The 144,179-nt window shown below is 45.8% G+C and overlaps 1 protein-coding gene across 2 annotated transcripts; it reads left to right on the forward strand.

The window, feature by feature from the left end:
- The first annotated feature begins 17,920 nt into the window (after positions 1-17,920).
- Positions 17,921-111,967, forward strand: LOC309567801 (E3 SUMO-protein ligase ZBED1-like). 2 transcript variants are annotated; one of them, XM_082273251.1, is made up of 6 exons: positions 17,921-18,088; positions 56,106-56,176; positions 67,796-68,058; positions 86,690-86,754; positions 92,630-92,787; positions 109,732-111,967. In XM_082273251.1, exons 2-6 carry the CDS (start codon positions 56,128-56,130, stop codon positions 111,765-111,767), a joined length of 2,571 nt encoding a protein of 856 aa, XP_082129377.1. In that variant the 5' UTR covers positions 17,921-18,088; positions 56,106-56,127; the 3' UTR covers positions 111,768-111,967. The 2 variants fall into 2 exon arrangements, with proteins under 2 accessions (XP_082129377.1, XP_082129378.1); XM_082273252.1 differs by lacking the exon at positions 67,796-68,058.
- The last annotated feature ends 32,212 nt before the right edge of the window (positions 111,968-144,179 follow it).

A 144,179-nucleotide genomic window follows, 5' to 3' on the forward strand; every position in this document is an offset into this window, starting at 1 on the left:
CATATAAACGTACTGGAAAGCATGTAAGCACACATGAACACACCACAAACAGGAGCTGCTATTTTCTTATATATATATATATATATATATATATATATACAGAGATGTATAGTAACTAAATAGAACTACTGTACTTAAGTACCGAAAGGCGGTATCTGTACTTTCCTAGAGTAGAATATTTTTCTCCTACTTCCACTTTTACTTCACTACATTTTTTCAATGATTTCAATACTTCTACTCCGATATTTTTTTTTTGTGCTGCATAGCAGTGTTAATTTCGTCGACTAAAACTGACTAAAACGTTTTCGTCGACTAACACAATTCAGATGACTAAAATACGACTAAAACTAAAATGGCATTTTAGTCTTAAGACTAAAATACGACTAAAACTAAAATGGCATTTTAGTCAAAAGACTATAACTAAAACTAAATCGAAATTTGCTGCCAAAAATTAACACTGGTGCATGCTCAAAGCATAAATAATAACATATTAGATTTTTCACTCCAGGACCAGCAGTAGTATATAATGAGTGTGGAAATTGTAGAGAAATGCCTAAATAATGCATTACAAATTACAATTGAACTACACCCATTTGATTATAGATGACTAAAATGAGTTTTAGTCAACTAAAATGTAGAGCGTTTTAGTCGACTAAAATATACTGCAGTTTTAGTCGACTAAATACGACTAAAACTAAAACACTTGCAGAAGACTAAAATGGGACTAAAACTAAAATGCCATTTTAGTCCTAAGACTAAAACTTAATTGAAATTTGCTGCCAAAATTAACACTGCTGCATAGTTACTCGTTACTATTATAAAAATTACCACTGCCAGAACAGTAGATGGCAGGTTTCATGAAGCTCAAAACATGTGTATTATCAGCGCATACGAAAATAAATGCTACTGTATGTATAAATAAAAGCTGCATTTGAAATAATAGAAAACAATATGATGTTCAAACTTTTGACTTCTTTCTTTAATAACTACATAACACAGTACTTGTACTTTTACTTTCAGTACTTGAGTAGCATTTTTTTTTTTCAAAACTACTGGTACTTTTACTTTCAGTACTTGAGTAGCATTTTTTTTTTCAAAACTACTGGTACTTTTACTTTCAGTACTTGAGTAGCAAAATTTTAAAAAAAACTACTTGCAATACTTAAGTCCAAAAAATGTTGAATACTTTAGTACTTCTAATCAAGTCACTTTTTGATCGAGCACTTCCACTTCTACTCAAGTATGGGTTTTGAGTACTTTATACAACTCTGTATATATATATATATATATATATATATATATATATATATATATATATATATATATATATAAAGTATATATACACAGAATATATATATATATATATATATATATATATATATATATTTTTTTTTTTTACTTGGTTTTATTGCTATCGCTTAGAGGACCAATAGTCCTCAATGTGATAGCATACTATGACAGGTTCTCTTTAATGAGACATCAGAGGTCTATTAGACCCCCTGATGTCTACCTTGCACTGCACTGAAGTCGATGGAGTTCAGATCACGTTCCATTAGCTTGAAATGACAGTAGAAATCAGAAGTGTTTTTCTTAGCTGGGGAGAACAGATGCTGGACAGTCGCCATGTAACATTTACATGCAGTTGGGAATATGTGTGAAACCCCTGTGCTGCTGCTGTTGTATGCGATATGTTGGTGGCAGTGAAAGGGTTAAAGGATTAGTTCCCTCTTTGTCCACCTTATGAAGAAAGTAGCACATGCAGAGATATTGATCTTATGGTCAATGTGCATTTACATTGTGTTACAGATGCAATGCAAAGGCTCTTGCAACATTTTACCCCAGCCTCAGGTCAGTATGGAATTACAGACCTGCTGGAGAAGGTTTAGCTTGCATGCTCTGCATAGTCTATCTGCAGATTCAGGTATGGGGGGGATGGTTTGGCTTTTGGGGTATGGTGCACATAACTATGCTTTGTGTTCCGTCCTAGGGGGTTATGCACACAACCGCTGAAAATCTTCCACCAAAATCTGCGGCGAAACTACCATTTCCGGGTAATGTCATTCACCTGGTTCCTCTACAGCTCTCCAGGTGATCCTGCCATAAAGGACCATATTCAGATACCTCCTGCTATACGGGTGACAACACCCCATCTCTGCCACCCAATTGTGCACCTGTGTTGTCCCCCATGGGCTTTCTGATGGAGACTACAACACATTACACAGGTATGCAGGTAGGCATACAGCCACTGGTGGAATGCATGTGGCCAGGAAGCTGCTGCAAAAAGGCGCAGTGCCCATTCACACTACCGCGACTTGTCAGGTGACTGGTCAGCCTGACAAGTCGCGGTCCATGCAGTGCTACGGGAACCGTTTTAATAGGAGCGACTCAAGTCGCTCCGACTTAGAAAAAGGTTCCTGTACTACTTCGGGGCGACTTGCATTGACATTCATTATATGAAGTCCGTGCAAGTCGCGCCGAAGTCGCGGTGCACGCGACTTCACAGGTCGCCCCTGAAGTCGTGCCGCGGTAGTGTGAACCGACACTCAATGGAACCCGCAGTACTGAGATGCAACAAAGGGTAAAAAACAAACAAACAAGGTTGCATTTTTTTTAAGACAATTGTTTATAATAGACAGTACATTATCAAACAAAATGTTTTACCCCTACTATAAGGCTGGGTTCATATCTGTGGATTGTTACTACAACACACAGAACTGACTGCATGGTGTCCTTCATTTTGAATGGCAGTCCAATGCAGTTTGCCAGCGGAATACACTCCATGGATGTGAACCATCTATGTGTTGTGGTTGTTACTTTAAAACAAAAAATGTGTGGCCGTTAAAATGTTAGTTGTGGTGCATTGACAGCCAATTCAAATTGAACTACGCTAAATTGCTTTCTGAATACTTTTTTAAACATTTTATTTGCGGTCACGTGACCACAAGCTCCTCTCTCTGGCACATTTTTCTTTCTGCAGCTGGTGGGCAGGAAGACTTCTCCCCCCCAGGAGGTATGGACACCAGCAGGATGACGTCATGACACCGACAGGATGACGTCATGACACCGGCAGGATGATGTCGTGGCTACAGGAGATTCAGTACCATTGTCTGACTTTCCACAGTACAGAGAAGTGCCGGAGCTTTGCGGTCACATGACTACTTAGGCCCCGTTCATACTAGAGCTGAACTTTAGGCTTTTTTAGGCATTTTCTTTAAACATATGCATAGACGTTTTTTGGGCTTGAGCAATTCTTTTTTTTTTTAAACTAGCTTTTCATTGGCTATAAAAAAATATTTTCTAGGTAAGACAACGTGCAAAAAAGGCAAATTATGCTAATTTTTCAGGCACTCCCATTGAAGCATGAATGGGGCACCACGGAGTATAATGGAATCCTAGTTTTGAGCATTGAAGTGCTCCTGTTGAATCCACTGATGTATGTTTTGCAGAAGTGGCAGCAGGGTGGGGGAGGGGATTTACACAAATTCCCAGTGGCTGCAGTCAACGGGATTGTGTATATCTGACAAGCCAACTGCTAGGTGTCAGAAGGAAGCAATCAGGGGCTGTGCAGCCATCTGATTGCTTCCACACCCACTTGTTACTGTGTGCCCCCACTATGTATCATGGGCTCTGTGCGCTCATCAGCCTATAACCGGCATTGCGGGTGCTGCTGAGGGAGAGTCAGCCCAGTGAACATCCATTTGCTCACCTCCCTTCCTCTTACTGACTGCGAAGTGACATTTAAACTGTCATGTCCGGGTCTCCGTGTCACTTTCCCCAGCCAGTTTGGCTACGGAAGAAGCTGATGGAATGCTGTTTGGGTTCCATCAGGTTCATTGGGGGACAGGTTGGACATCAAGGGTCTTTTAGACCCCTGGTGTTCTATTAAAGTGAACCTGGCACCAAAAGATTATCACATAGGGGACATTTTGTTTCCTATGTAGCCAGGTGCTGGTCTACAGCAATATAGAGAAGGAGACAAAGCCTTTTATTCTCCCCCCCCCCCTTCCCAACTGAGATACTCATGTTATGCTTCACCATTCTCCTCTGGCCAGCAGGGGAAGGGCTAAAGCCAGGCAAGCCTAAAGGTTTCTATGCATAGCACTGAGAATCCTAAGGGTTGTAATTTGAGGCGGCAGCTATATAATAGGACAAATAGACTCTTTATACGACAGACTCCAATAGGCACTGTGCAGTAGGAGGACTGGAGAGAGGGCTTTTAGTAAACTGTCCGGGAAAGTTTACCAGTGGAGATCTGAGACTGGCGATGAAGACACCTGGGGGCAGTGCAGCACAGCCCACATCAAAGCACCTGCACCGCTGCTGCAGGGAGAATGGAGAGTCCACTCACCCTCTGCTTCCCACCACTGATCACCAGAGGCTTTCAGACAGAGACCGCGGGGGCCTCCTCTTCTACAGCGAGAGGTCACCGTAGCATCCCAAGACTGGTGAGAGGGCATCCATTGCTGATACTGCTAACAAAGACTGAGCCTCTGAGAGCAGGACACCAACTGTATCCAATCCATATCACAGCCATGCTACACACTATAACATACTTATTACAAACCAAGACGGAAGCTATATCAACCCATTATACCAAATTTTACCACATTGGAACTACAATCTACCTTGCACCTCTGCTGAGACTATACCTTACCTATATTATACCTATACTGCAGGTTAACTGGTACTGTCATTAAGTCCACTGATGCTTTTAAAGGGCTCCAACGATAGCCGGCAGAAGAACATCTAAAAGGACTGACCCTCCCAAAATAATTATTCTGCAACCCACCTTTTTTTACATGCCCCTCTACAAACTTGCTTTTCTCTTGGAAAGTGCATGCATATCCTGTCGGTCTAGGACTAGCATCGCCACCATAAATGCCCTCTGGCAGTATAGTTCAAGCAATCGGTATATTAAACTTTACTACTTGAGGTGGCCTTGCTACTCTTTATGATGATCTTGACGCCAAATGTCATCTTATGCCTAGTCCATGCTGTTAAACACTTTGCATGCTAAATTGTGTTATTAGCATTGTTAATCCATTCTATGCCTGCCTAATTACCAACCATTTTGGGCGCCAATATATTAAGTTTGCGTTTACTACCTGGTTTGGTGCCTGATTTCTTTAAAATAATACTACTATTGGGTAAAAGTAAAAAGTATTACTTTGAGTGAATTCCTGTGATATTGTATGTTTGTACACTCAACCTGGTGTGTCAGAGGGGCTGAGGTCTTTGAGAAGGCTGAGGCTAAGAACAGAGGATCCACTCTATCCAGCGGCTCCTAAGGGGGTAGCATTACACTCATAAGATGAAAAAAAAGGTTAAAGAAAAGTGTAAAAAATAAAGTTAGATCCAAGAATTTAAAACCACCCTCAAATACATTTTTGACTCCCCACCCAATTACACAAATTTACAAATGTAGATGCTGCAGCTGGGGGTTCCTACATGCATAAAAATCGATATATATATATATATATATATATATATATATATATACATATATATATATAAAATCTATCTATCTATATATATATATAAAAGCGATATATACTGTACGTTACTGCAAGCCCCAGAGAGAGCAATAATTCTAGGCCCATTGTTCACAGTTAAATCTAACCTTATGACCTGTTGGAGCATTTAATGTGTTGTCTATGGAAAATATTGGGTACCATTTAATGTGTTGTCTATGGAAAATATTGGGTACCAAAGTTTATCGTCCTTTCACAGGCACACGCACGAAAAGACGATTTTAAGGATCTACATGTTGATATTTCTTTACTCAGTGCAACCTCTTTTTTATATTTTGCCAACAATTGGGTAATTTATTGCATTTATGTGTCCTCAAATTACCTCTTTTAAAGGTGTTTATTTAATTTTGCATATAAGTATATAGATTCAAATACAGAGTATCAGAAGCATAGTAGAGCAAATAAGCTAAAGTATTGGCGTAACATAGCCATGAGTTACAAACAAAGCACAGAGAACAAGAAAAAGACAAACATGTACACAGACATACACACATGCCCCCCTCTCTTCCCCTGGCCCATACTGTAGGTCAGGGATGGCGAACCTTGGCACCCCAGGTGTTTTGGAACTACATTTCCCATGATGCTCATGCACTCTGCAGTGTGGTTGAGCATCATGGGAAATGTAGTTCCTAAACATCTGGGGTGCCAAGGTTCGCCATCACTGCTGTAGGTAATGGAAAAGTGAATTCCGCCATAGATTCCAAATTTTATTACATTTTTTAAGGCAAGCTCTGCCGTCATATATTGTTCCTTATTTGGTTAATTCTGTATTGATCATACAAAAAAACCTGTGTTAAAGATAGTGGAGTGGAATTTTTTCAGTTGAGAAATGAGCAATATGGATTTCCTTGCTTGAAAAAGAATCCAGTGATACATGAAGCGTTCATTAACCAGAGGGACAAAGTCATTCAGGATACCAAGTAAGCACACTTCTGATGTCCTGGGAGCAGAGAAACCAAGATTGGATTCCAATGTAGTGCAGAGAGCATCCCAAAAGACTGTAATCCGAAGGCAGGAGGGTCTCCACATCTAACACAATGTGCATGTGGATTAAGGCCCATGCACTGTAGCCAATCAGGCGTGTAAAGTGAATGGTGAATACATTTAAACTCTATAAGTTTGTCCTCTGTACCGATTATGTTGGCAAATCAGGTGTCTGTTGCTTCCTCCCAACTATTCTTTAGAGAGGCCTGGAATAAATCTTATCTATTTTTGTAAGAGATTACGAAGGGTTGTGGATTTACAGCCTGCAGGGTTTGGTAGAAGGTGGTGATCAGCTTAGTTTGATAGTCCACAAACATGATCTGTTCCATACCATCTCCTGTACCATGACCTGTGACATGCCTGTACCATCACCTGTGCCATGCCTATACCATCACCTGTGCCATGCCTATACCATCATCTGTGCCATGCCTGTACCATCACCTGTGCCATGCCTGTACCATGACCTCAAAGTCACGCAATTTTTTACCGCGTTTTTTGCCGTGAAGCAATACCTATTACATTTTTCTTTTTGCGCCCCCCCAAAAATTTTGAGCACCAGCCGCCACTGTTCCATAGGCCAGGGAGCCAATGTATGAGTTAGGGGAGCCAAACTGAGTGCAGACAGCATGTCATATCAGTAGATATTTAAAGAAATATTTTTTGGGAATATCCACACAGGCCCATAGATATTCAAAAGATAGGAAATATGTGTAAAACTCCTGGAAGTCCACCAGGCAGAGTCTGGATGGGCAGTGAGCTCTTTAAGTAGTGGGTTGTAAGAGGGACCAGATGTTTGGTACCCAAAGTGGAGTAAATGCACACGGAGGCAAAAGAATGCAACACATTAACTCAAAGTTCCAAAAACGTGGCAACAGGGCCTGAATATCTTGGCTGAACCCAGTACGGCAGTAGTTTACACAAGGAGTCATAGAACACAGTCTCTACACTGTACAGTATCTCACAGAAGTGAGTACACCCCTCGCATTTTTATAAATATTTTACTATATCTTTTTATCTGACAACACTGAAGAAATTATAGAGCTTGTGTAATAGTGTAAATTTTACTGTCCCCTCCAAATACCTCAACACAGCCATAAATGTCTAAACTGTTTTCAACAAAAGTGAGTACACCCCTAAATGAAAATATCCAAATTGGGCCCAATTAACCATTTTCCCTCCCTGGTGTCATGTGACTCGTTAGTGTTACAAGGTCTTAGGTGTGAATGGGGAGCAGGTGAGTTAAATTTGGTGTTATCGCTCTCCCTCTCTCATACTGGTCACTGGAAGTTCAACATGGCACCTCATGACAAAGAACTCTCTGAGGATCTGAAAAAAGAATTGTTGCTCTACATAAAGATGGCCTAGGCTATGAGAAAATTGCCAAGAGCCTGAAACTGAGCTGCAGCATGGTGGCCAAGACTATACAGCAGTTTAACAGGACAGGTTCCACTCAGAACAGGCCTCACCATGGTCGACCAAAGGAGTTGAGTGCACGGACTCAGTGTCATATCCAGAGGTTGTCTTTGGGAAATAGACGTATGAGTGCTGCCAGCATTGCTGCAGAGCTTGAAGGGGGGGGGGGGGGGGGTCAGCATGTCAGTGCTTAGACCAAACGCTGCACACTGAATCAAATTGGTCTGCATGGCTGTCGTCCCAGAAGGAAGCCTCTTCTAAAGATGATGCAAAGGAAAGCCAGCAAACAGTTTACTGAAGACAAGCAGACTAAGGATATGGATTACTGGAACCATGTCCTGTGGTCTGATGAGACCAAGATAAACCTATTTGGTTCAGATGATGTCAAGTGTGTGTGGCGGCAACTAGGTGAGGAGTACAAAGACAAGTGTGTCTTGCCTACAGTCAAGCATGGTGGTGGGAGTGTCATGGTCTGGGGTGGCATGAGTGCTGCCGTTTATTTAGGGAACCATGAATGCCAACATGTACTGTGACATACTGAAGCAGAGCATGATTCCCTCCCATAAAAGACTGGGACACAGGGCAGTATTCCAACATGATAATGACCCCAAACACACCTCCAAGACGACCACAACCTTGCTAAAGAAGCTGAGGGTAAAGGTGATGGACTGGTCAAGCATGTCTCCAGACCTAAACCCTATTGAGCATCTGTGGGGCATCGTCAAACGGAAGGTGGAAGAACGCAAGGTTTCTGACATCCACCAGCTCAGTGATGTCATCATGGAGGAGTGGAAGAGGACTCCAGTGGCAACCTGTGAAGCTCTGGTGAACTCCATGCCCACGAGGGTTAAGGCAGTGCTGGAAAATAATGGTGGCCACACAAAATATTGACACTTTGGGCCCAATTTGGACATTTTAACCGCTTGCCGACCGCCGCACGACTATTTACGACGGCGGTCAGCCCCTCCTGGGCAAAGTGACGTATATATACGTCACTCGCCCGCGAGCCAATTGGGGGCAAGCGCGCGCTGCAGGAGGCACGCTCCCACCCCCGCTCGTTCACAGGGATCCCCGCGCGAGTGACCGGCGGCTCGGATGTCCGCCAGCCACCCGCGATCGTCCGCCTGTCATTCTCCCTGATCTAACTGCAGAGATCATACGATCCTGCTATGTAGGATCGTATGTCTCTGTGGTTACATGAAAAGCCACGCCCCTTTACAGTAAGAAGCACGCCCCTAGGGACACATTTAACCCCTGCCTCTCCAAAAGTTAACCCCTTCCCTGCCAGTGTCATTTTTACAGTAACAGTGCATATGTATAGCACTGATTACTGTAGTAATGTCACTGGTACCCCCAAAAGTGTCAAAAATGACAGTCAAGGGGCGTGGCTTGGATGTAGAGCGGAAAGGACGTCTGCCCTGAGAGCTCCTGCCATCCTGATCTCAATCTATGCCATCCTGAGGATTTCGCTGGCTGTACCTACCCAGGTTTTGCTCCTGACTGCTGTAGAACGGACTCCTGTTCTTTTATGCCGTCCAAGGGGAGAAAATCGGCGACTCCGCGCGCCTGCCACGCGCCAGGCCCTGCCCGCGGCCTGTCCGGACGCCATCTTGAAAGAGCGGCTCCAGGCCTTGCTGGCGGAGATGGAGGATGTACGGGTTTCCAGCCCTGCTCCGGCTGCCCGGGACAAAGATGTGGGGGCTGACACGGCGGTCATCCTGCAAGCCATAGAGCACAGCAAAACCTCCCTTCTGGTCCGCATAGACCATCTTGCGGAAGAATGCAACTTAATCCGCAACGATCTCGACAAGATCCGCAGCCGCCTCACGGAGGTAGAGGATAGGGTGTCCACGACGGAGGACTCGACGGCCCGCCATTCTGGCCTACTGGACGCCCTGCAGCAGAAAGTGGATGCGCTAATGGCTAAGGCAGACGATGCGGAGAATCGCATGCGGCGCAACAACGTCCGAGTCCTCGGCCTACCTGAAGGATTGGAGGGCGAGTCCCCGGCGGAGTTTGCAGAGGGGTTCTTCAGGCAACTTCTGGACCTCCGGGAGGTGTCGCCCACGTATGTGGTGGAGCGGGCACACCGTGTCCCTTCCGGCAAAAAGATCCCCGGAGCCCGCCCGAGGCCCTTCCTGGTTCGCTTCCTAAATTACCGGGACCGAGATCGCATCCTGGGTGAGGCCCGGAAGCATCCCGAACTGCGATTCGAGAATGCCTCTATCCAGCTCTATGCGGACTTCTCGGCTGACCTCCAGAGGAAGAGAACATCCTTCACCGATGTGAGGCGCCGGCTGCGTGAGAAGGGGGTCCAATACGGCATGCTGTACCCGAGTCGGCTTCGGGTCACCCATGGTGGCACAGTGCGATTTTTCAATACCCCGGACGACGCGGATGCCTGGCTGCTGACCATTCGTTGAGAGGCGTGAGTAATGGCTCCTGTCTGTACTAATGTCCTTCCCTCATCCTGCCTGGATCCGAGCTGCTGCATCCCTGTTTCTCTCCTTCCTTCCCTGGATGGCTGTCTTTCATTATTTTTCTCCCTTCCGGACCCTTGGATTATCCTCCCCCTATTTTTGCTTTGTCCCCATTTTTGTTTCATGGCTGGACCTTGGTCTCCCCCTAGCTCAATGCTCCTTATGCGGATGGTTTCTCTTCTCCTGAGTTGGGGAGCTCTCGGGCTCTACTACCCTGATGTCCAATACAGAGATTTTTCCCAGTACTTGGAACTGACTGTTCTTGTTTTTCATTTTCCTCCTCCCTTGAAATTGACTGTGCGGTGGGGTACCCCCTCCTCCCCTACTTTTCTCGGGTGGAGTCCCCCCTCGCACTCCATGTTTGCGGCCTGAAGTAACTGTTTCCCTCTTGTGGCCGCAAGAGGTTGCACTTAGTTTCGGGATGAAGCCGTGCCAGGATGTTGTTGTTTTCCTGGTCGGCAGGGACTACTTTTTTTGGGACTGTTTTATTTTTTCTTATTTTTTATTATTTTGTCACTTGTGGGTTTTCTTTTTTCTCATGGCTGCTAGCTCACCGTGTTATATTTTGTGCTCAGGTTTTAGACTTGTCATCTACCTTTACCGAGTAATGTTTGTTCCTAGGTCCGGTGTGTGTATATCTGGTGGGGAGGAGTGTGTGGTGTGGGGACCTCCCCTTCCAGGGCCGCTGCGATGCTCCCTCCCTGGAATCCTGCGCTCACTTTGCTTTGGGTACCATGGCGGGGAGTATTAAGCTGCTCTCGTGGAAAGTGCGGGGCTTAAATAATAAAATTAAATGTTCATTGATGTTCAAATATCTCCAGTCCCATAAGCCGCATATTCTGTTTCTCCAGGAAACGCATTTAGTTGGCAGCTCTGTACTGGCTCTGCGCCGGCGCTGGGTGGGGCACTCCTTTCACGCCACGTACTCCTCCTACGCAAGGGGGGGTCTCTATCCTTATTAATAAGTCTTTCCCGTGCCACATAGAGCAGGTTGTTACTGACCCGCAGGGCCAATATATTATTCTTGCACTGCGTTTTGAGGCTAAACTATATGTTTTTGTTAATGTAACTGTTCCCCCGCCTTTCTCTAGTGCTGTGTTATATAAGATTTATGATCGCCTGGCTGCGTTCCCCACTCCGGGGATCTTCCTGGCTGGTGACTTCAATAACATCCTGGACGGGGCGCTTGACACATCCAACCCGAGCAGGCAGGAGTGCCCTGAGTTTGTTCACTGGGCCTCCGCATTGCAGCTCACCGAAATTTGGAGGTGGAAGAACCCAGGCCTTTGCCACTTCACGCATGTGTCGGCGCCTCATAGATCTGGGTCACGTATTGACCTTGCCTTTTTCCCTCCTTCGGCTCTCCAGTTTGTGGCGTCTGCCGTGTACCTACCCTCTGGTCTCTCAGACCACTCCCCACTGGAGCTTGCGTTGGAACTGGGGGGCCGGAGGGGGAGCGAGTGTTGGAGGCTGGGCACTAGATGGCTGCGGGATTCTGGAGTGGAGGAGGCGATGCAGGGCAAGATCTCTCAGTATTGGGAACATAATGATGCTACCTCCTCGCCTTTGATTTGCTGGGACGCTTTTAAGGCCACCATTCGTGGGGAGTACATTAGTGCTATCAAGGCGGCCAGGGTGGAGAGCGCTGCAGAGCTGCTGGCATTGGAGGAGGGGGTGTCGCTGGCTGAGTCCGAATTTGCCTTGGATCCGACTCCTGGGGCGCACTCCTCCCTGACCCAGGCCCAGAGGGCGTTACATCTGCATGTGTCCTCGGCCGCGCTGGCTGAGGTTGGCTCACTTAAAGCTAAAATATTTGAAAGTGGAGACAAGAACGGGAGACTCCTGGCTAACCTGGTGGCGGATTCTAAATCACAGACGGTTTTTCCCCTCATTCGAACAGAGGCGGGGGGCACCACTGCTGATCCTGAGGCTATCTTGGAAGAATTTCAGACATACTATCAGCGGTTGTACTCTGTGCCCTCCGATCTGCGGGACGTGGTGGACCTAGGGGCTCTTGGGGATCTCTCCTTGCCGCACCTGGATGCGGAGGAGGCCGCTTCCTTGGAGGAGGTGGAGACAGCCATTCGCTCTCTCCCCCCTGAGAAGTCCCCGGGTCCGGATGGCCTGCTTGGGGACTGTTACAAAATGTACATTGCGGATCTGGCCCCCAGGCTGTTTAGTCTATACCGAGCAAGCCTGGAGGCTGGGGCGCTGCCAGACTCGTTGTTACAGGCCCACATAGTGCTGATTTTGAAACCTGGCAAAGACCCCACACTCTGCTCGGCTTATCGGCCGATTTCTCTACTTAATTATGATTTAAAGATTCTTATAAAAATCCTCGCTACCAGGTTGATGAAGGTGCTTCCGCTCTTAGTCGACATTGACTAAACGGGCTTCATGCCGGGGAAATCCACTGACATCAATATCCGCCGGGTTTATATGCATTTGCAGGTACCTGCGGAGGAACAGAGTCAGCGAGTCTTGGTGTCATTGGATCTAGAGAAGGCCTTTGACTCTGTGGCCTGGCCCTATCTTAGTGAGGTACTCCGTTCGTTTGGTTTTGGTCCTACATTTCGTAAATGGAATGATATCCTTTATAGTCAGCCTCGAGCCCGGATCAAACTGGGGGGCAGAGTCTCGCCTGCACTTGATATTCGGCGCGGTACCCGCCAGGGATGTCCTCTGCCGCCGGCGTTGTTTTCGCTGGTGGTGGAGCCCCTGGCGAGGGCTGTTCGGGGTCCGGCGAGATCGGGGGGATTCGGGTGGGGTCCCTGGAGAAAAAATTGGCGTTTTACGTGGATGACATCATTCTGTTCCTCCGGGACCCAGGCCCCTCCCTCCGGGCTGTCCTGACCCTGCTGTCGCGCTTTACCGAGATATCGGGTCTCCGAGTAAACTGGGAGAAGTCTCTCTTGCTCCCGGTAGACGCGGATTCCCGGGCGCGGGCGGACCCCTCTCTTCCCTTGTGTTGGGCGGACAGTGTCAGATACCTGGGAGTTACGATCTCCCCGAGGGTGCAGGATTTCTGTGCCCTGAATCTCTACCCTCTCCTTCAGTCCTTCAAGGACAGGCTCCGGGCGTGGGCGAACCTCCCGCTGACTTTGATAGGGCGAATAAACCTCGTCAAAATGAAGCTATTGCCTCCCCTGTTGTATATTCTGCGACAGTCCCCAGTGTGGATCCCGAAGCGGATCTTTAGAGCATTTCACTCCCAGATGACCACCTTCATATGGGGGGCTCGCCCCCCGAGACTGCGGCTGTCTGTCTTGCAGCGGCCCTGGACTCATGGGGGTCTGGCTTGTCCAGACTTTTTCATGTACAGTACTTCATTGCTGGTCTACTGACCCAAGCACACTACTGGCTTATATCTGACGATAAAAACTCTGCGGTGGTGCTTGAGGCGGCGCTGCTGGGGTCGTACGTGGCACTACGCAATGTCCTCTTCCATGGTCCCCGAGCTCCCTATCCCCTTACATACTCTATGAAGGCGGTCATCAGGGCTTGGGCACTGGTCTCTCCCTATGCTAAATCTGACCCACGTAGGCTCTCTCCGAACACTCCCCTTTGGCGCAATCCGGAGCTGCCTGAGTTTTTATCCATTCCTGACCCGTCTCTGTGGGCCTCTAGGGGTATACGGTATCTTTCCCATATTTGTCAGGGGGATGGCCTACTGAGCTTCGATGTGCTGAAGGACAAATTTGCTCTGCCCAACTCCTACTTTTTCAGATTCCTGCAGCTCCGCCATGCCTTCCGGACTCAGTTTGGGGGTTCTCCCCCTGACGTGACTCCGGCGGATCTCGAGCTCCTCCTTCGGGATGGAGACCTTCAGAAACCGCTGTCCTCAATCTACGGAGCCTTGATGCCGAGTGTGCATGTGGGTCTGGAGAGATTGCAGGAGTTCTGGGCAGCTGAGGTGCGGGAACTGGATTTGGAGGACTGGGAAGACGTCTGGGACTATCCGTTCAAGTATTTGGTCTCCTCGAGGGACCGGCTAATCCAATTCAAAATTGTACATAAATTCCATCTTACGCCCTCCAGATTACACAGGGTGTCTGCTGACATCCCGGATGCCTGCTGGCGTTGTGGCCCTGGCGCCCCCCGTCATATACCCATTTGATCTGGCACTGTCCGTCCTTGCAGGGGTTTTGGTCTGAGGTCCTAGGCTTCATAACTAGATTAACCACTATCCCTATTCCGGCTGAGATTGAGACCTGTATCTTGGGGCTTGTGAATGCGTTGGCCCATACTGTAGCTACCCGTACCCTTCTGGGGCTTTTGCTCTTTTATGCCAGGAAGCTGGTGGTGATGCGCTGGAGGGCACCTGGGGTTCCGACGTTATCACAATGGAAGACGCTGGTGAATTCCATGATACCTTTATATAAAGCAGTGTACAAGTTCAGGGGATGCCCCAAAAAATTCCACAAAGTGTGGGACCTGTGGTTGGATGCTGCAGATACTGCAGATGATTCCTTGGCTCCGGCCGTTGATGGGTCCCAGCAAGATACGTAGGTTACTCATGTGTATACCATGTAATGTGTTCATTCTCTGTTTTACTGACCACACCGGGCCATGGTTCCAGGAGCACAAGTGCCTAGATGTTTTGGTACTTTAACCTGTGTTATTCTTGAATACTCTTGAGCTGCAGCCACCGTTAGGGGTTAGTGGGGGTTGTTTTTCTTTTTTGTTTTGTGTGTGTTGAGCCTGGGTATGCCCAAATGGCTCTGTTTTGTATGTTGTTTATAAAATTCAATAAATATAATTTTCAAAAAAAAAAAAATGTCAGTCAAGGGTCCGATCTGTCCACTGCAATGTCGCAGTCCCACAAAAAAAAAAAAAAAAAAATCGCCGCCATTACTCGTTAAAAAAAAAACCAATAAAAATGACAAAAATCTTTCCCTTAGTTAGTAAACGCAATAACTTTTGCGCAAACCAATTAAAATAAGCTTATTGCGATTTTTTTAACCAAACATATGTAGCAGAACACAACTTGGCATAAAATGTTAAAAAATTTAGATTTTTACATTTTTGGGGGAGGGGGGAATTTCATATTAAAAAATTTGAAAAATATTGTTATTTTTTCAAAATTGTCGCTATTTTTTTGTTTATAGTGCAAAAAAAGTAAAAATCGCACAGGTGATCAAATACCACCAAAAGAAAGCTCTATTTGTGGGGAAAAAAATGACATAAATTTAATTTGGGTACAGTGTCGCACGACCACGCAATTGTCCGTTAAAATAACGCAGTGCCGAATCGCAAAATATAGCCTGGTCAGGAATGGGGTAAAATCTTGCGGTCTTAAAGCGGTTAAAAATACGCTCATTGAGAATTTTTTTGTCAAAGACATGTAGCTAAATACATTTTGGCCTAAATATATGACAAAAATATATTGGATATTTTTTAACTGTCAAAGTAAAAAAATATTGTTATTTTTTCAAAATTGGCGCTCTTTTTTTATTAATATCGCAAAAAATGAAAAGAGCAGAGGTGATCAAATACCACCAAAAGAAAGCTCTGTTTGTGGGAAAAAAAGGACGTAAATTTCGTTTGGGTACAGCGTTGCATGACCGCGCAATTGTCAGTTAAAGTCGCACAGAAGTGGCCTGGACGTAAAGCAGGAAAATCCTCTGGTCCTAAAGTGGTTAAAGCAGTTGTATCCCCTGTGTAAAAAAAACCCAAAACAAAACAAAAAACTAACAAAATTGTCCCTCCGGGACAATTGCATAATGTGCTAGTATGCATCGCATACTAGCACATTATGAAATACTTATCTTAGAACGAACGAAGCCCCCACTTGGTTGTCCAGACACCGTTGAAGAAGCTGACATGTTCCCTCTGCGTATTTTCCTGGGTTCGGCGGCTCCGGCGCTGTGAGTGGCCGCAGCCGCGATGACGTCACTCCCGCGCATGCCTTATTATAGGCTTACCTGTAGGTAATAACTAAAAAGTGGAGTATACTACCACTTTAACCACTTGATGACCGCCCGCCGCAGATTTACTGCAGCAGGCAGCCGCTCCTGGGCAAAGCGACGTAGCTCTACGTCGCTCGCTCTCAGGAGGCTAGGGGGCGAGCGCACGCCGCCGGCGGTGCGCCTCCGCCCCCGCTTGTCAGCCGGGGAGCCAGTGCATGTGTCAGGCGGCTCCGATTACCACCTGACACCGGCGATCATTTCCCCACTGACAGAGAAGGACGGACAGCTGATGTAAACACAGCCGCCCGTCCTTCTTCCTCAGATGATCACAGAGCCTATGTGATCCTTCTATATAGGATTGCATGTCTCTGCGATCATCTTACAAGCCCAACCCCCCCCCCCCCCACAGTTAGAATCACTCCCCTAGGCTTACACTTAACACCTTGATCGTCCCTGAGTTTACCCCTTCCCTGCCAGTGTCATTATTGCAGTAACAGTGCATATTTGTAGCACTGATCACTGTAGTAATGTCACTGGTCCCCCCAAAAGTGTCAAAAATATCAGTCAGGGGTCCGATCTGTCCGCCGCAATGTCGCAGTCCCGCAAAAAATCGCAGATCACTTCCATTACTAGAAAAAAAAAACAATAAAAATGATATAAATATTTCCCCTAGTTAGTAAACGCGATACATTTTGTGCAAACCAATCAAAATACGCTTATTGCGGATTTTTTTTTTTTTTACCAAAAATATGTAGCAGAAAACAAATTGGCCTAAAATGTTGAAAAATTTTGATTTTTAAATTTTTTTTGGGAATGTTATATAACAGAATGTGAAAAATATTGTTTTTATTTTTTCAGAATTGTCGCTTTTTTTGTTTATAGCGCAAAAAATAAAAATCGCACAGGTGATCAAATACCACCATCCATTTTATTTGGGTACAGTGTCGCACGACCGCACAATTGTCCGTTAAAATAACGCAGTGCCGAATCGCAAAAGAGAGCCTTGTCATTAAGGGGGCAAATCCTTCCGGAGGTGAAGTAGTTAAGTATGTATTTGTATGTCCTAAGCTGTTCTGCAGCAGCTGCAGGCTCTGGTGGTGCATTTCCTAGGCTGGCCACACAGGATGAGTGGCGCTGTGTCAGTCTAACAATCACTGTCATCTCACTACTGATTGCCTGTATCCTGCTGGACCACATCATCCTCTATATACAGACAACAGTCCATGTACCATGTCCTCGGGTCACGCCTCCCCCCGATAGCCATTGGTCACATGGAACATCAATCAGCATTATAAGAACGGAGTAAGTTACCGAACTTCAACGCTGATTGGCTTAGGTCTAAGTATCACCTGACTTTGGCACTCCCTCCTGCCCATCTCTGTGTCCATTGCCTGGTGATTCTGTCCATCAATACCTGCTAGAGCGGGGCGTGGCCGCTTCCTGGTCCGGCTCCGCTCTAGGATTGGCCAGACCTCCGTCTCTCCGTGTGCCTGTGGGCGGTGCCTGCTCCGGAGCGGGGCAGCTATTGGCTGCCCCGCCCGTCTGTCAGGATACGATTACCAATCGATATGTCCAATCGGTAAAGGCCGCGGGGGCGGGGCTTGGACCCGCGATTATACTGCTTAGAAAATCGAGATATCAGAAAGACAATGTGATCGGAGGGTGCCGGCGGTCTTTTCTTCCCCTGTGCGGCGATTCTATCGGCCGATACCATACCGATATCTGGAAAGAAAGAGGCGGGGGGAGCGAGTACACCGACCCCGCCCAGCAGGTCAGTGCCTGCCCCGGAACCGGGGGGAGAATCGGGGCCGATTATCGCCGATACTGGAGGTAGGGTTGCCACCTTATCGCTTTAAACCAGGACACATATGAATGACACAGGTTCTGAGGCTGATAGAATGCACTGAGTGAGTTAAATTACCTCCCTAATCAGTCACAGAGCCTGTGCAATTATTGTGTGTCCTGGTGTAAAGGGATGAGGTGGTGACCCTAACCGGAGGTGAGGATCGGGCCCGGTGTAATAATCGGAGTATCGCCGGTGATGGGCGACCCAGGGGGCTGAGACTGAGCGATCCCATATCATTGTATATAGATAGATGTGTGCATGGGGTGTGTATGGGGGGACAGGTGCATGGGGGGACAGGTGCATGGGGTGTGTATGGGGGGAAAGATGGGGTGTGCATGGGGGTGACAGGTGCATGGGGTGACAGGTGCATGGGGTGTGTATGGGGGGACAGGTGCATGGGGTGTGTATGGGGGGACAGGTGCATGGACTGTAATCTTTCATCCATGCAGCATACATTCCATAATTTGGATGATCTGAGCTCCCCCTATAGATGGGATGTCCTCCATATATACTGTATATATCCTGTATGAGATCATCCCGTGTGTCCTGTAGGCGGTACGCTGTATGTAGGATGATGGCTCTGTGTGTAGAGTGATATTTCAGTCCGATCAGAAGATAGAAAAGATTGTTCAAAGCGCCGAACATCATCCAATCCTATCCATCCGTCTCCTGTCCTGTGATCGGGATGTTTTCATGAAAAATAGTATTTTTGCTGGAAAACAATGACATCGTGTGCTCCTCCCTCCTCTTCTGTGTTTTTTTTTTTTTTTTTCTCCTCTCTCCTCCTTCTTCCTCTATCATCCATCCTTTTCTTCCTTCTCTGTCCTTCCACTTTCATTTTTTTTTTTTTTCTATTTACTTCCCTCTTCCTTCTTTCTCCTCTCCTTTCTCTTATTCATCCTTTTCTTCTTCTTCTTCCTCTGTCCTCCATCTTCCATTTTTTTTTCTTTTCCCTCCTTCCTCCTCTCCTTCCTCCTCCCTCTTCTTCCTCCTCTCCTTCCTCCTATTCATCCTTTTCGTCATCCTCCTCTGTCTCCCTTCATCTTCTTCCTCTGTCCTTCATCTTCTTTTTCTTCCGCCTCCTGTCCTTCCTTTTACATTTTTTCCCTCCCTCTTCCCTTTTTCCATCTTACCTCCTTTATTTTTCCTCTTCCCTCCTCCCTCTTCCTTCTTCCCTCCTCTTTCCTTTTCCCTCCCCTTCCCTCCCCCTTCTTCCCTCCCCCTTCTTCCCTCCCCCTTCTTCCCTCCCCCTTCTTCCCTCCCCCTTCTTCCCTCCCCCTTCTTCCCTCTTCCCTCTTCCCTCTTCCCTCTTCCCTTCTTTCTTCCCTCTTCTTCTCTTCTTCTCTTCTCTCTTCCCTACTTCTCTCTTCCCTTCTCTCTTCCCTCTTCTTCTCTTCTCTCTTCCCTCTTCTTCCCTTCTCTCTTCCCTCTTCTTCCCTTCTCTCTTCCCTCTTCTCTCTTCCCTCTTCTTCCCTTCTCTCTTCCCTCTTCTTCCCTTCTCTCTTCCCTCTTCTTCCCTTCTCTCTTCCCTCTTCTTCCCTTCTCTCTTCCCTCTTCTTCCCTTCTCTCTTCCCTCTTCTTCCCTTCTCTCTTCCCTCTTCTTCCCTTCTCTCTTCCCTCTTCTTCCCTTCTCTCTTCTCTCTTCCCTCTTCTTCTCTTCTCTCTTCCCTCTTCTTCCCTTCTCTCTTCCCTCTTCTTCCCTTCTCTCTTCCCTCTTCTTCCCTTCTCTCTTCCCTCTTCCCTCTTCTCTCTTCTCTCTTCTCTCTTCTCTCTTCTCTCTTCCCTCTTCTTCCCTTCTTCTCTCTTCCCTCTTCTTCCCTTCTTCTCTCCTCTCTCTTCCCTCTTCCCTCCCCCTTCTTCCCCCTTCTTCCCTTTTTTCCCCTCCATTTTTTTCTTTCTCTTTCCTCTTCCCTCCTCCACCTTCCACTAATGAGGAAAGCTGCTGGGCCTGTATCCCTTTAGATGTGTTCCTAGTGGGAGTATCTCACCAAAAATTAAATTTTTGTTGCAGGGGAGGCCAGAAATCTGAATTGTATCTTAGGCAGACTTCTGGGAAAATTGGTGAGCCAATCACACAAGCAGGAAATGATGCTTCTGGGGTGTGGTCAGTATACATTCTGTGTACAGAACACCTCCAGGTAGCCATATTGCATTGCATTTTGATAAAATTACAGTGGCTGCAGATTGAAAAGGAAAGGTCATTTTTAAAAAACATTCAATTACAATATGATTTGTGTCACAATTGTATACGATATATTGTTTTTCTTTTTTTCCCCACGAAAGTGGAGTTACCCTTTAATTAACCCATTTTAGTTAACCCATTCTAACAACATTGCTGTACTCTCTATGGCAGGGATCCTCAAACTACGGCCCTCCAGCTGTTGTGGAACTACACATCCCATGAGGCATTGTAAAACTCTGACATTCACAGACATGACTAGGCATGATGGGAATTGTAGTTCCTGAACAACTGGAGGGTCATAGTTTGAAGACCCCTGCTTAAATGCATCCCCTGCATTAAAATAGTTGTAAACCTCAGACATGAAATCTGATCAAAGCACGTATGTCTATGGTTTTTATTTGCCTCTCCCCAAAGCATGAAGTGTCATTTTGCTTTGCTATCTAGTTCCTCTGTTATCTGCTTGAGTAATTTCTGACAAGTTTTCCCGCACACCAAGCAACAAAAAGGTGACAGGGGGAGGGATCAATGTCTGATTGACAGCCTCAGCTCTGCTCATATGTGAAGGGGGGTGTGTCCCTTCCCTCCAATCAGCTGTCAGAACACTTGCACAGTGTGTACCTGCAGCTCCCCGCCCCCCTGCTTTTTGTGAGTCTGTGAAAAATCCTTTTCATCTCTGCATTTTACAAGGATGTAGGGGACAAGTGCTGCACATAAACAGGTACAACTTATGTAGGAGGATTTGTTTCATCTCTGTGTATCACCTGAGGCAAGTCCCTTCGCTGGGTATAGGTAAGGGTTTACAAACACTTTAAGGTAAAAAGTTTTTTTTTTAGGTTGCGTTGCTCCCCCACCTTTCTAAATACTTACCTGTGTCTTCTGTCGATCCAGTGTTGTGCATGGCTGGATCTCTTCTCTATCCTCTCTTCCTCTTCACATAGGGAAGCCATTGGATGCTGCTGCTGTCAATCAAATGCTGTGAGTAGAAAGCGAGGGGCGGGGCCCCCTGTTGCGTGTGTCTATAGAGTGCGGCTCCATAGACACACACCGCTGAGGAGCCAGCACACACTGGGGTTGATTTACTAAGACCGGGTTCACATTTGTGCGAATTGGATGCGGTTTTCACATCCAATTCGCATGACATGCAAGTTTAATCGGCTTGCTATGGGGACACACAGAAGAGGAGGAGTCAAGATCGCTGGGGGGGGGACTAAGAGGAGGAGGATGGGGGCTGCACTTTGTATTACCACTGCACAGAGTAGGGGAGTATAGCATGTTTATTATTTAAAAAAAAAAAAATAATTTTAGTAAGCGTGTTTCCTCTATGGGTTGTGTGTGGAAGGAGTACTGCCCCCAAATGCAACATTTTTGCTGCCAAATGTGTACAATCCTAAGCGGCTGCATGTCTTTGTTTAGGTGGGAGGGCGGTAAAACCACTGCTCAATCAGCTGTTTCTTCCGCCGCTCTCACCCCCCCCCCCCAAGTGAATGAACACTTGGGCTAGGTCCATGTTTGTGATGGCACCCCCATGCACCTTGTTAACGTGTGTGCCCAAATGCATGGTAGCAAAATACCAAGCACTTTGGTGCAGAAGGTTCTTTAACCACTTAAGCCCCGGAAGATTTTACCCCCTTCCTGACCAGGGTTTTTTTTGCGATTTTTATTTATTAATTTATTTATTTATTTTACTGCGTGACTTTAACGGACAATTGCGCGGTCGTGCGACGCTGTACCTAAATGAATTTCATGCCTTTTTTTCCCACAAACAGAGCTTTCTTTTGGTGGTATTTGATCACCTGTGCGATTTTTTTTTTTTTGATCATGCGCTATAAACAAAAAAAGAGCGTCAATTTTGCAAAAATAACAATATTTTTCACTTTTTTTTATATGAAATTCCCCCCCCAAAAAAATGTAAAAATCAAAATTTTTTAACATTTTCAGGCAATTTGTTTTATGCTACATATGTTTGGTATAAAAAATTGCAAAAAGCGTATTTTGATTGGTTTGCACAAAAGTTAAAGCGTTTATTAACAAAGGGAAATATTTTTGTCATTTTTGGGGTTTTTTTTTTTAACGAGTAATGGCGGCGATCTGCGATTTTTTTTTTTTTTTTTTTTTTTTTTTTTTTTTTTTTTTTTTTGCTGGACTGCGACATTGCGGCGGACAGATCGGACCCTTGACTGACATTTTTGACACTTTTGGGGTTACCAGTGACATTACTACAGTAATCAGTGCTATACATATGCACTGTTACTGTAAAAATGACACTGGCAGGGAAGGGGTTAACTTTATTGGTCAGGGAGGGGGTTAAGTGTGTCCTAGGGGCGTGTTTCTAACTGTGAACCGTCTGATCTCCATTTTTACACAGGGGAGAATGACAGGCGGCTTGTTTACATAAGCCGCCCGCCTTTTCTCCCGCTCTACCGACGATCGTAGTGTGACCGGCGGACATCGGGTCCGCCGGTCACACGCGCGGACTCCTCTGTGAACGAGCCGGGGCGGGCGCGCGCTCGCCCGCTATTGGCTCAAAAGCCGGTCACAGGCTAGCGACGTAGATCTACGTCACTCTGCCTGGTTGGGGCTGACTGCCGCAGTAAATATACTGTGCGCAGTTGGCAAGCGGTTAAAAAGGGTCGTGCACTTGTATTGTGTGATGTTGGTGGATAGGACAGCCTTAAGCGTGACACTGATGTAGCACCCTCCTAGGTAGGTGCTAGGAAAACCATAAGGGGGGCCCTGTCTTCTTATCAGGGGGGCCTGATTGTTCAGCTGGGCTGTCATGTGTTTTCCAGGTGTGCCTGTTGAGCTTGGGGAGTGTCCAAGGAGGGCTCCTATTGGACAGTGGAGGAAACCTGACTAATAGCACACCAGGGCTTGTATCTATCCCAGAGGGCAATGCATCCTGGGATGGGGTATAAGTCTGAGAGCCGGTTCACACTACCGCTACCAGAAAGTCGCCCCGTGAAGTAGCTACTTTTTAGCCCGACTTTGAAGAGACTTAAATGATAGGCGACTTTGTCTGTGGGGAATGCCTGGGTAATCTTTTTCTTCTTCCTGGAAAGTCTGATCACAGTCGCTTGAAAATAGATAAGGATCCGACTTAGAGGCGACTCCCATTGAAGTCTATGTGCACAAGTTGGATACAGGTCGTCTTGAAGTAGTACAGGAACCTTTTCTGAAGTCGGAGCGACTTCAGCAGTGCATATTAAGACGGCTCTCATTCATTTACATTGAATTTGTAATGACAAGAGACTTGGGGCGACTTGAGGTTGCACAAGTCGCGTCCCAAGTCGGAGTAGTGTGAACCGGGTCTGAGGGGAGCACATGACAGGGGGTCTTTGGCGGGAAGCAGAGTCCCAGGAGGAGGGTGACGGCTGTCTCTCCTCCTGTCAGCGTGAGGAAAGTGTCTTGGGCAGTCAGCCTAGAGGACGGAAGGTTGAGCTGAGCTGCAGAGAGGGTTCCAGTGTGCTGAGGACCAAGTGGAGCTGCTGAGGCAGAGGTTTCCAGGAAAGCAGAGTCGTGAGTACTGTAAACTGCCCAGGGGTCTGCCTAGGATAGGGGACCACTCCAGAAGGTCAGAGGGATCCAGGAGCCAGCTAACCAGTAGAGAAGGCTTAGAAAAGGGGGTGCCAGTGTCTAAGCCCTGAAGATAAGTGTGTGAGAGAGGGTGCCGGTGCGGGCCCTGAAGATAAGTGTGTGAGAGAGGGTGCCGGTGCGGGCCCTGAAGATAAGTGTGTGAGAGAGGTTGCCGGTTCGGGCCCTGAAGATAAGTGTGTGAGACAGGGTGTCAGTGCGGGCCCTGAAGATAAGTGTGTGAGACAGGGTGCCGGTGCGGGCCCTGAAGAGAAGTGTGTGAGAGAAAGTGCCAGTGCGGGCCCTGCAGATAAGTGTGTGAGAGAGGGTGCCGGTGCGGGCAATGCAGATAAGTGTGTGAGACAGGGTGCCGGTGCGGGCCCTGCAGATAAGTGTGTGAGACAGGGTGTCAGTGCGGGCCCTGAAGATAAGTGTGTGAGAGAGGTTGCCGGTTCGGGCCCTGAAGATAAGTGTGTGAGACAGGGTGCCGGTGCGGGCCCTGAAGATAAGTGTGTGAGAGAAAGTGCCGGTGCGGGCCCTGCAGATAAGTGTGTGAGACAGGGTGCCGGTGCTGGCCCTGAAGATAAGTGTGTGAGACAGGGTGCGGGCCCTGAAGAGAAGTGTGTGAGAGAAAGTGCCGGTGCGGGCCCTGAAGATAAGTGTGTGAGACAGGGTGTCAGTGCGGGCCCTGAAGAGAAGTGTGTGAGAGAGGGTGCCGGTGCGGGCCCTGATAAGTGTGTGAGAGAGGGTTGCGGTGCGGGCCCTGAAGATAAGTGTGTGAGACAGGGTGCCGGTGCGGGCCCTGATGATAAGTGTGTGAGACAGGGTGCCGGTGCGGGCCCTGAAGATAAGTGTGTGAGACAGGGTGTCAGTGCGGGCCCTGAAGATAAGTGTGTGAGAGAGGGTTGCGGTGCGGGCCCTGAAGATAAGTGTGTGAGACAGGGTGCCGGTGCGGGCCCTGATGATAAGTGTGTGAGACAGGGTGCCGGTGCGGGCCCTGAAGATAAGTGTGTGAGAGAGGTTGCCGGTTCGGGCCCTGAAGATAAGTGTGTGAGACAGGGTGTCAGTGCGGGCCCTGAAGATAAGTGTGTGAGAGAGGGTGCCGGTGCGGGCCCTGCAGATAAGTGTGTGAGACAGGGTGCCGGTGCGGGCCCTGAAGATAAGTGTGTGAGACAGTGTGCCAGTGCGGGCCCTGCAGATAAGTGTGTGAGACAGGGTGTCAGTGCGGGCCCTGAAGATAAGTGTGTGAGAGAGGGTGCCGGTGCGGGCCCTGCAGATAAGTGTGTGAGACAGGGTGTCAGTGCGGGCCCTGAAGATAAGTGTGTGAGAGAGGGTGCCGGTGCGGGCCCTGCAGATAAGTGTGTGAGACAGGGTGCCGGTGCGGGCCCTGAAGATAAGTGTGTGAGACAGTGTGCCAGTGCGGGCCCTGCAGATAAGTGTGTGAGACAGGGTGTCAGTGCGGGCCCTGAAGATAAGTGTGTGAGACAGGGTGCCGGTGCGGGCCCTGCAGATAAGTGTGTGAGACAGGGTTTCAGTGCGGGCCCTGAAGATAAGTGTGTGAGAGAGGGTGCCGGTGCGGGCCCTGCAGATAAGTGTGTGAGACAGGGTGTCAGTGCGGGCCCTGAAGATAAGTGTGTGAGAGAGGGTGCCGGTGCGGGCCCTGCAGATAAGTGTGTGAGAGAGGGTGCCGGTGCGGGCCCTGAAGATAAGTGTGTGAGACAGGGTGCCGGTGCGGGCCCTGAAGATAAGTGTGTGAGACAGTGTGCCAGTGCGGGCCCTGCAGATAAGTGTGTGAGACAGGGTGTCAGTGCGGGCCCTGAAGATAAGTGTGTGAGAGAGGGTGCCGGTGCGGGCCCTGCAGATAAGTGTGTGAGACAGGGTGTCAGTGCGGGCCCTGAAGATAAGTGTGTGAGAGAGGGTGCCGGTGCGGGCCCTGCAGATAAGTGTGTGAGACAGGGTGTCAGTGCGGGCCCTGAAGATAAGTGTGTGAGAGAGGTTGCCGGTTCGGGCCCTGAAGATAAGTGTGTGAGACAGGGTGTCAGTGCGGGCCCTGAAGATAAGTGTGTGAGAGAGGGTTGCGGTGCGGGCCCTGAAGATAAGTGTGTGAGACAGGGTGCCGGTGCGGGCCCTGATGATAAGTGTGTGAGACAGGGTGCCGGTGCGGGCCTTGAAGATAAGTGTGTGAGAGAGGTTGCCGGTTCGGGCCCTGAAGATAAGTGTGTGAGACAGGGTGTCAGTGCGGGCCCTGAAGATAAGTGTGTGAGAGAGGGTGCCGGTGCGGGCCCTGCAGATAAGTGTGTGAGACAGGGTGCCGGTGCGGGCCCTGAAGATAAGTGTGTGAGACAGTGTGCCAGTGCGGGCCCTGCAGATAAGTGTGTGAGACAGGGTGTCAGTGCGGGCCCTGAAGATAAGTGTGTGAGAGAGGGTGCCGGTGCGGGCCCTGCAGATAAGTGTGTGAGACAGGGTGTCAGTGCGGGCCCTGAAGATAAGTGTGTGAGAGAGGGTGCCGGTGCGGGCCCTGCAGATAAGTGTGTGAGACAGGGTGCCGGTGCGGGCCCTGAAGATAAGTGTGTGAGACAGTGTGCCAGTGCGGGCCCTGCAGATAAGTGTGTGAGACAGGGTGTCAGTGCGGGCCCTGAAGATAAGTGTGTGAGACAGGGTGCCGGTGCGGGCCCTGCAGATAAGTGTGTGAGACAGGGTTTCAGTGCGGGCCCTGAAGATAAGTGTGTGAGAGAGGGTGCCGGTGCGGGCCCTGCAGATAAGTGTGTGAGACAGGGTGTCAGTGCGGGCCCTGAAGATAAGTGTGTGAGAGAGGGTGCCGGTGCGGGCCCTGCAGATAAGTGTGTGAGAGAGGGTGCCGGTGCGGGCCCTGAAGATAAGTGTGTGAGACAGGGTGCCGGTGCGGGCCCTGAAGATAAGTGTGTGAGACAGTGTGCCAGTGCGGGCCCTGCAGATAAGTGTGTGAGACAGGGTGTCAGTGCGGGCCCTGAAGATAAGTGTGTGAGAGAGGGTGCCGGTGCGGGCCCTGCAGATAAGTGTGTGAGACAGGGTGTCAGTGCGGGCCCTGAAGATAAGTGTGTGAGAGAGGGTGCCGGTGCGGGCCCTGCAGATAAGTGTGTGAGACAGGGTGTCAGTGCGGGCCCTGAAGATAAGTGTGTGAGAGAGGTTGCCGGTTCGGGCCCTGAAGATAAGTGTGTGAGACAGGGTGTCAGTGCGGGCCCTGAAGATAAGTGTGTGAGAGAGGGTGCCGGTGCGGGCCCTGCAGATAAGTGTGTGAGACAGGGTGTCAGTGCGGGCCCTGAAGATAAGTGTGTGAGAGAGGTTGCCGGTTCGGGCCCTGAAGATAAGTGTGTGAGACAGGGTGCGGGCCCTGAAGATAAGTGTGTGAGACAGGGTGTCAGTGCGGGCCCTGAAGATAAGTGTGTGAGAGAGGGTGCCGGTGCGGGCCCTGCAGATAAGTGTGTGAGACAGGGTGTCAGTGCGGGCCCTGAAGATAAGTGTGTGAGAGAGGGTGCCGGTGCGGGCCCTGCAGATAAGTGTGTGAGACAGGGTGTCAGTGCGGGCCCTGAAGATAAGTGTGTGAGAGAGGTTGCCGGTTCGGGCCCTGAAGATAAGTGTGTGAGACAGGGTGTCAGTGCGGGCCCTGAAGATAAGTGTGTGAGAGAGGGTGCCGGTGCGGGCCCTGCAGATAAGTGTGTGAGACAGGGTGTCAGTGCGGGCCCTGAAGATAAGTGTGTGAGAGAGGTTGCCGGTTCGGGCCCTGAAGATAAGTGTGTGAGACAGGGTGCGGGCCCTGAAGATAAGTGTGTGAGACAGGGTGTCAGTGCGGGCCCTGAAGATAAGTGTGTGAGAGAGGGTGCCGGTTCGGGCCCCACACTTGGAGAACATGCTTAAATGAGCTGTTGTTGCTAGCGGTAACCCAGGCGGACCCTCATCCAGCACAATGGCTGGGAATTCTGCTACACTAGAAATTTCAAAAAAAAAAAAAGCATGCGCTCTGTGGCACAGAATGAAGCTTTATTGTCTTCATAAATCATACATCTGTCACACTATCTAATTCTGTGAAGATTATTATGTGTATGGCCACCATGAGGCTTGTTATAATGTTGCAGTGTGTATTGTATTCACCACACATGAAAATTCTTGTAGGTCCCAGAATGCCCAATATTCAAATATTATGATCTACTGTTCAATGAGGGAGCTCGGATTTACACACATTTGTGCATAAAATACTGCTCTAAATGCAGGTCTAGTTTACAGATATTTATGTGGGCCTATTGAAAACAATATGCTGCATTCAGATCAATAATGAAAAAAAAAAAACACCCGGGACATTGAAACATGTCATTTTGACTCCCTCGTGCAAGAGCCCTTACATGTTACATTGTTACCGTGTGTGGTGTTGTATGGTATTAGTATTGCAATGTGTATTGTACAGGGTTAGTATTGCAGTGTGTGTTGTATGGTATTAGTATTGCAGTGTGTATTGTACTGAATTTGTATTGCAGTGTGTATTGTAAAGGAATATTTACAGTGTGTATTGCATGGCATTAGTATTGCAATGTGTATTGTACAGGATTAGTATTGCAGCTTGCGTATTGTATGGTATTATTATTGCAGTGTGTATTGTATGGTATTAGTATTACAGTGTTTATTGTATGGTATTGCAGTGTGTCTTGTACGGTAATAGTATTGTACTGTATTAGTATCGCAGTGTGTGTATTGTACGATCATAGTATTGCAGTGTGTATTGTATTAGTAATGCAGTGTGTGTATTGTATTAGTATAGTAGTGTGTGTATTGTATTGGTATTGCAGTGTGTGTGTGTGTGTGTGTGTGTGTGTATTGTATTAATATAGCAGTGTGTGTATTGTATTAGTATAGCAGTGTGTGTATTGTACAGTATTAGTATCGCAGTGTGTGTATTGTATGTGTATTGTACGGTATTAGTATCGCAATTTGTGTATTGTATTAGTATAGCAGTGTGTGTATTGTATTAGTATTGCAGTGTGTGTATTGTACGGTATTAGTATCGCAGTGTGTGTATTGTATTAGTATCGCAGTGTGTGTATTGTACGATCATAGTATTGCAGTGTGTATTGTATTAGTAATGCAGTGTGTGTATTGTATTAGTATAGTAGTGTGTGTATTGTATTGGTATTGCAGTGTGTGTGTGTGTGTGTGTGTGTGTGTGTGTGTGTGTGTGTGTGTATTGTATTAATATAGCAGTGTGTGTATTGTATTAGTATCGCAGTGTGTGTATTGTAGGTATTAGTATTGCAGTGTGTGTATTGTATTAGTATTGCAGTGTCTGTATTGTATTAGTATCGCAGTGTGTGTATTGTATTAGTATTGCAGTATGTGTATTGTAGGTATTAGTATTGCCGTGTGTGTATTGTATTAGTATTGCAGTGTGTGTATTGTATTAGTATTGCAGTATGTGTATTGTATTAGTATCGCAGTGTGTATTTGTATTAGTATCGCAGTATGTGTATTGTAGGTATTAGTATTGCAGTGTGTGTATTGTATTAGTATTGCAGTGTGTGTATTGTATTAGTATCGCAGTGTGTGTTGTATTAGTATCGCAGTGTGTGTATTGTAGGTATTAGTATTGCAGTGTGTGTATTGTATTAGTATCGCAGTATGTGTATTGTACAGTATTAGTATCGCAGTGTGTGTATTGTATTAGTATCGCAGTGTGTGTATTGTATTAGTATTGCAGTGTGTGTATTGTATTAGTATTGCAGTGTGTGTATTGTATTAGTATCGCAGTATGTGTATTGTACAGTATTAGTATCGCAGTGTGTGTATTGTATTAGTATCGCAGTGTGTGTATTGTACAGTATTAGTATCGCAGTGTGTGTATTGTATTAGTATTGCAGTGTGTGTATTGTATTAGTATCGCAGTGTGTGTATTGTACAGTATTAGTATTGCAGTGTGTGTATTGTATTAGTATCGCAGTGTGTGTATTGTACAGTATTAGTATTGCAGTGTGTGTATTGTATTAGTATCGCAGTGTGTGTATTGTATAGTATGAGTATCGCAGTGTGTGTATTGTATTAGTATCGCAGTGTGTGTATTGTATTAGTATTGCAGTGTGTGTATTGTATTAGTATCGCAGTATGTGTATTGTACAGTATTAGTATCGCAGTGTGTGTATTGTACAGTATTAGTATCGCAGTGTGTGTATAGTATTAGTATTGCAGTGTGTGTATTGTATTAGTATCGCAGTGTGTGTATTGTATAGTATGAGTATCGCAGTGTGTGTATTGTATTAGTATCGCAGTGTGTGTATTGTATTAGTATTGCAGTGTGTGTATTGTATTAGTATCGCAGTGTGTGTATTGTATAGTATGAGTATCGCAGTGTGTGTATTGTATTAGTATCGCAGTGTGTGTATTGTATTAGTATTGCAGTGTGTGTATTGTATTAGTATCGCAGTATGTGTATTGTACAGTATTAGTATCGCAGTGTGTGTATTGTACAGTATTAGTATCGCAGTGTGTGTATTGTATTAGTATCGCAGTGTGTGTATTGTACAGTATGAGTATCGCAGTGTGTGTATTGTATTAGTATTGCAGTGTGTGTATTGTAGGTATTAGTATTGCAGTATGTGTATTGTAGGTATTAGTATTGCAGTATGTGTATTGTAGGTATTAGTATCGCAGTGTGTGTATTGTATTAGTATCGCAGTGTGTGTATTGTAGGTATTAGTATTGCAGTATGTGTATTGTAGGTATTAGTATCGCAGTGTGTGTATTGTATTATATTAGTATCGCAGTGTGTATCCAGTGTTCCCTGTCTCTCTGGTGCGCGCAGCCTTATTATGATGGGATGTATATTCAGATAATCAGATTGTCGGTGGGCTCTCTGCCCCCGATATGGGAGGAGATACCCCCCCCCTCCCCCCCTGTACACTGTCACACTCCGCAGTAGATGAAGGGAGGAGCAGATGGGACGTGTACTGGATAAGCAGTGTGAATAGACCCCGGTGAAATCATTAGGAGATGGAGGGAGGGAGGGAGGGGGACCATGCAGAGGAGGCAGCACTCAGACATGTTATTGATTAAGCCGATCAATCCAAATTGTCAGTTTGGATTTACACTTCTCTGTTCCTGCGAGGTGCATTGTGTGTTGTGTCCTACATTAAAGTGCATTGCACTGAGGCAGTCTATTCATTATGGATGGGGTGCTAATGTACATAAACACACCAATAAACAGACATGCATTTTCTCCAGTGCAGCGCACCACATACAGGGCAGTGTGTTACTGTGCATTGTTGTGCACTGCATTGCTACATTGTCTTTGTCTTCATAGTGCAGTCCATGGACGTGATCTTTACATGCAAAGGTTGTCTATCCATCATCAAGAATAACTAACAGAACACTAATAAATATTATATTATAATATATACAGTTGTGATAAAAATAATAGCAGTGTGTTTAAAAAAAGTGAGTAAAGCTCAAATTCTTTATAATAGCTTTTATTTCCATACATGCAAATGCATTGGGAACACTGCACAGTCGATTCCAAATTAAAACCATGAAGAAAAATGTTTCAAATTTGTTATTACTTTACAGAAAGTGAAGAAAAACCAATTTTGGGCTTTTCGAAAAAAATAAATAAAAAATAGCCATGTCTGTATTTTTTTCTTTGCAAACTCAAACATTAAGAGCCGGTTCACATAGGAGCGACCCGACTTGCCGGGGCGACCTGAGAAGTCGCGGTGCACATCGCGCACTGCGACCTCAGAGCGGCATGCACAGACTTCATATCATTGAAGTCAATGCAGGTCGCTCCAGGTCGCCCCAAAGTAGTACAGGACCCTTTTTCTAAGTCGGAGCGACTTGCGTCGCTCCTATTAGAATGGGTCCTGTGCTAATCTATGGCAGGCGACCCACAGCGACTTGTCAGGCGACCAGGTCGCCTGACAAGTCGCCCCAGTGTGAACCGGCTCTTAAGGGTCCTTTCCCACATACGCGACTTGGGACTGCAAAGTCGCATGACAAGTCGTACCCCATGATTTCCAATGAGTACCGTTCATATCTGTGCGACTTCAAAGTAGTCCCTGCACTACTTCGGTCTGACTTTGATGGGAGTTGAGGTCTATAGACCACAAGATTACACAGGCATTGCTGCAAGTCGCGTCAAAGTCGCGTGACTTTCAGGCTATACAAGTGTGATAGGGGCCCTAACTGTACCGGGGGTCTCCAAACTTTCTAAGCAAAGGGCCGATTTACTGTCCTGCAGACTATAGGGGGGCCGAAGTGGTCAGTGGAAGTAGAAAATACCCCAGTGTTAGTGGGAGTAAACATAATTACATATGCCTCGTTTCCACTGAGTGGTACGGTACGGTACGGTTTGATTCGGTTCGGTTCGGTACGGTACACATTGCGTTTTCACTGCCAATAGTACCCTTTCATGATAGGCGTGGTGTAGCAGGAAAGCTGTGATAGACGATTCTCTGTCAAACAATCAAAGTTCTGCAGAGTGTAGCTCCACCCTGTTGGTACGGTACTAATGTGCTTGGTACCCCAACGAAAGGGTACCAAAAAGTGGTACGGTACGGTTCGGAATTAGGGTACCATTCATAATGGAAACGGCATAAATAGCGTACCGAACCGAACTGTACCAGAAAGCTCAGTGGAAACGAGCCATTCGTGACTGTAGTCAGTAAGAGGGAGGAATAGTGCCCCATCATTAGTATTAGGGGGAGGAATAGTGCCCCATCATTAGTATTAGAGGGAGGAATAGTGCCCCATCATTAGTATTAGAGGGAGGAATAGTGCCCCATCATTAGTATTAGAGGGAGGAATAGTGCCCCATCATTAGTATTAGAGGGAAGAATAGTGCCCCATTATTAGTATTAGGGGGAGGAATAGTGCCCCATTATTAGTATTAGGGGGAGGAATAGTGCCCCATTATTAGTATTAGAGGGAGGAATAGTGCCCCATCATTAGTATTAGGGAGGAATAGTGCCCCATCATTAGTATTAGAAGGAGAAATAGTGCCCCATCGTTAGTATTAGGGGGAGGAATAGTTCCCCATCATTAGTATTAGAGGGAGAAATAGTGCCCCATCATTAGTATTAGAGGGGGGAATAGTGCCCCATTATTAGTATTAGAGGGAGGAATAGTGCCCCATCATTAGTATTAGGGAGGAATAGTTCCCCATCATTAGTATTAGACGAAGGAATAGTGCCCCATTGGTGGTGTCAGTCAGAGGAATAGTGTCCCATCGGTGTCAGTGGAAGGGAAAAATGCCCCATTGTTCTTGCAAGTAAGAGTAAGAATGGTTCCCCACTGTTGGTGTCAGTGGAAGGAACGGTGCCTCCTTGTTGGTGTCAGTGGAAGGAATAGTGTTCTGAGGGTCAGATAGCAAGCAAAGGGCCACATTCGGCCCACGGGCCGTAGTTTGAAGACCACTGGTATAATTAAAAAAAAAAAAAAAAGATTGAAGTTTTAGCTTTCCTGTGAATCACTGAACTAATATTTAGTTGTAGAAGCATTGTTTCTGAGAACTGCTTCACATCTGTGTTGCATGGAGTCGACCAACAGGTATTCCAGCCCAAGACTACATTCCACACTTACTCCTTGCTGGCTTAAAATACCTCAAGGGTCCCTGGGAGTCCCGGGAGTCGGCGCCCGCCATGTGGTGCCGCCATTTTCCCATAGCCTAATGCATGGGAGCTCGGCGGCCATGTTTTTGGTGGCTTCACATTAGTCTATACGGCGGCCAATTTCTTGAAGCCGAATAGAGTGGTGCTCAGCGGGGGCCTCTAGTGCCAGTACAGCCGTTTCCTCTTCCTTTCTGATCGGCTTGCAGCAGGCAGCTGGGTGCTCTATCCCTCCTAAATCGGTAGTGGTGAGTTTCCTGTTTTTCTGCTATAGCAGCGCTGCTTGGTGCGCTGGGACCTGTGGTGCCATCGGTGCAGAGGTGGGGGGTTTTACAGTGTGTTTACAGATTTTTTTTTTGTAGCCCCAGTTTACCATGGAGCCCCTAGAGCACGTGTCGCCACCTGACCCACTCTCAGAAGCTGCGGGACTTGGCTGGGCTTATGAGCTGGGTCTCAGTCTGCCTTGGCGGCCATGACGGCAGTTCTGCAGTCATGGATGTCAAAAGTGTATATGGCTCTCCAGAAGAGACCTAGTAAAAGTGCCTTCTGCCCTCACCTGCATCCTCTGCATCCTCAGATTGATTTGGCCGCCGTGGATGCGAGTCACCCCACTGGGTCTGCGTCCCCGCACTTCGAGTGCTCTGATAGTGAGGATGATTCCTCTTCCACTACATCTGCGCTTATGGAGGCACTGATTGTATCAGTGCGGGAAACTTTAAAACTGAGGACAGGGCAAATGCCTTTTTTGCTGTGTTTTTCCCACCCCCTCATTCTGACACTGCTTTGGGAAATCCCATTGGTCAAGAAAGATATGGAGCGGTGTCCGTCAATGAACGAAAGAGTAAACTGGATTTTTGTCTTACCGTAAAATTATTTTCTCTGATGTTCATTGACGAAAACACCCACCCCTCTGTGGAGTTGGGTTATGCATTCTTCTGACACGGCTTGTTATAAAACTGAGATCCACCAGCAGGAAGTAGGAGTATACCACCTAGGACTGCCCTGTAGGCGTAGTCAATTTTTTTCTGCCTAGTGTCCTTCTCCTGTAGGGGGCAGCATAACCTGTCGGTCAAGGAAGATGTGGAGCTGTGTCCATCAATGGACATCAGAGAAAAGGATTTTACGGTAAGACAAAAGTCCAGTTTTTTTCATATATAAGAATCCTTATTTATTCTGGTGTGTTACATGCAATAGGTTTAAATCACATAGCTAACACAACAAATAGGGATCCTTATTTTGAAAAAATTAATTACTATTTTAGCCTTAACCACTTACCGCAAAGTGACGTAGGGGTACGTCGGGTAACTTTGCGGGGTTATACCGGGATGATGCCTCTAGCTAGAGGCATCATCCCAGTACTGTGGTTTAGTGCCAACAGTCGGCTTTCCGTCAGGAACGACCGATGCGGCTCGGGAGCCACTCAATCGTTACCCGGGTGAGCGGGAGGGGACGTACCCCCCCCATCGCCTTTCGTGACTTTTAACGGGCCCACCGGGAAACCCGAGCACCCAGCCGGCAAGTCCGCCGGCTGGATGGTCTCCGATGACGTAACCCGGAGGCGGCGTCCATGACGTCACTTCCGGGTTACTGTGCTGCAAAAGGCGGCAAATTTAAAAAACGGCTGTATGCAAAAACGCAGTTTTCGGCGTTTTGCATACATGGAAGTGTAGTGGAGGGGTCTAGGGTCTTTTAGACCCTCGATCCCTCCATAAAGAGTACCTGTCACTGCATATTGGTGTCACAAGGGATGTTTACATTGCTTGTGACAGCAATAAAAGTGATCAGATTTATTTTTTTTTAAAAACCTGTAATAAAGTTAAAAAAAATAAATAAATAAATAGGAAAAAAAAAATGTAGCCGTCACCATTAGCTCGCGCACAAAAAAAAACGTATATGGAAGTCGAGCAGCGAATGAAATCGCTGTTCAAACCACACATGTGAGGTATCGCCGCGATCGCCAGAGCATGAGCAATAATTAAAAAAAAAAAAGAGCTACCCTCTAACTCTAAACTGGTAACCGTTAAAAAGATTTAAAGCGACGCCTATTGAGATTTCTATTGACCGTAGTTTGTCGCCATTCCACGGGTGCGCGCAATTTTAAACCGTAACATGTTGGGTATCTATTTACTCGGCGTGACATCATCTTTCAGAATATACAAAAAAAATGGACTAACTTTACTGTTTAGTATTTTTTAAATGCAGTGAAATGTGATTTTTTTTAAAATTTTTTCAAAAAAATGGCGTTTTAAAGACCGCTGCGAAAATACCGCGTGACAAAAAAATATTGCAATGGCCGCCATTTTATTCTGCAGAGTCTTTGCTAAAAAAATATATATGTTTGGGGGTTCTAAGTAGTTTTCTAGGAAAAAATACTGATTTTAACTTGTAAACAAAAAGTGTCCGAAATAGGGCTGGAGCTTAAGTCCTGGTTCACACTGAAGCGACCTGTGAGGTGACCTGGTCGCCTCACAGGTCGCCGTAGGTCGCCTCCCATAGGGAAGCTGCGGACCCGTTCTAATAGGAGCGACACAAGTCGCTCCGACTTAGAAAAAGGGTCCGGAGCTTCTTTGGGGCGACCCGGAGCGACCTGCATAGACTTCAATGTTATGAAGTCCGTGGCGGCCGCTCCGAGGTCGCGGCGCGCTGCTCGCACCGCGACCTGTGGGGTCGCGGTGCGAAGTAGCGTCGCTCGTATGTGAACGGGCACTATGTGGTTAAAGAGATCAGCATCTTATTACTTATTATAATGTGCACTTACTGTGTTTAAAAACATGTTTTTTTTTTTTTCTAGTACACAGGTAAATATAATATAGAGTATAACATATGAATATTTACTATATTATTATATTGGAAAGTAATAGAAACATTTATAGCGCTCAATCCAGCTAACCAAGAATAGAAGATTTTGCAGTAATAATCAGGCTTGTGTTGCTTATGTTGGTGAATAGATGATGTGAAGCTGCCATGTGAAAGGAAAATCGGCAAAACACGCGCCTTCTATAGCTAAACTTAAGGCCCGTACACACGTACCGATTGTCGGCCGAAACTGTTCGGCCGCCGAACGATCGGCCGATTTTCGGCTTGTTAGTATGATGCTTCCGACAGCCGACAGGGCACTTTCGGCCGAACAGAATCTGTCGTGCAAGCATTAAAATTTTTGTATGCCGACACCAGAATGGCCGATTGTTCGCCAGTCAGTACAGATTTCGGCCGATAGACAGCAGATTAGCAAGACTGGGCATGCTCAGAGAAGAAAAAAGACAAGGAAAGTTAACCATCACATGACATCACTTCTGCAGTCGGCTGTTGTTGGCCGACAAAATTCGTGTGCAGTCTTTTGCACTTTTCAACAGACACTACAGCCCTCGGACAAAAGACGGCCGATCGTTTGGCCGACGATCGGTACGTGTGTACGGGGCTTTAGTTCCAAATCTGGGGAGGATTTATATATACTATAGTAAAAAAAATGTAAGCTTAATATTTACCTGTCGCCAGATGCAGAAGAATAGCGAAGATTAATGCTTGTAGCAGCATTCTCATTTTTGTCCCACTGATGGCTGACAAACGGAAATAAGTCAAAAAATTCATATGATATTTGTCTTGCTGATATATAACAGGTGAAAAACTCAAATCAATCAGAAAAATCACTTTTAAGAGCAATGACTTGGAAGAGCGTTGCACACAAATTCAATCAGTGCTTGGTTCAAGCTGCTGCAGTTTACTTTAAATATTTAGTAAACCACTTGTGATGTCACAGTGGAGAGACAATTAGGCTCTGCCCACCAGCAGAGTGGAGCCTATTAGGTTCCACCCACCAGCAGAGTGGGCCCAACTAGGCTCTGCCCACCAGCACTGCTGCTCAACTGATCTTGCTGCCAGCAGCACCTTGTAATGTCAAGATCAGAGACCATCAGCCAATCAGATCAAGCAATCAGGCACGCCAAACACACAGTGCCTACTCTGTGACTTTCACCACAATCCTCCCAGCTGCCAAAACTAAGCCTGGTCCCCTGCTCTGCCTCTAGTGGGAGCGGATTTAAAAATTCCTGACGCTTCCATTTCTTCCTGTGTGATATGTGAGTAGCTGTACTCACTGCTTTGCAAATCAGAGGACACTGTTGTTTAGAAACATTTTTTTGGGAAAAAATCCCCTTCTTCAACCTGGCAACAGTACAGTCTAAGTGGCTTATAAAGACCGAACAATAAGGCCTCATGCACACTGGATGTTTTTAAATATAGGTTTTGTAAATCTAAGAGATTGTACAGAGCTTGGACAATGAGATTGTATAGTGTATGGCCACCTAAAATGAACTAGTTGCTAACTACTTTTAATCCTTGTTTGCTTTGCAACGACCTTTTCAAAATACAAATCCAATTCAGTAACCTTTAGAAAGTTAGGGATAGCTCTTAATTTTGTCCAGGGAACTCTACTTGGCTTTGTGGAGGTGTGCTGCCTGCCACAAGTGAGTGTAACACAAATTGAATCTGAGAAAAAATCGTGGGATCCCCCAATCCAAACCAGGCTTTTGGGTCTCTATTATATGATAAATAATTGTTAATGTCTAAATAAAACTTTATTAGAATGTTGACTTCTAGTTATATACAGTGCCTTGCGAAAGTATTCGGCCCCCTTGAACTTTGCGACCTTTTGCCACATTTCAGGCTTCAAACATAAAGATATAAAACTGTAATTTTTTGTGAAGAATCAACAACAAGTGGGACACAATTATGAAGTGGAACAAAATTTATTGGATATTTCAAATTTTGTTAACAAATAAAAAACTGAAAAATTGGGCGTGCAAAATTATTCAGCCCCTTTACTTTCAGTGCAGCAAACTCTCTCCAGAAGTTCAGTGAGGATCTCTGAATGATCCAATGTTGACCTAAATGATTAATGATGATAAATAGAATCCACCTGTGTGTAATCAAGTCTCCGTATAAATGCACCTGCACTGTGATAGTCTCAGAGGTCCGTTTAAAGCGCAGAGAGCATCATGAAGAACAAAGAACACACCAGGCAGGTCAGAGATACTGTTGTGGAGAAGTTTAAAGCCAGATTTGGATACAAAAAGATTTCCCAAGCTTTAAACATCCCAAGGAGCACTGTGCAAGCAATAATTTCGAAATGGAAGGAGTATCAGACCACTGCAAATCTACGAAGACCTGGCCGTCCCTCTAAACTTTCAGCTCATACAAGGAGAAGACTGATCAGAGATGCAGCCAAGAGGCCCATGATCACTCTGGATGAACTGCAGAGATCTACAGCTGAGGTGGGAGACTCTGTCCATAGGACAACAATCAGTCATATACTGCACAAATCTGGCCTTTATGGAAGAGTGGCAAGAAGAAAGCCATTTCTTAAAGATATCCATAAAAAGTGTTGTTTAAAGTTTGCCACAAGCCACCTAGGAGACACACCAAACATGTGGAAGAAGGTGCTCTGGTCAGATGAAACCAAAATCGAACTTTTTGGCAACAATGCAAAACGTTATGTTTGGCGTAAAAGCAACACCGCTCATCACCCTGAACACACCATCCCCACTGTCAAACATGGTGGTGGCAGCATCATGGTTTGGGCCTGCTTTTCTTCAGCAGGGACAGGGAAGATGGTTAAAATTGATGGGAAGATGGATGGAGCCAAATACAGGACCATTCTGGAAGAAAACCTGATGAAGTCTGCAAAAGACCTGAGACTGGGACGGAGATTTGTCTTCCAACAAGACAATGATCCAAAACATAAAGCAAAATCTACAATGGAATGGTTCACAAATAAACATATCCAGGTGTTAGAATGGCCAAGTCAAAGTCCAGACCTGAATCTGTGGAAAGAACTGAAAACTGCAGTTCACAAATGCTCTCCATCCAACCTCACTGAGCTCGAGCTGTTTTGCAAGGAGGAATGGGCAAAAATTTCAGTCTCTTGATGTGCAAAACTGATAGAGACATACCCCAAGCGACTTATAGCTGTAATCGCAGAAAAAGGTGGCGCTACAAAGTATTAACTTAAGGGGGCTGAATAATTTTGCACCCCCAATTTTTCAGTTTTTTATTTGTTAAAGTTTGAAATGTCCAATAAATTTCGTTCCACTTCATGATTGTGTCCCACTTGTTGATTCTTCACAAAAAATTACAGTTTTATATCTTTATGTTTGAAACCTGAAATGTGGCAAAAGGTCTCAAAGTTCAAGGGGGCCAAATACTTTCGCAAGGCACTGTATGTTTTATGCTTTTATCATTGCAGTACTATATATTCTAGGGATGAATCTCATCAACACAGTGGCTTAGTGGTTAGCGCTCTGATCTAGCAACAGCCAGGTCAAGGGTTCAAATGCTACCTATCACCTCCCTAAAGTTTCAATGGCGAATGGATATGTGCATAGGTGAAAACATATTTGCCGTCAGTGTAATAAAATGTGTCTTTCACTGATGGCACTTACAGTATCTCACAAAAGTGGGATTGTGCTCATCTCTGTGGCTTAGTGGGTAGCACTCCCACCTAGAAAAACTCAGACCTTGGATTGAAATCCTAAGCATGGTATCACCTGCTTAAATTTTAAACGGCAGAGGATGCTGAAAATAGGTGAACACCTAATTGCCACTGCCACATCCGCATGGTTGTTTCCATAATTCTCATGCCCAATTACATGCAATGATATGTTATTTAGCAAAATTATTATTTTGTGGAAATAGTGAACACACAGGGTGTTCGCATGGTTGGGATTTGAACTCATGACCTAAAAAGCTTTTTGCTCATGAGCGCAGACCACTAAGCCAATGTGCCGAGTACCATTAAACTTGCATTAAAGTTTTTAGTATGAAAGAATGAACACAGATAATTCGAACTCTATAGTCTCCTAAAAAAATAAATGTAACCTGAAAAAAAAAATTAACATATGATAGATATGTATACTGTAAATGATAAATACATGTAACCTCATGGAATAGCAGAATTACTCTGTAATAATCCTTCAGAACAGCATTCATTAGCAAAAGAAGAAAACAAACTATGCACAATAATTGTAATAATAAAAAACCACACATAAGGTAGAGCACACCCTATATTTATTGGCATACATGTACACATATGATCATAGCTAAATACTGCAGTGCGGATTCATATAGGAAACTTGTTGGCAATTGCCAGTTATGGAATGGTGACTATGCCGATTTTGAATTCACTAATGCATATTCGTCTATTTGTACAGTAATTAAATGTAGAATGACCATTTCTTCTCCTTATTCTTAGTGAAGTAGGCCCTATGTGATCGTGTACACAGAGGCTTTTAGAGAAGTTTACAGGCAGAATAAAAAACTCCCTGCCAGTGCATCCAGGATCAGAGGTGATTTGTCAGAAAAAAACTTTGCACATTAAGGGTCTTTTCACACGAACGATCTGATCAGATCTGCCTGTCAGTTTTATAAGCGGATCTGATCGGATCCTCCATGCATCCCTATGGGGCAGCGAATGTCCGCGGAGACATGTCCGCTGACACCCGCTGCCATCCGCATCCAGTCCTGTCCGTGAAATCCGGGGTTTCCATCCGTCCAGGGAATCGGATGAGAGCGGACAGGCGGTCCGCTCTCATCCGATTCCCCATAGAGATCAGCGGGGCTCTGAAACCTCCCTCTCCATACACAATGGCCGGCTTAAAGTTGCATTCACACTTGAGTATTTTTGGTCATTTTGTTGACTTTTTTTTTAATTTTTATTTTTTACATTTTTGGAAAATGTGTGCAGACATTTTTGAGCTTTTTCTCCAGGTGTTTGAGGCATGAACATTTGTGTGTTTTTTTTTCGTATGTGTTCGCACATTTTCAGGCACTTCCATTGAGGTCTTTTGGGTCCAAAATGCTTGAAGCTTGTAGCTCGAGACGCTCATGTACTTAAACTTCAACCTTTTTAAACTGCAAGTTCGTTCTGCACTCCTGTGACCAATTTTCTCCTGAAGCCCGCTGTCGGGTGACGTCATAGAGCCTCTCCAGGCTCGGGAAAGATCGCGACCATATGGGATCCCACCACGTGCCTGAACTGGCACCCGGCTCAACCTCTCAGCGAGCCGCTAAGAGCCTGGCCCGGCCGCTTCCGCCGCCTCAACAGCCCAGCACTCCAGTGAGCATGGTGGGCAGAGCGAAGCCGGTGACTGACAATCAACAGCTCTCTGCTCAGGGAGCTCTGAGAACCGAGCAATCAGTGGTGTTCAATCGCTCAGTTCTCAGTCTTCGAGCCGGCGGAGGAATGGGGCTGCATCCACCTAGGTAAAAATATGATTCCCCCCCACCAAAAAAAAAATTCCATACTCCTCTTTAATACTATAGCATTTTTTATTAATCTCTGAAGATCCTTCCATCAATGTCCTAGCACAGGCAGTCATTTGTGATACACTGTGCTTCAGCAAACTAACCGTCGTGCAGGGTTTCCACGTACATACAGTATATCGATTTTAGTTACATTGTCTGCAAACCAAACCTAATGACATTGTAACTGTTAAAATCCCTGCCGGCACCAGAATTCCTCATAACTAAATCTGTCTGGAATAAAACTTAAGTATCTCATCGTAACCGATATACATAATCTTCCAAAATGATGTATTATGCAGAATTGATGCAGACTGCAGAGCTGCCATCTAAACGTTAATATAAATATTGCAAAGAAAGCCAGAAGCAATTCATGATTGCATAATGGTCTTTACACTGATTGTTATTCATGATCATATAAACCATCCAGTTAGATTAATTTTCCCAGTAATGCCAGTTTGTAGGACTTTTCACAGTCGCGCCGCCTTTACACATCTCCCTCGGGGATACCAGGGTATTTTTGTACTGGGACCCTATACTCCCTATTATCTGAATACTACTCACCCTCACAGAGATACACAGATGAAGATCCTTCTGATTACGTCTTTCATTGTTGGCTGATCTTTCGGGATCCTCGAGGGAGCCCTCGGGATAGGTGCAGCTTTTTTCTCGCTGCTATAGTTACTTTCACCCTGCCCCTCAATCACCATCCAACCTTTCGAATCTGATACGGAGGTATAATTTCCCTACAGCAGGACACATGGTCGGGAGAGTGGGTGATTAGCAGCTTTTTGAAACTACGAATTACAGGTTGTCTCCTGTTTCGTTTTTATCCTTTGTGGCCATCTCTTTTTCTCGTCTCATCTAGGATGTCTTTATAAGTCTGAGATTTTCCTTTTTGGACCACTGAGAAAGGTGATCGACCGAAACGCGTCTGGTCTCTTTCAGGACATCCCAGCCATTCCTAGTTTCTGTGACGTATATCTTTGGCCACATGTTTTTAATGTCTTTTGTATATTATCATGTTTTGTTTTTGTATGATATTTAAATTTGTACATTTATGTAATCAATATTGATACTTGTATTACTCAAGTCCTGGTTATTGCCATCCAAAGTCCCACTCTTTAGGGGATTTCTGTCTTTCTTGGCTTTTCACAGTAGATCACAAAAAAAAATTCAAATTGGTGAATATCCTTTCTTTTTTTTTTTTTTTTTTTTAAACTCCGAGCGCTGATCGCCTATATATTGATATCTATGTGTCAGGGATAGCAAAAGGTTGCATTGATCCATTCAATCATGTTTGCAAACAAAAACAGGTTGAAATTGGTGGAATTGTCAGAAAATTGCTCCGCATAATAGTTTATAACCACCGAAAGCTGAAATCCAGCTGGCTATTGACTTAAACCCATGAAAGGGCTGTTATTATCTAGCCAGTCCTGAGATAAACACAGCTCTGCCAGACAGATGTCAGCGAGCAGACCTTTCTCTTCTACGTTGAGGGCCCATTCACACCAGATGTGGTGGAACTGGGCTGGGCAGCTATTCCAGTGCTGTCCCACTGCACGACAAGGCGAAATGCCTTGTCTCCTTTCCTGGCTATGGACACGTAGGCTTTTAGCAGTGCTTAGTGGAAGGGGATTTTAAAGGCAGGAAAAAAAAACCCACTGCCAGTGCATCCAGGAGCAGCATCGTTTTGGCAGAAAAAATCGATTGATGCTTGTAAACGGGTGTTAACGCTAGCCGCGTTTTAGCGCTTGAGCATTAATTAATTCAATGGCCAGAACAAATGATTATTTTGGCCAATGAAATGAATTAACGCCCAAGCGCTTGATGCATGTAAACATGCCTAATTTCACCTTATCATGGTACACAGCGTCAGGTTGTTTCTACCAGGAGGAAAGGCTTTTAGAAGAGTTTGCAAAACGTCCTGTGTGCATGAGGCCTTATATTTACCTGAGTCCTCACTGGATCCAGCACTGTGCCCGTCTCTAGGGGCGCTCTCCTCTCCCTGCATTCGTAGGGCAGAGAGGAAGCAGCAGGAGCCACTGGCTTCTGCTGCTGTCAATCAAATCCTAGGGGCGGGGCCAAACTGCACTGTGTGTGTCTATGAGCGCACACATTCCAGCTTGGAAGCAATCCCACACATCTGCACCCATAAGAAGCAGCTTCCTCTGGTGGCGCACATAGAAGAGGAGCCAAGAGTGCTGGCAGGGACCCCAGAAGTAGAGGTTTGATCCCAATCTGTGAAATACCATTCCATAGAGCAAGTAAGTATAACATGTTTGTTACTTAAAAAAAGTATTTTGGCCTTTATAATCACTTTAAAGCGGAGTTCCGGGCACAAAAACATTTTTTCAATGAGCATACCCCCGGGACAGTCAGGGCTAGTACATTCCACAATGGCTAGCCTCTGATCTGTCCCGGTTCACACTCACCTGCAAGAAGAAATACTCACTTATAAAAAAATTTTCTCCAACGTTGCCATCTCTGTTGTGGGCAGCTAAAGCCAGCGCGATCCTCTTCTGCGTCCTCTTCCGTGTCTTCTTCTCCCAGAATGCGCCTGCACCGGCCCCTCTCGTCACTTCCGGTGCGGCGCCGCATTCCTACACAGCTTCTGGGCATGCCCAGAAGCTGTTTAGCAGGGAATGCGGCGTCGCACCGGAAGTGACGAGTGGTGCCGGTGCCGTCGCATTGATTCCTGGGAGCGATGACCGTCAGCTCCCAGGAATCATTGCAAACCGGAAGTGATGGAGCGGGCCGCGGCCACAGAGGGAGGAAGTGGAGAATAGGTGAGTATTTCTTTCTACAAATACAAGGTGAGTAAAAAAAAAAAAATAATCCTAACTATCCAATTCCTTTTCAGGTGAAGAAGAGCAAGCGGATGGCCACAAAATCGATTAGGTCCATTTTTTGCCCGGAACTCCGCTTTAACAACATCCCGTACCCGCTATAGCTGAAAGACGGCTACAGCGTGGGCTCACATTGCCAGGAGGGCGTCCATGGATGTTCAATCACAGCTGATTAAAGTGTAAACTGTATTTGCTGCTTGTCAGCGGGAGGAGAGGAAAGCCAATAATTGGCAAATCTACACTGATAATCGGGGCACTTATTATCAGTGTCCTAGTTATCAGTGCAGCCCCAACAGTGACCACAAATGCTGCTAATCTGTGCCCACAAATGCTGCCTATTTGTACCCATTGTGATCATCAGTGCTACCTTTAGGTGCAGCCTCATCAGTGCCTCCCAATCCCTGCTGCCTCATCAGTGCCCATTAGTACAGCCTATCCATGCAACCTCATCAGTGTCCTTCAGTGCAGCCTCATCAGTGAAGGAGAAAAATTGCTTTTCTCTTACGTCCTCCGACAGTCGCCGCCTCTTCATATTCGTCACATATGGGGTATTAGACTTTGCTCCGAAGGAGTAGCTAGGCAACAGCATATGTTAACATTAAAGCTTTTAACATATCCCACCCTCAAGGGGGGGTCCCCTCAGTCAATACCCTCCTACTTCCTGCAACCATATCTCAGTTTTTAATGTCTAGCTTGTCAGGAGTGGCTGGCTCTCTCTGTGCTGGGGCTTTGTGCCCCAGACTCTTTCTTCTTTTTTGATTTTTTGTTTGAGTTTTCTCTCTACCTTTACTTAGCTGTTCTTTTTATCAGCATTAGTTAGTTCTTCGGACGAAGAGGATCATGCGGGCTGGGTCTCGGGCTGATCCCCCTGGTCGCAGGTCATGGGTCAGTGGCTTCCCAGCCTGCCATCGAGCGTTCAGCCAGGTAACGCTCCTGGCACAGTGAACGACCCATCCCTGTTCGGTGCAGGGATGATTGGTGAGGTGTCTACCTCACTGGACGCTGTGCGGTTTCTTAACCCCCATTCTGTGCGTCTTGTATGCGACTCTCCCTGCCTCATGTGCAGCGGCTTGTTCGCCTGTGCGGGTCCCCCACGCCACTGTGAGGTAAGTGTATTTATGTGGGGACCTGTCTGTCTGGGGGGGTGTCAGTCTGGGACTGTGTAACCTGCCTCTATTCACACTGTTTGTCTCCCTATCTCTCGGCTGCATGCTGTGGGCTGCAAGGGGGGAGGGAGCTGTGTGACACTGTGTGTGTCAGCCTTGTCAGTGTGAGAAGCTGTGTGCTGTGGGGCATGTTTTGTGCCATTTTTGGGCATTATACAGCGATCGCTGCGGCGATCTGACATGTTTTTTTATATGAAGACATGTGTGCATTACTGTACTGTGGAGCGGCGGTTTCGGCGCCAAACGGCGCCATTTTGCCTACACTCGCTCCGGCCGCATGTTCTACATGCATGGCGGCCATTTTCTTGTAGCCTCCCATAGGCTTTCATAGAGCGCCCTGGCAGCATCACTTCCTCTTCTCCAGGAACACCGATCGAGGCAGCAGCAGCGGCGAGGGTCTCCTCAGGTTTTATCCTTCCTATCCATTGCCTGTATCAAGTTTTATTGTCCCTGTGGGGGTCTCCTTGTGCTTGTGTTGTGGTGCGGTGGGCTGCGCTCGCCGCGTGTGTTAAAGGGGCAGTTAACCCTTTTATTATCCGGCAGTTGTTGTAGGGGCAATGGATTCTCAGGAGGGCAAATTTCCTACCGCCTTGGTGGAAAGCCAGGGGACCGCTGTTTCCCCCCCAGGGGGGGATTTAGCCACTATTGTGGCTGGCCTTGCTGCTCAGGTGCAGATGCTGGTGGCTGCTCAATCTACTAAAAGACCCAGAATTGCTCTTTCCTCTGATTCTGAGGGTGAAGGTGATGGGGTTGTTATGGCGGGGGCCTCCCTATCAGGGTCCCGCTCCTCCCTGGATCTAGTGGGGTCCGAGGTGGAGGCTGAAGTTGAAGGGGTTGATAATTCTCCCCCTGGCTCGCCCGAAGAGCTTGCAATCATGGATGAATTGATTGCTTCCATAAAACAAACGCTGCGTTTGCAGGATGAAGTGTGTCCCCCCGCTGCCTTGGCGGCTTATGGGACGCAGAGAAAACGCAGGACGCCGCAGGTTTTTCCCTGCAATGATGATTTTCAACGCGCTGTTAAGGAACAATGGCGCAATCTGCGCAAACCTTTTGCTGTACCTAGTAGGTTCAAGCTGCGTTATCCTTTCTCGCCTTCCACTGATGAAAGGTGGTGTGTGCCACCCCCAGTGGATCACGCAATCGCGGTTTTAAACAAATCCACTGCGATTCCTGCAGAGGATTCCCCGGTGTTCCGTGATGCCACCGATAGGAGATTGGAGTCTCTTGCCCGTCATACTTATTCTGTTACGGGTTCTATGCTTAAGGCTCTGTTTGCCTCTCTCATGGCGGCCCAGGCGGTCGCAAGTTGGACGCAGATGGTTCGGCGCGTCTTAGTGGCCGATTCGGCCTCGCCGGCGACCCTGGATATGGTGGATCAAATCCACCAGGGTGTCATGTATCTGTGTGATGCGGACTTGGACTTAGTCCCGTTGGCTGCACGTGTACACAGCGTGGCGGTGTTGTCTCGCCGCCTGGTTTGGTTGAAATGTTGGTCGGTGGACCAGTCTTCACGTAAGACCTTAGCCAATCTGCCTTATGATGGGTCTCGCCTTTTTGGGGAGTCCTTGGATGTGTTGATTAAGGGGATCACCGGAGGTAAGAGCACTCTTGCCCCATTTCCCCAAGGCTAAGGGGGCTTCTGGGAAGAAGCATGCTAGTTTTCGGCCCCCTCAGGGGTCCTTTCGTGCCTTTCGGTCGCACTACAAGTGCAAACCGTTCAAAGGTCAGGGCTCTCAGAAGAAGCCCTGGTCTGGTAAACAGAAATCCGGTCAATCCGGATCCGCAGCCCATAACAGTGCGGCCTGAAGGGGCGCCCTCACCCAGTTTTGGGGTGGGGGGACGCTTGCTCGGTTTTCTTCAGCCCTGGTTGGCCCGCGTGCGGGACAGATGGGTTCAGGAGATCGTTCGATCTGGTTACAAGATCGAGTTTCTCTCTCGGCCGGAGAGCAGATTTTTTCCCTCAAATCTTCAACTGTCTCCAGAGCGTTTACGGGACCTACACCTGGCGGTGTGGGACCTGAGGGCTCAGGGAGTGGTAGTTCCAGTGCCTCATCGGGACAGATTTCGGGGGTTTTATTCCAATCTGTTCACCGTGCCCAGAAAGGAGGGCAAGGTTCGTCCAATTCTGGACTTGAAGGCTCTGAACCGCTCTGTGCGGGTTCGCAAGTTCCGCATGGAATCCCTGCGGTCGGTGGTGGCTGCCCTGGTTCCGGGGGAATTCATGGCCTCCATCGATTTGAAGGATGCGTATCTTCACATCCCCATTTTCGAGGGTCACCAGAGGTACCTTCGCTTTGCCATTGCGGAGGATCACTACCAGTTCGTGGCGTTGCCTTTTGGTCTCGCCTCGGCTCCGCGGGTCTTCACCAAGGTGCTTGCACCGGTTCTGGCGTTATTGAGGGCCCAGGGCATTTCTGTCCTGGGTTATCTGGACGACATTCTGGTTCGGTCTGCGACCAGCCAGGGTCTGGAGAAGGACCTGTCTGTCACGATGCAAACTCTGCAGGTGTTTGGTTGGACGATAAATTTTCCAAAGTCGACACTGAGTCCGTCGGTTCGTCTTCCCTACCTGGGAATGATTCTGGACTCGGTACAGGCGAAGTTCTTCCTGCCGGAAGACAAACTCAGAACTCTTCAGGAGGAAGTCAGGTCCCTCAGGGACGTTCCGCGCTCGTCTCTGCGGACGTGCATGAGATGTCTGGGATTGATGGTCTCGGCCTTCGAGGCGATTCCCTTCGCCCAGTTTCACACGCGGGGTCTCCAAGCGGAGATCCTGTCCATATGGGACGGGCGACCTCAATCCCTGGATCTTCAAATCTCGTTGAGTCATCGCACCAGAAGAGACCTTCTGTGGTGGCTCCAGCCCCCGATGGTGTCCGGGGGCAAGTCGTTTCGTCCTGTCTCGTGGACGGTGATCACCACGGATGCCAGCCTGTCGGGCTGGGGTGGTGTTCTGGGCGTTCTGTCCGCCCAGGGAACTTGGTCGGGGAGGGAGTCTTCCCTTCCGATCAACATTCTGGAATTGCGTGCGTTAAGTCTCTGTCTTCATCACTGGACGGACCGGCTGCAGGGCTGCCCGGTTCGGGTGCAGACGGACAATGCCACGGCGGTGGCCTACATCAACCACCAAGGGGGCACCAGGAGTGCCCGAGCGGCTCGAGAAGTGGCCGACATTCTGTCTTGGGCCGAGACTCATGTCCCGGCGATAACGGCGGTTCACATTCCGGGGGTGGAGAACTGGCAGGCGGACTATCTGAGTCGCCAGATCTTGGATCAGGGGGAATGGTCTCTCCACCGACTGTCTTCCAGATGTTGTGCGCGAAGTGGGGTCTTCCAGATGTGGACCTGTTCGCGTCTCGTCTCAACTACAAGGTGAGAAGGTTCGTGGCAAGGACGCGCGACCCTCGGGCAGACGCGTCGGACGCCCCGTGGCATCAGTACAGGCTGATGTACGCGTTTCCACCGATTCAGTTGCTGTCCAGGTTCCTTCGCAGGTTACACTCGGAACGCAACACGGTGATTCTTGTGGCACCGGACTGGCCTCGCCGGTCCTGGTACGCAGACCTCGTGAATCTGGCGGTCGACGCCCCGTGGCGTCTGCCTCTTCGAGATGATCTCCTGTCTCAAGGACCGATATACCATCCTGCTTTACAGTCTCTGGCTTTGACGGCCTGGCTGTTGAGACCGAGGTCCTGAAGGAGAAGGGTCTTTCCCCAGAGGTCGTTCATACTTTGATCAACGCGAGGAAGTCTTCCTCGGGGAAGGTTTATTACCGTACTTGGAAGGCCTATTTTGCCTGGTGTTAGTCCAGGGGGTTTTCACCCCGCACGTACTCGGTTTCCCGAGTGCTGTCCTTCCTTCAAACGGGTGTCGATCAGCGCTTGGCGCTGGCTACGATTAAGGGTCAGGTGTCTGCGCTGGCCGTTCTGTTTCAACGTCCCGTGGCTTCCAATTCCTTGGTTGGCACTTTTGTTCAGGGTGTGCGGCATCTGGTTCCTCCTAGGAGGGATCCTTTGCCCCCTTGGGACTTGAATCTCGTCCTGTCTGTGTTGCAACGTGCTCCTTTTGAACAGATCAGGGAGATCTCGTTGTCTATGTTGTCCAAAAAGGTCGCCTTTTTGGTGGCGATCACTTCGGCTCGCAGAGTGTCGGAGCTGGCAGCTTTGTCCTGCAAGTCTCCGTATCTGGTTGTTCATTTGGATAAGGTGGTCTTGCGACCTAATCCTTCTTTTCTCCCGAAACGAGTTTCGGAATTCCATCTTAATGAGGATATTGTCTTGCCTTCGCTGTGCGCGAAGCCAAAACATCCAAAGGAGGTGAGATTACACTCTCTGGATGTTGTTCGGGCGATAAGGGTTTACCTTAAATCGACTGAGTCTTTTCGAAAGACGGATTCCTTGTTTGTTCTTCCAGACGGTCCTCGGAAGGGCATGGCGGCGTCGGCCTCTGCCATCGCTAAATGGATCAGGCAGACCATTGAACAGGCCTATGCCTTGCAGGGGAAGGTTCCCCCTGTGCCTGTGAAGGCGCACTCTACTAGATCTCTGAGTACATCTTGGGCCTGTCGTCATGGGGCTTCTGTAGCCCAGGTGTGTAAGGCGGCGACTTGGTCGACCGTGCACACTTTCACAAAATTCTACAAAGTAGATGTTCAGGCATCGGCGGATGCTTCCTTTGGCCGCAAGGTTCTTAGTGCGGCAATTCCCTAGGGTCCCTTGTTGGGGACCTCTGGCTGTTGGGATGAGTTTTTTATCCCATGGTTATTTGTCTTTTCCTGGGTTGTTGCTCCTGTTGAGCACTTGTTCTTTTCCTGTTGCCCAGCTGGTTTCCTTCCTTTGGTAAGGTTCCTTTCTTTGATGTGGAGACTTCGTTGCCTTTTCGGCGCGGATGCGTTTCCCACCCCTCATGTTTGCACTGCTTTGGGACGTCCCCATATGTGACGAATATGAAGAGGCGGCGACTGTCGGAGGACGTAAGAGAAAACTGAATTTTTGTAAAATCTTACCTGTAAAATTCCTTTCTCTGAGTCCTCCGACAGTCGCCGCCCCCGCCCCTTTTTTGGGGTTTGGTTGTATACTCTACTGCTATTCCACTAAAACTGAGATATGGTTGCAGGAAGTAGGAGGGTATTGACTGAGGGGACCCCCCCTTGAGGGTGGGATATGTTAAAAGCTTTAATGTTAACATATTCTGTTGCCTAGCTAATCCTTCGGAGCAAAGTCTAATACCCCATATGTGACGAATATGAAGAGGCGGCGACTGTCGGAGGACTCAGAGAAAGGAATTTTACAGGTAAGATTTTACAAAAATTCCGTTATTTAGAAAGTATTATAACAGAAACTAAGGACAATTTTTTGGTCTTTTTTTTCCCATTTGTTTAGTGGTGATTACCACCAAAAGAAAGCTCCTAATCTGTCTCAAAAAAATGATCATTTTAGTTTGGGTACAGTGTTGCATAACTGTGTAATTGTCATTCAAAGTGTGACAGTGCTGAAATCTGAAGATTGGCCTGGGTAAGAAGGGGGTGAAAGTGCCCAGTAGGCAAGTGGTTGATACAGAGTTGCAATCATTTTTATCATTTATATCTGCCCGGGGTTAGGGCCGATTCACACCAAAAATTTCCTGTGCAATTTGAGTGCAGTGCATTTTCAGCCTATTCATTTGAATAGCACTGCAACCGAATGGCATGGTACTTCTGTAGCTTCTTTTGCAGCCATGATCCACATTATCTTTTCCGCAGGCGATTCTGCACAGAGTAAACTTTAACTAAGTGGCTATACAGCCACCCAATCACTTTTAGCTCCCCCTCCCACCTCCTTCCTCCCTATCGCCTTAAATGGGCTCTCCTGTCCCACTCAGAACTGATGTGACCGGTCATAACGGATGCACTGTAAGGAGTCAGAAACCAGAAGCGACAAAGATTTAATCACTTGTATTTTGGGTTTGTTTGTTTTACAAGCCATTACCGGATGCTTTGGAGGGCAGAGGAGAGGACCTGCCATGGCCCATGCTATCACAAGGGATGTTTTTCATCTCTTGTGAGAGCAATAAAGTTCAATGAAAAAAAAATTTAAGGTGCAAGTGTATTAAAAAAAAATTGAAATGAAAAAAAAAATAATACCCCCATGCTCAAGTGCAAATGCGAATGTAGGTCCCACACACATATGTAATTGGTACTTTAAAAGCGTCGCCTATGGAGATTTTAGGTACCGTAGTTTGCCGCCATTTGACAGCTCACATCTCCCTCTTTGCCTGTGCACTACAGGAGCACAGCCTGCAAGTCTAAGAACCCTATTCCTCCCTTCCACTCTGAGCCAGAGATAGACCGAGAGATCAGAGCTTGCAGCTTCAACTCTCTGTTCTCTTTATTGTATAGTAAGGGTCTCCAAACTTTATAAACAAAGGGCCAGTATACTGTCCTTCAGACTCTGTGAGGGCTGGACTGAGGCCAGTGGGAGTAGAAAATGTCCTGGTGTCAGTAGGAGTAAACAATGCCTCATCGTTGGTGTCAGTGGTTGAATTATTGCCCCCCCCCTCCCGCCTTTGGTGTTAGTGGTAGGAATATTGCCCCATCGTTTGTGTCAGTGGTAGGAATTGTGCACCATCCTTGGTGTCATTAGGAGGGATTGTGCACCTTCATTGGTGTCAGTGGGAGGACATGTGTCCAAATCTTGGTGTCAGTGGATGGAATAGCGCCCCATCGTTGGTGTTAGTGGGGAGAATTGTGCCCCATTGTTGGTGTCATTGGAAGGAATTGTACCCCTTCCTTAGTGTCATTGGAAGGACAAATGCCCGATTGTTGGTGGTTTAAAGCTAAGAAAGTGCCACATCTGGCCCCCGGGCCGAAATTTGGAGACCACTGATGCATAGCATACTTGAAAAATTGTTGCTGTACCCTATTCAGTCTATGTGGCTAACATGTAAGTTGTCCTTAGTTGTACCACTCCACAAGCCACATCCTCTGACATGTTTCGCCCCACCCACCGGGGCTTAGTCATAAAGATAAATACACTCTCCTTTTTTGCTTAGAGCGGCACTACAAACATTAGCACATCTCTGTATTCTGTGCTGTATCTTTCACAGCCACAGAACTGATCACTACTTATTATGAAAGGGGCTTGTACCCCTTTTGTTAATTTAAGGGAAGCATCTGCTGCATTGTTTTGTGTAGAAGAGTGGTGCATGCATAGTGCTTGCACTTCACTTAAATTCCCCTCCAAATGTCCTTTGCAGTGCTCAGTGAAAAATTTCAGCCTGTCATTTTTTCGTGACTTGCAGTACATTCAGTTTGAATAGGTTGGCTAATGCAGCCCACCACAGTGCACCAAAAATGCTTGCAATGCTGACATGCAATGAGCAGTATCCCACTGCATTTTTTTCTTTGAGTAAGTTGTTGCTGGATGCATGCTTAAATTTTCAGTGGTGGAGCATCTGTTGTAGACATCTTAACATACTTTACTTTTTTGGAATAGATCATGGATATTCATATATGTAAAACAAAATGTTGTACCATAAGCCATTGGTACCACAGATTGACGTCCATCTGTTGGATGAAATATAGCCATCAGCTGTTCCCAATTTCTGAAAGTGCTCTGTACCACTTATCTTGTTCTTTAAGGCTGTGAACCTGTTTGTGTGCTGACGAACGCCACTTTTATCCATGGGGTGCACACTGTGAGTACAAACTAGGATAGTCCAAATCAGGGTTTCTCAACCAGAGTTCCATAGCACCCTAGGGTTCCTCTAGAGCAGGGGGGGGGGGAACCTTTTTTCTACCAAGGGCCATTTGTATTTTTGTAACATCATTCGGGGGCTGTACAAAATGTATGCATAAATGTAATAGGCATTGCTTTGTGGCAAAAAACGCTGTAAAAAATTACGTGACTTTGAGGTCACAAAAGTGTGAAAGGGGCCTTCAGTAATCCAGGTATAGTGTGCCCCCTTTCAATGCAGACTGACCACAGCGTGCCCCCTTTCAATGCAGACTGACCACAGCGTGCCCCCCTTTCAATGCAGACTGACCACAGCGTGCCCCTTTTCAATGCAGACTGACCACAGCGTGCCCCTCTTTCAATGCAGAGTGACCACAGCGTGCCCCCTTTCAATGCAGAGTGACCACAACGTGCCCCCCTTTCAATGCAGAGTGACCACAACGTGCCCCCCTTTCAATGCAGAGTGACCACAACGTGCCCCCCTTTCAATGCAGAGTGACCACAGCGTGCCCCCCTTTCAATGCAGAGTGACCACAGCGTGCCCCCCCCTTTCAATGCAGAGTGACCACAGCGTGCCCCCCCCTTTCAATGCAGAGTGACCACAGCGTGCCCCCCTTTCAATGCAGAGTGACCACAGCGTGCCCCCCTTTCAATGCAGAGTGACCATTGAAAGGGGGGCTCCTTCTGACACAGCGGCGGGGGGCGGATCTCAACGATTGGGGGGGCGGATCGCAATGATTGTGCGGGCCGGACAGAAGGATCGTGCTGGCCCACCCCTGCTCTAGAGGTTGCGAGGGGTTGCTTGAGCAATAAGCAGTTTCTTCCTCTGAGTTCCAATGACACCATCAATCTTTTTAGCTATTTGTAAGGGGGTAATTCTTCCCAATGGCCCTCACGCTAATATATCACGAGTTGTAGATATAGTAATTCTTAGCAGGGGTTCACTGAGACCAGAAAGATATTTCAAAGGTTCCTCTGTGTTGAAAAGGTTAAGAAAGGCTGGTCTAAATGTACAATATTCATTTGCATAGATAATATACACCGATTTGGTTATAACATTATGATCACTGACAGGTAAATTGAATACCATTGATTATATTGTTTCAATGGCATCTATGGCAACAGGGTAATGAGCGGCAAAGGCTGATGCATGTGGGGAGCAAAGGATGGTCCTTGTAGTCCGATCCAATAGGAGTCTACTGCAGCTCAAATTGCTAAAAAATCTAATGCTGGTTCCAATTGAACATGTGTGAATGTGTCCGGACACACAGTGCATCTCAGTTTGTTGTGTATGGGGCTGCATAGCTGCAGACCAGTCAGGGTGCCCATGCTGTCCACAGCCAAAAGTGCTTTCAATGGGCACATGAGCATCAGAACTGGACCACCAAGCAACGGAAGAAGGTGACCTGGTCTGATGAATTCAAGAATGGTTTGAGAAACACGACGACACGTTGGAGGTGTTGACTTGGCCTTCATACTATCCAGAGCTCAATCCAATCGAGCATCTATGCAATGTGCTGGACAAACAAGTCTGATCCATGGAGGCTCCACTTTTCAATTTACAGGATTTAAGGATCTGGTACTAATTGCTTGGTGCCAGATACCACAGCATACCTTCAGAGGTCTAGTGGAGTTTGTGCCTCGATGAGTTATGGTCAGTGGTGATATTACAGCTGATCGGTGTATTTTAAAACATAGACTGGAATTCGTCTATGGTGTAGATGGAATCCTAGATCACATTCATGAAAGCTTATTACATGTGAGGTCTATTTTTCAATGTTTTTCCCCAAAAAATAGTTTTCACCCTTCAGCCAATTGTTTAGAAGACTCTTAGAATTAGTGTCCATTTACACTACCGCGACTTGTCAGGCGACTTGTCAGCCTGACGTCGCGGTCCATGCAGTGCTACAGGACCGGTTCTAATAGGAGCGACACAAGTCGCTCTGACTTAGAAAAGGGGTCCTGTACTACTTCGGGGCGACCTCGGAGCGACTTGCATAGACATTCATTATATGAAGTCCGTGCAAGTCACGCCGAAGTCGCGGTGCACGCGACTTCACAGGTCGCCCCCAAAGTCGGAGCGACCTAGTGTGAACCGGCACTAATGGGTGAATCTTGGGTGAAACAAATTAGCAGAATGTGTCTTAAATCCTGCAGCATATACCCGCGGTCATTAGTCCGTTTCTTACTTGATTTTGTTTGAGGAGTGGGCAGGGTGGGTAGTGGTACTCTGTCTGAAACTACAGCAAATCCTTTAAAATAAACATCTGTCAAATGGTGCAATCTCCAAAATGTTATCTACTCCCAACATGTGTCATTAATAGCACTTTTAGCACAATGCATCTTCTGCGTATCCATTCCATTCCACGACAAAGCGATTACAGTGCAGCTTTGTGTATTGTTGAGAAGGAGGAAAAAAATGGGTTTAATCGCTCCGATTTGATTCATGTCCCTGGTGTGATTAGCATTTGTTTTGTACAATGTAGATGACAGTTAGGAGGGAACAGAGATTTGCGTCCTATAGCTGAGCTGTCTTTTTCCTCCACAGGTGCCTGGACATTAGTCAAGCCATGCAAGCCGCAGAAGACGCCTGTGCCCAGCTGGAAGATGAGTTACTCTGTGAGTTGATCATTTTTTGTCATTTTTGTTGCTGTTGCCTGTTTATAGAGATAAAGTCCAAAAGACAGAATTGAAAGGGGTGAGCTGAGGGCATGTCACTTGAAAAAGTGCAGCTTTTCTGGACAAAATATTTCAGTTTTAGAGTGTGAAGTGCCAGAAAGCAGTAATGTTTTTAGTAACCACTCAAATTCTAGTGACAGCCCTATAATTCTTATGAGTGGCAAAATAAAATGTTTTCCTCTCCCCCCCCCCACCTCTGTTCCCACTAGTGCAACTTCACATGCCGCATGACAAGTTGAAAACCATGTTTCTCCTTCGTTCGTTGACGGACACAGCTCCTGGTATTGGGTTATACTGCCCCTTACAGGAGTAGAACACTAGGCAGAAAATAATTCTGGCTACACCCATGGGCAGTCCAGGGGGTATACTCCCTCTCTCTGCTATAGCCACTCTGCCTAGTCAGGAGTAAGGACTCAGTTCCTTGCTGTGATCTTTTTTTTTCTCCTGGATTATTCCTGTGAGATCTGCAATCAACTGCCGGACTTGGCGACGGGCTGGATAATCTAAATCCAGTGGTCACCCCAGTCTGTCCAGCAAGCGCGTGCAGACCTCAGCTCCGCACTAGGTCAGCTGCGACATAGCCCCACTGGACGGGGCTGGCCTCAAATTAAACACCTTGCGAGGTGGCAAATGGCTGGGTCTCGGCCTGAGTCGCACCGTTCCTGCTAAGTGCCAGCCCCCCGATTTCGATGGAGAGGGGTTTTGTCTGAAGGGGTGCCCTCCTGGTTTCCAGTATAGTGAGTAGCTGTCACCCCTCTCCCCGCTCCTGCCATGGCCCCCCACCCTGCATCCTGCCTGGATCTGTCCCTGAGGCCTGGTCTCCCTCCCTCTCTGTATGCCTCGTGATGCCACTGTTTTTTTTGTAGCCTGTGTATTGCTATACCCATGTTTGTGTAGTCCAGCGGCCAGTTTGCTGTGGTTTGCCATTGAAAATAGTGGTTGCCATGACAGTGGAGCCCTGTGGGTGGCGATTTCGGTGGTGGGAGCCCCTCCTCATCCCCTGCGGGCACACTTGTATAAAGTACTCAAAACCCATACTTGAGTAAAAGTACAAGTGCTCGATCAAAAAGTGACTTGAGTAGAAGTGGAAGTGCTTTATCAAAAAGTGACTTGAGTAGAAGTACTAAAGTATTCAACATTTTTTCTACTTAAGTATTGCAAGTAGTTTTTTTTTTAATTTTGCTACTCAAGTACTGAAAGTAAAAGTGCCAGTAGTTTAAAAAAAAATTGCTACTCAAGTACTAAAAGTAAAAGTACAAGTACTGTGTTATGTAGTTATTAAAGAAAGAAGTCAAAAGTTTGAACATCATATTTTTTTATTATTTTATTATTTCAAATGATTAACCTAAAGGACAATCATAATTCCTTTGGCTGTAACTTTTTGTAAACAAAAACAGATAAAGTATGTCCCTCCCTTTCCCCTTTAAAGCATCCCTCCTTCTCTTCCCTGCATGTTTTTTTTTTCTTCACAGCTTATTGGTGCGCAAAATCATATAAACCAATGTGATATACAAAAATATATTCCAATAATGAAATAAAGGAAGAGTGTATGAAATCAAAGTCAATAAAAAGTCCATATATATATAATGCGATAATGCCATAATACCATATATATGTGACAAAACAAGATGAATATATTTTCAAAGGTGCAGGAATCAAACAGGTGCTATTCCAAATAATAGGTGCAGACTCCCACCACCTTGTGGATTTCCCCCTTACCGGATGAAGGTAAGTGCAAAATAATATCCAAATAGACTCTTCCAGTGAAACAAAACTGCAAAACCTGTGCTCTCAACTTCCAGTGAAAAAAGCAAAATCAGCCTCTTACCAGAAAAAAGGTCTATGTACGCTTGTGACTCTCCTTGGTTGGGGGAGGTTCTCTTTCCACTTAACAGCAGATATGTAGACCATTTTATTTATACATACAGTAGCATTTATTTTCGTATGCGCTGATTTACACATGACATTATACACATTTTTTTGAACTTCATGAAACCTGCCATCTACTGTTCTGGCAGTGGTAATTTTTATAATAGTAACGAGTAACTATGCAGCACAAAAAAAAAATATATCGGAGTAGAAGTATTGAAATCATCGAAAAAAAATGTAGTGAAGTAAAAGTGGAAGTAGGAGAAAAAAATTCTAATCCAGGAAAGTACAGATACCGCCTTTCGGTACTTAAGTACAGTAGTGAAGTAGTTCTACTTAGTTACTATACATCTCTGCCTGCGGATGGTGAGTCTGGTGGGGTCCTCTCCCTCTCTACTGAGGATCACTTGGTGCTTATGCCTGGCAATCGGGTGGTGCTGCCAGCACAGTGGGGGTTGTCCCTTAGCAGTGCTTTCACACCTTTTGTAGGGTCCCCCTGGGGACTCATGGAGTCTTTCAAGCTCATTTCCCCACCTGATCCCCTCTCTGAGGCTGTGTGTCCCTCGGGGTCCCAACCATACATCCATGCACTGACGGCGGTCCTGGAGTTTCTTGTGTCCCAGGTGGAGGTGGCTTGCGGATGATGGGCTGGCAAAAATTGCCCCCTGCCTCATTAGATCCTGAATCTGATTCAGCCGCTGCGGACATGGGTCACCCTGCTGGGTCTGCAACCAGGCGCCTGGAATCCTCTGACAGTGAGGATGATTCCTCCACGTCTGTGACCGCTCACGATAAGACGCTGGTGGATGCACTGATTGTATCTGTGCGTGAGACCCTAAAGATGGAGGGCGCAGCTGAAGCTGCAACAGAGGCGCAGGTACGTGGGGTTCCTAACAAAAGTGAGCACACTCCTAAGTGAATGTCCAAATTGGGCCCAATTAGCCATTTTCCCTCCCCGGTGTCAAATAACTCATTTGTGTTACAAGGTCAAGATGAATGGGGAGCAGATGTGTTAAATTTGGTGTTATCACTCTCACTCTCTCATACTGGTCATTGGAAGTTCAACATGGCACCTCATGCGAAGAACTCTCTGAGGATCTGAAAAAAAGAATTGTTGCTCTACATAAAGATGGCCTAGGCTAGTGATGGCGAACCCTGACACTCCAGATGTTTTGGAACTACATTTCCCATGATGCTCCTTTGCTCTGCAGTTTAGTTGAGCATCATGGGAAATGTAGGCTATAACAAGATTGTCAAGACCCTGAAACTGTGCTGCAGCACGATTGCCAATACAGCGGTTTAACAGGACAGGTTTCACTCAGAGAATGCCTTGCCAATGTCGACCAAAGAAGTTGAGTGCATGTGCTCAACGTTAAATCCAGAGGTTGTCTTTGGGAAATAGACGTATGAGTTCTGCCAGCCTTGCCACAGAGGTTGAAGGGGTTGGGGGGTCAGCCTGTCAGTGCTCAGACCAAACGCCGCACACTGAATCAAATTGGTCTGCATGGCTGTCATTCCAGAAGGAAGCCTCTTCTAAAGATGTTGCACAAGAAAGCCCGCAAACAATTTGCTGAAGACAAGCAGACTAAGGACATGGGATTACTGGAACCATGTCCTGTGGTCTGATGGGACCAATATAAACTTATTTGGTTCAGATGGTGTTAAGCGTGTATGGCGGCAACCAGGTGAGGAGTACAAAGACAAGTGTGTCTGGCCTACAGTCCAGCATGGTGGTGGAAGTGTCAAGGTCTGGGGTTGCTTGAGTATTGCCGGCACTGGGGAGCTATAGTTCATTGAGGGAACTATGAATGCCAACATGTACTGTGACGCACTGAAGCAGAACATGATCCCCTCCCTTAAAGAACTGGGCCGCAGGGCAGTATTCCAACATACGACTCCAAACACACCTCCAAGATGACCACTGTCTTGCTAAAGAAGCTGAGGGTAAAGTTAATGGACTGGCTAAGCATGTCTCCAGACCTAAACCCTATTGAGCATCTGTGGGGCATCCTCAAGCATAAGGTGGAGGAGCGCAAGGTCTCTAACATCCACCAACTCCGCGATGTCGTCATGGAGGAGTGGAAGAGGACTTGTGAAGCTCTGGTAAACTTCCATGCCCAAGAGGGTTAAGGCAGTGCTGGAAAATAATGGTGGCCACACAAAATATTGACACTTTGGGCCCAATTTAGACATGTTCACTTAGGGGTGTAGTCACTTTTGTTGCCAGTAGTTTAGATATTAATGACTGTGTTGAGTTATTTTGAGGGGACAGCAAATTTACACTTATACAAGCTGTAAACTCACTACTTTATAGTGTAGCAACCTATCATTTCCTCAGTATTGTCACATGAAAAGATATAATAAAATATTTACAAGGGGTGTACTCACTTTTTTGAGATACTGTATATACACTCTGGCTCGTTCAGCAATGAGGCCGGTATTCACCATTTCTCTAGTGTCGCAAACTCTGACCAAGGGAGCTAAGCTGTTATGACCTGGAAGGGGAACAGCTCCCCCCCCTGCCTTTGCCGAGCTGGCGGACCAGTTTGTCCAGAGACTGCAGTTAATCTGTGATGCCTCTTTGGATGCGGCTCCCCTGATAGCTCACCTCTCTGTTTTGGCAGTGGTCCTATGGTGTGTCTTTTGGCTCGAGTGCTGGTCTGCGGATCAGACTTCAAAAAAGGCCTTGACTGATCTTCCTTTCCAGGGAGATCGCCTGTTTGGAACTACCCTGGATGACATCATTAAAGGTCCCACAGGGGAGACAAGTAATTTTCATCCCCAGACTATTAAGGGCAAGGAATCTCGATGTAGACGTGGGCCTTCCTTCTCAGCTCATAAGAAGTTTTTTCGTCCCTCAGGGTCGACTGACAAGGGCTCAAAGTCTTTCAGGGCCTCTTCAGGAGGATCCAAATTAACCTGGTCTGGCAAGCCAATATCGAGCTTCTTCAGACCCGTGGATAAGGCTCCTTCAGCATGAAGGTGTGCCCTCACTTGTGGGGGGGGGGGGGGTGTCTTAGCTGGTTTTCAGGTCCGTGGACTTCCCTGGTACAAGACAAGTGGGTCCACAAAGTCATTCGGTCCGGCTACTTGTCCCCCTGCAAGATTTTGCTCTTTTCCCCCAGCAAGATTTTTTCCTTCAAACTTGGTGCCTGTCTCCAGACCACTTACAGGGCCTGTTTGGGGCGGTACAAGACCTGTTCCTTCAAGAGGTGATTGTCCCGGTTCTGACTTCGGAACGTTTTCAGGGTTTTTACCCAAGCCTGTTCACAGTCCCCAGAAAGGAAGGCAAAGTGCGTCCAATCCTGGACCTCAAGGCGCTCAACTACTTTGTGCAGGTACAGAAGTTCAGAATGGATTCCATTCAAATGGTGGTGGCATCCCTACGTCAGGGAGATTTCCTTGCCTCGATCGATATCAAGGAGGCCTACCTTTACATTCCAATATGGGCCAGTCACCAGCGTTTTCTCCGCTTAGCTGTGAGAGAGGAGCATTATCAGTTTGTGGCGTTACCCTTTGGTCTCGTCTCTTCTCCTCAGGTCTTCACAAAAGTATTAGCCCTGGTGCTATCTTTGCTATGCCAATGGGAGATCACGGTACTTGGCTACCTGGACGATCTCCTTCTGCGAGCGGAGTTTCCCTCTGCTCTAGTGGAAAACCTGGAGATCACAATACGAACTATGCAGGAGTTAAGCTGGATTCTGAATTTTCAGAAGTCTGCTTTTGGCTCCATCCACAAAGCAGGACTATCTGGACCTGACTCTGGACTCGGCCTTAGCCAGAGTGCTCCTTCCTCTGGAGAAACTCCAGAAATTGCAGGCTGCAATTTGCCTCCTGCTGTACAACAGATGGTCATCCCTCCGGACTTGCATGTGGGTGCTGGGCATGATGGTGTCTACCTTTTTGAGGTGGTTGCGTTTTGCACAGTTCCATGCGAGGTCCCTGCAAAGGGATATTCTGACATAATGGGACAAGACTCCGCAGTCTCTGGAAAATCATATCCGGCTGAGTCGGGGAACGAGGAAGTCCCGGATATGGTGGCTTATCCGGCGCTTCAGCTAGGAAAATCCCTCCTCCCCTTGTATTGGACAGTGGTCACCGCGGATGCAAGTCTGTCCGGCTGGGTAGACGTCCTCGGTTCAGGGGATCTTGAAGCTGGAAGAGTCCAGACCTCCGATCAATGCCTTGGAACTCCGAGCAATAAGACTGTGTCTGGATCATTGGACGGATAGTCTTCAGGGTTGTCCAGTGCGCATTAAATCGGAGAATGCCACGGCCGTGACTTGTGTCGATCACCAAGGGGGGCACAAGAAGTGTCCTGGCGGCTCTGGAGGTAGCCGGCATTCTAAGGTAGGCAGAGTGGTTCGTTCCAGCCCTCTGCACCATACACATTCCCAGGGTGGAAAATTGGCAGGCAAATGACTTCAGTCGGCAGGCATTGGTCCCTTCATCCGAAAGGGTTTAATCAGCTGTGTCTCCAGTAGGGCACCCTTGAGGTGGATCTGTGTGCATCTCAGCTCAACAGAAAGGTGCAGAAATTTATGGTTCGGTCAAGGAAACCCCTGGTGGATGCCACAGATGCGCTGGTTGCCCCGTTGGGTCAGTATCGGCTGATTTACACTTTCCTCCTCTCAAGCGTCTGCCTAGACTTCTACGCAGGATTGAGGCAGAAGGGAAGCCACAGTGGCTCCAGACTGCCCTCTTCAGGCTTGGTACGCCGATCTGGTGTGGCTTGTCGCCGACGTTCCTTGGAAGCTTCCTCTCAGGGAGGATCTGCTGTCCCAAGGACTGATCTTCCATCCTGATTTTCAATCACTGGCTTTGACAGCTTGGCTGTTGAATGCCAGGTGCTGAAGGATAGGGGTTTAACCCAATCAGTGATTCCTACACTGTTGAAAGCTAGGAAATCTACTTCTAAGAAGATCTAACATCGTACGTGGAAAACGTACATTGTAAATCGCTTGGGGTCATCTTCGCTCCTTCTCGGTGGCTCGGATCTTAACCTTCCTTCAACGTGGGGTTGAACAGAAATTAGCCTTGAGTACCATCAAGGGTCAGGTGTTGGCTTTTTGGCAGTTTTCTTCCAACAACCTTTGGCCACACACTCCCTGGTGCGTACCTTTCTTCAGGGTGTCTGACATTGGGTCTCTCTAGTGCGGGCTCCGTTGCCGCCTTGGGATCTCAATTTGGTGCTTTCAGCTCTACAGTAGCCTCCCTTTGAAAATATTCGGGAGATTCCCCTGCTTATGCTGTCTCAAAAGGTGGCCTCTTTGGTGGCTATCACCTCTGCGCGCAGGGTGTCGGAACTGGCGGCGTTATCCTGACAATCACCCAATCTGGTGATTCACAAGAATGAGGAGGTTCTTCGCCTCTGTCAGTCTTTCCTTCCAAAGGTTGTCTCTGATTTTCATTTTGAATGAAGACATTGTGTTGCCTTCCCTGTGTCCCAGGCCTAAACGTCCGAAGGAAATTGCCTTGCATACCTTGGATGTGGTTCGGGCAATTAGGGTGTACCTGACAGCTACGGAGTCTTTCAGGAAGTCATCCTCTCTTTGTGCTCACAGACGGACCTCAAAGGATTGTCCGCTTCCTCTGAGACCATTTCCAGATGGTTTAGACCAGGGGTGGGGAACCTACGGCCCGCGGGCCGTATGCGGCCTGCAAAGTCCTCTGATCCGGCCCCCAGACTGAGGACACTGTCCCCGCTTTACATGGCCGATACTGGGCGGGGGAGCCCAGGGCCGGCCCTACCATCAGTGAGTGGCGTAGCGTGGGGGGTGCGGAGGGGGGCGGTGCAAAATTTAGGTGGGCGAAATCTTGCGCCGCCATGTCACTCCCGAGCCGCTGGTGTCCCCGCACTCCAGGCTGCCATGTCCCCTGTCAGGCTGCGCCCTGTTATTGGGCGAATAGGGTCATGTGCGGCAGCAGGGGGCCTGGCCTTTCTCAGATCCCGGGTGGCACATGCGCACGGGATGCTCCTGGAGTCCTGCCTCCGCCTCTGAACCGCGAACGTCTCTTCTCCTCCTCTCCTCCAGCAGGATCTCAGGTAAGTCAGCAACCAGCCACACAGCCAGACAGAGTGAGTTAGGGGAGAGCAGTTAGGGTCAGTATAGGAATACTGTAGGTAGGACAGTGTACTGTAATGGCTAGTGTAGTGGGCAGTGTAGTGTAGCACAGTGGGCAGTGTAGTGTAGGACAGTGTAGTGTAGTGTGGTGGGCAGTGTAGTGCAGTGGGCAGTGTAGTGTGGGGGGCCGTGTAGTGTAGTGTAGTGGGCAGTGTAGTGCAGTGTAATGTAGTGGGTAGTGTAGTGTAGTGCAGTGGGCAGTGTAGGGTAATGGGCAGTGTAGGGTAGGGTAGTGGGCAGTGTAGTGCAGTGTAGTGTGGTGGGCAGTGTAGGTCAGTGTAGTGGGCATTAATCACTCTGCATTAAGGGGGGCACTAATCACTCTGCATTAAGGGGGGCACTAATCACTCTGCATTAAGGGGGGGCACCAATCACTGTGCATTAAGGGGGCCACCAATCACTCTGCATTAAGGGGGGGCACAAATCACTCTGAATTAAGGGGGCACTAATAACTCTGCATTAAAGGGGGCACTAAGATCCAGCAGTACCAGCCAGAGCCAGCAATACCCACAGCAGAACCAGCCAGAGCCAGCAGTACCCATAGCAGCACCCACAGCAGTACCAGCCAGCAGTAAATACAGCACAGTATCAGCCAGCAGAACCATCCTGAGCCAGCAGTACCCACAGCAATATTAGCCAGCAGTACCAGCCTGAGCCAGCAGTAGCCACAGCAGTACCAGCCAGTAGTACCTACAGCACAGTACCAGCCTGAGTCAGCAGTACCCACAGCAGTACCAGCCTGAGCCAGCAGTACCCACAGCACAGTTCCTGCCTGAGCCAGCAGTACCCACAGCATTACCAGCCAGCTGTACCAGCCAGCTGTAACCGCCAGCAGTTCTTTTCAAAACTTACCACCACAAAGAGTCGACTGCGCTCAAGACTGACCTACGCAAAACTGGAAAACCAGTTGCCAGTAGCAACATCATCAATACCAGCTAACATCACATACATCACCAAAGAGAAGCAGTTGCAGCCATCACAATAGGGGTGAGTTAATTAAATGTTTGACCAAATATAATAGGCGCATTTTTAGGTTGATAATTTTGTACGGCCCCCGAATGATTTTATAAATACCCAAATGGCCCTTGGCAGAAAAAAGGTTCCCCACCCCTGGTTTAGACAGACGGTGGTTCAGGCCTATTCCATCACTGGTCAGGTTCCTCCTTTCCCTGTCAAGGCGCACTCTACTAGGGCGCTTAGTGCCTCCTGGGCCTTCCGTCATCAGGCATCATTGACACAGGTTTGCAAGGCGGCCACCTGGTCGTCGGTGCACACTTTTACAAAGTGGATGTGTTGGCATCTGCGGATGCTTCCTTTGGCCACAAGGTTTTGCAGGCTCTTTGAGGGTGCATTGTTTTTTTCAAGTGGGCTCCAGTTGTTTAGTTGAGCTCCTGTTGCTTGGTTGGCTAATATTTAGTCTTGGGAATTTTTTTGGTTGTTCCCACCCCTCATGTTTAACACTGCTTTGGGACGTCCCAATGGTCATGAATACCAGGAGCGGTGTCCGTCAATGAACGAAGGAGAAAATTGGATTTTTGACTTACCGTCAAATTAATTTTTCTGATGTTCATTGAGGGACACAGCACCCACCCCTATGTGGAGTTATAATTCTGCTGACACTGCTTGTAACAAAACTGAGTGGTTTTAGCAGAGAGAGAGGGAGTATACCCCCCTGGGAATGCCCATTGGTGTAGCCAGAATTCTTTTCCGCCTAGTAGGGGGAATTATAATATTCTGTAGGGGGCATTATAACCCAATGGTTATGAATACCAGAAGCTGTGTCTGTCAGTGAACATCAGAGAAATATTTTTTCTGTGAGTCAAAAATCCCATTATTTCAATGGCCACTGTTCTAATTGCTAATCAAGCGACACCAAAAAAGGTTCTTGAACTATGATGTGACTTTCTTGCAACTTGAGTGCCGTAGATTGTGAAAGTCGCACTGGGAATTTACACTACTTTGGAGTTACACTAGTGAAAACAGAGCCTTTTTGATATTAGCTTTTTCCCTAAACAACTTTTTAGTGGGTTTTGGCCCTGCGCTTTCGACTTTTCCTGCCTAGGCAAGAATGATGTTCCCCTCTGCCCTTTATCAAACCCTCCAGAAATATTCACATCACACATCCCAGGAGGCTTGGGGTAATACCGGACAATTTGTTTTATGCTACATATATCTACATATGTTTGGTAAAAAAAATCGCAAAAAGCGTATTTTGATTGGTTTGCGCAAAAGTTATTGCGTTTACTAACTAAGGGAAAGATTTTTGTCATTTTTTGTTTTTTTTTTTTTTTTTTTAACGCGTAATGGCGGCGATCTGCAAATTTTTTTTTTTTGCGGTACTGCGACATTGCGGCGGACAGATCGGACCCTTGACTGACATTTTTGAGACTTTTGGGGTTACCAGTGACATTACTACAGTAATCAGTTCTATATATAATATAATATATATATATATATATATACACACGGTTACTGCAAAATGACACTGGCAGGGAAGGGGTTAACTTTATTGGGGAAGGAGGGGTTAAGTGTGTCCCTAGGGGCGTGCTTCTAACTGTGATTGGACATGGCTACTGGTGTAGGAACAGTGATCAACGGTCCTACATAGTAGAACCGTATGATCACTATTCCTACACAGGGGAGAATGACAGGCGGCTTGTTTACATTAGCCGCCTGCCTTTCTCCCTTCACGGCGGATGATCGCGAGTGACCAGGCGGACATCGCGGACGCACGCATGGACTTCCTAGGGAACGAGCCGGGGCCAGCACGCACCTCCGCGGGGGCCCACGCTCGCCCGCTATTGGCTCACAAGCAAGTGACAGGCGAGTGACGTACCCATACGTCACTTCGCCTGGCCGGGGCTGATCGCCACAGTATATGTACTTGCGGCAGTCGGCAACCGGTTTAGAGTACTGTAAAGTATAAGTTCTGTCTGCTCCCTTGTTCCTCTGCTATCAGCATTAATCCCTTCTGACAAGTTTTCCTGACACCAAGAAAAAAATGATGACTGGGGAGGGAGCTCCAGCTAGTTGAGCTTTAGCTCTGTTCCTGTGTGCTATGTGAAGGGGGTGTGTCCCTTCCCTCCAATCCGCAATCAGACCTCTCCTCACTGAGTGCTGCAGGGTGTAATTTCAGCTCTCCGTCCCCCTTTTTTTCCCCACATCTCAGACAAGCTTATAAATTCTGCACTGGACTTTGAACATTTGTAGAGAAGAATGCAGATAAACAGGTCCAACTTATGTAGGAGGATTTGTTTAATCTCTGTGTACCACCTGAGGCCAGTCACTTCACTAGGTGTATGTATGTGTGTGTGTGTGTGTGTTTGTGTATGTGTGTATATATATATATATATATATATATATATATATATATATATATATATATATATATATATATAAATAAATATTATGGGTTTACAGCCTCTTTAAATGATACTGCTGTAGCACCAGTGCAGAGTTTTCCCTACAATCTCCTTCTCTCAGTACTTGATCCCATATGACATGATAGCTCAGTGATTAGATTTATCTACAATACCTATAAGCTCTATTTCTTGTCTTGTTGCAGTTTGTGAAGACTGTCGCTTGTACTTCAGAGACTCCTGTCCGCAACATGGAGCCCCGACGTTCATCCTAGATACGCCAGTACCAGAAAACGTTCCTTCCCGTGCTCTTCTCTCTTTGCCAGAGGGATTGGTGGTAAAGGAGAGACCACAGGGGGGATTTGGGGTCTGGTGTACAATCCCAATCATCCCACGTGGCTGCATCTTTGGTCCTTATGAAGGGGATGTCTTGCCGGATCGGAACGACTGCACCGTTTACTCTTGGGCGGTAGGGACTTCCCTGTTAATTTTAAAGCTGACTTTAAAGCAGAACTTCACTTTCTCAATCAACATAGACTATTTTTAATCCTCATGCTGCTAGCATTAGTAGCTAGATAGGCGGAAGGTATATCATATTAACTTTTTAAACTTTTTTATTAATTTTTTTTACATTTCCTCAGTTACTTCCTGGTTTCCATGCCAAGGCAAATGATGTCATACATCCCAGGAGTCTTCAGAAGGGGAGGAGGGGCTTTCTCAGCTAAGCAAACCATCTCCTGCTTGCATACCTGAGCTAAAGGGCAGGTGGATTCCAGGAAGTAAATGCTACGTGAATTATCTGCCCTTAGTCAAAATGGCCATAGTCAGAAAGCTAGGGGATGTTTTTGTGATTGTGATTTCTCAACAAAATAAAGCACAGAGACATCGATGGATGGGGTAGTCTGCTTTGAATATTAAAAATGAATTAACCACTTACGGACCGCCTGCCGCAGTTTTACGTCGGTACTTTGACGTTAAATAACGGGGTGATGGCTGCAGATAGCTGCCATAACCCCGGTATTTTTTTTAAACTGTGGGCGGTCTGCTTTAACATAAGGGTAGCCCCAGCGTCGGTTTGCCACGGGATCACCCTTATGGGCGGCGGGAGAGATGTCCCCCCTCCCGGCCCTTCCTGGTAGTTTTCCCTGCTTCACGGATCCGACGGCAGCGGGGAAAGTGGTCCGGTCTGCTGTCCCCTTAGGCAGGAAGACGAGTGAGGGCAAGATGGCGTCATACGTTGCTTCCTAGCAAAGGATTTAAAGAGTCCATTTATTTTCATCATGAAAAAAAAATACTTTTTTTTCTCTGTTCCTTTTTTAGTGTAGATTTGAGGTCTTTTTGACCCCAGATCTAACATTAGAGGTCCTTTCCTGCTTATTTCTATTACAAGGGGTGTTTACATTCCTTGTAATAGGAATAAAAGTGTTCAAATGTATTTATTTTTTTAAAAAAACAGTGTAAAAATAAAAGTTAAAATTAAATGGGGGAAAAAAAAAATTAAAGTGCCCTGTCCCCGCTAGCTCGCACGCAGAAGCGAATGCATACGCAAGTCACGCCCATATATATATATATATATATATATATATATATATATATATATATATATATATATAAACGGTGTTCAAACCACATATGTGAGGTATCGACGCGATTGTTATAGATGGAGCAAGAGCAATCATTTGAGCCCTAGACCTCCTCTGTAACTCTAAGCTGGTAACATATAGAAATTTTTAAAGCGTCGCCTATGGGGATTTTTAAGTACCAATGTTTGTCGCCATTCCACGAGCGTGTGCAATTTTGACATGTTTGGTATCTATTTACTCAGCGTAACATTATCTTTCACATTTTAGAAAAAAATTGGGCTAAATTTTGTGTGTTCTTATTTTTTTAATTAAAAAAATTTTTTTTTTTCAAATAAATTGCATTTGTAAGACCGCTGCGCAAATACGGTGTGATTAAAAAATATTGCAACAATCTCCATTTTTTTTCTCTAGGGCTGCGATGGTGAACTTCGGCACCCCAGATGTTTTGGAACTACATTTCCCGTGACTCTCAGTTAATCTGCAGAGTGCATGAGTATCATGGGAAATGTAGTTCCAAAACATCTGGGGTGCAAAGTTTCGCCATCACTGCTCTAGGGTCTCTGCTATAAAAAAAAAAAATATATATAAAATATAATGTTTGGGGGTTCCAAATAATTTTCTAGCAAAAAAAAAAAAAAATGATTTTATTTTTTTTCAAATTTTTTATTTAAAGAATACAAAACAGGACACAAGCAAATATGCAGATTCATGAAACATCAGGTTTGTCATCACAACACAAAAGTGCGGGGAACCAAAAGCGGACAGTATGAGTAAACATAAAAAGGTGGACCGCTACTTCAAATTGCATTTATGAAGAGAACGCGCTATTCCCAGGGCCTCCGTGTAGGGGAGGCAAACTTACCGTGGGAAGGACGTCTCTAAAGTCAAACCAGCAAACCAACAAGCGAAGGAGGACAGGGGAACCGTCCTCCAAGTGGGCAGACGCCTGAGCCTGAGTGCATCCTGAAAAATTTTTTTTTCATTTTACGGTAACCAGGGTGAAAAAAAAAAAGGAAAGATGCTATAAGAAAGATAGAAGAAAAACTTGAACAGAGGGAAAGGCGGGGGGGGGGGGGGGGGAAGGGTATAAGAAGAAGAAAAAAAAAAAAAAAGGGTACAGATCCCCCATCCCCCACGCCAACCAGGATGGAATGAGAGGAATTCTCGAAGGGATCAATCAGGCCAGAAGGGCGCCCATAATGGGCTGCAAAAGTTGCTACAACCAGAGCGGCACCAACCCTCTATGGAGGGTCAGAGTATGGCAGGTACTCGTCGGAGACACGAAACAGGTTCCAATGTATCCACCTAGTCCTGTGCGCCTCTCTCGTCCCCCGAAGCTCGGACGTAAGTTCCTCCATATGCTCGAGTTCGTTCACCCTGGCAAGCCATTGCGAAACCGTGGGAGCAGATTGTTGCTTCCACATAGCTGGAATGCAGGCTCGGGCAGCGCTTAAGAGGTACTTGAGTAGGGATTTGCGGTATCTCTTCTTCGACATAGGCGTGAGGTTAAGCAGCACCGCCTTAGGATCCCCCTGCAAAGCCACATCCGTGAATCTCTGAATGAACTGCAGCACTGGGTCCCAAAAGGAGGCAAGGACAGGACAGTCCCAGAAAATGTGCAAGAGAGTGCCCTCCGAGGAATGACACCTCCAGCACCGGTCACTTTGTTGGGGAAAGCATTTGGCCAACATCGACGGTGTTCTGTACCATCTGGTCATCAATTTATAAGTGGTTTCCTGATATCGGCCGCTGAGTGCCGACTTGTGCGCAAAATACAATATGCGCTCCCGCTGCGGTACAGAGATAGTAGCTCCAAGCTCCCCTTCCCATTTAGCAAGAAAAGGGGGCTCAGATCCCGCCTTAAGCTCCAAAAGTAGCTTATAGGAGGTAGAAAGGGATCCACGGATCGGTCCCTCCCCCAAACACAACTCCTCAAAGGCGTGCAGATCGCGCTGGAAAGACGAGAAATGTGGCAGCGAGTGCAGGAAATGCGAAAGTTGATGAGAGCGCCATTGGTTAAGGAAAGAGGGGGGTTGACCAGGAGGCAGAATACGATCTACGCGCCTACCCCCAGGACTCAGTAGTCGGGAAGCGCGAACCAGCCCAGTGGTAGATAAAAGACTAAAATGCGCATCCGCAAGCCCGGGCTGGAAGCCCAGATGTCCAATAATAGGTGTCCTAGGAGAGGGATGACCCTCCAGGGAGGCCACTCGGTAGAACCTATCCATCTCAGCCAGAGTGGCACCTATCAAGGGGTGCCCCGAGTTGGTGGCCAAATGGGGACGCCCCGTCCAGGGCAATCCCGCGAGCGGTGCCCCACATGCCTCCTGTTCCAACTGGACCCACAGCTTAAGGGACTTGTGTCTGCACCAGTCCAAGACCCTCGTCATATGGGCAGCAGTACAGTATAGGGCAGGATCCGGAAAACCCATACCCCCCCTGTCCTTGGAATGTACCAACAAGTCGACTCCAAGACGGGGATGTCGACCATGCCAGACAAATTTGATAAATGCCGAGCGTACCGAATGTAAAAAGATACGAGGCAATCTTATCGGCAGAGCTTGTAAAAGGTAAAGCAATCTGGGCATCGCATTCATTTTCAAGACATTACAACGGCCAAACCATGACAAGGCCAGCGAGTCCCATTTTTGTAAGTCACCAGACAGAGTGCCTAGAAAGGGTTGAAAATTCAAAGAGAAGACCTCAGACACGTGTGCCGAGATCTTCGTGCCCAGATACTGAATGTAACGCGTGGCCCAGCGGAACGGGAAGTGTGGACGCAGGGCCGACATAGTCGCCGCGGGAATCGAGACATCCAAAGCCTCTGATTTCTGGAGGTTGATCTTGAAATTGGACAGTGATGAGTAGCGGTTCAACTCAGCCAGTAGAGAAGGAAGGGATATGAGAGGCTTGGTGATATAAAAAAGTAAGTCGTCTGCGTAAGCAGCCACTTTATGATGGTAGTCCGATGCACGTACACCCTGGATCGAGGGGTTATCCCGGACGTGTTGGAGGAACGGTTCCAACGTCAGAACAAATAGCAACGGGGACAGGGGACATCCTTGTCGGGTGCCGTTGGTTATGGAAAAGGGATCCGAGCTAAACCCATTGACGCGGACTGACGCAGTGGGGGTAGAGTATAGCGAGGCTATCCAGGACAGCATCGGGGGCGGCAGGTGTACATATTGCAGCGTCGCCTGAAGAAAGGACCAGTTCACCCGGTCAAACGCCTTTTCGGCGTCTGTAGACAGGAGCAAAAGCGGTGTGCGATGCTTCTGCGCTCCCTCTATAATGTTTAGAGAACGAACAGTGTTGTCCCTAGCCTCACGTGTCTGAATAAAGCCCACCTGGTCTAAAGAGATAAGACGCGGCATCAACGGAGCCAATCTAGTTGCCAAGATCTTAGAGAAAAGCTTGACATCGCAATTGAGCAGGGAAATTGGCCTATAACTCCCGCACACAAGGGGGTCCTTGCCTGGTTTTGGGAGGACTGTTATGCTGGCTCTCAGCATGTCCGACGGTACCTGTTTATCATCAGTAATGGCATTGAAGGCTTTAACGAAATGTGGCGCGAGAACGTCCTGGAAGGTCTTATAATACATTCCCGAAAAGCCATCGGGGCCGGGTGCTTTGCGTAGAGAGGTGGACGCGATCGCCGCACCAAACTCTGCTATCGAGATGGGCTGAGAGAGGTCCTCCACTTCTTCAGCGGTGAGGGTTGGAAGGTTAGCCTCACGAAGGTAGGAGTCCAGACTCGAAAGGATCCGCAGATCCAAGGTCGATGTCGGCGCACTAGCAATGTTATATAGCGAAGAATAAAAATCCCGGAAAGCCTTCGCCAGGTCCGAAGTGGAATGAATCCTCGTGCCCGTCGGAGTAGACAAGGCAGACACGAAGGTAGAGGACCTCCCCGCTCTCAGGGCATTAGCCAGCAGGCGGCTGCACTTGTCCCCGTATTCATAGAAAGTCCGCCGGGCCCTCACCAGGACATGTTTCGCTTCATATAGTGAGTGCGCCCGTATAGCAAAAAATGATTTTAACTTGTAAAGAATAAGTGTCAGAAAAGGGCTCGGTCCAGAAGTGGTTAAATAGCATTTTTGGTTTGTGGTGCTCAGATTAAGTGTAGTTCCACTTAGGAAAACTGTGAAATAACAATGTTTTTACCTTTTTAAAAAAAGGGGGGGGGGGTTCTATGTATTTAAGCTGGCCATACACTAATAGAATTCCTTTTTAAGAACATTATTATTAAATTTTCTAATCAAAAGTTGGGTTCATGTTGATGTTTATATTTTGCCTCAGTGACCAGAAAATTTGAAGAAGCAAAACGGAAAATTTTTCTCGAACAACTCAATTTCCAACATTGAATTTTGTTTGGGAAAGGTTCATTCACCCCAAAATTGAATGTTAAAAGTAAACATTTTTTTAAGTACTTTTCTATTTTGAAGTGCATCTAGTGACATTCGTCGTATCTTTAACCACTTCAGCTCTGGGAGGTTTACCCCCCTTCATGACCAGGCTATTTTTTGCAATACAGCACTGCGTTACCATTCTGCATTAACTGACAATTGCGTTGTAATGCGACGCTGTACCCACAAATAGAGCTTTATTTTGGTGGTATTTGATCACCTCCTGCATTTTTTTTTCTTTTTTTGTGCTAGAAACAAAAAAAGAGCGACAATTTTTGAAAAAAAAAAAAACTAAATGTTTCACTGTCTGCTATAAAACACATCCAATAAAAAAATTAAAAAATCCAATTTTCTTCATAAATTTAGGCCAATATGTATTCTGCTACATATTTTTGGTAAAAAAAAAATCCCAAAAAGCGTATATTGATTGGTTTGCAGAAAAGTTTGAATGTCTACAAACTATGGGATATAATTTTGGAATTTTTATTTATTTTTTTATTCTTTTGCTAATGGCGGCGATTTGCGGCTTATTGCAGGACTGCGATATTGCTGCTGACAAATCAGACCCCTGACACTTTTTGGGGACCAGTGACAATAATACAGTGTTCAGTGCTTAAAAAATATGCACTGCCACTGTACTAATGACACAGCCAGGGAAGGGATTAACATCAGGGGTGATCAAAGGGTTAAATTTGTTCCTAGGGAGTGCTTGTTAACTGTGTGTTTGGGGGTGCTTGTACTGTGGAAAGGCTGAGATCCATGTTTCTGCTTAGCGGAAACACAGGATCCAAGCCTTCCTTGTCACGAAACAGCGACCTGCCTTGTTTACATAGGCAGATCGCAGTTCTGCCTGTCTCCTGAACGATCGGCGGGTCCCGATGTGCGCTCCCCAGACCTAGAAGTACAGAATCACATACAGGTACATGACTCTACCAAGATTGGCCGCCCTGCTGCAGTAAATGTACGTGGGGCGGGCGGCATCTGGTTACTTGATAAGAATTTTTGCACAAATGTTCAAACATGCACTAGTATATTGCTGGCCATACGCTATATGAAAAATTATTCTAACTAATTTTCGGAAAAAGAACACTCGGCCTTGAGAGGAAACGATTGTGCCATCATGTTATGACCGATAAATAGTTCAATGGACCTAAATGAATCCGTTTTCGTTCGTTTTTTTCACATATACCTAGTGCAACCAATTTGGACAAGAAACACATTACCCTTTCTATTTATTGGTTGTTCGGGAGAAAATTTCCAAACTTTTCCTTCGTTTTTTCGGCTCAAAAAGGGCACAACCGATTTGTGCTCATTAGCTGGGCGAAAAACGAAGGAACTGTCCAAATGACCGAATTGCAGCCGATTTTACATATAGTGTATGTCCAGCATAAGGCAAGCTTTACTCTTGAGATTTACACAGCTTTCGCTGGACACCTGACCCATATTGTTTACCTGACTTTTGTCTAGTTCTTTAATGCAACTAGGTCACCTCTCTGCCCCATTCTGTGATTAGACAGCTAATGAGCAGCAGAAGACTGCAGTTTCTGCTCACTTTTCTCTCCTCTGTCAAAATTTTACTTGGTAATACATATGCCTGCAGCACCTGTGATTGGCTAATAGTGCTGACCATCTGTCTCATTGTCATGTAATGTAAGGGCTCATGCACACTGCATCTCAAAGAAAAGGCTGGATAATCTTGATCCCGCAGCTACGCACTAGTTCAGCCACGACATAGCCTTCCGGACAGTGGCTGGCCCGCGAGTTAAACATCTCGCAGGGTCACATACGACCGGGCTGTCCATCTTCCCATCCTTAAAAATCCCTCAGTGAGCTGGGCTTCCTCCCACTCTCTTTCCCCCCTGTCTGGACCTGGAGTCTGGTGGGATCCCAGGGCAGAGAATGCAGGGGAGACCCCTGGGGTATCCCCCGCTATGCCCACTCTGTAAGGGTCCTGGGATAGTGTGTGTCCTGCCCTGGTAGTCTGGAGGGGTCTGTGAGGGGTTAGCTCGGTAGCGGGGTTCGTTACACAGAGAGACAGCCGAGGAGTGGTTGAAAACAACAGTCTATGGTTTATTCTTCCAATTTTTTTCAAACCAGTGCAAGCATCCAAAACAGCATAAATCAAAACAAACATAAAATAAACCCTGGCCACTTGGGGCGTCTACCTTCACACACAGGAACCTACCTATGGTGTCTGTCCCAACCTACTGCTGAGCAGACACTGCTGGTCATACAGCAGAAAACCAATAGTCTTCATTTTCTTTTCACACAGAAAAAATCTAACTCTTCACCTTCGGAAGTCTTTCAGCTCACTGCTCTCCTTAACGCACACAGATCCAGGAGGCATTCAGCTCACTGCTCTCCTTAACGCACACAGCTCCAGGAGGCATTCAATCAGTAGTCATCCTCTGGATAACTTATATAGAGGCCTTAATTGCCTCATCCTGAATAGCTGAAGCTTTTTCAACGTCCTTACACCTTTCTGGCTACCTCTGCAGCCGACACCCTATAGTAATTGGTGAATTGTCTAAACAAGGCAGAAATGTATCTCCCGTCTGTGACAACACCCACAGATTTACCTGACTTCCTGTCACAGGTCCCAGTGTAGGAAACCTCTTGGTGCATGCCCTACTGTTTGCAGTGTGGATATAGTGCAGGGGGGTCCCAGTGCAGAAACTGGTGCAGAGTGCACAGCAGAGTCTCCCCTATCATGACCGGGGGGTCCCCTTGCAGAGGGTGCAGCATTGCAGAGGGCGTAGGGAAGATCCTGGCAGCATGCTTCACCATTTGTAGCTGATGGTGGCCATTTTCCCTTAGTCTGGCTGGTCTCCAGCTGGTGGCCATGTTTGTGTAGCCCAATGATGTCACCAGGGTCCTTTTCCCTTAGTCCGGGAGATGACCGAAGCCTCGTGGGGATGCCGAAGCTTCTCCTCTTCCTGTGCCTGGGACATATGAACAGGGATGGCGTCCACGGTCATGCTGGGTTTGAATTCTCGGCACTCCTCCGATCTGTAAGGTGAGTCTTTGGGGGTCCCTGTTATCCCTCTCTCTGCTGATACCCTGAGCCTTGGGGGGATCCTTTAGTGGTGCCAAAAGATCGTTTTTGTACTGCAATGTCTTCATTTTCCTATGGAGCCTCAGGGTCACATGCCCTCCACTGACCCCCTCATGGAGGTGGCAGGTCCCTCAGAACCCCAGCTTCCCATGGTTGCACTGACTGTGGTCCTGCATTCCTTAGTGTCCCGGATGGAAGTGGTGTGTGGACAAAGGCCCAGGAGGAAGCGTCCTTCGCCTTCCCCTGCTCAGTCTGTCTCATCTGATTCTGAGCCCGATGCCGCCTTGGATGCGGCCCATCCAGGAAAAGGCTTAATATCACAGCCCCAGGTCCATCCGATAGTGAGGATAATTCCTCCATGGTCGCAGCAGCAAATTAAAAAGCGCTGGTAGACGCACTTATCACTGCAGTGCGTGAGGCTTTACAAATTGGAGGATGCTGCTGATGTAGCCACGGATGTGGCTGTGTCGTTTGGTACGCATAAGTCACCTCGCACTGCAAAGGTGTTTCCTTATGTGCCTTATATTGACAGGTTTTCCTTTAAGGAATTGTATCAACCAAAATGACCCTTAGTGGTCCCCAAACGTTTTGCTGTACGTAATCCTTTTGAGGAGTCACCAGTGGTGGACTATCCTGTTTGCAGGTTAAACAAAGCTACCATGATCCCAGTAGAGGGATCCCCGTCCTTTAAGGACCCGGCTGACAGGAAAGCGGAGGCTGTGGCACGCAGCATGTTTACTATGGCTGGTTCAACGTTGCGGCCAGTCTTTGCCTCCGCCCTGGTGTTTCAGACCCTAACAGCATGGGCCAAGCTTTTGCGTCAGGGCCTGAGGGGTGAGCAGGTCCCTGCTGCTTATGTTGATTTAGCAGGCCAGTTGGTCTATGGGCTGCAGTTTATTTGTGATGCAGCTTTGGATACAGCTCCTGTGCTGTCCAAACTTCTGTTTCAGCGGTGGTGATTAGGCGCATGCTGTGGAAAACTCTCATTGCTCTGCCCTTTCAAGGCGATCGCCTGTTTGGGGCTACCCTGGATGACATCATTAAGGGTATCGGGGGGGGGGGGGGGGGGGGAGTACCTTCCTGCTATATAGTCTAGGAAAGGGAAGGAGCCTCGTCGCAGATGGGGGCCCTCCTTCTCAGCACATAGAAAATTCTCTTCTTGCTTCTGAGACAGAGACTAAGGAAAATAGATTTTTCAAATCTTCCCCGAAGGTTCCAAGTATCCTTGGTCTGGTAAGCCTAGAGCTAGCTTCTCCAGACCTGCAGACAAGACCCCTTCAGCATGAAGGTCTGCCCTTACCCATTTTTTGGGGTGGGGGGACATCTTCGCTCGTTTCCCACCTCGTGGACCTCCTCCCTGAGCGTCAAGGGGATCCATGAAATGACTTTTGGGGGTATCCAGAAAGGGGTACAAAGCTTGTCCTTTTCTGTTTTTTATGTCCTGAGTCTCCTTGTGCTGATTTATTTCCTGCGAAGGGGTCAGGTGATGTCCGAACTACCTAAGGTCCCCCCCCCATCCCTGTCCAAGGAATGGATTTACCTAGGTCTGATACTAATTCTGACCAGGGTGTTCCTTTGGACAAACTTCAGGAACCACAGGCCGTGATTCACTGGCTGCTGTCACACAGATATTTCTCTCTCCCATTTTCCATAGAGGTTCTGAGTCTGGTGGTATCCACCTTCAAGACAATTCTGTTTGCACAGTCCTACATGCAGCTCCTTTTTAGCAGGTTCGGCTCCACAGGAGGATACCGAGGTTCATGGCGAAATCACGGGTTCCTCTGGCATACGCCGCAGGCGTCCAAGGGCCATGGTAAGGCTAGTATCATCCTGGGCTCAGAATTTTATCAGTCTGGTGGCCATAAACGTCCCTTGGGGGCTTCCTCACAGAGAAGACCAGTTGTGCCAAGGGCTGATTTACCATCCTGCTTTACAGTCGCTGGTTTTAATGGCTTAGCTATTGAAAGCCAGGTCTGTCTGGATCAGTGATCCCTACTATGGTGAAGGCTAGGAAGTTGTCTTCCAGCAAGATATACCATCGTACGTGGAAAGTGTACATTTCTTGGTGTGAATCGATTGGCGCTCATCCTCGATCCTTTTCTGTGGCTCGGATCTTACCCTTTCTTTAACAGGGCGTTGATCAGAAGTTGGCCTTGAGTACCATCAAGGGCCAGGTGTCTGCCTTGGCAATCTTCTTTCAGCGACCCCCTAGCCACACACTCTTTAGTTTGTACCTTCCTTCGGGGGGTTCGACATGTGGCTCCACCTGTACGGTCTCTTTTGGCGCCATGGGATTTAAATTTAGTACTTTCGGTTCTCCAGAAACCTCCATTTAAGAATATTTGGGAGATTCTCTTGCCTATGTTATCCCAGAAGGTGACATTTTTGGTGGCTATTACCTCGGCCCACAGGGTATCTGAATTGACAACATTATCATGTCGCAGTCTCTATTTATCCATAGGGATAAAGTGGTTCTTCATCCGTGTCCATCATTCCTGTCCAAAGTTGTCTCTGACTTTTATTTGAATGAGGACATTGTGTTGCCTTCCTTTTTGTTCCAAGCCGGCTCATCCCAAGGAATTTGCTTTACATACCTTAGATGTGGTTAGTGTGATTCTGGTGTATATGGCAGCTACTGAGTCCTTTTTGGAGATCAGGCTCGCTTTTTGTGGTTACTGGCGGACTAAGAAAAGGTCTGGCCGCTTCTTCAGCTACCATCTCCAGATGGATCAGACAGATGGTGACTCAGCCCTATTGCATTAAAGGTCAGGTTCCACCTTTTCCCTGTCACGGTGCATTCTACTCGGGCACTGGAGGCTTCTTGGGCCTTCCATCATCAGGCATCAATATCGCAAGTTTGCAAGGCAGCCACTTGGTCGTCGGTGCATACCTTCACAAAATTCTATAAGGTAGATACTTTGGCATCTGCGGATGCTTCTTTTGGCAACAAAGTTGTGCAGACTGCTGTTTAAGAGGCGCTGTTCCCTCTTGAGGGGTGCTTTTTCTTTAAACTTTTATTTTTCAGACCGGGTCTCCTGTATCCCGGTTAAGGCTCCTGTGTCGTGGTTAAGGGCTCTTATGTTTAGCCTTGGGTTATTTTCCCCACCCCTCATTTTCCTTTTGGTACTGCTTGTGGAAGTTCCAGTAGGTATGATTTATGGAGCTCTGTGTCCGTCGAACGAAAGAGAAAATGGGATTTTTGTACTTACCGTAAAATCCATTTCTCTGAGTTCATCGACGGACACAGCACCCACCCCTCTATGGAGTTCTAATACTTCTAATACTGCTTGCTACTAAACTGATTTCCTAGAGCAGAGAGGGGGGGTTATATATCAGCTGAGGATGGCCCATGGGCGTAGCCAGGTGTTTTTTGTTCTGCCTAGTCCTACTCTTGGAGGCCCAAGTCGCAGCGTTCCTTCTGGCCGACAGCCCCCCATTTCAAGGGCGAGGGGTTCTCTCTGGAGCAGTGCTTGCCTGGATCCTGTTATGGTGAGTAGCTGTCCCCCCTCTTCCCTTGGAGGGTTTTGGGGTGGACACGGGCCCCTCCTTGGGATGGTCAGACCCCCGGGTTTCCTTCCTTCCCATCAGACACCCCCCCCCCCCTTCATCTGTCTCCCCATCTTACCCCCTCTTCACTTTTTTATGTTTGTGTAGTCTGGCGGCCATTTTGCGGTGGTTTGCTATTGAAAATAGCGGCAGCTGTGACTGGAGCCCTATGGGTGACAATCTTGGTGGTGGGAGCCCCTGCTCATCCCCTGGTGCGGACTCCTGGATCTCATCCCTTCCTGATCGCCGCACGTGGAGTGAAGATTATCCTGGTGGCTGCAGGTACCTGTTTCTGCTGGAAGGTGAGTCTGGTGGTGTCCTCTCTGCAGAGGATCGCTTTATGCCTGGTGACAGGGTGGTTCGGCCAGCGCGGTGGGGGATGTCCCTTTGCAGTGTTTTACACTTTTTGCCTGATGGTGTCTACCTTCAAGGAGGTTCCGTTTGCACAGTTCCATACGAGGTCACTGCAAAGGGAGATCCTGGCCAAATGGGACAAGAATCCACAGTCTCTGGACAATCAGACCTGGCTGAGCCAGAGAACGAAGGAGTCCCTGATATGGTGGCTTCGTTCCCTGGCGCTTCGCCTGGGCAAATCCTTCCTCCCTTTGTATTGGACAGTGGTCACCATGGATGCCAGCCTGTCTGGCTGGGGAGGCATCCTCTGCAAAAATTCTGCTCAGGGACTCTGGACACTGGAAGTGTCCAGACTACCGACCAATGTCTTGAAATTCCAAGTGATCAGACTTTGCCTTGACCATTGGACGTATCGTCTTCAGGGTTGTCCAGTGCGCATTCAATCGGACAATGCCACGGTCATGGCTTATGTCAATCACCAGGGAGGCACAAGACGTGTCCTGGCCGCTCTGGAGATAGGTGGCATTCCAAGGTGGGCAGAACGGTTCGTTCCGGCCCTCTCCGCCGTACACCTTCCCGGGGTGGAAAACTGGAAGGCGGATTACCTCCGTCTGCAGGCGTTGGACCAAGGGGAGTGGTCCCTTCATCCGGAGGTGTTTCATCGGTTGTGTCTCCGGTGGGTCATTTGCGAGGTGGCTCTGTTGGCGTCTCAGTTCAACAGGAAGGTTTGTGGCTCAGTCACGGAAACCTTTGGTGGACGCCACAGACACGCTGGTGGCCCCATGGGGTCAGTATTGTCTGATTTACGCCTTTCCTCCTCTCAAGCTTCTGCCAAGACTTCTTTGCAGGATCGAGGCAGAAGAGATTCCGGTCATCTTAGTGGCCTGGGACTGATCTCGCCGAGCTTGGTACGCCGATCGCGTGCGGCTGGATGCCACCGTTCCTTGGAAGCTTCCTCTCAGGGAGGATCTGCTGTCCCAAGGACCAATCTTACATCCTGCTTTACAGTCGCTGGCTTTGACGGCTTGTTCGCTGAATGCCAGGTGCTGATAGATGTTTGTCTGAGTCATGATTTCAACATTGTTAAAAGCTAGGAAATCTACTTCTAGGAAGATCTACCATCGTACATGGAAGATGTACATTGCGTGGTGTGAGTCTCTTGGGGTTCATACTCGTTCTTTTTTGGTGGCTCGGATCTTGATTTTCCTTCAACGGGGGTGTCAGGGTGCCAACAGCAGGAGAAGGGCTCTAGGACCCAGCATCTCTACCAGCACGTTGGCAGAAGAAGGACTCTATGACCCAGCATTTCTACCAGCACTTCACCTGGGCCTTTATAAGGAAGCCTGCCAGTGATTTTAGTTGCTGGTTGATTTTCAACTTCCCCCGTGTGTTCCTGTGCTTTGATATTATGGGATTTCCTGTTACCGACCCAGCTTGCCTTTTGACCTGTCTTATCCCCATTCCCAGCTTTGACCCTTGGCTTGTTCCTGTGATCCCGCTTGTGCCTGCTGCTCCGTGCTTGACTCCTGGCTTGCTCTTTTGACTCTGCTACTGCCAGATTACCAGTGTATGACCCCAGCTGACTCCTGACACTGCTTGTTGCTTACTCCTTGCTGACCTTCAGTGCATGACTTCTGGCCTGGCTCCTGACTTTGTTCCTGGCTCTCCCTGCTGCCAAGTCTCACCCGGTACTCCTGTCCAGCAGTGCATCCTGCTAGTCAGCTGCCATCCAGCGGACATCTCTGCATCATGTCAGCTGGCAACCCCTGCTTCTGTGAGCATAGCACTCCCTGTTACCACCTTCAGGGGTGCTCTGCACTTAGCCACATGGAAGTCCTCTCAGCACTTCGGCCTCCGACCAGGTATGTGACAAGGGAGTTGAGCCGAAACTGGCCTTGAGAACTATCAAGGGCCAGGTGTCGGCAGTCTTCTTTCAACAACCTTGGCCACACACTCCCTGGTGCATACTTTTCTTCAGGGAGTTTGGCACTTGGCTCCTCCAGTCCGGTCTCCGTTACCACCTTTGGACATCAATGTGGTGCTCTCAGTCTTCCAGAAGCCTCCCTCTGAGAATCTTCGAGAGATTCCCCTGCTTACGCTGTCCAAGAAGGTGGCCTTTTTGGTGGCTATCACCTCTGCACGCAGGGTGTCGGGATTGGCCACATTATCCTGACGTTCGCCTTACTTGGTGGTTCACAGAGATAAGGTGGTTCTTCGCTCCTGTCTGTCGCTCCTTCCAAAGTTTTTTGTCTCTGATTTTCATTTGAATTAAGACATTGTGTTGCTTTTCCCTGTGTCCAAGGCCAAAACATCCGAAGGAAATTGCTTTGCATGCCTTGGATGTAGTCTGGACGATTAGGGTGTATCTGGCAGCTACGGAGTCTTTTAGGAAATCAGACTCACTATTTGTGCTCACAGATGGGCCTTGGAAAGGGTTGTCCCCTTCCTCTGTGACCATTTCCAGATGGATCAGACAGACGGTAGTTCAGGCCTATTCCATCAAGGCAATACGGTGATACCACCTCTCTCCTGCGCTTAGAATCCAAGCTCCCCGACCACACTTCCCATGGGACTCAAGTATGGCGTCTCGGATGGCTAGAGTCTTGCTGCCCAAAAAGGACTGGGGTAGCCCAACAGTACTACAGGTAAAAAGAAACAAAAAAGGGCGCACCGACCTAGCGCATTATCCTCAATAGTAGGCTTTATTAGTACAACATGTAAAATGGCTACTCACAAACAAAGGTAGAAAATAGTCATATCAAGCTCAATCCCTCCAATGTTAGGAATAGTCCATGCATTAGTCCATAATACTGTTAAGATGATGGCTGACGCGTTTCGAGGCTCAACCTCAGAGCCACGAGCCATGTTGTACTAATAAAGCCTACTATTGAGGATAATGCGCTAGGTCGGTGCGCCCTTTTTGGTTTCTTTTTACCTATTCCATCAAGGGTCTGGTTCCTCTTTTCCCTGTCAAGACGCATTCTACTTCCGTCATCAGGCGTCAGTGATGCAAGTTTGCAGGGTGGCCACCTGGTTGTTGGTGCACACTTTCACAAAGTTCTATAAAGTGGATGTGTTGGCATCTGCGGGTGCTTCTTTTGGCCGCAAAGTTTTGCAGGCTGTTGTTTAGAGGACCTGGTCCTCCTTGAGGGTGTATTGCTCTTTTCAGGTGGGTTCCAGTTGTTTTGGTTGAGCCCCTTTTTACCTGGTTGGCTATAGTTTTAGGAATTTATTTTTCGCTGTTCCCACCCCTCATGTTTAACACTGCTTTGGGACGTCCCAATGGTTAAGAAGATGAGGAGCTGTGTCCGTCCATGAACGAAAGAGAAAATGGGATTTTTGACTTACCGTAAAATCCATTTTTCTGATGTTCATTGAGACACAGCACCCACCCCTCTGTGGAGTTGTAAATATTCTGACACTGCTTGTAACAAAACTGAGTACCTATAGCAGATAGAGGGAGTATACCCCCGGAATTGCCCATAGGCGTAGGCAGACTTTTTTCTGCATAGCGTCCTACTCCTGTGGGGGACAGTATAACCCAATAGTTAAGAAGATCAGGAGCTGTGTCCGTGAATGAATATCTGAGAAATTGATTTTATGGTAAGTCAAAAATCAAAGTTTTCTCACTACCCACACATTTTAAAGCTCTAGGACTCAGCCAACAAACAAGAAGCTCTCTCTCCAATCTCTCCATTATTACCGTTGTGTGGTTTCTGTTGGTTGCCCCCCAGGGGAGTCATTTTCTCTTTTTTAAATCCTGGGCAACTGACGAAGATGCTAGTTGTCTCAAGCTTATGCGTAATGGGAGACTGCGCCCACTGAGGGACCTTGGAGAGGAATATGGTGAGTTTGCAATGGATACCTGGAGATGCCAGCAATTACAGCATTTTTGTACTGTTCACTTACAGGGGATTAGAAGGACGGAACCTCTTACTGATTTTGAATCTCTGTGGCATAAACAGCTTACGGATAGAGGTTTGCCTTCTGTCTCTCATAAATTGTTGAATAGACATAGTGTCACGTAGTGTCACCACAGGCCTTAGATTATTTGGGTAGTGGGAAACAGAACTGGACCATCATTTCACAGACTTGCAGAACCGTATTATGTTAACACATCTTCGATAAGTACTAAAATACAGGAGACCAATTATACATTTTTGTCTAGATGGTACAGGGTGCTGAAGATGTTGGCTGTTGCATACCCCCCCGTCTCAGATAGATGTTGGCTGGCTGAGGGCAACAAGGTTCTCAAATCCACATCTGGTGGGAATGCCCTAACATTAGGCCATTTTGGGCTGAGCTCAGGAATTTGATGGCCTTGATTAGGGAAGATCCTGTGCAATGCCTCTTGCATGGTACTCAAAATTCCACCAGGGCATACAAGAAGAGTAAAGTCCCACACCTGTTGGATGCAGCTAGAGTGCTAAATCCAGCCTACTGGAAAAAGCCACAAGCACCTACTATAGAACACTGGGTGAAACAGGTCAATTAAATTATAGAAGATGAGAAATGAGTCTGTACCAATAGTATTACATCTGAAGCATTTTATGCTAAACAGGAACCATGGATCAAACATAGTACAGCGAATAGGAGTTTATAGTCTCCTCTCCCATAAAAGGGAGGCCATCCTCTTTTTTCTCCTTTGTATGCAGAATTTTGCCTATTGGGTATTCAGGAATCTCTCTATCTTGCAGTATTCAAGATTTAGGGATTTCCGTCCCCCCCCCCCCTTTCCGTCCCTTGAGATATATATATATATATATATATACATACACATATACATGAATAAGTGATTGTCTTGGGGGATTTGTATGAGGTTGTTTCTTTAAGGTTTGTTGCTTATATGTTCTTCAATTGATTGTAAAAAAAAATAAAAGTCTCAAAGATTATAGAAAAAGAGAAGGTAATTCGCTATACCTGATTGAGTTTACAAGTCATTTTTAGGAGGGGGGTGATCCTTTTTCCAACTCAACAATTTTTTTTTTTTTTTTTCTGACCTGTTGGTCATATATCTTTCACTTGGATGTTAGAAGTTGGTTAAAAAAAAATAATAATTTTTTATACCCACTGTATATACCATAGTTTGTGGACTCTATAACGTTCCTTCAGAATAAATAACACTGATTTGGGTTACTTTCACAAAAGAAATGGAGCAGAATACAGTTTGGCCTGGTTAAATGTTCCTCCTCTAATTACAATATCCTCTTGGTTGCAACTTAGGCTGGTGCACAATGGGTGTTTACCCCCAATGCATTGGGGCACCTACATTTACCTGGTAGCAGAGGGCACAGGTGCACTTTCCAGCCCTGGATAGTGCTGGGCAGTACACTCGGAGGTACTTCCAGTATGCACCCAGGGACAAATGCCTGAAATGCAAGAATTCTGTGTTCTGTTTTTGTCCCTGGGCACTTACTGCCCTAAATGTACATACTGCTATGTGCACTGTCCAACTGCAGCAGTGTATTAGGCCTCATTGGCTTCCCAGGGCATATTTAATTGTCCGTAATGGCTGTGGGACCATACAGAAATGCTTGACACAAAATCCCATTGCATGGAGATATCCTAAAATATCTTGTATATGTTAAGGAGAACCCGTGATAAGGAGCAGAATAAAGGCACTACTACAGAGGTTGTTGGTTTTTCATTTGTGACTTACTGGGTCTCAGCAGGGCATGACATTTCAGGATACTCTTATACATTCTGACATATCATGAAGGTGCTGAACTCCTAATGAATATAACAAGAAGCATGTCTCCTGACTGTCAATTATGCTGGAGCCAGAGGGGTTGCTTTTGAACTTGTCCTCATAGGACTCCTAGTTTAGTAAATGTAAGAAAATGGCTGGGGGTGCCAATGATATGAGCTATGTGAAGCCTTCTTGGAGAGGGAGTAAGCTGGTTAACATAAAAGTAGGAGTTGTTGGAAACTTTCAACTATATAATCAAGACCTTAGAAATTCACAGCAAAAAGCATAATAAAATGGAAACATAAATTTTAGTAATAATAAATTACAAATGGGATTGTATAGCAGACTTATTATATTAATTTTTTTCCTAATAAAGACCAGAACCCTTGATGGTTTTATCTTAAATGGATATTGTCTGTCTATCACCGGTTCTGCAATCTGAATATCCAACATGTTTTCTTACTTAGGTACGGGACAACGGGTCATATTTTTATATTGACGCTAGTGACGAATCCAAAGGCAGCTGGATGAGGTAAAGTTGCGATAATGCTGTAAGATTATATTACACAAATAATTATACCTCTGAAAGCTAGTCTTTATTTCTTTTTTCCTTTTTTGATTTTTAGGTGTGACTTTTTACACTTAATGTATAACAAATGTAAAATATACTGTTAGCACCCATGACTTTAATGCAAAGCATTCTTTGGTTGGATGAGGTAGAGGGCCAGACATCACTGTCCACCACTTCAGCTTGTCCAATCAGAATGCCTTGCATTGATTGAGCAAATGCAAAATAATCTATAAATGCTGCCTGTTCAAAGCAGACCTCCTGTGTTCAGAATGCAGTAGAGCAGCAGCTTGACATGGGACCCAGATGCTAGTGGAGATCACTGTAGTAGCAATGCCTAATACAGTGATTATCAGCTTTTAGAGGGATCAAACAGGAATTGTATATGTATAGTTAGATTGGTCCAAGCTGGTGCAATGTAACATTGTAATCCTATCCATACCTGGAATTCTTCTTTAAATTAGAATCTGTGCCCATAACAGGACAGGGTGGAGGCAGAGGACTAGTCACCAGTATTTCCTGTGTCCTCTGAGCACCTGATCTCTCCCCCTTACTTGCCAAGGCTTGTTCCACATTGTGTGGAGGCAACCTTCTTGATTTGTATGTTGTCAAAGCTTTTTTTCTCTATAGTAAGCAGCATTGTAGTGATATCACCAACTCTCTCCACAATTCTCCTGAGACAAGCAGTCAGGCAGCAGTGCCCTAGATCTCACACTACAGATATACAGCCAAGAGGCTGTCAGCACAGAAGTGCCAAGGCACATTCACATACCAGGAAGTATACTGCAGTTTTTTAATTCAAGACAAAAGGTACATTTCTCTTTTGTTAATTGGCAGATACAGCTCCTGGTATTCATAACCATTGGGTTATACTGCCCCCTACAGGAGTAGGACACTAGTCAGAAAAGAAGTCTGGCTACACCCATGGGCAGTCTCAGGGGGTTTTCTCCCTCTCTCTGCTATAGCCACTCAGTTTTTTCTGCCTAGTCAGGAGTAAGGACTTAATTCCTTGCTGGGATCTTCGGTCCTGGCAATTTTTTTTTTCTTTTTAGATCTTTTTTCTCCTGGATATTTACTGTTAGTTGTCTACAATCACCTGCCGGACTAGGCGATGGGCTGGATAATATAGATCTAGTGGACACCCCAGTCTGACCAGCGAGTGCGCGTAGACCTCAGCTCCGTGCTAGGTCAGCCGCGACATAGCCCCACTGGATGGGGGCTGGTTTGCGAGTTGGATGCGATATCGCATATGACCAGGTCTCGGCTCGAGTCGCAGCGTTCCTTCTGGCCAACAGCCCCCATTTCGATGTAGAGGGGTTCTGTCTTACAGGGTGCCTGGCAACAGGGTGGTGCTGCCAGCGCTGTGGGGGATGTCCCTTAGCAGGGTTTTGCACCTTTTGTGGGGTCCCCCTAGTGACTCATGGAGTCTTTGGAGCACATTTCCCCACCTGATCCCCTCTCTGAGGCTGCGGGTCCCTCCGGGTCCCAACCAACCATCCATCCATGCACTTCATGGCGGTCCTGGAGTCACTTGTGTCCCGGGTGGAGGTGGCTTTCGGGCACAAATTGTATCTGTGTGTGAGACCCTAATAATGGAGGTGAAGCTGCGACGGAGGCGCAGGTACCCTTTGGCGCTCACAAAAGATCCAGAGTGGCAAAGGTGTTTCCTTTCCCTGCCTATTTTGACAGAATTGTCGCTAAAGAGCGGGGACATCCAAAGCGTCCCGGGGGGGTTCCTAAGCGCTTTACTAGGCATTACCCTTATGAGGAATCCCTTCTTAAGATGTAGACTGTGCCACCGGTGGAGGAACCTCCAGTTTTCAGATTAAACAAGGTAACTATGATTCCAGTTGAAGAGTTCCCGGCCTTTAAGGATCCGGCTGACCGGAAGGCGGAGGCTGTGGCCCACAATATGTACAATCTCTTGACTGGTTCGGCAATGAGGCCGGTATTCACCATTGCCCTAGTGTCGCAAACTCTGACCGAGTGGACCAAGTTCTTACGCCGTGACCTGGAGGGGCTGCCTTTGCCGAGCTGGCGGACCAGCTGGTCCAGGGACTGCAGTTTATCTGTGATGGCTCTCCCCTGATAGCGAACTGCTGTTTTGGCAGTGGTCCTTTGGCTTGTCTTTTGGCTCAAGTGCTGCTCTGCGGATCAGACTTCAAAAGAGGCGTTGACTGATCTTCCTTCCAAGGAGATGCTTGTTTGGAGCTACCCTGGATGACATCATTAAAGGTCTCTCGGGGGGAAGAGTGCTTTTCTTCCGCAGGCAACTAAGGGCAAGGAACCTTGTCGTAGACGTGGGCCTTCCTTCTCAGCTCATAAGAAGTTTTTTCATCCTTCGGGGTTAACTGACAAGGGCTCAAAGCTTTTCAGGTCCTCTTCAGGAGGATCCAAATGAACCTGGCCTTGCAAGCCAAGATCGGGCTTCTCCAGACCCATGGACAAGGCTCCATCAGCAGGAAGGTGCACCTTCACCCGTATCGGGGGTGGGGGACATCTTCGCTGGTTTCCGGATTCTGCAAGACAAGTGGGTCCAGCTAAAAGATCAAGTTTCACCCTTGTCCCCTGGCAAGGTTTTTTCTTCCAACTTGCACCTGTCCCAGGACGCTTACAGAGCCTGTTTGGGGCCGTACAAGACCTCTACCTTCAAGGGGTGATTGTCCTGGTTCTGACTTCGGAAAGTTTTCAGGGTTTTTACTCAAACCTGTTCACAGCCCCCAGGAAGGAAGGCAAAGTGCTTCCAATCCTTGACCTCAAGGTGCTCAACTGCTTTGCGAGGGTACATAATTTCGGAATGGAATCTATTCGAACGCTGGTGGCATCCCTGCGTCAGGGAGATTTCCTCGCCTCAATCGTTATCAAGGATGCCTACCTTCACATTCCAATATGTGCCAGTCACCAGCATTTTCTCCGCTTTGCTATGGTAGAGGAGCATTATCAGTTTGTGGCGTTACCCTTTGGTCTCGCCTCTGCTCCTCAGGTCTTCACAGAAGTGTTAGCCCTGGTGCTAGCTTTGCTATGCCAACGGGGGATCTGCGAATGGAGTCTCCCTCTGCTCTGGTGGAAAACCTGGAGATTACAATAAAAAACTCTGCTGGAATTCGGCTGGATTCTGAATTTTCAGAAGTCTTCTCTGGCTCCGTCCATGAAACTGGACTATCTGTCTATTCTGACTCTGGACTCAGCCTTAGCCAGAGGGCTCCTTCCTCTGGACAAATTCTAGAAATTGCAGGCTTCAATTCGCTTTTTGCTGTCCAACAGATGGTTGTCCCTCCGGACTTGCATGCGGGTGCTGGGCCCCCGATGGTGTCTAGCTTTTGAGGTGGTTTCCGTTTGCACAGTTCCACTCAAGGTCCATGCAAAGGGAGATTCTGACCAAATGGGACAAGACTCCGCAGTCTCTGGACAATCAGATCCGGCTGAGTCTAGGAATGAGGGAGTCCCTGATATGGTGGCTTCGTGCTTCGGATGAGAAAATCCTTCCTCCCCTTGTATTGGACAGTGGTCACCACGGATGTCAGCCTTGTCCGGCTGGGGAGGCGTCCTCTGCAAGCATTCTGCTCAGGCGATCTGGATGCTGGAAGAGTCCAGACTACCGGTCAATGTCTTGGAACTCCGAGTGATCAGACTGTGTCTGGATCATTGGATTGATCATCTTCAGGGTTGTCCAATGCGCATTCAATCAGACAATGCCACGGACATGGCTTATGTCAATCACCAAGGGGGCACAAGAAGTGTCCTGGCAGCTCTGGAGGTAGCCGGCATTCTAAAGTGGGCAGTTGTTCCAACCCTCTCCGCCGTATACATTCCCAGGGTGGACGCCACAGACGTGCTGGTGGCTTAGTGGGGTCAGTATCGGCTTATTTATGCCTTCCCTTCTTTCAAGCTTCTGCCCAGACTTTTACACAGGATCGAGGCAGAAGGGAATCCGGTCATTTTAGTGGCTCCGGACTTGGTACGCCGTTCTGGTGTGGCTGGTCGCCGACGTTCCTTGGACGCTTCCTCTCAGGGAAGATCTGCTGTCCCAAGGACCGATCTTCCATCCTGCTTTACAGTCGCTGGCTTTGATGGCTTGGCTGTTGAATGCCAGGTGCTGAAGGATAGGAGTTTATCTGAATCGATGATTCCTACACTGTTGAAAGCTAGGAAAATATTCTTCTAGGAAAATCTACCATTGTACTTAGAAGATGTACATTGCGTGATGTGAGTCGCTTGGGGGTCATCCTCGCTCCTTCTCGATGGCTCAGGTCTTCACTTTCTTTCAACGTGGGCTTAAACAGAAGTTTTGCCTTGAGTACCATCAAGGGCCAGGTGTCGGCTTTGTTGGTCTTCTTCCAATGACCTTTGGCCACACACTCTCTGGTGCGTACCTTTCTTCAGGGTGTCTGACATTTGGTCTCTCCAGTGCGGGCTCCGTTGCCGCCTTGGGATCTCAATTTGGTGCTTTCAGCTCTACAGAAGCCTCTCTTTGAAAATATTCGGAAGATTCCCCTGCTTTCGCTGTCCCAGAAGGTGGCCTTTTTAGTGGCTATCACTTCTATGCACAGGGTGTCAGAACTGGCGGCGTTCTCCTGTTGGTGATTCACAGGGATAAGGTGGTTCTTCGCCCCTGTCCGTCTTTCCTTCCAAAGGTTGTCTCTGATTTTCATTTGAATGAAGACATTGTGTTGCCTTCCCTGTGTCCCAGGCCTAAAAATCCAAAGGAAATTGCCTTGCATGCCTTGGATGTGGTGCGGGTAATTAGGGTGTACCTGGCAGCTACGGAGTCTTTCAGGAAGTCAGACTCTCTATTTGTGCTCCTGGACGGACCTTGAAAAGGGTTGTCCACTTCCTCCTTGTCCATTTCCAGATGTATCAGACAGACGGTGGTTCATGCCTATTCCATCTGGGGTCAGGTTCCTCCTTTTCCCTGTCAAGGCACACTCTACTAGGGCACTTAGTGCCTCCTGGGCTTTCTGTCATCAGGCGTCAGTGAAGCAGGTTTGCAAGGGGGCCACCTGGTCGCCGGTCCACACTTTTACAAAGTTTTATTAGGTGAATGTGTTGGCATCTGCAGCAAGGTTTTGCAGGCTGCTGTTTAAGAGGACCTGATCCTATTTAAGGTGTATTTTTTTTTTTTTTTTAGGTGGTCTCCAGTTTTTTGGTTGAGCTCCTGTTGCCTGGTTGGCTAATGTTTAGCCTTGGGAATGTTTTGGTTGTTCCCACCCCTCATGTTTAACACTGCTTTGGGACGTCCCAATGGTTATGAATATCAGGAGCTGTGTCCACCAATAAGCGAAAGAGAAATTGGGACTTGCAGTAAAATCCATTTCTCTGATGTTCATTGACGGACACCGCACCCACCCCTCTGTGGAGTTATTATTCTTTCTCCTGACACTGCTTGTAACAAAACTGAGTGGCTATAGCAGAGAGAGTATACCCCCTGGGGCTGCCCATGGGTGTAGCCAGAATTCTTTTCTGCCTAGGGTCCTACACCTGTAGGGGGCAGTATAAACCAATGGTTATGAATACCAGGAGCTGTGGCCATCAACAAACATCAGAGAAATGGATTTTACGCTAAGTCAAAAATCCCATTTTTTTCAGGGCACAATAAACATTTCTTGATGTTCCATATAGTTCCATCTTAACCTTATTCCTCTCTCTAATTCTAACAAAAAGCTTGTTTCTACTTCATATGTTATCTTGCTTTCCCAACACAAGAAAAATACACGCAAATGAAAAACTCTATTGTTCCCAATAAGCTTGTTCCAACCAATACATTACATTGGGGCTGTTATTGTGCTCCCTTGAACACAGTCTCTTGTAAGGTAATTTGTTGTTTGGTTAATTTTGTTAGGTATGTTGCTTGTGCATCAACGGAAGAGGAACACAATCTGACTGTCTTCCAGTATCGGGGAAAAATATACTATCGCTCTTGTCAGCCTATTTCTTTAGGAACAGAGCTGATGGTGTGGATTGGTGAGGAGTATGCCAGAACCCTGGGCCTCAAACTAGGTAAATAAAACAAATCTAAATCTATTGAAATATTGTTACACTTATGTTTAAAAAAGAAGTATGGAAATAGAAATAAGCAAACATTTATACTCCCCTAAGTGGATGCAGCATTAATCCCCCTCTGGTTTAACAGTAAGAACTGAGTGATCAAACATCGCTGATCACTTAGTTCTTCCTCTCCGCTCTGAGCAGAGAACCGTGACTGTTAGTCTTGCTCTCTGCTCTGCCAAACGCCAACCCCCACGCACACTGAAAGGCTGGGCTGTGGAGGGGGAGGGAGCGTCTGGCTCAGGCTCTCAGCGGAGAGGCTGAGTGCTGGTCCAGGCATCTGGGTGGATCCCAATCATATGATCGAGATCTTTCCTGAGACAGCAGACTTTAGCCTGCTGTCAGCAAGATCACTTCTGACAGGGGAGGGATCTCTAGCACATTGACAGCCTCAGCTATGTTCTTGTGTACTGTGTGGAGGGGGATATGTCCCTTCCCTCCAGCTGCATATGTCCCTTCGCTCCCGCTGTCCGAGTTCTAACTGAGCTCTGTAGACTGTAATTTCAGCTCTCCACCCCCTTTTTTCCGAATTCTCAAGCTTGTAAATTCTGCAATTTGAACAGATGTAGAGAAGAGAAAACTGCAGATAAACGGGTATAACTTATGGAGGAGGATTTGTTTAATCTCTTTGTATCACCTGAGGCCAGTCCCTTCATTGGGTAAGGGTTTACAGCCACTTTAATTCAAAACTTCTGGCTCCATACTCCTGGCTTTCTCTCCCTCTAGAGACCCCGCAACGTGTATTTTTTTTCAAAAGTATTCAGGCTGATCATGCGATGTCCCCCATCAAAAAAGCATGGAGATTTCCAGTCACTACTTACCAACCAGCCAGCGACCACCTGAATTAACCTGTCTAACAGTATGCGTTAAAAGCAGGGGTTTAGTTGCACACATTTGCAAATACATGTGTAAGCTGTAGGCCACGGCAAGGCACCCTGATATCTGCAGTCCCTAACTCTACCTTTAAAGAGTCTCCACAATAGGAGCACATGCATGATCATGCGATGTGTACGCAGGGTCCTCTTTCTCTTCAGATCTTCTAGCAGTGGGCGGTCCACAGTGATGCCAAGAACGATGCTAATGTGATGTCATCAGTGGGCCGTCTGCATCATCAAACTGAATGCTGAGAACCATAGTGACACCTAGTGGATCCATGACACCCTACACTCACAGGATGTCCATAGTCTTGGAAGACTGAGGACATCTTATGATCAAAAAAAAAAAAGCCAGAGCTGTTGTTTGTGTTTTTTATCTCATTTTTTTTGTACTTTTAACACCTGTTGGGGGATCATAAAAAGAAACATGCATGTTTTACCCAGCCCAGAGGGGTGCCTTTAGGTTACTGACAGCATACAGTAAATTAAATTGGAATACTTGATTTGCATGCTTATTTCAAGTTATGGGTGGGGAAAAGATTGAACTCAGATTTTGCCAGAATCTTCTTGACAGGCAGGCTACTAGCAATTTTAGTAGGAGAAGATAGCAATGGCAGCCTCCTATTTTTCTTCCTACAGTTTTTCTTTAACTTAAAGTAGAATTTTGTTATAAAAATAAATAAAGTCCTGCTAGATCACTTCAGGCTGGCCTCTTTTGCAGGTATAGCTATGTAAAACATGAAAAATAAGTGATTAAAATGTTTCAAATCCAGTAATACAATGCCCCACCCTGTTCTGCACATGCTCAGTTGATCTGTATTATTTGGCACTGTGCCACAAATGTTGAGTCTGATCTGCTTATAGCCTAAAGAATTACTGCTGATCGGGGGCTCTGAGCTTCAACAAAATGGCAGCAAGAAGAAACCGGAACAATGCTGGAGGAAATTTTCAATACACTCATTTTGGTAGCATAATTATTAATGTGGAATGTATGTCTCTTGCTAAAGAACATTATTTGTGTCAAGCTGATATGGGTAAAGTTCCACTTTATAGTAGAACTATAAGCAAAACTTTTTTTTTTTTTTTTAAATTTGGATAGAGCAAGAGAGGGTTATAACCCATTAGACTTTTTGTTGACCTCTAAGAGATTTACCTTAATTTCCTGTTTCATTGCCATAACAGGAAGTGAGAGAAAATCCATGCAAATTAAGAGAATTCCTTGGGACCCCCAGGTCACCAGAACTAGTGTCCCCATTGGAAGATTTCCCCTCTATTACTTTTCTGGGGACATGCCAAAATATGGGATTTTTTTCACTTTTAACGATAATGGTAAACTGGACAAATTACAGTAAAGCAAGCTCTTGCGCTCAAATCTACAAAAATAGTGATCTAACCAATATTGGTGAGAAGTGATCACACATTTCAATAATCGGCCAAAGTGAAAAGGTGCTGCAGCTTAATAATTTTAAAATAATGATGGTGGTGAATATCTAATCCAGCTAGCCGGGCATAGCATACAAGCACTGTATGCATGAGATCAAGCAAATAAACATAAATATAGATATACGTAAATTCATTCAAAAACACTGTGGCATGATATTGAATAAAGATTGGTGCACATAAATAGCGAAATCAGCAAACAGTCCACATCCAATGCACTGTGCTCCAAATTAAGCTATTGTGATAATGGATAATGGTAATTGGTGATCAGATGATGCAGGTCCTGTGCTGAATAAAGGGTCACCAAAAAGTCCACCACCTCTGTGATTTCACACCCCTCAGCTAGGCAACTCACCCCACTATATTGCCCACCATATTCATGGTCAGGGCCAAATGCGCAGTATTACAGGTATTACAGACGTTGCAATTAGGATAATCCACCTCAGGTTACTCCTTCAGGCCACCTTCTCTTCTCCCATAGGTATATGAAAAGAAAAGAAAAGCCACACTAGTGCAATAACTTCTATAACTATTTATTGTAGTAAAACCCAATATAATTGCACGTACAAGATAAAAAAACTTTAGAGCATGTTACAAATAAAATGGGTCTGGGATGCTCTCCTGGTCTCCACCACCTCCACGATGGTGTATCGGACCTCTGAGAAACACCGCCGATCACTCCTTCCGGTGTGCCGTGTAGCCACGCTCTGTCAAAGTCGGATGTGACGAAACGCGTCAAAGTCCATGTTTCTATGCTTTATTTTGTTGAGAAATTGCTTTTAAAAACACCCCTAGCATTTCTAACTGCAGCCATATGTAATAAGGGCAGATGATTCATATAGCATTTACTTCCTGGAAACCATCCGCCCTTAGTTTAGGCATGGGGGTGCTTAGCTGAGAAAACCTGAAGGATGTATGACATCATTTTGGCCTAAACCAGAAATCAGGCAGCAACTGAATAAAGATAAGAAAAAAAAGCTTAAAACAAGTAAATTATAATATTCGTTCCTATCTGTTTACTAATGCTTGCAGCATAAGGATTAAAAATATTTAATGTTGGTTGAGAGGATTTAGATCCGCTTTAAAGTAGGTGTGATCAAATGCTTTAGGCAAATCAACCAATGTGAAATGGGGAAAGCTTATACAAGGCCTGGAGGCACAATAAATACATAAATGTAGGCAGCAGCTATTATCGCTTAAATACTTTTTTGTTTATTTTAAATTATTATTGTGGTACTTGGTGGGAGTTGGCAGTGAGGATTAATTAATCATTTTTTTTTGTTCGCAAACATCACAGTATTTACAGTATCTCACAAAAGTGAGTACACCCCTCACATTTTTTAAATGACACTTTGCTATAATGCAAAGTAGTGAATGTACAGCTTGTACACTTGTCCTCTTCCCCTCCCCCATGACGACATCACGGAGCTGGTGGATGTTAGAGACCTTGTGCTCCTCAGCTTCTTTAGCAAGGCAGTGGTCATCTTGGAGGTGTGTTTGGGGTTTTTAATCATGTTGAAATACTGCCCTGCGGCCCAGTCTCCAAAAGAAGGGGATCATGCTCTGCTTCAGTATGACACAGTATATGCTGGCATTCATGGTTCCCTCAATGAACTGTATCTCCCCAGTCCTGGCCGCACTCATGCAGCCCCAGACCATGACACTTCCACCACCATGCTGGACTGTAGGCCAGACACACTTGTCTTTTTACTCCTCACCTGCTTGCCACCACACACACTTGACACCATCTGAACCAAATAAGTTTATCTTGGTCTCATCAGACCACAGGCCATGGTTCCAGTAATCCATGTCCTTAGTCTGCTTGTCTTCAGCAAACTGTTTGCGGGTTTTCTTGAGCATCCTCTTTAGAAGAGGCTTCCTTCTGGGACAACAGACACGCAGAGTTGGAGTTTGATGCAGTGTGTGGCGTATGGTCTGAGCACTGACAGGCACTGACAACATTTCAGGGGTCACTGTGGGTCTTCGGGCCCCCCTCCCCGGATGAAGTTATGAGCTGGCTGTTGCCACATGCTCTTAGGGGGGCTGGTTGGAGTTGCTGCTGACCTGGTTTTTCCTGGTGCGCAATGGGGAGTTGATCAGGGTTCCCTGCCACCCTGGGGGTTGGTGACAGGGGCAGGGATGTCCTCTGGGCTCCCTGCAGTAGTTGTTGCGCTGGGGGAGCAGATAGTTTAGAATCCGCAGGTACGCACCTCACGCAGCCAGATACGGCAAAAAATTGAGGCCGCGGCTTTGCTGCCTACTAGTTGGAAACTACGTGAGGTGGCCCCTGTGAGGGTGACTGAAGCCACTGCCTCCCGTTTGGGCATCTGCCCTCCCCTCTGCTGCCCCTGGGTTGTCGGCTTCGCAGGGGCTTGCGTCCAAGCGGCTGGGCGCCCACAAAAATCTAGGTTGTGGCTTGCAGCCTACTAGGCTATGCACCTGAGTCTTGCGCCTCTGTTGGTGGGTAGCCCCAGTGCATTTAGCTGAAGCCCCCACTCTTCCTTTGAGCATCTGCTGGGCTTGGATATGTGCACTTGCGGCTGTGCCTCCACAAAAATTTAGGCTGCAGCCTGCAAGGCCATGCGATTAGCTTGGCGCCCCCCCCCCCCTTTTAGCGCTGTGGGACCATCAGAGTACCCTGCCTATGCGTCTGCATCACGGTGGGTGGCCCCCTTTTTAAGGGGGGTATTTGCTATTATGCCCTCTATGAAGGAGAGCTCAAGGAGCGACCCCTTTGTTTTTTTGCGGGGTCCAGTAGGTGGTCCATTGGAGGGCCCATGATCGCAGTTGGCTGCCGTCCCTGATTGTTGTTTTCCGGGTGAGCTTAGTATGTAGGGACCCTACTGTGTCTGCGTGCATTCACCCTGAGTGTTCAGATAGTGAGGATGATTCCTCTGCTGCTCTAGCAGCGCATGAAAAGGCGCTGGCCTATGCACTGTTTGTGTCAGTGCGGGACTCTTTAAAAATGGAGGTTGCGGCTGATACTGCATCGGAGGCGCCGGTCCCTTTTGGCACCCACAGGCCCTCCAAAGCGGTGAGGGTGTTCCTTTTTCTGCTTACTTTGACAACATTGTCACAAAACAGTGGGGTTGTCCAAAACACAGTTGTTCCTAAAGCGCTTTTTGCTTGCTGTTTCCTTATGAGGATTAACTGCGTTTAAAGTTGCACAGTCCCACCTGTAGTGGACTCGTTGGTTTGTAGGTTAAATAAAGCTACCTTCATTCTGTTTGAGGAGTCCCCGGCCTTTAAATATCCAGCTGGTAGGAGGGCGGAGGCTCTGGCCCGACCATATGTTCGCTGTGGCTGGTTCGGCACGTTGACCGGTATTTACTATTGCCCTGGTTTAGCAAGCTCTGATTGAGTGGGCTAAACTTTTATGCCAGGACCTGGAGAGGAAACAGCTTCCCTCTGTCTTGCGGAGCTGGCAGATCAGTTGGTCCAGGGGCTACGGTTTATCTCTGATACGTATTTGGATGCTGCTCCTTTTGATTTCTAGGCTGTCTTTATCAGCAATGGCCCTTTGGCGTATTATCTGGCTGAAATACTGGTCTGCGGACCAGACTTCTAAGAAAGCCTTATCTGATCTCCCCCTTGTAGGGGATTGCCTGTTTGGAGCTTCCCTGTATGACATCGTTAAGGGTCTCACGGGGGGGGGGGGGGGAGAAAGAGTACTCTTCTTCCGCAGGCTACCAAGGGCAAGGAGCCCCGTCGTAGACGTGGGCCATTCTTCTCGGCTCATAGAGGTTTTTTTTCGTCCCTCGGGGTCTCAAGACAAGGGATCAAAAGTAAGGGCCTCCACTGGAGGTTCCAAGAGAACCTGGTCTGGCAAGCCACGAGCGGGTTCTTCCAGACCTGCGGACAAGGCTGCCTCTGCATGCAAGGACACCCGTATCTGGGGTGGGGGGACAACTTGGCTGGTTTCCGGATCACTGGATTCCCTGGTTTAGGACACGCGGGTCCACAAAGTTATTTGGTCAGACTACGAAAGGGGATTTGGTCTAATGCTCTGGAAAGGTTCTTCCCTTCCGACCTGCTCTTGTCCCCAAATCACTTAAGGGTCTCTTTGGGGTAGTGCAAGACTTGTTTCTTCAGGGGGGGATTGTTCCAGTTCTGATTTCGGAAACTTTTTCAGGGGTTTGTACTCAAACCTTTACAGTTCCCAGGAAGGAAGGCAAGGTGTGTCCAATTCTGGACCTCAAGGCGCTAAACTGCTTGTGCGAGTACAGAGTTTCTGCATGGAGTCCGTTCACACCGTAGTGGTGTCTCTACATCAGGGATTTCTTCTCGCTTCTATTGTCGTCAAGGGCGCCTACCTGCACATTCTAATATGTGCCAGTCACCAACGCCTTCTGCGTTTTGCCGTGGGCAAGGAGCATTATCGGTTTGTGGCATGGATCTTTGGTCTCGTCTCCGCTCCTCAGGTCTTCACAAAAGTGTTGGCCCCGGTGCTGGCATTGTTTGAGTCAGCGGGGGAGTCACAGTACTGGAGTACCTGGACGAGCTTCTTCTGCAAGCGGAGTCTCCGACTGCACTGATGGACAACTTGAGATTGCTCTGCGAACTCTGGGGGAGTTCGGTTGTATTCTGAACCTTCAGGAGTCTGCTTTGGTTCTGTCCACCAAAACTGGACTATCTGGGTCTGACTCTGGACTCGATCTTAGCCAGCGTGTTTCTTCCTCTTGGAAAAACTCCAGGCATTGCAGGAGGCAATTCAACTTCTGTTGTTCAGCAGACTGTCATCCCTCCGTGCTTGTATGTGGGTGCTGGGCCTGATGGTGTCCACCCTCAAGGCGGTCTGTTTGCACTGTTCCACACAAAATCTCTGCTAAAGAGATTCTGGTAAAATGGGACAAGGATCCATGGTCTCTAGAGTTGGCTTCGTTCTCTGGCACTACAGGGAAAATCTTTTTTCTCACACGTCCTCTCGACAGTCGCCGTCCACTCATACAGTCTTCACTACTGGGTATTGGTCTTATCCACAGGAGTAAGATAGGCAGAAGATTTTGTTAGAAACATTCCCAAAACTTTGCATAGACACACCAATAGGGGGCTGTCTCTCTGGTCCAATACCCCCCTGCTAGCAGCATTCCCAATCCAGTTTTCTTTTGCCTAGTTAGGAGTAGGCAGGCTTCCCTTGGCTGGGGCTGCAGTCTCAGCCTTTTCTTCTGATTCTTAATTTTTATTTATTTCTGCAAAGTGTTTTTTCTTTACACTGATAGTTTTTTATTTGTTCCTGCGCTTAGTTAGTCAGGCTTTGGAGACTACAGCGTTTGCGGAGCCGGGAATCGCACTGGTTGATCTAGAGCCTTACGGAATCCCAGTCTGCCATAGAGCGTTAGCAGGCTATGCGTACGCCCAGGCCTCGCAAATGACCTGTCCCTGTCCTCGGACAAAGCCTGCGGAGTGGCTACTTCGCTTGGATGTCTCAACTGCGTTATGCCGCGGGTTGCTAGCATCCTGTTCGGCTGACGGCACCCCCACCCAGAGTGGGAGGCTTCCCGTCTCGGAGCGGCACCCACGTTTTTTGCTGGATCGGTGAGTACCATGCTACCCCTCTGTCTATATCTGTCGGGGGGTGTATGTGGGGCCTCTGTTATGGGGATGGCAGTCTATGTGGAGTCTGGAATATCCCCCTCATGTCTGTATGTATGGTTCCTGTGTGTCCCTCACGGTCCCTGCGGGGGCGCTATAGTGGTGCTGCCGCAGTTTGGGGGGTTTGCGGGGGTCCCTGAGTCCCTTGTGGTGCTTATGCTTCGTTTTAGGGGTACAGACATGTGTGGGGGCCGCAGCGGTGTAAAATTGTGGGACCGCCATTTTCTGTAATGCTTGGCACCCTTTTGGGCGCCATCTTTAGTGTGGGCAATGTGTTTTTCCTCAATGGGGTCGGCGGCCATTTTCTCGGAGCCTCCCCCATAGACTTACATTGGCAACCATTTTCTTGTGGCTCAGACCTATGTTCGGCCTCTAGTGGTGTGACATCATTTTCTGCTTCTAAGCACACAGGTCGAGCTGGCAGCCTGGTACTGTATAAACACACTTCTGGGGGCTTTTCTGCTATTTTTTTGGGGTTATCTCTCTGCTGGCAGTTATATCCTTCAGTGCCTGGTAACACAGGCTAGTCGCTAATTGCGGTACATTGCGGCGTGAACCGCCGCTATCGCCGATTTAAAGGGCCAGAGCCATTTAATTTCTAAGTGTTTCTATGGTGTCCCAGGATAGCAAAATTCCCCCCAGCTCTGGTGGAGGGTTCAGATACTCCTGAATCCTCTGCAATTGTCTCACTTACTGCTGCTCTTGCGACTTTAGCGTCTAAAGTGGATCTGGTGATGTCTGAGTGGGCTTCTAAGAAAGGCCCAGGCTTTCTCAATCTTCTGATGCGGAGCTATATTTGGTTGCCACGGACAGTGTACCCCTCAGGGGTCTCAGTCCTCTCAGTCGGACGGGGGGAGGAGGTGGGAGATTCCCCCTCCTGGTCGGCCAGAGAATGCGCTGCAATGTCTGCGCTCCTTAGCTCTGTTTAAGACACTACATTTAGTAGATGAGCCCCACCCGCCGGGTAAGCGGTCTTCCTTTGGGACCCGCAGAACCCGGAAGTCGGTTCAGGTGTTTCCCTGTTCCGCTGAGTTTTGCGATACAGTGAATGAACAATGGCGCAATTTAGAGCGCAATTTTGTATTACCCAATCAGTTTCAGTACCCCTTTGCGTCTCCGGTGGATTCGCGCTGGGCTGTGGCCCCTAAGGTGGACCGCACGGTATCCAGGTTAAACAAAGCCAATCTGATGCCCGCGGGGGATTCCCCGGTGTTTAGGGACCCAGCGGATAGGCGGGTGGAGTCTCTTGCTCTCTACTCCTATATGGTGGCAGGCTCCTTTGATGAAACCCGTGTTCTCCTCAGTAATGGTCTCTCAGGCTGTGGTGGAGTGGACTTCGGTGCTTAGACACACCCTTGTGGCTGATTCCCCCCTCCTGCTACTCTGGAGATGGTGGACCAAATTATTCAGGCTGTTTTATGCCTGTGTGACGCGGCCTTGGCTGAGGCCCCTTTAGTCTCCTGCTTATCTGAGGTTGCAGTGACGATCCGTCGCATCGTGTGGTTGTACAGCTGGTCAGCCGACCAGACTTCCAAGAAGACGGTGTCTGACATCCCTTATGCAGGGAATCTCCTTTTTGGGAACTCACTGGATGAATTGGTTAAGAGGGTCACTGGGGGTAAATGCACACTGCTGCCCCAGGTGGCCAGGGGCAAGTCTTTCCGCGGTTAGCGGGGTCCTTTCGTGCCTTCAAGGCACAAGACGAGGGCAAATCCTTCATGACCTCCGGTGGCCAAGAGAAGCCTTGGGCGGGCAAGCCAGAAGCCGCCCATACTGGCATGGTGGCCCAGTCCGCTTCCGGGGTGGGGGTACGTCTGCGCTGTTTTTCTTTCCGGACCTTGGCTGGCCAAGATTCAAGACAGATGGGTTCAGGAACTTATTCGCTCAGGGTACAAGATCGAATTTCGATCGCGCCCAGCAGACAGATTCTTTCCCTCAAATCTCCTTTTGACCCCAGATCGTTTCCAAGATCTCAGACGGGCGGTTCAGGATCTCCTCGCCCAGGGGGTGATCGTCCCGGTGCCACATCGGGACAGGTTTCGGGGCTTCTACTTGAATCTGTTCACGATGCCCAGAAAGGAGGGTAAGGTGCGTCCAATTCTGGACTTATAAGTTTCTGAACCGCTTCGTGCGGGTTCAAAAGTTCCGCATGGAATCCCTCCGATAGGTGGTGGTCTCCCTGAGCCCGGGAGTTTTCCTGGCTTCCATCGACCTCAAGGATGCGTGTTTACACATGCCCATTTACGTAGGTCATCAGAGGTGCCTCAGATTCGCAATAGCAGTGGAGCACTATCAGTTTGTGGCGTTGCCTTTCCGTCTCACTTCGGCTCCAAGTGGGTTTACCAAAGTGTTGGCTCCTGTCCTGGCCCTCTTTCGGGCGCAGGGGATTGCCATCCTTGGATATCTGGACGATCTCCTGTTAAGGTCAATTTCCGGTGCCACTCTTGTTGCATGACCTGTCAACCACGGTTCAGATGCTCCGGGAGTTCGGGTGGACCTTCAATTTTCAGAATTCGACGTTGTCTCCTTCTGTTCACCTCCCTTACCTTGGAAAGGAGGATATTTTTGAGCCACCAAGTCAGAACGGATCTTCTGTGGTGGCTCCAGTCTCCGACTCTAACGGAAGGAAAATCCTTCCAGCCGTTATTATGGTCGGTGGTCACCACGCACGCCAGCCTGTCGGGCTGGGGTGGCGTTCTGGGTAATTTATCTGCCCAGGGCACTTGGTCGAAGGAGGAATCCTCTCGACCGATAAATGTCTTGGAACTGAGAGCGATCAGACTAGGTTTGATCCGTTGGTCGGATCACCAAGGGGGCACCAGGAGTGCCCGGGCAGCCAGGGAGACTGGTCCCTACACCCGGAGGTGATTCAGATGCTGTGTGCGCGATGGGGATCCCCGGACGTGGATCTGTTCGCGTCTCGCCTCAACAAGGTGGGAAGGTTCGTGGCAAGAACACGCGATTCTCTGGCAGACGCCTCGGACGTGCTGGTGGTGCCTTGGACTCGGTATCGTCTGATTTAGGCGTTCCCCTGATTCAATTGTTGTCCAGGTTCCTGCGCAGGTTGGTTTCGGAACCAAGGTTGGTGATTCTGGTGGCCTCAGGTTGGCCGCGCCGGTCATGCTAATGGTAGTCGAGCCTCCTTGGCGGCTCCCACTACGGGACGATCTGCTGTCTCAGGGGCCGATCTTCCATCCTGCTTTACAGTTGCTGGCTTTAATGGCGTGGCTGTTGAAAGCCAGGTCTTGTGAGATCGGGGTCTCTCGTCGGCGGTCTTTCCTACCTTACTTAAAGCAAGGAAGGCCTCGTTCGGTAGGATTTACTATCGTACCTGGATGGCTTATTTTGCCTGGTGCGAGTCGCAGGGTTTCCATCGTCGCTCCTTTTCGGTGGCGAGGGTGTTGGCATTCCTGCAATCTGGTGTGGACCAGCGTCTTGCACTGACCACTATTAAGGGTCGGTTATCTGCACTGGCCATTCCTTTCCAGCGCCACTTGGCGTCAAATTCCTTGATCCGCATCACATCTGCTCGCAGAGTGTCGGAGTTGGCGGCCCTCTCTTGGAAATCTACTTCTAGAAAGATCTACCATTGTACATGGAAGACCTACATTGCGTGGCGTGAGTCTCTCTTGGGGTTCATCCTCGCTCCTTCTCGGTGGATCGGATCTTAAGCTTCCTTCCACGGGGGGTTGCACATAAAGGGCCAGGTATCAGCTTTGGCGGCCTTTTTTCCAATGACCTTTGGCCTCACACTCCCTGGTGCGTACATTTCTTCAGGGTGTCCGAAATTTGGTTCCTTCAGTGCGGTCTCCGTTGCCGCCCTGGGATCTTAATGTGGTGCTTTTAGCTCTACGGAAGCCTCCCTTTAACAATATTCGGGCGGTTTCCCTGCTTACACTGCCCCAGAAGGTAGCCTTTTTTGGTGGCTATCACCTTTGCACGCAGAGCGTCGGAAAGGGCGGCGTTATCCTGTCGTTCACCTTATTGGGGATTCACAAGCATAAGGTGTTGCTTCGCCCCTGTCCGTCATTCCTTCCTAAGGTGGTCTCTCACTGTCGTTTAAATTAGAACATTATGTTGCCTTCCCTGTGTCCCAGACCAAACATCCAAAGGAAATTGCCTTGCATGCCTTGGATGTGGAGAATCCGGGCAATTAAGGTGTACCTGGCAGCTACGGAGTCTTTTAGGAAGTCAGGCTCTCTATTTGTGCTCACGGACGGACCTCACAAAGGGTTGTCCGCTTCTTCTCCGACTTTTTCCAGATGGATCAGACAGACGGTGATTCATGCCCTATTGCATCAGGGGTCAGGTTCCTCCTTCCACTGTCAAGGAGCACTCTACTAGGGGGCTTAGTGTCTCCTGGGCTTCCATCATCAGTGATGCAGGTTTGCAAGGCAGCTATCTGGTCGTCGGTGCACACTTTTACAACATTTTCATAAAGTGGATGTTGGCATCTGTGGATGCTTCTTTTGGCCGCAAGGTTTTGCTGGCTGCTGCGTAGAGGACCTGGTCCTCTTTGAGGGTGTATTGTTTTTTTCAGGTGAGCTCCAGTTGTTTATGGTTGAGTTCCATGTTACCTGGCTATGGTTAGCCTCGGGGAATTTTTTTCTGCTTTTTTCCCACCGCTCATGTTTAACAATGTTTTGGGATGTCCCAATGGTTAAGACGAATCAGGAGCTGTGTCCGTCAATGAGCGAAAGAGAAAATGGGATTTTTGACTTACTGTAAAATCAATTGCTCTGATATTCATAGACGGACACAGCACCCAAACCTCTGTGGAGTTGGCTTTCTCCTGAAACTGGTTGTAACAAAACTGAGTGCCTATAGCTGAGAGTGGGTGTATCGGACTGCCCATAGGCGTAGTCATGCTTTTTCCTGCCTAGTGTCCTACTCCTGGTAGGGGGGCAGTATAACCCATTGGTTAAAGAGAATCAGGAGCTGTGTCTGTCAATGAACATCAGAGAAATGGATTTTACGGTAAGTAGAAAATCCCATTTTCTCTTACGTCCTCTGACAGTCACCGCCCATTCAGTTAGCCTTCACTAGTGTGTAATGGCCTCCTCTGCAGGAGCAGGCTAGGCAGTAAAAGGTTAACAAACAAAAGCCTTTACACACAACACACCTCTAGGGGGCTGTTCCCCAGCTATTGCCCATCAACTACTATGAGCTGCTCTCCAGTTGTGTAGCAAGCAGTATATGAAGACTATTATCCCCAAAAAGAAGAGGGACGGGGGTGGCGACTGTCAGAGGACTCTGAGAAAATAATTTTACGGTAAGTTCTTACAAAATTTCTATTTTCTTTTACATCCTCTGACAGTCGCCGCCCGTTCAGTTAGCCTTCACTAGTGGGATGTCCCAAAGCAGTGTAAGTGTGAGAGATGGGAAGATGCAACCAAAGAATAGGCAATGTGCAACCAGGCCAGAGTCGAAACAAACTGAGCCAACAGGGCAACAAAAGCTCAACAAGAGCCAACCCTTGACAAAGACATCCCAAGAAGAGACAGAAACACACGTCTCCGCAAAACAACCGCCACGCACAAAACTGCGCAGCCAAAGCAAGGATCCGAGGATGCCATCACAGCAAGTGTGTAAAATCCCGTGAAAAGTTGCACAGACGACCAGCCGCCGCTGTGCACACCTGAGCCACAGAAACCTGATGGCGAAACGCCGAATAGGCATGGACAGCTCAATCAGAATGAGCCCGGACAGGGAAAAGAGGAACCTGACCCTGGATTGAACAGGCCCGAACAATTGCCCGCCTGATCCAGATAGACATGTTTGCCGTGGATGCTGCTGTTCCGGGGACCCTCAGGAAGAACAAACGGAGTCAGACCTCCGAAAAGACTCCGTGGCAGACAGGGAAAACCCTGACCGCCCGAACCACCCCCAAAGAAAGTAAGGCAATATCCTTGGGATGCTCGGGTTTCGCCCAAAGCAAAGACAAGACAACATCTTCGTAGAGGTGGAAAGCAGATACCACCTTGGGAAGAAAAGAGGGATTGCATCGCGAGACCACTTTGTCCCTATAAACAACCAGATAAGGTGAGCGGCAAGACAGAACCGCCAACTCAGACACTCTGGGAGCAGAGGTCACAGCCACCAGAAAAGCAACTTTCTGGGACAACACCGGCAGAGATATGTCTCTGATGTCTTCAAAGGTGGGGCCGTTGCAAAACGGACAAAACCAAGTTCAGGTCCCATGGCGGCAAAGGAGCTTCCCTCAGGGGAGACAGAAGTTGCACCCCCTGAATAAAGGTGTGAATCAAGTAATTAGTCGCCAAGGGACACTATAAAAAAAGGCCAAGGCCGACAACTGACCTTCAAGCGTGGTCAGTGACAAACGCTGATCCACACCTTCCTGTAGGAAGGCCAAAACCATTGCCACCAAAGAGGAGCGGGAATGAAACCCCTGCGACACGCACCAGGCAATATGCGCCCTCCAGGTGCGATGGCAAATAATACCAGAGGTAGCTTACCGAGCCTTCAATAAGGTAGGAATGACAGCACTCGAGAGACCCTTGTCTCTCAAGACTTGACTTACAACAGCCACGCCATCAAAGCCAGAGACTGCAAAGCAGGATGGAAGATCGACCCCCAAGACAGTAAATTGTCTCACAGCGGAAGCCGCCAGGGAGGCTCGACGACCATTTGCACGATGTCTGCGTACCAAGACCGACGCGGCCAGTCTGGGGCCACCAGAATGACCCGCACCCGTTCCGACGCCAACCTGCGGAGGAACCTGGATAACAGTTGAATCAGAGGGAAGGCATAAATCAGCCGACACCGGTGCCAGGGCACCACCAACGCGTCAGTGGTGTCCGCCAGAGGATCGCAGGTTCTGGCCACAAACCTTCCCACCCTATAGTTGAGATGGGACACAAACAGATCCACGTCCAGAGTTCCCTACCGGGCACACAGGAGGTACACACCACTGGATTCAGGGACCATTCTCCCTGGTCCAGGGTCTGGCGACTTAGATAGTCAGTTCTCCACACCTGGAATGAGAACGGCCAAAAAAGCTGGAACGTGCGTCTCGGCCACTTCCTTGGCCGTCCGGGCACCCTTGATGCCCCAGTGGCGATTGAAGCAAGCGCCCCGCCATGGAGAAAATAAAAAGCTAATTTCAAAAGAAAAAACATTTGTTTAAGAAAAAAAAACATAAAGAAACTGAGACGCTAGGTCCCAGTATGGAAGAGCTAGCCTACTCCTGACGCTAGGCAGCATAAAACTGGAGAGCAGCTCCTAGTGGCTGATGGGCAATAGCTGAAGAACAGCCCCCTAGAGGCGTGTTGTGTGTAAAGGCTTTTGTTTGTTAACCTTTTACTGCCTAGCTTGCTCCTGCAGAGGAGGCCATTACCCACTAGGGAAGGCTAACTGAATGGGCGGCGATTGTCAGAGGACGTAAGAGAAAATAATTTTACGGTAAGTACTTACGAAAATTCTATTTTTTTTAGATCCTCAGAGAGTTCTTTGCATTGCGGTGCCATGTTGAACTTCCAGTAACCAGTACGAGAGAGTGAGAGTGATTACACCAAATTTAACACACATGCTCCCTATTCACACTTGAGACCTTGTAACACCGAGTCACATGACACCAGGGAGGGAAAATGGCTACAGGCGGTCCCCGGGTTACAAACAAGAGAGGGACTGTAGGTGACATGCAACAGGTACATTTTTTGAGTGTAGCCCAGCCAAAAGAATATTTTTAAGTTTTTTGGATAGCATAGGGAAGGGTTAACACCCCATGTACCGTTTGTGTTGCTGTCTGTACCCCTGTTAGAAGATTTCACCTCACTTTCTGTCCCTATGACAACTGGATTTTGACATTTTTGGGTTGTTGTGGAAACCAGGATTAGTGATAAAACTTCAGTGGAGACACCTTTTTCCCATGAGAACAGGAGTGAATTTCTCTTCCTAGAGCTAGATTTCTCCTCACTTCCTGTTGTCTCCCTCTGTAAGTAAGAGTCGCTTGTAAGTCGGATGTTTGTAATCTGGGGACCACCTGTAATTGGGCCCAATTTGGACATTTTCGCCTAGGGGTGTACTCCCTTTTATTGCCAGTGGTTTAGACATTAATGGATGTGTGTTGAAATATTTTGAGGGGACAGCAAATTTACACTGTTATACAAGCTGTACATTCACTACTATATATAGTGGTGTACTATTCACCACTATGTTGTAGCAAAGTGTCATTTCTTCAGTGTTGTCACATGAAAAGATATAATAAAATATTTACAAAACTTTGAGGGGTGTACTCACTTTTGTGAGATACTGTAGCTGTGATAGAAAATGTCTGAGTAGGTAGATAGCTTAGAATGCATGACACATTGTAAGATCTTTAAATGAATACTGCCCAATACAGGGACTAAATTCACAAATCTACTCCCCCAGTGCCAGTGCCTACCTTTACCGTCCATCCCTGTCATAGGAAAAATTACATTATTTTTTGATGCCAGGAAGCATGGGGCATGGCATCTGTCTCATCAATTTAGCTTTTGGATACTGAGCAATAAAATCAGCTAGGCTTCAATGACTACACCTGCCTTTTACCTTTTGCTAAGGATGTTTTTTTGCTTTTTATTTACCCACTTGCCACCCACCCACAGTACATTTGTGTCACAGGCAGGCTGGATCACATGCATGTACATGCTCAAGCCTGTCCCGGACTAGGGGAGTGCAGCACGCCACTCCCGTGACCTGTGTTCACCAGATCCCGGTGCCCAGCCACTTTCAGTGGCCAAGGGATCATGTGATTGCTATGCAAACATTGTAAAAAATGTTAATTAATTTCATTCATAACTGTTTTTCCTATAGAGTGATGCTGTGATTGGCTTACCGCTATCACATGGTACCTGGGCCAGTCACAGCACCCTGTACTATGTGATTACCTGTAGCCAATCACAGATCACTAGTAATCAGTGACTTGGTAAAATTAATAGTTAGATTGCTATATGGCTTTGGTTGACTGTTCCTTTATTGTGTTTTCTAGGTGAGCATTTTAAATATGAATTTGGGGAAAAGGAACTGCTGATGAAGTTGTTCCAAGATTTACAGCTTAAACCATTGGATCACATATCAAGTCAAAACCAATACCTCTGCAGTGAAATTGCCAGCCCTATAATGCAGTCACATAAACCAAGCTATCCAGTGAACAACATCGGTCACTCCTCTGGATTTCAGCTGCTTGAGGGAACTCAGAACCTTGTTAGCCTTGGTCGCGCTCAGAGCCGGTATTGGACTTTTTTTGGCTTCCAAGGTGATGCCTATGGTCGGATAATTGATAAAACTAAAATAATTTGCAAAATCTGTGGTGTTAGACTTTCCTACAGTGGCAATACAACTAACTTGAGACAGCATCTTATTTATAAACATAGACGAGAGTACAATGAACTGGTGGGAACCCAGGGGGCAGTAGTTGACCCTCAAAAAAGTGTAGAAGTTGTTCCACCTCGTGAAGTGGCTTCTAGAGCTGTGGTGGCTCCTACAGTGGGAAGAACAACTAAAGCTGTGGCAGATTTTATTGTCCGTGACCTGATGCCTGTTGAAATAATTGAAGGAGAAGGTTTTACCCAAATGCTGTCCATACTGGACCCAAATTACAAACTACCAGCAGCTTCTTTTCTGGCACATACCATTTTACAGGAGATGTATGTCCAAGTGAAAATAAAAGTGGGGGAGGTGGTGAAGAATCTACAAGACTGTTCAGTAAGCCTGGACCTATGGAAGCACAGTGGTTCTTTGTCCTACCTCACTCTCATTATCCATTACGTTGATGAAGGATTTGAATCTAAGAATATGGTGCTATCCAGTAGGGTTGTCTCAGAAGACCTTTCTGAAGATAGCCTGAAGTCAGTCCTTCTTGATGTAGCAGAAGAATGGGGGATACGAGAGAACACATCCTATGCAGTTGGCCTCAGTAGTCCCTCTGTAAAAGCAGCAACCGCAAAGGTGGGTTGGAAGTCTCTGCCATGTGTAGGACAGGTTCTTCGCGGCTGCATTGAAGCTATTCTTCAGCACCACACAATACAAACAACACTGGATAGATTCAGAAGATTGATAGCCACTGTTTTCTCATCAACTACTCAGAATGAAGAGTTGACCACCCATGGTCCCGTATTAAAGGTGCATTTGAAAATGTTCCTTCGTGACGGAACTAAATGGTACAGCATTTACACTTTATTGCAGAGCATTGTTGACCATTCTAAGTTTTTTAAAGGTCTCATTGAAACACTGAATGAAGACGGCATAGCTTTGGAGTCAGGGGACTGGTCAATTCTCCAAGATGTCGTAGACATCCTTAAACCTTTAGCTATTGCTACCTCAACTTTTACCAAAGATCAGTTTGCTGGGTTATCTCTGGTGAAACCCGTGATAACCAGCTTATTGTATAAACACTTGGCATCTAATGAGTGGGACTCAGACTTTTGCAAGAACATTAAAAAGGCCATACATGAAGAATTGAGTTTTAAGTATTCCGACAGCGAGGTCAATCAGGTTCTTAATTTGGCATGTGCCTTGGACCCTCGTTTTCGTGGCCTTGACTTCCTCAGCCAACCAGACCGCGTAGAGACTCTTCATTTACTTAAGCTTGAAGCGTCAAGTCTGGCAAAGACACCGCCAACTGAAACTGCTTGTGTTACACCTGAACCTCAAAACACAAGGCCAGCAGCGAAAAAACTCAAGCAAGATTCTGGCATTGAGTTCCTCTTGGGAGACTTGTGTAGTGTAAGAAATTCTTCAGGTAGCACAGTTAACCAGCAGGCGGAGCAAGAAATTAGTAGCTTCCAAACTAGTGAAGCTTCCTCCCTATGCCAGGACCCATTGCAGTGGTGGAAAATGCATCATACCCAGTACCCACTTCTGGCCCGGGCAGCACGTAAATTCTTGGCTATCCCTGCTACTTCTGTACCCACAAGCTGGCTGTTTACAGATGCTGGCTTGACAGTTTACAGGAAACGGTCAGCTTTGACTGCCGAGCATGTAGATATGCTAGTCTTTCTAAATGGTAATAGATTAATTCTCTAAACTGGTACTGGTTGGTCTTTCACGTCTGTGCCTCTCCCATCCCCATCTTGGCCACCGTTTGCAAGTGGCACACTGTGTCTCCTACAGGTCTGATCTAGTGCTTCCAGTGCTATCCTAATAAGAACAAGCTATTTGTTTTTGGTCTAAACCAGTATATAGATTATTTAACCAGTATATTACTGGACATTTAACAGAGACTTGGTCTTATTAACATTAAAATAACAATTGCTTCCTTTATACTCAAAAAAATGCATAGGGAAAGATTTGCAAAGAGTGGTGCGGGGTACTTTCTTGCACATTATGCATATTTTTGTGCATACTTCAAGAGTTCCTATAGTAATGTTTGTGAATTTGAGGTTAATAGTCTATATAGCAGCAATTGTGTAGGGAAATGTAAAAAAAAATTAACCTGAGTAGGTTTTAATTTGTGTGCTTTTGGTATTGCACGCACATCTACACAATTACAAGATATATGCATAAGCAAAAAGAAATTGAAAGAAAATAATGCATAAATGCACTAAAACTTTGCTGCCCAACTCTTTATAAACCTCCCCCAAGAGTTGTTTAACCAGTTACCGACCGTCTATCGCAGATTTACTGCGGCAGGCAGCCGCTCCTGAGCAAAGCGACGTAGGTATAACTTTTATTCCTAATTGCAGTTTGATGGAAAATTTGGAAGGAACATAATTTGCTATTCTTATTTTACTCCTGTTTGTCTGAATTCACATACCTTACAGTATTTAAAGTTATACTTGCGTGGAAAGGATTTTTTTTTTTTTTTTTAATTATGATTTCATCTTCTGAAATATTTTTTACTGTTTCTCCAGTTCAAAATTCTTTTTAGAGCATATGTGTAATGCAATAATCGATTTAGTGCCAATTGCACCATACTTTTACAGGGATATCCTATAATTAATCCCCCTAATTATACCAAAGCAACTGATAATAAAAATCAGTGTTACCAGTTTTAAAAATATCTTAAAAGGTCCTTTCCCCCCAAGGCTAATACTGTAAATTTTAGTGATCTCTGGCAAGCTGAATTACACGATTAATAGATATATATTATAATATAAATTACTGGTGGACTTAATTGGTTTAATTGACACCAGATGCCCTGTCCTATTTGCCTGTTATTACTGTTGCAATGCCAAATACAGCTCAGATTAGAAAGACGAGCACACGTACATGACAAGCTGCTAAGTTTGTTGATGGTTACAATTGCACAAGCTAAAATTCAAAAGTGAATTTCTCAGAATAATAACCTCCAAGATCCACATACACAATATTATGTGTTCAAGTGTCCCGCAGCAAACCTATTCCAAGTAACCTTATCCAAATAAAACTAGAAATATGAATTCTTCCTAAAGCAGAACTAAACCGTATCTGTGCACCACAAACTGAAAACGCTATTTCATTTATTTTTAATATTAAGTCAACTCCCCCATCCATCTATCCCTCCATGCTTTATTTTGTTGAGAAATAACATTGAAAAACACCCTTCCTAGCATTTGAAGTTACAACCTTTTTGAGTAAGGCCAGATGATTATTCATGTAGCATTTACTTCCTGGAATCCATCTGCCCTTAACTCAGGCATGCATGCAGGGGTGTATGCTTAGCTGAGAAAGCCCCTCCTCCAAATGAAAACAAAATAAATGCCCCTGTAGACTCCTTGTATGTATGACATTATTTAGGCCTAGACCAGGAAGCAACTGAAGAAATGTAAAAAAAAAAAAAAAAAAAGCAAGAAAATGTAATATACATTCCTATCTAATTACTAATGCTAGCAGCAAATGGTTTAAAATAGTGGATTGAGTTGGTTTAGTTCCACTTTAAGGAGGACTTTTAAATAACTATGAGGCGTTTTTGTACACTGTGTGTTTTTACAGCTGCTGTTTTTGGCTTCGGGTGTTTTTTCTGCAACCAGTAAATTCCCCAGCATGTTATCCCATGTGTCCATGCACACATAGGCTGTTATCAGCGTTTTCTGGCTCGAAAAAAAAAAAAAAAAACTAGTGGGTTTTAAGAGGAGTTTTTCAGCTGTAAAAATGCTCTCTGATACAACGTGCAATGTGCATGAGGCCTAAAAGTTTGGATAATTACATACATTGGATGTCACAATGTAGAGTAACCGTGTTACTTAAAAAATCGGAAAATGCAGTTCTTGAGCTCCAGCCAAGTAAGGCCCCTTTCACACACGTGGACCATTTGTTTCATCAGTTCAGTCACGTTTTTTACATCCTCCAGCTAGAGTCCTTAACCACTTGAAACCCGGAACCATTTTTTCAAGTAAATTTCTGTTTACATGCGTTTTTTTTTTTTTTTTTTCGATCCATAACATAACGGAACAAAAATAGGGCTTTGATCCGTTCCAAAAAACGGATGTTGACGGATGCAGATGTAAATAGATCCAATTCTCCATAGAGATGCATTAAAGAGGAAGTAAACTCTTAACTTTTATTTTTTCTTTTTTTTTTTCCCCTGCAAAGTACGGTAAATGCATAATGTAAATGAAGAGGTGTATTTTACTGCGCTAACCTAATATTAGTAAACCAAGAAAAGTGCACGTGCAAACGTGTAATCAATTCTTAAAGTAATAAATAAATAAATATATCGATCCTGATGCAAATGGAATAAATAATGTAAACAATGAAGTCTAATTGTGATAAATCATCCACTAAAGTGCAAATGCAAACTTGTGAAAAATTACTTGCAATATATGCCAATCAAATAGATTATTAGTGCAAATATATCCAATGTGTGAATTAATATACATATAATTAATGACATTGAATTCAAAAATGAATTAATTAAAAATAGTCCGTGAATAAATACATAAATCTTTAAAGTGCAAAAACATGCTCAAAAAGTCTCTGGTGTGCTGGATGGGATCGTGCGTGACGGTGGTTCTTAGGGTTCTACCACTCTGTGCCAAATAGGGTAAGGTAACACACTTACCAGATGGTGTGGATTCCAATGGCTTACGCCAAATGGAATCTATAACACTTTATGCTGCTGCTCCTGTATGTGGATACGAGGGTGGACATTCTCCTCATGGATAAGGGTGGACACTCAGCATGTAAGAAAAAGATATATGCTCCTCATAGTGCAAAAAAGTTTTCCTTTTATTGAACTTGCATAAAAAACACAGCAATCTTCACAAACAATGTCCATATAAAAACTCCATAAAAAACCCCCGATCAAACTGCAGCTGATGCTTAAAACTCTCAAGTGATAAAAACACTCCAAAAAGAACTTAGGTGACACAGCAACGAAAAAAAACAACAACTTGCCCCAGAAGATGAGGGGTCACTGTGCAAATGAACCGCTAATGAGCTCCTATGCTGCCTTGCGGCTGGGTATACCATAGGACGCTGGCTCTTTCCGCTCTCCTCGCCTGAACCTGGAAGCGAGAGTCTCGGCGTGCGGTCCAGCTACTGGCTCAAAGCGAGGCAACGTGCGTGCCAACTTGACGCGTTTCGTCAGTGTGACGTCTTCGGAAGTTCACTTCACTTCCGGGTTCAGGCGAGGAGAGCGGAAAGAGCCAGGGTCCTATGGTATACCCAGCCGCAAGGCAGCATAGGAGCTCAATAGCGGTTCATTTGCACAGTGACCCCATCATCTTCTGGGGCAAGTTGTTGTTTTTTTTCGTTGCTGTGTCACCTAAGTTCTTTTTGGAGTGTTTTTATCACTTGAGAGTTTTTAAGCATCAGCTGCAGTTTGATCGGGGGTTTTTTATGGAGTTTTTATATGGACATTGTTTGTGAAGATTGCTGTGTTTTTTATGCAAGTTCAATAAAAGGAAAACTTTTTTGCACTATGAGGAGCATATATCTTTTTCTTCCATGCGGAGTGTCCACCCTTATCCATGAGGAGAACGTCCACCCTCGTATTCACATACAGGAGCAGCAGCATAAAGTGTTATAGATTCCATTTGGCGTACGCCATTGGAATCCACACCATCTGGTAAGTGTGTTACCTTACCCTATTTGGCACAGAGTGGTAGAACCCTAAGAACCACCGTCACGCACGATCCCATCCAGCACACCAGAGACTTTTTGAGCACGTTTTTTGCACTTTAAAGATTTATGTATGTATTCACGGACTATTTTTATTTAATTAATTTTTGAATTCAATGTCATTAATTATATGTATATTAATTCACATATTGGATATATTTGCACTAATAATCTATTTGATTGGCATATATTGCAAGTAATTTTTCACAAGTTTGCATTTGCACTTTAGTGGATGATTTATCACAATTAGACTTCATTGTTTACATTATTTATTCCATTTGCATCAGGATCGATATATTTATTTATTTATTACTTTAAGAATTGATTACACGTTTGCACGTGCACTTTTCTTGGTTTACTAATATTAGGTTAGCGCAGTAAAATACACCTCTTCATTTTCCTAAGATCACTTTCTACCAGCTAGGGTCTTTGATTACTTGCTGCTTTCCCATATTTACCTGAATATTTACCTAGGCGCGAGTATAACCATCTCTTATAAATGCATAATGTGCTAGTATGCATCACATATTCGCACATTATGTGACAGTTACCTGCAACGAAACCCGCGTTGTCCCTGCTGCCGGCCGCATACATCTTCACCCATCTTCCTTCCGGGTCTGCGGACTCCGTATTACTCTGTATTACTGGCCGGAGGCGCAGGTGACGTCACTCCCGCACATGTGCGCAGGAGCCGCCAGTCACGGCACAGGGCTCGGCAGAAACGGCACGGGCGGCCGTTTCTTCAGAGCGCATAAGCCGATGATGTCTTCGGCTATATGCACTGTAAATACCTCCTAAATGGTGCAAGTCTAGGAGATATTTACAGCACCTAAAGGTAAGCCTTAATATATGCTTACCTATAGGTAAAAGTCATTAAAGTCGGTTTACAACCACTTTAATGTCTTTTTTTGTTTTTTACTCGTCAGATGAATGAAAAATATGTATGTGTGAAAGGGGCCTAATTGTGTCTAGGCACAGCCTCACAATGCCTGCCTTATGGCACTTTTCCACTGCAAGTACCGGCTCGGCTCTACTCGGCCCTGCTTGGCCCGGTTTGCTTTTCCACTGCGGTACCGCATGGTATAGTGTCGGAACGGTTCGGTACGGTACGGTATAGGTTTGGTTTTCCACTAAAGTAGTACTGAAGTTAAGTGGGTGGGATAACAACGGGGTGGGTGTGATTCTCTGACCAATCAGTGGCTAGTAGTGACTGCATGCAAAGGATTGTGGGATATGGTACCAGTTTGGTACCTGTTGGAACCACAATCGAGTAGGTACTGTTTTTTCAGAGCCGTACCGTACCGTTCGGTTCCATGCAGTGGAAAAGCAAACCTATACCGTGCCGTACCGAACCGTTCCGACCCTATACCATGCGGTACCGCAGTGGAAAAGCACAAAAGCGTGCCGAGCCGGTACGGTTCTATGCAGTGGATAAGCGCCATTAGAGGACATATCAGGGAGAATTATCCTCCACATACTGCAGGCCAGAGAAAGTATTTTTCCATGTTCCTTTTCAGTAGCCATCTCTCTGTACGTTGTAGCTTTGTTGCAACTTTGTGACTTATTGACAGCATCTCATTCTGCCATTCAGAAGTAGTACTGCAGGGAAGACCTGGACAGTAGCAGCCAAGACTGGTTCCAAGGTGTAGTTAATAATGCAAATGGGATTCTGGAGTGCAGCACAATTAGAATCCATCTTATGCTTTTTGAATTAAAGTGGTTGTAAACCCTATACATATTCTCAGTGAAGGGACTATCCTCAGGTGATACACAGAGATTAAACAAGTCCTCCTACATAAGTTGTATCTGTCTATCTGCAGGATAACATAGAGTCTTCTCTACATCCATCCGAAGTGCTGAATTTATAAGCTTGTCTGAGATGGCAGAAAAAAGGGGCTGGAGAGTAGGGATCGACCGATTATCGGCAATGCCGATATATCAAGGGCCGATATGCACTTTGCCCGATATATCGGAATCAGCCCCTGAGGTTACCTATATTGCCGATATGTAGGGAAAGTGCTTGTACCGGAGTGATGCCTGCAGCTAGAGGCATCACCCTGGTACCGGCGTCCATACCCGACGGTCGGCTGTCTTGTAATGACAACCGATGCAGCTGAGAAGCCGCTCAGCTGTCATTACAAGGGGCTCCCGCTGCCTTCCGCGGCTCGCCAGGGTCTCCCGTCCCACCAGGAGACCTGGGCATCCTACCTGCACGGCCGCTAAACAGAAGGCCCGATCAAAGCCGCATTCGGCTCTGATCGGATCTCCATGTAAAAACCTGGAAGTCATGTCATGACATCGCTTCTGCAAATTCAAAAAAATGTGAGCATTCAAAACAGCCAAACTTGGCGTTTTAAATGCTTTTAAGTGCAGAGGAGGGGTTTGGGAACTTTTAGACCCCCAGATCCCTCCATCAGAGTACCTGTAAAAAAAAAAAAAATTTAATGTCCGAAAATATCGGCCGATACCGATAAATATCGGTATCCACTGGAGAGCTGGTGTTACACTTTGCAGAGCTTAGTGAGGAGAGCTCTGAGAGATGATTGGAGGGAAGAGACATACCCCCCTGCACACAGGAACAGAGCTGAGGCTGTGAATCAGCTGAAGCTCCCTCGATACCATTTTTCTCTTGAGCTGAGGCTGTCAATCAAGTACACACTATAGAGGGACATGCTTTGTTCATATTTCAGGTCTGAGGTTTACAACCATTTTAAATAAGTCTGATCAAACTTTTCTTTTAATCTTCTCCTCTCCCCAAGAGTACAAAGTGCATGTTTCACTTTGTCCCATTTTTGTAGGTAGTCTTGATGCTGAGCTAGTTTGGTCTACAACTCTCCTCTCCTCCACTGCTGTTTGACCGTGCTCCTTTCAGGGAGACAAATATTTCAAGGGTTAGTTCACTCTTTCAAAAAAAGGAATAGGCAACTAAAACCATACACCCTGCACCCCTGTCCCCGCTGCATTTACCTTTGTCATTGATTAGCTGTCAGTTCTCATGCAGTAGAAGCAGTATGGGATTTGAAGTCCCTGCTCTTCTTCCCCTTCTTTCTGTAGTGCTTCTGGGATGGATCAGAGCAATTCTGATTGGTCAGTGCTGGCACTTGACCGCTTTGACCAATTGGAACTGCTCTGATCTATTCAAGAAGGCCTACAGAAAGAATGGGAAGAACAGGGATTTCATATCCCTAAACTGCCACACTGGCTGCGTGGTACTGGCAGCTAATCAAACCTTGGCATCCCAGATGTTTTGGAAAAACATTTCCCATGATGCCTATGCACTCTGTAGTATAGTTGAGTATCATGGGAAATGTAGTTCCAAAACATCTGGGGTGCCAAGGTTCGCCATCACTGGTTTAGGGTGTCCTTTCACATTTTCATAACCTTGGTCTATCTGTGAATGATGTCAGCAATCCCAATAGGTGTGCTCACTGAATGGTGGGTGGTGGTAACTGAGCTTAACTATATAAAACACTCACAAATCGGGCTTCTGCCAGGTGGGGAGCTGACAGGCAGGATTTCAACTGACGAAGGCATTTTCTTCACAATCCAGTAGATGTTCACTTAAGAGGCAAAGAGTAGTTTAAACATCATTTTTTGGAGTGGTATTTATTTATTTTTTTAATGTTTTCATGGGAGTTTTTCCAAGCAAAGTAGGTTCTAGATTACTGCACTATACACTTTGCTCCTTGTACCGTTTACTGATAAGGCCAAAACATTGATGCAGCTTTCATTTGCTTTTTTGTTTTTAGTCAACCCTGCCCCTTGGCCACCATTCTCTTGTGCGAGAATGATGTCTGCACTGCTCTGAAGCCACCTGGGACATGCATGTCAAGAGGCTTCAAGTTCTATACAGAGGCTATAGGAAGGTGGACTCAACAGTGTGTCATGAAGGTGCTGGGCTGCCTGAACTAGAAATACGCAGATGGCTCACAATGACTTGGGCAACCACGATGTCGGCGAGGGACAAGAAGGATGGCTGGATTCTCTAGATGGTGAGTATGTGAATTGTGCATAACATCAGCAAAAAAGGTAAGAGGTGAAAAGTTCCCCTTTTATGAATCCCAACTAAGGACCCATTCAAATGCCCATGCTGCATTGGGGTGCATTGATGCACACGTTAATTTGTTAAGGCACCCATTTATTTGAAAAGGCTTCTAGGACCCTTCAACACGTCAATACAGCAAATCTCAAACATGCACTATTTTTTATGATTCAGGGTAATGTATGATAATGTATTACCGTGGGTTGTGGTTCACTGCAAAGCAGGACTGTTACCGTGGGTTGTGGTTCACCACAAAGCAGGTGCATTGGGGTATCATTCAAATAACGACTCTGCACTGCAGTACTCATATTGCCATGCATTGAGGTAGTATGCAGCTAAGTGTGTTTTACTGAATGTTTTCACAACGCATGCATCAGAATAGGCCTTATGTGACTGGTATTTTTATGTATTTCATGCACAATGAAAGTCATTATTGCTGAAAATTTGTCGAAATTTCTCCCATCAGTACTTCAAGGCTTAAAAAGATAAAGCCTATTTTTAGAAACTAAAAAGTAGCATACCCGATGCTAATCAAATTTCACCAGTCTTCCTGTATAGTCCCTCGGATATATGCGCAAAACACTACCAGTCATAAGGATTAATGGTACTCATTTTGCACTTGCATGTTTAGGTTGGCTTACCAATAATTGAGCTGATTTGTAAAAACGCTTCTGGCTCCTTGAGAGGAGAAAAAAATAAAAAGACTCCTGGAGGAATGACTCCAGTCCTGAAGACCGTGCCCCTACTCACCCTACTCAGAAAGGTTTTAAGGAGGATTTCTTATTTAGCTGTATATTTCTCTATGTCCTTCGCGGATGTCTTGATAATTAAAAGATAAAGGCTCTGGGCTCTGCCGAATACAAAAGGCTGCCACGACTTCTTAATGCCCTTTAAGTTACTATTCTCTGCTAGAGTGGACGCTAAGTTCTATGTCTTTTGACTAGGCGTCATTTGTCTGAACTTCTAGAGAGTCACATTTATTCTTGTAGCAGAGCTCTTATCAATCACTAGAGCAGTAGCCTCCAAACTGCAGCACAGGGGCAAGATGCAGCCTGTTTGCCTTGGGACGCTATTTCTCTCACTGATGAGACACTATTCCTCCCACTTACACCAGCGATGGGGCACTATTCTTCCTACTGACTCCCAACAATGGGGTACTTTTACTCATACTGACCTCTACAATGGGGCACTATTCCTCCCACTGAAAACAATGATGGGGCGCTATTCCTCCCACTGACACCAATGATGGGGTGCTATTCCTCCCACTGACACCAATGATGGGGCGCTATTCCTTCCACTGACACCAATGATGGAGCGCTATTCCTCCCACTGACACCAATGATGGGGCATCATTCCTCCCAATAACGCCAATGATGGGGCGCTGTTCCTCTCACTGACACCAACGATGGGGCATCATTCCTCCCACTGGCGCCAATGATGGGGCGCTATTCCTTCCACTGGAGCCAATGATGGGGCGCTGTTCCTCCCCACTGACGCCAACGAATGGGGCATCATTCCACCCACTGACGCCAAGGATGGGGCGCTGTTCCTCCCACTGACGCCAAGGATGGGGCGCTGTTCCTCCCACTGACGCCAAGGATGGGGCGCTGTTCCTCCCACTGAGGCCAAGGATGGGGCGCTGTTCCTCCCACTGAGGCCAAGGATGGGGCGCTGTTCCTCCCACTGAGGCCAAGGATGGGTCACTGTTCTTCCAACTGAGGCCAAGGATGGGGCGCTGTTCCTCCCACTGACACCAATGATGGGCATTATTCCTCCCACTCACACCAACGTCTAGGCCCCCTAAATTCTGAAAATCTGGCCGTTTGTTTAGAAAGTTTGGAGACCCCCCCCCCTTCTGTGGCGAAGGTAGTTTACCCACTTGACCTCCAGAAGATTTACCCCCATTCATGACCAGACCATTTTTTTGCAATACGGCACTGCGTTACTTTAACTGACAATTGTGCGGTCTTGCGGCACTCTACCCAAATTAAATTTGTCATTTTTTCCCACAAATAGAGCTTTCTTTTGGAGGTATTTGATCACCTCTGGGTTTATTTTTTACGGCGGACAGTCTGACACAAACTGACACTTTTTGGTAACCAGTGACACTAATACAGTGATCAGTAAAGATAGGCTAAAGATATGCCCTGTCACTGTTTGAATGACACTGGCTAGGAAGGGGTTAAACCTCTAGGGTGATCAGAAGGTTAAATGTGTGCTCAACCAGTGTTTTTGTGTACGATGCGTGCCATAGCTGGCACCCACTGATCGGCTCGTGCTGTGTCTAATCACAGCGCCCCCTAACCTGAAGTGCCGAATCACGTACTAGGACTTTCGCATTCTCTACTTTTTTTTCTGTGATGTCCATCCCTTTTTTTTTTTTCTAAAATAATAAATGTGGCACAAATAATGTAAGCAAGATATAGGGAGCATATATCTCCCTATATTTGTACAGGGGCAGTGGTTGCACAGGGGCAGTGGTCTCTAGCAGTTTCATGTATGCAGTAATGTGTCTCCAGTCTTCAGCAACACTTGCAACATGTTTGCAGTCTCTTAACATCTCTTGCATTATCCTGCAATCTCTGACTGTCTCTGTTTGCATGTCTTCAATCCCTGATAGCTTTCAATACCATAACACGTATTGAGTATTATGTGCGCCCCTTTTGTGATGTCACGGCCTGCACTGGAGGTACCCTATATCAAGAAAATGTACCACCACGGCTTTATGTTGTGGAGAAGGGAGAGTGGGTGGGTCTGAGTAGTTTAGCGAAATTTAAATTGGGCAGGACTGACACCACTCAGTCCAAACAAATTCTGTGTGTTGTCAACCCACACCAGGACTAAAACTAGCCATACGCAGGTGTACTGTTAATAACCATGTACATACAGTGGTGATAAAATATCCCTTCATGAGAAAAAAGTAAAAATCTGTGACAAAATAGGACTTTTAGCAGTTTAATGCCCATTCTCATGCAATGGAATACCATGCTGTAGTGCATTTGTGTGTTTGACCTGTTTTTAGAAGTTCCTCTATTGGAGGATTTTTTAGTTAAAATAACACATCTATCGTAAAATGTCTACAATCATTAGAGTATGTCCACCAACACCCTGGCCAGCACCCTGGCTAAAGGTAGCCATACACTATTCGATTTTTTTGTTCATTTCGCCTGCTTTTTACATTCTATTCTGAAGTGATAGGACTTTCCTGAATGAACATCACATCTGCTGTTAGAAATTTCTTCATTCAATAAAAATACAGTGTGGATGGACAAATCTCCTACAGCCATTTGCACTTGAGCATGCTCTGACATGTTCTAACTTGCACTCGCCTGGGTCGCAGACCAGTTGGCTCAGTGTTTATTGAGTAGTTGAGGAAATAACACGTGTGTGCGTTGCACTGTTGGTGGAAAATGAGTACAGGAATCTGGAATAGCGATCAAATTTTGTGTGGAAATTGGCAAAAGTGAGATTGAAACTTTAGCTCTGTTAAATCAACATTCCATGAAGAAATAAAGTGTTTTTCAATGGTAAAGGTGGTTTAAGGAGGTGTAGAAAGATGTCCACGATGAGTCAAGAGGTGGGCAGCCAAAAACGCAAAGCACGGATGCAAATGTGAACAGAGTGCGAATCCTCCTCAGCTCATTCTGATGTGTTTTTGTTTTGTTTCTTTTACCACAAGGGGATAGTTCACTACGGACTCATGGAACATGGTACAACGGTCAACCAACATTGTTACTTGGAAATTCTGAAAAGGTTAGGGGAATCTGTTCAGAGGAAAAGACCAGAACTCTGGCCTGACAAGTGGATTCTCATCACACCTGTCCAATGCTTCTGCAAAAACCTTTTGTTTTTATAGTCCATTCTGGGAATTACGTTTTTACACCTCGTATTCTGACGGATGACACCAACGACTTAGAGTAGCCATCTGATTGGATGCAGCTGCTGTTTGGCAGACAATTTTTCACACAACTCCTTTAGTTTTTCAAATGAAGGATGTCAGGCAGGAGGGGCCAGACCGGCCCAACTGCTAAGCATCAAGAACTGGGCAAAATTTTAACAATCTGTGACCAACCTAATCTGTTTGGGGAATAATTGATAGGTCAGTATTTATTTACCTGGTTTATCACTATTTCTTTCAAAACAAATTTACAAATTCATAGAAAGATTTTCCAACAGGTTGTGGCTGGGTAATGTATACATGTAGGCATCTTGAGTAAAATTAGTCTGATACAGGTGACCTAGACAAGAGGACATAAAAATACCTGGGAACAAAGCTGGCCATACACTAGTAGAATTTTGTTCTTAAATTTTCCAAATAAGAACATTCGTTCGATTTTTCAAATCCTTAGTGGGATTAAATCAGCATTCGTTTTTTACTGCAGTGATGACAAATTTCGAAAGAGCTGGGATAAATTTTTGTCTTAAACAATCTTCTATCAGGCAATGTGGTTTTCATTCCAGAAACTCCATGCACGCTAAAATCGAATTTTAAAAGCAAACGTTTTTGAGCGACATTCGGTCAAGTCATCAAATGCACCAAGGAGAATTTTTGTATTGCCAGCTTTAGAAAGCTACCAACATGAAAAGGAGATTTGAATGTTGTGACAACCAGGATATGGCTAATTGTTTTCAGTTGTTTCAGTCTTTCATGACCTAAGGCTACATGATTGTTCTTGACTGTCTGCTGTCATCTGGTTGATCTGTATTGAGCTGATCTTGTTTAAAGTAAGTGACATAAATTTTTTACCTGCTGGGATATCAGTATTCATACTTTTCAGATTGTAGCTCCCAATGACCCACTTACGTACTTGAAGGGATTTTTTTTCTTGGTTAGTTTAGCACAAATAGTGAAGTCAACCAAAACATCATGAATTATAAAACACAGTGATTTTTGTGGTTGAAGAATTTTGATGCTGTGGTGTTTTTAAGTCTATTTTTATTTTCAAAGAAAATTAGATATGAAAGACTATATTTATATTATGTGAGGTGTCGTAAAAAGTGCACTGTAGGGCAATAATATAAACCTTGGCTCTATTTTTTTCAATAATTTTTTTTACAGCAAAATCAGTAAGGCTACTCTACTCCTAGGCATAGAATAAGAATAAAAATTCTATTTTTTATTGTTTATCTTGGGGGGGGGGGGGGGGAACCCTGTGACTTTTTAATAGTATGAACCAGAAAGTTCAGAGGTTTATTAAACTGGAATTTTTCATTCATTTTCCATTGTAGGAATAGTCTATTTCAGGAGTGTCCAACATTTTGACCGTTCTGGGCCCCATTGGATGGAGAGGAATTGTTTTGGACCACACATAAAATACACCAACAATAAGTATAGCTGATGAGGAGAAAAAGTTGGGCAGTACACAAGTTGGCGATCACTGATATAGATAATGTATCTATCTGAGTAATAAAACCTCATTTTTTTGTAATATATTTTATTATAAAAGTAAAAGAGGGCAACATAAAACCAGTGCAACATTTGACACTGTTTTTAATAAACGAACACATCAATATCTGGTTCAATGGATGTAGTAGCAATTCTCAATGAATTCTGAAGGTGCTCATCAATTATTTTGGTTGCCCTTTGTGGGCTTCATCCTTGAAAATTGGTTTTCACAAATACAGGTGCTGCTAAAAACTGAAGACATGAATACGGCATGATTGTGAAGAGTGGGAGATCTTTCTTTCATCAGATAAAACCTATAAAAAAAGCCGTAAAGAGACACTGTCAAATTTTCTTCGGCCCCATATGTTCTCTAAGTGTAAATGCATTTTTACAAAAACTTCCCAAAAAAATAAGTTTTTAAGTATGTTTACAATTTTGCCACCATCATAGCCGTCTTGGGCTGCAGATTGGACAACCCTGGTCTATTTTCTTGTCTATTGTTGTCTTGTAAGGAATTAATGTGTTTATTACACAAGAAAATGGAGTTATGAAAGGACCTTCTAAAAGGAAAGAAGCATTCTTTTGTTATCTGCCACTATCTTTGATATTTTTAAATGTATGATTTTTTTAGTAGAGGAAGCTATGTTTTTGAAATGATTTATCATACAATACTCGGTATAACTCAAGAATCCATCATAAGTGTGACATAACATCTTATAGGATGCCTTGGGCAACACTTAGCTGATTGGCTGAAAAACAACATGCAGGTTGTGAAGGCACCGTGTGTGTTTTACCTGACACTGAGCCCTGGGAACCATTAAAAATACTGCAAATGCAGTACTTGGTAGATGCAGTGGTCCTCTGACTTCTGGCCAACTTCATGTATTAGTCATGCATGATTAGAGTGGAATACTGGCTAAAGATGGTCATTCTCCAGAATTTCATTGGAAAATTGTCATTTGTGGACTGTTTGATTTTCTAATGGTTAGTGAGGCCAACTCAACCACCGTGGTGTGAAAAGGATCAGGATGGAAAATGTTTCTCAATCTAACAAAATTCTAACTGTGAATCTTACGTATTATAATGCACATGTTCTACGCACAAAAGAAACCTAATGCGCTATTCAAGTAGCATGTCTGGACAAAGTTTGAAGAGCTTTTGAACAAAATAGGTTGACTCGATGGCGAGAACAAATAGTCAAAATTGTTTCAGAATTTCCTCATTAATGTTCAAACTAAATTTTACTGGTGTATGGCCATCTTAAACCACCCTCTTCAGCCTCTCGTCTTCTGTTCTGAGTACTCAGCCCAAAGAGAAAGTATCTGTAGGGAAAAACTCCGATACGGTGATTTGGAAAACAAGAGGAATTCGTTTATTTACATGCGCATGGAGATATATACAGAGTTCAGTCACAGCCTGCCTCATGTATAAAAATCTATCCAGACAATGGGGTTTGCACTTTTTATAGTGATGAATATTTGAGGTATAGGTGTGTTCTGGGCTAATCTAAAGTGTAATAGCATATTTCATCCAATCAATGTCCACTTTTCCATCTGGCAATGTAACGGTTACTTCAACTGTCCCATCCTTTAGCTGTTATCTCTCCGGTCAGAGCTAGTTCTGGAAGTTGGTCTTGGAAATGCAGCATCCTGCTTCCTTATCTCTCAAGGTTTTCTCTGTAGGAACAAGAGACATGCAGACTCCCCTTTTATTACAGGAGAGGGGGAAGGGAGGATGGAAACCTTCAACATGAGTACACATAGAATCAAGTTATCCTAAAGCATCACTCTAACTACTGTGTTTTATATAAAGTCTTTACCTCTATCTACATTTCTAGGTTCATATATACATTACTTCAGCTGCATTTATGAAAGATTCCTGACTCAGCCAATTCTTCCAACAGTATCAGCCAGCAAAATCAACATATTCCTTTGGCCTCTTTCGGTCTCATCTAGGCTTGGATCGGTAGTCTAGTTTTATTTCTAGCGCTTTGCCTGAAGAACATTTTGACAGTTGCTGTGAGCTGAATTTTTTTGTAATTGCAGCCCAGTAAAGTGATAAAGTTAAAAAGATAGCAGTTTAGCACTATTTGCATCTAAATTGGCAACATAAGATAACTATAATGCAGTTACGGAACATGATTTTGTAAGGAAAAAAACATTTGTGTAGCTCCCTCAAGATTTTAATTGCTACTTGTGGAAGAATAACAAAAGTAGGACTTCTGGGTATGATCCCTTAACATGTCCTGTTCTTGACAGATTTCATGTCCACCTAATAAACTCTTTTTAGCTGAAAACCTACTACAGCTCAGAAATGCCTTCATGAAACCATTCTCATTAATTTCATTGTTCTTTAGATGTAGTAATTGGTTTCTTCCAGTACATTAACTATGATGGTATGAAGTTAGCAGAAGCCTTGGCGAGTGTTTTAATTTTTAGTGTCTCTTTTGTAACAATGTAAAGTTTTTGTTCTTACCAGTAGTTAACCATTCTTACTCAACCACTTGATAAACTTGAATAATTTAGTTTTATTCTTTCTTTTATATTTTATTTAAGTGTAAATACAAGTTGGTGTATTTATTTTTTATCTGTATTCGGGGCATTTATGTAGTTTTGTTAGTGGGTAGGCTTTTTTTTTTTTTTTTTTTAACTTAGGCTGCTAAAGAATTTTAGGAAAGTCCCGTAATGTGAATTTTTTTCTACTAGATAACTTTAAAAAGTAAATGTAATATTGCTATCACTTTTTTTTTCTTCCATAATGTAAAAAAATGGCAAGATGATTAGGAAATCTGAAAGCTCACCTGGGATATAAGTCCTTGTGATATTCCTCCTTTTGGCTTTCCAGCCCAGTCTTGGAAATTGTTATTCCCCACAATATTTTATTATTTTAAATGTGCAAGATCTAATTGGGGTTCCATTCATGTTATTGGCATTCTTTGGAGAAGAGCAGTGCTACCACCACACTCATGTGGAAGTCCATAAGGACTTGAGAAAAAACCTTTACTGAGAGAAATACGGAGACTGCCCTCCTTTTGAAATTGTTTAGAAGACACTGACCTGGAACAAACATGCAGATTAGAAAGTCACAGTGAAGTCAGAACTACTAATTGGCATACTACTCTCGGTCAGTGACTTAGAAAGCATTGGAGCCATTGGGTTAATTTACTAAAAAAAAATAGGCTGTTCAATTTGCAAAGAATACCCAATTTTGCCAGGAAAAAAAAATGAAGTAATTTTTTTCTTGCACATGATTGAATAATGATAATCAGCAGAGATTTACCTTATTCACAAAGCTAAGAAAAAATTTCCTTGCAAATTGAAAAATTCCTTGCAAGTTTTTCAGCTTCTTTCCTTTAGTAAATCAATGACATAGGGTCAACGCAAGGCTACATTTGCACTGGCGTTGTGCCCTGGTGCAAATGGCAGCAGCACTAATCTACTGATTGCTGCTGCTGTTTTTGACAGGTGACCCAGTGTGGTTGCTGAGCCCATACACTTTAATGGCAATTTGTCGGTGGCTGCAGTGATTTATGGCTGTTTGCATAGCCAGCGATTACCTGCAGTGATCCTTGTTTGATGCACACAAAGTAGAATTAGTAGATTCCTGCCGCTGCCATTCGCACTGGGGTAAAACGCCCATGCAAATGAATCTTAAAAGTTAAGCATATAGCATTTTTTTTTCTAAATTTTTTGAGATCACAATAAAATGCTAAAATTCTATCAGTACTTGTTTACTTTAATACAAAAGCACGGTTTGATTTTTAATGCTTTTGCTCAGTTACTAAACCATAAGATAAGCAAAGGTTCTAGGGGCACCCTTGCAGTTACCATTGGTAGGAGTAGGGCAGGTAATAGGGCACACAAAGAAAAATCTGTTCTCTGGAAAAGAATTTGGAATCTCTTTGAATTTTTAGTTTACATTTCTTAAACACATTCCGGGTGCAGCCAGAGTAGGCAATGCTGGCCATACACTAGCCAAAAGATTGTTCGAAAATCTGTAATTTGGTCCGATCGTTCATTTTTCGTCCAGTTAATGGGCACAAACAGAAAATCGTTTTTAACTTTTCAGAGCCGAAAAATCGAAGGAACAAAATCCATCGACCGAATGATAAACCAACAATAAATTGAAAGGTTAATGTGTTTCTCGGCCGACCTGTTTGCACTAAGCATATGTGACAAACTGAACGAAAAACTGATTCATTTATGTCCATTGAACGATTTATCATTTGAAATTCGGTCATTGCTTGATGGCACGATTGTCTGCTCTCACGGCCGATTTTTCGTTTTTCGAAAAGGAGTTCGCCCGATATTTTGGCTAGTGTATGTCCAGCTGTAGTCTGTCAGGAGCCCACATGCTGCAGAGAAAGAACGATCTGTTTCTGTGTGGACGCAGTGGTCTCTCTCTATAGCAGTCTAACGAGCCCAATGCTGAGAACTGTCCAATTGGCCAAGAGCTTGAGTGTTGCCGATTGCAGAGATATAGGTCTGACTCAGCAGGGAGCATGTCAGACCTTTACAAAGAAGGGCACTGCTTCCACACAGAATCATTTACTGCACCAGGCTGGCAGGGGACAGGCGTTTGTACTCAGACTGTGTAGAAAAGCCTTAGAACCTTATATCAGTGTCTGAAGAAAAAAACTGTTACAATGGAAACACCTTATTAGGTGCTAGGTTGGGTATTTAACTGACATAACCCAAAATTTCATTTAAGTGGTACTGGGCTACAACTTTGTTATGTGTTCATGATGAGCTGAAAATCTACTTGCCTGACCTTCCAGATGGTACTATTACATTTCTTCTATGCTTTGGTAAGCACCATTCTGCTGTTCTCTGAGGGGTAAAATCATTAGCAATTTAGTGTAATCTTGTTTACAGAAGAATCTATACCATGATAAACTGATCTCATGGAATGTACCTTATGTCAATGTCACTGAATGTGATTTTATCAAGGTAATTTCAATGTTGATATTTCATCCAACGTGTTGTTCCTTTTAGCACATAGATTTGTGATTTTATTATTTCTGCATTAAAATAGTTTTTTTGTTTCTCATTGTATATGGTTCCTGAGAAGTATTTTGTATGTATTTGTACGTTTTGTCACTTCTCCACCCAGTAATAATGGCAAGGAGGGCAGGCTTAATAAGCAGATGTCCTCCTTGTAAAACTTTATAAATTATAAAGTGTAAGGTAGAAGTGAAAGTTTGGATAGAATGATTATTACATAAAAAATGATCATTGTTTATTTTAGGCTGCCTTTAAGAATATTTTCTATATGGAATCGGTTTCTAACTAGATTAGGTAGCTTTCAGTTCTGAACACTGGTTTATGTTGTTACTGAAAAAAAATAAATTATGCTGGCATTCCTGTGGGAACCAATAATATATCTGTTAACCATTGATACAACCTCCACAAGCAAAGCGGATGTAATCATTGGGTTCAGCCAAGTTGCCACACCCCTGTGGTGCTCTGGTTCTTCTGGGGTCTTTCAGGATTCTGCGCATTCTTCTCTCTGAAAATCACTTCCTACAAAAAGACAGTTTTGAAGGCTACTATGTGATGATGTAATTTCCTGCTTTTAAACAGCATTGACTTATTACAGTGTTTTAGGAAATACATAGAACCATTAGTAAGTCCCTATGCCCCAGAGGAATGCTAACATCCCAATTCAATCTTACGTCCCAACTCATACACAATCTAGGGCCAATTCTGCAAGGAATCCAATAAACCTGACAATATGTTTTGGCACTGTGGGGGAAACTGGAGCACCTGAAAGACATCTGGACAATTACAGGAAGAACGTATAACCTGCACCATCCAAATATCTGGGCTTCATTGAGCTAATAAACCCTCCTGATGAAAACCTTTATATTTTTAATATAACGGTCATCACAAAAAGAGTATTGTCACCCATCTACTTCCCATTCCTTTTTATGCCTGAATCCATGCTTGGTTCTCTATAGCCTATAGATTACTTGGAACCTAGTGACATCACTGAAGCAGAAAGTATTGCTCAGGGACTTGTGTTCAGGCAGTACGTTGGTCCTCTGTGACTAAGCTATTATTTCTATCTACAAATTAGTGGTTTGTACTGTGTATATGGGGCAAGTGCAGGTTCACTGATGACAAACTTCCTTATGATATTTCTAAGGGACTCTACAGCTTAATTCACAGATCCATCCAACTTCCACGTCTATTGCCAAGGGGTCTCACTTCCCTTGTTGAATTTTCTTTTTTTGTTAAGGATAGTGTACTTGGTGTGTTGGGTTGTAGGTCTGGTATCTGACAGTACAAACACCCCTAGAGTCTATAAAAGAAATAAGAGAGAAGTGGGTGATATATCCCATCAACCTCAACTTCCTACCAAATGACCTGTTTTAGACATGCCCTTTAATGTTCTTGAGGCTAGTCTGTAGTGATTAGGCCTAGATTACTCTTCATCTATGTTGCCCCATTCATCTTACCTTTTGTCATTTGTCTTAGCTAAAGGAACCTTGTTCCATGAATATTTTAAATAAACCTTTAAATAAACCAAAGAATGTTGTGAAAAATACAGCAATGACTAATAAACTACTGCTTCCTTTTTAAATGATGTTGTTTAATGCATGTAAAGATGGAATGATAAGCTGTTATACTTAGAGAATTTTAGGTGAAAATGAAAAAAATGTATAAGGAATATTAAGTGGATGTCTGTCCTTTTGGGGTTCTTAGTAAGATTGTTAGTAAGACATTTAAACTGGATACACATATTTTCATTGCTTTGAACCTAGAGATAATCTATACTACTTTGCATTATTTTGCAAAGAAAATTTATAATTGACACCTTTATTAACTTTTTAATCAAATAAACTTTTCCTGTTGGGTACAGTGGATACACCTAAGTGCAGGAGCACAGTGATCGTAATTAGTACCTCAGTCGTGCTACTAAAATTGTTAACTATGACTGAGTATCGATTTATTTAATAATTTATTTATTTTTACTTCACACACAACAAATTACTACTTATGCTACAAGCTAGCATGTAGTCGATTTTCTAGGTGTTGGATGTTTGGTTACACACTGTACATTGTGTTTCCTTACAACGGCCTTAGTGTCCTGTAGTGTCATAGAGGCCGGAAAAGGAAACCGCGGAGCACAATAGGGACATCTGAATAATGGACTCCAGAAAGTGTTGAACACAAAATATGTTTCAGCGAACTTCTCTCTTTAACCTAGCGGAGTTCTGTGGTGCAGACAGTGGGACAGGAAAACAATTGATTGCTGTGCAAGGAGGCATTTGTTTTAGATTTTAAAATTAGCTACAAAGTTGCTCTAACTCCTTCCCATTCACCCTGGCATCCTTTTAATTGTGCCATTATACCTTGAGGGTGGGAAGATCTGTCTAATCACATGACCACTGCGATTGGCTGTCCCAGTGGTCACATGATGGTGAGCCAATCATTAGTACAGCAAGTCCACTACTTACAAACGATTTCCATTCCGGGAGCTCATTCATAATTCCAACTTGTTTGTAAGTCCAACAAAGATCAGTGCTTGCAGACAACGGATGTGAACGCTGATAAGTGTGTTCTGGTGGGGGGGAGTCCTCCTGTCAGGCCACAATAGCACAGCAGAGGAGATCTGTCTTTTTTTTTTTTTTTTTTCTGTTCAGCCTGCTGAGTTGGACAGAAAAAAAAAAAGTGTGTGCACCAAGCTTTACATGATTGGACGTGTGAACACACACATGCTCACATCCTTGAGTGTTCGCAAATTTCCTATGTAGAGGGGTTTTACTATATAGACCAAGAGCTTAGTCTCTTTATTGGGAGCGCTCTCTCAGTACAGAAATCTCTGCTGCTCATAGGCCCCTTCCTGTGGCTTGTGGGCATTAAGGCCCACCTTCTTTACCACTGCACATATGCTTTACGTGTACAGCAAGAGGTTAAACTATGCATATATGTGTGCAACTTAAAGGAGGACTTGAACACAAAAAGTAATGATTTGCTATGTTCTAGAGAATATTTAGAAATGTTAACCCCTTCACAATGGCTCTTGGTTGCCCCTTAGGTGGACTTTAATCCCGGGAGGATGGCCATTGTGACCACTGAACTTTATCTTGCTGCTGCATATGTGCGTTATGCTGTCGGCAAGAGGTTAATTGTGGCTTAACGGTACCCTGAAATGTTTACTTTTTGTCTTATATTTCAACTAAAAATAGCACTGATCTTCTTTGTACGTGAGTGTTCCTGGGCAACTACTGTGTCTACAGCCTCAGTACTGTATTTCTGCAGTGTGGGTCATGGACACTGCTGCCTCTGACTGCTAGTCTCAACAAACTTAAAGTAAGACTAAGGCTGACCATACACGGGTCTTGCTAAACCAGCCCATATTCAAACTGTTAACCACTTAAGCCCCAGAAGATTTTACCCCCTTCCTGACCAGGGCCTATTTTGCGATTCGGCACTGCGTGATTTTAACGGACAATTGCGCGGCCGTGCGACGCTGTTCCCAAACAAATTTGACATCCTTTTTTTCCCACAAACGGAGCTTTCTTTTGGTGGTATTTGATCACCTCTGCGATTTTTACTTTTTGCGCTATAAACAAAAAAAGAGCGTCAATTTTGCAAAAATAACAATATTTTTCACATTTTTTTTATATGAAATTCCCCCAAAAAATGTAAAAATCAAAATTTAACATCCTCTTTATTGTGATGCTTTTCGCTGGGGTCTCCGGCATGTTAAAACCAAACCCTGCCTCTACCACAAGGGCCGGCCACGCAGAGACAAAGTGCAAAGCATGAGAGCTCAGCAATATGGAAGTGATCAGCTGCAGGGAGACCACAGACAACAATAGTAGATAGTCCTTTGCCTACATTTTTTTAAGCACAGCTTCTAAAGTCTTGAACACCTAGTTTGACAGAGGCATGCGAAGCCAGAAGTATGTTGTAACATGGATCTTGGAGAGTAATCACTGGTGGAAGGGCATGGATACAGTTAACTTAAAAAATGCTTAGGGTTTAGCCCACTTTACAACACTTTCCCTGAAGATAGAATAAGGTAAAATACAGCATGTACCCAGATGGAAATACAAAATATTTATCCAAGTTAAAAAAAAAAATATTTTGAATATACTATGAGACAAGCCCACATTTTCAATCTCCTTTTAGCAACCCACTCATTGGTGATATATGTGTACCCATTTTTAAATGACTGACTTGATAATAAATTATTAAAGAGCTTCAAGATAAGTGCCCTACGGGTATACATCCTACGAGCATCTCATCTTATATAGTGAAAACTGAAAATTGATGCCGAATAAAAAATGTATGTTTTATAAACACTGTCAGAGTTGTTCTTTTAAGCACCTAAATACTGGACAAAGCGGGAAGCACCCAGGCAATGTGTTTTAATTTACTATGGTGTGAAGTGAGCCTGGATTTACAACATGAAGGTGAGAGAATCTGATACCTTCAAACATCTAGTTACTGTATGTCCAGGGGAATATGAAACACAAATGTTTTTTTGGGTCCTATCAGTACACATATTTTTGGGTGAAAAAATTTTCATAGTCAAGCCTTGGACAGGAGGGCCCATTGCTTTTCAGTGAGGACAGTCCTAAGTATAGATTAATAGCACTTTAATTCCCAACACAAAATCACTTCTTTTAAAGATTCTGCTTTTAAAAAAACAAACAAACAAAAACCAAACAAACATGTCATACCTGCTCTGTGCAGTGGTTTTGCACAGAGCAGCCCCGATCCTCTTTTTCTCGAGTCCCCTGCTGGCGCTCCTGGCTCCTACCCCATGACCGGTGCTCCAGAAGCAAGCCACTTGGAATGGGGGAACTGGTGCCTGCTACATAGGACACTAAGAGCTGTGGCTCAACCCCGCCTCCAGTGGCTCCTGCTGCTGTCTCAGCCAATTAGGATAGGGAGTCCGGGAACAGCTGAGGATCTTGTGCACATCGCTGGATCAAAAGGGGGCTCGGAAGACTATTAGGGGGGCTGTGGGGGGGAGCTGCACACAGGAGTTTTTTTTTCTCTTCATGCTTAGAATGCACGAAGGTAAAACATTTTTCAGCCTTTACAACCGCTTTAAGTTTTAGGGGGTAGGTGAAAAGGTTAATCTTTAGATAACAAGTTCAAGTCAAGGTAAGATCTTTCTGGGAGATTATTATTAGGGAGTGTTAAAGGAAACCATCTTGAGAAGTAATTGGTGCCAGCTATGATGGCCTATGACTTTTTGAACCTGAACAATTGTACTTTTCTGGAATGTGGGAAGTCCTTCTCTGCATACTTGTTTCAAGACATTGAATCAACAAACTATATGGCAGACAGCAGTGTGGTGCTGTGTTTGTGTTGCACATGCACACATGGTCAGCATTTGTTCTGGAAGATGGAGACAGAAGTTAGGCAGGCAAGATCTTTTATATAGTAGTTCTTCACCAGCATCAGTATACAAAACATTCACCAGGCTTTAAGTATACAGAATCGGTTGGTATTCTCCAGAGTTCCTGGTGGAGATGGGACAGAAACTTTTCTGGTCTCTGGAACTCAGCAGGTCAAGGTCCCTGGGATTGCCCCGCCATGGGATAGTAGTTACAGGAGGACTGTGAGTGCCATTGGAAGTACTGGAAGGGGCTCTGCTACTACTATTAGAAGTACTGGCAGGGTTTCTGGAAGTATCATAATATGGACCTTGTGGCACTTGTAAGTTTTCTCTATCCAAAATAAAGGTTTTGGCTGGAGCTGGAGTCTTGAATGAGACTGATTATGAAGTTGGATTAAGTAGACTAGACAGCAAGAGAACATTTGTCGAACTTATGTCTTCAAAACCAGAAAACTGTTAATGAAGGGTGATAAGCCAACCAGTCATGGCATTGTTAAACAGTACAAGCAGTTTGCTATTTCTCTACTGCAAGTAGCTGAATCAATCATATGTTTTCAGGCAATCTCAGCTGGAAGTCGAAGAAGAGTCACTAAGCAGCGCAGAAGGACCAAGCAAATACGTGGGTAACAAAATTTTGTTCAGGCTTGTCCTTGTCCTGGAGTTTAATATGCCTTTTGTCGCTGCACGAAGCTGCCTTCAATTTTTGAACAGTGGGGGTTTAAACTGCATTTTGTTTTAAGCATAAAAAGCATGCTGTTTTAATCTCTGTCCCTACTGCGCATTCTTGCAGGTTGGTTGGTTTTTTACATCTTCTCCACTGCGGAAAATGAACCGATATATGGCTTAAATAGTACCTACTTATCTTTTTAATGGCACCTAGCAAGTATGATTACATCATACTTTGATGTGCCCCTTTATTAAAGCATTTTAAAGGTCCTATTGACCCATTATTGATATTGCAGTTTTTCGGTTTTTGGCAAGTTAATGTCTTTGGGAACACCATTGCCAAAAAAGCAGCATTGGAATTCCCAGTTCCTTTACCTGTACTCTCCCTATGGACCAGAACAATTTTTTCGTGTTTGCTATGGCTGTTTACTTGGTATCTGTGTTTCATTAGGTGGATTTCCCTTTACTTCTTGCCCCATAGCCAACAGAGGAAGTGAGAGGAAATCCCTGAAATTTAGGGGAATCCTTTGGTCACCTAAACTAGTGTTCCCCTCTTACTTATTGGGATTTTCTTTTGCTTTCACTTTTAGTAATAATGGTAAAGCAGAGCAGAGATGGTGAATCTCTAAGCGGGGCATGGACACCAATACAAACCTGATAGATGTTCTAATCCTTTTTACTCTATCCAAAACTAAAAATTTAAAATAGATAAGTTAATTTTTTTTTATTGCTGCTTACCTTTTTACTGAAAATACTACCTAGCCTATCTCTTCTATGTAAGTTAAGACAGGGTCTGGGGAGTTTGGTAACTATAATTAACCCTGTAATGGTATCGTGCGTTGGGACCCCAGTTTGTCAGGCAGCCATTTCGTTTACAGCTGTCGCAAGCAACCATTTTGTGTTTCAGAGCGCAGCTGACAGTTTTCAGAACCAAAAAGGTCATCCTTTACCCGCCCCTCACCCCAGCTCCTTTTGGCAGTGTTAATTAACTCCCGGGGTCACCGAACATTAGTATGCAAGTCTCAAAGCAGCCTTATCTTAACACATTCCGGCCGGGTCATAAACTAAGCAACCCTTATCAGCACAGATGTTCACTACGGCTGACCAGGCTGTGTGGAATTCCACAAGACAAATTGATGATTAGGAAAATGACCACAGTTACACACAAAATTCATAACTTTTTACCTGAACATAACATATTAACAAAAAGTAAATATTTCAATGCCGAATAACATACTGGACGTAACAAGACCACACATGGTCACCCTGTCATACAGGGAATTGGAACGAACGATAAGATATTCCCTCTGTGATAAAAGATATTCATGTTTGATATTGTTTGAAAGCAAATGACATGCTTAGTTATAAAATATCAGTTTCAAGAATGTAACCATTACATATTTCGAGATATGACTTCTGTTAGAAATCTGTCTAAACGGTAGGTCCCTTAGCAGTTTATGGCCCCAGTGTCTATTGGTCAAGTACGTCTGGTGACACCCCCTGTGGATCAGAGAAAAAGACAGGAGCTGATGGAGCTCTCAGTCTCATGTAACATCAAGGAAAGGAACATCTATCCATTGGAGACCGATCATACATGTTCAGCTTCTGGAACTCTGATAATACCAGGACTTTTTGAATGCAAGTATTTCATTTCTAATTCTTATCTATTCTTCTAAATTGCTGAATTGTGTCTCTATTTCTTTGTAACCCATTTTTCTGTAAATATTTTTATTTGCACCAATCTTAACCTTTCTTATAATTAAACCTTATTTTGAAAAGTGTTAATTTTGTCTCTAAGCTCTTAAACGCAAACTGACCCAAAGAACCTGCCTCCTGAAAGAGCGCTACTGTTTAGGATAAATCATCTGAACATTCCTGTCTGAGGTGACAGTGTGTGTTACAGATGGTTATTCTAAAGTTATAATTGGTATTTCTAAAATTCCGAGCGTCCTCTGGGCTCATAACGTAGAGTTTGTGGCAGAGAAAGGGTTCATTGTTTAATTAGCCCGGTGACAATCACTCTGTCTGCTGGCATCTAGATTGTGGTCCCGCAACCTTTACAATCTGTGGGCCGGGTGCAGCTGAGAGTGGCATTGTTACGCAAGTGACGGCAGGGTGTGGGATTGCCTGGTCTTTGGTCACGAGTTGGATGAGAAGGCCAGGGGTCTGATACCCGCCACCGTCACAAACCCTACCTATGCTGTACTGGTACAGTGCCTTGCGAAAGTATTCGGTCCCCTTGAACTTTGCGACATTTTGCCACATTTCAGGCTTCAAACATAAAGATAAAAAACTGTCATTTTTTGTGAAGAAGCGACAACAAGTTGGACACAATCATGAAATGGAATGAAATTTATTGGATATTTCAAACTTTTTTAACAAATAAAAAACTGAAAAATTGGGCGTGCAAAATTATTCAGCCCCCTTAAGTTAATACTTGGGGTATGTCTCTATCAGTTTTGCACATCGAGAGACTGAAATTTTTGCCCATTCCTCCTTACAAAACAGCTAGAGCTCAGTGAGGTTGGATGGAGAGCGTTTGTGAACAGCAGTTTTCAGTTCTTTCCACAGATTCTCGATTGGATTCAGGTCTGGACTTGGCCATTCTAACACCTGGATATGTTTATTTGTGAACCATTCCATTGTAGATTTTGCTTCATGTTTTGGATCATTGTCTTGTTGGAAGACAAATCTCCGTCCCAGTCTCAAGTCTTTTGCAGACTCCATCAGGTTTTCTTCCAGAATGGTCCTGTATTTGGCTCCATCCATCTTCCCATCAATTTTAACCATCTTCTCTGTCCCTGCTGAAGAAAAGCAGGCCCAAACCATGATGCTGCCACCACCATGTTTGACAGTGGGGATGGTGTGTTCAGGGTGATGAGCTGTGTTGCTTTTACGCCAAACATAAAGTTTTGCATTGTTGCCAAAAAGTTTGATTTTGGTTTCATCTGACCAGAGCACCTTCCACATGTTTGGTGTGTCTCCCAGGTGGCTTGTGGCAAACTTTAAATTACACTTTTTATGGATATCTTTAAGAAATGGCTTTCTTCTTGCCACTCTTCCATAAAGGCCAGATTTGTGCAGTATACGACTGATTGTTGTCCTATGGACAGAGTCTCCCACCTCAGCTGTAGATCTCTTCAGTTCATCCAGAGTGATAATGGACCTCTTGGCTGCATCTCTGATCAGTCTTCTCCTTGTATGAGCTGAAAGTTTAGAGGGACGGCCAGGTCTTTGTAGATTTGCAGTGGTCTGATACTCCTTCCATTTCAATATTATCGCTTGCACAGTTTTTCTTGGGATGTTTAAAGCTTGGGAAATCTTTTTGTATCCAAATCGGCTTTAAACTTCTCCACAACAGTATCTCGGACCTGCCTGGTGTGTTCCTTGTTCTTCATGATGCTCTCTGCGCTTTAAACGGACCTCTGAGACTATCACAGTGCAGGTACATTTATACGGAGACTTGATTACACACAGGTGGATTCTATTTATCATCATTAGTCATTTAGGTCAACATTGGATCATTCAGAGATCCTCACTGAACTTCTGGAAAGAGTTTGCTGCACTGAAAGTAAAGAGGCTGAATAATTTTGCACGCCCAATTTTTCAGTTTTTTATTTAACAAAGTTTGAAATATACAATAAATTTCATTCCACTTCATGATTGTGTCCCACTTGTTGTTGTTTCTTCACAAATAATGACAGTTTTATATCTTTATGTTTGAAGCCTGAAATGTGGCAAAAGGTCACAAAGTTCAAGGGGGCCGAATACTTTCGCAAGGCATTGTAGGTCCTTATTAGTGGTCAACTACATGTGCACACTGTCCTAACAAAGCATTAAATACCTCAAGGCATTGGTGGTGGTACATTGTATATGAATACCAATGATGAAGCACTATTCTTTCCCCTGACACCCACAATGGGGCACTATTTCTCCCACTGGCACCAACAATGGGGAACTATTCCTGCCACTGACACCAATGATCGAGCAGTATTTTTCCCACTAACACCAACAATGGAGTACTTGTGACAACTGATGCCAACATTTACTTCTCCCATTGGCCACAGTGTGCTCCTTTCCCTCCCGAAGTCTGTAGTACAGTAAACTGGTCTTTTATTTAGAAAGTTTTGGGACCACTCGGTCAATTTTTCCTGTTCCCCGTTGGAGAAATTTTCCTTCACTTCCTATGCAGGTCATAAGTTTGTTCTTGAGGCAAGAAGTGAGCACATCTCTCCCCAATGAAACCTTAGGTAAAAAAGGATTCTAATAATTTCCCTTTTAGATATAAAAAATATTGTCTGGACTTCCATTTCTCTGTTACTTAGGGCCATTACACAGGGGTAGAGAGGCATTTTTTATGACTATTCTCAGCCACTCATTTTCTTTAACAGGGCCTCTTCAGATCACAGTATATTCCAGCACACACATTATATGGCCTATTGAATTTGTTTCCATTTAGGTTGGTTAGTATTAGTTTCAAACACAAAAGTCCCTGAACTCCACAAATAAACACAAACAATTCAAGCAAAATCTAGTTTTCCAGGCAATAAACTCTGATACATTTAATGGCATCATAAAATGTTCGAGTGAATGGCTTGTTGCTAGAATATGCTAACTGAATGTATTCAGGATGTAGAGAGAATATTCATTTTGCAGGACTTCTTTACAGCTTACAAATTCTGGCTGAGGATAGATAATAGAATATATAAAACCATTTCCCCACATATTTTATTTTATGGAGATAATAGAAGCGCGGTTTGAAATTCTGTGCTCTTCTGTAGAAGCTGACTCCTCATTCAGAAAATGCTAGCTGTCTGGCTGTAATAAAGATCCAATGGTTTCAACATTTTTCAGGCCATTGACCTGTGCAGATCAAGAGTTCTTCACTGGCTCCAAGTTGTATGTGGTTAGTAGGTTGGAAGGTATAAGAACCACAGTATTAGCATGTCAGCCAGGCAAATCTGTGTACAGGTATATTTTCTTACCCACTGTGCAGCATCTGAGTGAGGATCATCCCCATTAAACAAGGGGGACAGCAACAACCTTGAATCTGATGTAGTCCAACCCTGAAAGAGCCGTTGGTGAACTTGTTTCTTTTTCTCTTAGTTATGACACACAGCCAGGCACACTGTATTTTCTTCACTCTTCCACTGTCTCGAAGAGACAGTAGGGTTGTCTTTTAGGGTTTTTTATTGAAACAATGAACTTGGATGGGGTGAGGGGGACATGGGATACCCCAAAACTGATAAACTGAACACTTTGAGGACTCTTCTCTATCAATCTGCAAAAAAGGACTACAGAAATTTTAAATGCTGATGGTAATGGATGGAGCTGGGATGGGTGAAGGGGGGAATTGGATGGAGCTGGGATGGGTGTGGGGGTTGGATGGAGCTGGTGTGGAGAATGAATGGAGGCAGGATATGATCGGGGGAAGGATGGATGGAGCTTGGATGGGTGTGGGGGATGGATGGAGCTGGTATGGGATCAGGGAATGGAGCCCAGATTGGATCTGTGTGGTGGATGGAGCCGGGATTGGATCAGGGTGGTGGATGGAGCCGAAATTGGATTGGGGGAATGGATGGAGTTGGAATGGGATCGGGGGAACGGATGTACTCTTAGGATGAAAACGTGCAAAACTGAAAAAGCAGGTCTAAGTGTGTTTTAACATACACCAAAAAATGTTTTGTCTATATAATGTGGTCCACACTTAACTCCTCCTGTTAGCGAGGAACCATTTCAGGAAGTGATGGAAGATTGATGAATTTCAGTATTCTGGGTTCATCATTAGCTTAATCTTGTGGTGTTACCAGCCAGCTCGAAATCTCCATGAATGCCAAAGGGTGACAGCGCAGGAGCACTACTGGGAGACAGCTATGAACCCATAACAGGTAGCACTTGAGCAAGGACCTTCAAAGCTTTGGGTGCTTTATGACTGTGCCCTGCCCACCTATTGCTACATGGGGACCATGAAAAGCCCACAGGCTGCATTGCCTATGGCTTTGCAGGACTACTCACATTTCAGCAATGTTTCCCGAAAATGGAGCTGAAAGCCAATGGCCAAAGAAGAGTGCCATAGGACCCAGGAGCAGAGGAGATGGTTGCTGCACTGGGTGGAGCCTGGACGTGTCAGGGCTGGAGGGGGGCTTTGTGTGAGGAAAGCGTTTCCATAATGAGCAAGTATGCTGTGCACATTATGCAATGAAGCCACCCCCGCAGAGCAGACCTTAGTTCTGCTTTAAGGAAACTTAATACATGTTATAGTCTTAGATTTCAAAAGCTCATCTCCGTTCCAGTCTAAGGAGAGATTATCTGTTAGACAGGAGAGATGTTCTATGAAAAGTGTTCTATGAATTGATCTCTGCCGCTGTCTGCTTATTGTGTGCACTCAGTGTTCTGCAGGGAAGGAATGTTTCATATATCTTTATAGGGCCCATAGCAAAGTCTGAATCTCCATCCTTGTATTATATGAGCAAGTTAGCTTTTGTTTTCGGTACAATTCAATCAATTAATAGATTCACAAGATCCTCCTATTTTTTGACTTGCATATTCCGAAGCACCTATTATAAATTGATTTTAAAATCTTTAGCTCATGCATACCTCCCAACATTTGAACTTCAAAATGAGGGACACTAGAGGAGGGATAAGACCTGCGGTGCGCTATGCGTGCCATGGTAAAATGTGGGAGTGGCCAACTGCTTAACAGTGGGAGGGGATAAAGGGATGTGTTTAAACAAAACCAAGGCTTTCTTGTATCTATACAATATGCTTTGATTGCTTTGTATAAGCCTACCTTAAAGAACAACTTCATTAAAATGGTCAATTGTTGAGACAATGAAGACTTTGGTGAGAAGTACAGTATCTCACAAAAGTGAGTACACCCCTCACATTTTTGTAAACATTTTATTGTATCTTTTCATGTGACAACACTGAAGAAATGAAACTTTGCTACAATGTAAAGTAGTGAGTGTACAGCTTGTATAACAGTACACATTTGCTGTCCCCTAAAAATAACTCAGCACACAGCCATTATTGCCTAAACTGCTGGCAAGTGAGTACACCCCTAAGTGAAAATGTCCAATATGGGCCCAAAGTGTCAATATTTTGTGTGGCCACCATTATTTTCCAGCACTGCCTTAACCCTCTTGGGCATGGAGTTCACCAAAGCTTCACAGGTTGCCACTGGAGTCCTCTTCCGTTCCTCCATGACGACATCACAGAGTTGGTGGATGTTAGAGACTTTGCGCCTCTCCATCTTCCATTTGAGGATGCCCCACTCCTCCATGATGACATCACAGAGCTGGTGGATGATAGAGACTTTGCGCTTCTCTACCTTCCATTTGAGGTTGCCCCACAGATGCTCAGTAGGGTTTAGGTCTGGAGACATGCTTGGCCAATCCATCACCTTTACCCTCAAATTCTTCAGCAAGGCAGTGGTCGTCTTGGAGGTGTGTTTGGGGTCAGTATGTTGGAATACTGCCCTGTGGCCCAGTCTCCAAAGGGAGGGGATCATGCTCTGCTTCAGTATGTCACAGTACATGTTGGCATTCATGGTCCCCTCAATGAACTGGAGCTCCTCAGTGCCGGCAGCATTCATGCAGCCCCAGGCCATGACACTCCCACTACCATGCTTGACTGTAGGCAAGACACGCTTGTCTTTGTACTCCTTACCTGGTTGCCGCCGCACGCGCTTGACACCATCTGAACCAAACAAGTTTATCTAGGATTACTGGAACCATGTCCCATGGTCTGATGAGTCTTCCTTAGTCTGCTTGTCTTTAGCAAACTGGTTTCAGGCTTTCTTGTGCATCATCTTTAGAAGAGGCTTCCTTCTGGGACAACAGACATGCAGACCAATTTGATGAAGTGTGCAGCATATGGTCGGAGCACTGACAGGCTGACCCTCAACCCCTTCAACCTCTGCAGCAATGCTGACAGC

Source organism: Pelophylax lessonae, assembly GCF_965119305.1.
Source record: "Pelophylax lessonae genome assembly, chromosome: 12".
NCBI classification, from domain to species: domain Eukaryota; kingdom Metazoa; phylum Chordata; class Amphibia; order Anura; family Ranidae; genus Pelophylax; species Pelophylax lessonae.

Coding starts and splice junctions, on each gene's coding strand:
- LOC309567801 (XM_082273251.1), top strand. CDS start 56,128: ATGCAAGCCGCAGAAGACGCCTGTGCCCAGCTGGAAGATGAGTTACTC. Junction 56,177..67,795: donor GCTGGAAGATGAGTTACTCT/GTGAGTTGATCA, acceptor GTCTTGTTGCAG/TTTGTGAAGACTGTCGCTTG. Junction 86,755..92,629: donor TCCAAAGGCAGCTGGATGAG/GTAAAGTTGCGA, acceptor TAATTTTGTTAG/GTATGTTGCTTGTGCATCAA.